General features: G+C 44.8%; 2 protein-coding genes across 2 annotated transcripts; one reads left to right on the top strand and one right to left on the bottom strand.

Moving 5' to 3' along the window:
- Nucleotides 1–16,243: 16,243 nt before the first annotated feature.
- On the top strand, nt 16,244–57,968 carry capn7 (calpain 7). Its single transcript, XM_070880544.1, has 21 exons — nt 16,244–16,520; nt 23,851–23,959; nt 24,201–24,364; nt 26,656–26,723; nt 27,512–27,706; nt 28,203–28,289; nt 30,040–30,166; nt 30,833–30,918; nt 32,390–32,483; nt 37,672–37,818; nt 39,511–39,617; nt 39,715–39,835; nt 41,591–41,735; nt 42,244–42,343; nt 47,709–47,844; nt 49,475–49,550; nt 51,199–51,344; nt 52,676–52,738; nt 54,355–54,485; nt 56,538–56,618; nt 57,552–57,968. Exons 1-21 carry the CDS (start codon nt 16,419–16,421, stop codon nt 57,694–57,696), a joined length of 2,430 nt encoding a protein of 809 aa, XP_070736645.1. The 5' UTR covers nt 16,244–16,418; the 3' UTR covers nt 57,697–57,968.
- Nucleotides 57,969–60,240: 2,272 nt separating this feature from the next.
- On the bottom strand, nt 60,241–121,106 carry LOC139264298 (SH3 domain-binding protein 5-like). Its single transcript, XM_070880545.1, has 9 exons — nt 120,508–121,106; nt 101,043–101,105; nt 89,084–89,212; nt 77,166–77,330; nt 73,923–74,053; nt 69,815–69,857; nt 67,682–67,901; nt 62,115–62,366; nt 60,241–61,674 (listed from the first exon to the last, which is right to left on the bottom strand). Exons 1-9 carry the CDS (start codon nt 120,577–120,579, stop codon nt 61,499–61,501), a joined length of 1,251 nt encoding a protein of 416 aa, XP_070736646.1. The 5' UTR covers nt 120,580–121,106; the 3' UTR covers nt 60,241–61,498.
- Between the last annotated feature and the right edge of the window lie 23,073 nt (nt 121,107–144,179).

Raw genomic sequence — 144,179 nt, 5'->3', positions numbered from 1 at the left:
CACTCATTACATTTACAAATCAAATTATATAAATATATAAGTACATGTAAATAAATGTAGTACTTACTCTTGCGGATCTGACAAGGTCGTTCCATCGCTTGCAGCACTAGTTGCCCTCACGCACCTCGTTGGTCGCTGACGAGACCACATCTGCTATCTCGGCCCATATCTTCTGGTAGGCCTTTGGGGTGGGCTTCCCACGCCATCTCTGTGTCAATTGACCCCAACGTGACTCGACCTCCTGCATGAGGGAGGCATTTGCTTTGCCCGAGAATCTCCTCGCTCTCTTTCATCCTCCCAATTGTTCCTCTCCCAGCTCACTGCTCTTGCCAGCGTCAGACTCCACAGAGCCCTGTGTCACCTCCTCCATTCCCTCCTTGAAGGCACCAAATTAGCGAAAATATCTCGCTGGTAACAGCTAAATTTTTGCTCAGAATTCTGTATTAAGATTGAAACTCTCCCTCCTACCTCCCAAAACAGCCAAACAAGCACCCACACCACAACCACACATGCCTTCACTCCCTCTCTGCTCCCTCTCTCTCTGTCTCCTCTTATACACATGTAATGATGACCCCTGACCTCCTGAAATACGGGAAACTAGCATTGCCGTGCCTTTGCTAAGGATGACGACATTTTACGGCAGAAGATCAGAGAAATTTAACGCTAATGCCCATTTCAGATCGCTCGCGGTAACGCCCATTTAAAAAAATGCAAAGTAAGGGTTTTAATAATGGGCGATAATCCGGTGATCTGAAAACCCATATTTACTGCCCATGCTGGAAATAACGTCCATTTTTGGCCGATTTGCACAAAAGTGGAACGTCTAGCTCATTGCCTCTAGAAGCCCGGGAGATCAGTGCTTTAAATTTCCCACTGCAGTGTGCCTAACCCACTCCGTGACGTCACCAGCTGCTGCTTAGAGAAGCCTTTGGCTCGGTGATGTCACCTGACCATCACCACAAAGAGCCACTGCTGGGCAATCGGGATAGGACTGAGGAGTCTGGAATCGGGAGAATTACAGCAGCTCAGCAACTGAGCAGGATGGGGCTTGTAAATCTGGGTGGTGTCGGCAATCGGGGGTCTCAAAACTCGGAGGTGAGAGAGGAAGATTAGGGAAGAGGAGCTTGGAAACTGGGGAATAGGGGCTCAGAGGGAGAAATGCAGCCTGTAATGGGAGATCAGGGGATGGGAGGTCAGGAGAGAAAAGAGAACTGGGGAATTGGGAACCTCTGTAACATCACTCAACTCCATCCCTGCCTCAGCTCATCTGCTGCTGAAAACTTCATCTTAGCCTTTGTTACCTCTAGACTTGACTATTCCAATGCTCTGCTGGCCAGCCACTCATCTTCCAATGTACATAAACTTGAGCTCATGCAAAACTCTGCTGCCCATATCCTAACTCGCACCAAATCCTGTTCACCCATCACCCTTGTGCTCGCTCACGTACATTGGCTTCCGTTCCAGCAACACCTCAATTTTAAAATCCTCAGCCTCGTTTTCAAATCCCTCCCTGGCCTCACCTCTCCCTATCTCTGAAACTTCCTCCAACCCTCCAAGATAACTGTACTCCTCCAATTCTGGCTTCTTGCACATCCTTGATTTTAATCGCTCCATCATTTGCAGCACTGCCTTCAGTTGCCTTGGCCCTAAGCTCTGGAACTCCCTCCATAAATCTCGCTCTCCTCCTTTAAAACGCTCCTTAACCTATTTGACCCTCTGTACTGATATCTCCTTATGTGGCTCAGTTTGATAACGCTTCTGTGAAGTGCCTTGGGAAGTTTTATTACATAAGAACATAAGAATTGGGAGCAGGAGTAAGCCATACGGCCCCTCAAGCCTGCTCCGCCACTCAATAAGATCATGGCTGATCTTTGACCTCAACTCCATTTCCCGTCTGATCCCCATATCCCTTGATTCCGCTAGAGTCCAAAAATCTATCTATCTCAGCCTTGAATATACTCAATAACTGAGCATCCACAGCCCTTTGGGGCAGAGCATTCCAAAGATTCAAAACCCTCTGAGTAAAGAAATTCCTCCTCATCTCAGTCTTAAAAGGCTGGCCCCTTATCCTGAGACTATGCTCTCTAGTTCTAGACTCTCCAGCCAGGGGAAACAATCTCTCAGCATATATCCTGCCAATCCCCCTCAGAATCGTATGTGTTTCAATGAGATCACCTCTCATTTTTCTAAACTCCAGAGATTATAGACCAATCTACTCAATCTCCTCTCATAGGGCAACCCTCTCATCCCAGGAAATCAATCTGGTGAATCTTTGTTGCACCACCTCTAAGGCAAGTATATTCTTCCTTAGATAAGGAAACCAAAATTGTGCACAGTACTCTAGATCTGGTCTCATCAGGGCTCTGTAAAATTGTAGCAAGACTTCATTACTCATGTTCTCCAACCCCCTTGCAATAAAGGGCAACATCCATTTCCCTTCCTAATTGCTTGCTGTACCTGCATGGTAACTCTGTGTTTCTTGTACTAGGACACCCAAGTCTCTGTGAACACCAACATTTAATAGTTTCTCACCATTTAATAAATATTCTGTTTTCCTATTCTTCCTACCAAAATAAATAACCTCACATTTCCCTGCATAATACTCCATCTGCCACCTTATTGCCCACTCACTTAACCTGTCTATAATCCCTTTGTAGGATCTTTGTGTCCTCCTCACAGCTTACTTTTTCATCAAGCTTTGTTTTGTCAACAAACTTGGCTACATTACACTCAGTGCCTAAATTTAAGTCACTAATATAGATTGTAAATAGCTGAGGCCCAAGCACTGATCCTTACTCTAGTTAGTTAGTCTACCAACCTGAAAATAACCTGTTTATCCCTACACTCTGTTTTCTTTCCGTTAACCATTTCTCTATCCATGCTAATACATTACCCCCAAACTCGTGATCCTTATCTTGTGTAACAACCTTTTATGTGATACCTTACCGAATGCCTTTTGGAAATCCAGATATACTACATCCATTGGTTCCCCTTTATCTACCCTACTAGTTACATCCTCAAAAAACTCTAATAAATTCATCAAACACAATTTCCCTTTCATAAAACCATGTTGACTCTGCCTAATCATATTATGATTTTCTAAGTGCCATGTTACCACTTCCGTAATAATGGATTCCAGCATTTTCCCGATGATTGATGTCAGGCTAACTGGCTTGCAGTTCTTGGTTTTCGCTCTCCTTCCTTTCTTGAATAGTGGGGTTACATTTTCTACCTTCCAATCCGCTGGGACCATTAAAGAATCTAGGGAATTCTGGAAGATCACAACCAATGTATTCACTATCTCTGCGGCCACCTCTTTTAGAACCCTAGGATGTAAGCCATCAGGTCTGGGGGACTTGTTGGCTTTTAGTCCCATTAGTTTCCAAGTACTTTTTCTCTATTGATATTAATTACTTTAAGTTCCTCGCTCTCATTAGCCTCTTGGTTCCCCACTATTTTTGGTATGCATTTTTTGTCTTCTGATGTGAAAATGGATACAAAATATTTGTTTAAAGTCTCTGCTATTTCCTTGTTCCCCAGTATAATTTCTCCTGTCTCAGCCTCTGATGGACCAATACTTACTTTTGCTACTCTCTTCCTTTTTACATATTTTGATAGTTTACTCTCATATTCTATTTTCTCACTTTTTATAAATTTTTGGGTCATCCTTTGCTGGTTTCTAAAGCTCTCCCAATCCACAGGCTTACTACTATTATTCACAACATTATAAGCCTCTTTTTTTAATCTAATATTATCCTTAACTTCTTTAATTAGCCACGGATAGATCAATTTTCCCATGGAATTTTTATTTCTCAATAGAATGTGTATTTGTTGAGAATTTCATATTATTTCTTTAAATGTTTGCCACTGCTACCATAATAGCTTTTAATCTAACTTTCTAATCTACCTTAGCCTACTTACCCTTCATACCTATGTAATTGGCTTTATTTAAATTTAAGACTCTAGTTTCAGATTTAAGAAGGTCATTCTCAAACTCAATGTGAAATAAACATAAGAACATAAGAATTAGGAACAGGAGTAAGCCATCTAGCCCCTCGAGCCTGCTCCGTCATTCAACAAGATCATGGCTGATCTGGCCGTGGACTCAGCTCCACTTACCCGCCCGATCCCCATAACCCTTAATTCCCTTATTGGTTAAAAATCTATCTATCTGTGACTTGAATACATTCAATGAGCTAGCCTCAACTGCTTCCTTGGGCAGAGAATTCCACAGATTCACAACCCTCTGGGAGAAGAAATTCCTTCTCAACTCGGTTTTAAATTGGCTCCCCTGTATTTTGAGGCTGTGCCCCCTAGTTCTAGTCTCCCCGACCAGTGGAAACAACCTCTCTGCCTCTATCTTGTCTATCCCTTTAATTATTTTAAATGTTTCTATAAGATCATCCCTCATCCTTCTAAACTCCAAAGAGTAAAGACCCAGTCTACTCAATCTATCATCATAAGGTAACCCTCTCATCTCCAGAATCAGCCTAGTGAATCATCTCTGTACCCCCTCCAAAGCTAGTATATCCTTCTTTAAGTAAGGTGACCAAAACTGCATGCAGTACTCCAGGTGCGGCCTCACCAATACCCTATACAGTTGCAGCAGGACCTCCCTGCTTTTGTACTCCATACCTCTTGCAATGAAGGCCAACATTCCATTTGCCTTCCTGATTACCTGCTTCACCTGCAAACTATCCTTCTGTCATTCATGCACAAGGAGCCAAGATACAGAAGAAGCTGGTGGACTTCTTCTGGAACAACAGGAAGCACTGGGTCTCTGCTGCGGTCTTGAGTCTCCCGCTTGAGGAGGGCAGTCAGTCGTTGGTGTGCGTCAGCGCCCAGCTCGCGACTTTCCGTCTTCAGACCCTGCAGAGATACCTTTACGTCGAGCCCCCTCCTAGGTGGTGTGCTCTGGCGAGGTATTTCTTCCGCCAGCAGCGCAACCTCAATTATGACACACAGCTCCTGTTTGTGAACTTGGGGGGTGCCAGGACCGCCCTCCGGGAGCTGCCTGTCTTTTACAGGGAACTCATCAGGGTCTGGAACAAAGTCTCCACCAAGCGCAGCTCTCCGCCGGCTGGAGTGGCGGCCGTCCTGCAGGAGCCGCTGCTCAGGAATCCGTACCTCCACGACCGAGGTTTTATGTGGCGGTCGGAAGAGAGGGCTGTGGCTGGTGAGGTGACCAGGGTCAGGGACCTGCTCGATGGCGGAGGAGCGGGCTGGATGGCGCCAGACACGCTGGCGCGGCGCCTAAATTCTGCCAACGTCCGCCACGCGGCCGATGCCATCGAGTCGCTAAAAACAGCTCTGGGCCCTGACTCCGTTAGGTGCATCGAGGAGGCTCAAGCACGTGGGGAGATTCCGTCCGAACTGACCCCCGTCCGGACGGAATTCCTCATCGGCGCCAAACCCCAGAACCTCCCTCGGGGGCCGGCGCCTCACAACTTGAGCCGCCTCGGGGAAATCCCCTCCGTGCCTTTCAGTTCCGCGCGGAGGGGTTTCCTGTACGGGCTGCTCCTGCACACTCTCAACTTTGCCATCCTCGCCGGCCGTCCGGACACGCCGTGGCGTACCATCTTGCCATCCGGAGGAGGCGGGGGTCCCCGATGGAGGGCACTCTACGCAGGGGTCCTCCCACTATTCGTCGGGGACTTGGCCTGGAGGGTGGTGCACGGAGCAGTGCCGTGCAACAAATTTTTAAGCCGGTTCACGGACTCCCAGGCCGCCTACAATTTCTGCGGTCTGGAGGAGTCCGTGTTCCATGTTTTTATTGAGTGCACAAGGTTGCAGCCCCTGTTCCATTATTTGAAATTCTGGCTGCACTTCAGTCCCACTCTCCTGATCTTTGGGCACCCTGTGCGGAGGGGAGCGGGTAGGTCCGAGGGCCTCCTCGTAGGACTGCTCCTGGGCACGGCCAAGGGTGCCATCTGCCGGTCCAGGCAGCGGGCGGTCGAGGGGGTCGTTCAACCTGACTGCCTGCCTCTCTTCCGCTCTTACATCCGGTCCAGGGTGTCCTTGGAGATGGAGCACGCGATGTCCACCGGTACGCTCGCGGCCTTCCGCGAGAGGTGGGCACCGGAGGGACTGGAGTGCATCATCACGCCCGGCAACCAAATTTTAATTTGATTTTACGTTTTAAAGTTTAATTTGTTTTAATTGCCGGTGCTTTTAGTGTCCCCCTCTCCTTTTATAGGGGGCACTGGAAAAAGGAAAAAATTTGATTTTAGTGCCCAAAAAAAAACCAAAAAAAAAAAAAAGGGCTTTGTAAATGTCTGGTGTGTCATCCAGGTCGGGTGGCACGGATACATGTTTTATGTTTTGCAGGTAGACTCTAAAAGAGTTTCATGCACAAGGATCCAATCGTGGAGCAGTGGAGGCGTGTCCTGCTCAGTTGGAGCTGAGCTGCAGTGAGGAGAGGAGCTATCAACCTTAGCTCCTGCCTGCAGAGCCCTGAGAACAGCCCAGGAAGAGAAGGAAGGAAGGGGCTTCACCACCAACTTTCACCCAGAGGGAGAGGAGGAGAAAAGGAAACTTTTAAACAACTTTTTTACCATTCTGCAAAGAGTTGGAGAGAGGGGGAAAAGACCAACAACAACAACATCCAGTGTGGAAGAAGGGAGACTCTACTATTTCTACAGGTGGGTGTGGGTGCATTTCCCAAGAGACTTTGTTGTATCGGTGGGGGGAGGAAAGAAGACCACTGAGGGCCGGAACATCGCGGGGGGTGTGTGTGTGTGGAAGTGTGTGTGGGGGCCTTGCTACAACTAGGCCCCACACACAACTGAACCCCCCCCTCCCCAATTGCCTCGCCTGGGATAGCTGGAGCTACCAGGCTGAAGATTTTTCTTAATCACCCTATTAAACATCATTAGGAGTGTGTGCCTGGTGGCTCGAGCTGCCCCAGGTGAAGACATCTTCTCCCCTCACCTGAAGACCAACCCAAAGACTGTGTTTTTGTTTTGCCATCTGGGAATTGCACCCACCCACAGCTGCGAGGGGAGACCTGCCCTCGCAGTTCCCCCCCCCTTCCCACCCCCCTCTCTCTTTCTCTGTTATTCTCTGTTTCTCCCCTCTCTCTCTGAGACCCCTTCCTCCCAAATTAATTTAAAAAAAAGATAAAACAATTAAGACAACTGAGCAGAGGGAGCAAGGCCCCTCCCCAATTGCCAACTAGGGGAGAGGTGTGCCTCATTTAGGGCTCCTCTGCTCAGTCAATATACAAGAGGCCAATAAAGACCATTAAGGCCTGTGACTTTGGGGTGGGTGTAGCCCTTAAAGGGACCCCGTGATGGCGACCCCATCCACGCCGGTGGCAGGGCCAGCAAGGACATATGCGCAGGTGGCAACCGCTTCCACGGCACCTCCTGCGCCACCCGCTGCCCTGCCACCATTCAGATTAATCACAAAAAAACACGGGGTCAAGAGCTACACTCACCCCACAATGACCATCGAGGAGTGCGTGCGGGCGATGGCTGGGGTAGTTGGCCCCTCGGCCATTGTCGCAGCCTCCAAGATGTCTGGGAAGGCCGTGTTCTTCCTGGGGTCGGAGCGGGCGGTGTCTCTGGCCCTTGAAAAGGGGCTCACGGTGGGCGAGACGTTCCTACCGGTGGACCCTCTCGAGGCAACCGCGCAGAGGGTCATCGTGTCAAACGTCCCGCCCTTTGTTTCCGCTGAGCTCCTCCTCCCTCACCTACACCAACTGGGGGAGGTAAGGTCGGGGATCAACCCCATACCGCTCGGCCTCAGGGAGAACAGCCTGCGCCACGTGTTCTCCTTCCGCCGCCAGCTCTTTGTCCGGCTGGCGCGGGAGGACATGATGGAAGGGCACTTTAATGTGGTGCACGAGGGGACTGCCTACCGCGTCTTCTGGACGTCGGACGGCGTGCGGTGCCATGCCTGTAGGGAGGTGGGGCACGTTCGTAAGAACTGCCCCACCTCCAAGGCCGCCAAACCACCGAAGGCGGCCAAGGCTGGCGCCGCCGCCACCCCTCCCCCTAGTTGCGTCCGCGTGCCGGGAGCCATGGGTGCGCGGGCATCGTCGGGGGCCTTTGTTTTCACGGCCTCTGGCGGGGGGGAGGGAGAGCGTCCGATCGAAAAGAAGGCGCGGAAGAAGACGAGACATCTAGAGGCGGGTCCCCTCAGTGCGCCGGAAAGTTTGACCACCGCGCTCAGCCCAACCCAGTCACCGGCGAGCGCGGGGTGCCCTGAGCCCGTGCACGAGCCCTTGACCAATACCGCAGAGGGGCTCGGGCGAGGGCAAGATAAGGAAAAGGGGGGGGCGGAGCGGGAGGCCTCGGCAGACATGGAGGTCTCCCTGCCTCCGCGCACCCCCAGGAACAAAAGGAGGCACCGCCCCAATGAGGCGGAGGGAGAACAACATCCCTCCGCGGAGGAGGCGGTGCCCGCTGCGTGTCCCGCGTCCCCCACCAGCGCCCCCAAATTGCGCTGTAGGCGCGAGGAATCTGTCCCCGGGGAGGGTGAGGCAGTCGAGGCTGCCCAGCCGCTGCCTCCTGGGGATGGCGTGGAAGATCTGCCTGTCGTGGGGGGCGTGGGGCCAGCGGAAGAATGCATAGCCGCCGGGTCGAGCGTCCCGGGGACTGAGGCGGGCGGGGCCGAAAAGGCCGAACCTGAGCCCGCCCAGCAAATACCCAACTTCCCCCGGGATTTGCTCGACTCGGCAGAAACTGAAAATTTTAATAAACATCCACATGCTGGGCCGGGGGGTGGCGGCGGGGAGGGGGAAGAACAACAACCCTCGCCCCCTATTTTGGAGCTGGGGGACTTGGTGGACCTGGAGAACTTCCTAAACCAGGTCTCTCCGTGTTCCCCGGCACCTGGGGCGGGGGAGGACCCCCTTCCGCTGTCGCTTCCCGACCCAGCACCAATTTTAAAAGAGCCCAGTGGGGACTCCTCTGCCGACGATCCTGGGGGTGGGATCGGGGCAGAGCCAGGACCAGATGGAGCGGCCGGGCCGTTTGCCGTACCTCGTGCGGTCGACGGGCCGGCTGCTACCGGCGACCTCCCGGAGGGGGACGGGGACTCGGTGGAGGACGCGGGTGAAGATCTCGAGTCCATCGCCAGTGAGGCGGTGGATCTGCTCGCGGCCGCCACTGAGACCCTCCTCATTCCCGCAGAGGAACTCCGGGACTTTTTGGTCCAGTGCCGGGGTCGCCGCGACCAAGCCCGTCTGACCCTGGAAAGATGGTCCGAGCCGGGGCTGCTCGTCGCGTCCGTCCGCGCCGCCGCTAAAACCATGGCCGCAGGCGGGCCCTTATCAAAGGCTCATGGCCTTGAGCTGCGACGGCTCAAAAAGTTCCTCGCTGGGCTGCTGAAGGAGTGGAGGTCAACAAACGACTCCACTCCCCCCCCCCAACAATAGGTTAGGTAGAGGTTGCACTATGCTTTTGCCATGAAGATAACCATAGCCAGCCTCAACATCAATGGCGGCAGAGGGGCACGCCGTAGATTTGACAATTTTTCGCTCCTGCGGGAGGGGAAACATGCGGTGTGCTTCCTGCAAGAAACTCACACCGTTCCGGGAGACGAAGCCACGTGGCTCCTGGAATGGCAAGGAGAGGTCCGCATGAGCCACCTCACCGCCATTTCTAGTGGGGTGGCCATCTTGCTGGGCCTGCATTTTCAGCCGGAGATCTTGGGGGTCGAGGAGCCCGTGCCAGGCCGCTTGCTGCACGTAACGGTTCGCCTGGGGGACGTGCCGCTCCATCTCATGAACGTGTACGCCCCTCAGCCCGGCCCGCAGCAAACGCGCTTCTTTGAAGAGGTGTCCGCTCTTCTTGGCTCCGTCGACGTCGGCGACTGCATTGTCCTCGGGGGGGATTTTAACTGCACCCTCGAGGCGAGGGACCGCTCCGGTGCCCCGCAGTGCATGACGGCGATGGAAAAGTTGAGGGACCTGGTCGGGTCCTTCGACTTGGTGGACGTCTGGCGAAATCTCCACCCCGACTCCAGCGCCTTTACTTGGGTGAGGCCTGGAGTAGGATGGTCCAGAGTCGACCACCTTTACGTGTCTCGGGCGTACGTTTCCTGCGTCCCGGCGGCCACCATGCGGCCGGTGCCGTGTTCGGACCACCACCTGGTGTGGGCGGAGCTCGCTTCGCTCCGCGCGAGGACGGGGTCCGCGTACTGGCACTTTAACAACCGGCTGCTGGAGGACGTGCGGTTCCAGGACTCATTCCGTCGATTCTGGTCCGACTGGAGAAGGAAGCAGGGGGGCTTCCCCTCCTTGAGGCTATGGTGGGACGTGGGCAAGGCTCACGTCCGCGTCTTCTGTCAAGAGTACGCGAGGGGGTCGACCAAGAGGCGGGCGGCCAGAGTCGGGCGCCTAGAAAAAGAGGTGCTCGACCTGGAAGCCCGTCTCGGTCAAGTCGTCCAGGACCCGGCCCTGCGGACGGTGTACGAAGCGAAGAAGGCCGCGCTGAAGGACCTGCAGCTCGTCGGGTCCCGAGGCGCGTTCGTGAGGTCGCGGATCCGGTTCCTGCGGGATCTGGACCGCGGCTCCCCCTTCTTCTACTCGCTGGAAAAAAGGCAGAGTGTCCGTAAGCAGCTCTTGACGCTGCTGGCCGACGACGGCTCTCTCGTCTCGGATCCGGAGGGCGTCAACAACAGGGCCCGTGAATATTACGGGGCTCTGTTCTCTCCGGATCCGTCCAGCGAGGAAACGCGTAGAGTTCTGTGGGAGGACCTGCCGAAGGTCAGCCCGGAGGGCGCCGAAAATCTGGAAGCTCCGCTAAGCCTGGCGGAGCTGACCGGTGCCCTCGACCGGCTCTCGACGGGAAAATCCCCGGGGCTGGACGGGCTGACCGTGGAGTTCCACAGGGCGTTCTGGGACGTCCTGGGGAGCGACTACGCGCGGGTCCTGGTGGAAAGTCTGGCGACCGGGGAGATGCCCCTCTCTTGGCGCAGGGCAGTCATCGTCCTGCTACCTAAGAAGGGCGATCTCCGCCTCCTTAAGAACTGGCGCCCGGTCTCCCTCCTCAGCACGGACTACAAAATCTTCACCAGGGCGATGTCTGCTCGCCTTGGTGCCGTGCTGGACCACATGATCCACCCCGACCAGTCCTACACGGTCCCGGGCCGGACAATCCACGATAACATCCATCTGGTCCGGGACCTCATCCATTTTTCCCAGGAGGCTGGTCTGTCGGTCGCCTTCCTATCCCTCGACCAAGAGAAGGCGTTCGACAGGGTGGATCACGACTATCTGCTCGGAACTCTGCGCGCTTTCGGGTTCGGGACGTATTTCGTCGCCCGGATCCGACTTTTGTACGCCGCCGCGGAGTGTCTGATTAAGGTTAACGGGTCCTTGACGGCGCCCCTTCGCTTTAGGAGAGGGGTGCGCCAGGGATGCCCCATGTCCGGCCAGTTATACGCCGTTTGCGTGGAGCCTTTCCTGCGCCTCTTGCGGACGAGGTTGACGGGACTGGCTCTGCAAGGGCCGGGCGTGGAGGTCGTCCTCTCGGCTTACGCCGATGACGTGCTCCTCGCGGTAGAGGATCCCGCTGACCTGCGGAGGATGCGTGAGTGCCAGGAGATTTACTCGGCCGCGTCCTCCGCCAGGATCAACTGGGAGAAATGTTCCGGACTCCTGGTGGGTCAGTGGCGGGTGGACTCCCTGCCGGAGGAGCTCAGGCCTTTTGCCTGGAGCACGACCCATCTCCTCTATCTGGGAGTCTACCTTAGCCCCGACGAGGGAGCCTGGCCGGCGAACTGGCAGGAGCTGGAGGCCAAGGTCGCCGCTCGCCTAGGGCACTGGACAGGACTGCTCCGAGTGCTGTCCTACAGGGGTCGAGCGCTAGTCATAAACCAGCTGGTGGCCGCAATCCTGTGGTACCGGCTGGTCACTTTGACCCCTCCCCCTGCGTTTGTCGCCAAGATACAGAAGAAGCTGGTGGACTTCTTCTGGAACAACAGGAAGCACTGGGTCTCTGCTGCGGTCTTGAGTCTCCCGCTTGAGGAGGGCGGTCAGTCGTTGGTGTGCGTCAGCGCCCAGCTCGCGACTTTCCGTCTTCAGACCCTGCAGAGATACCTTTACGTCGAGCCCCCTCCTAGGTGGTGTGCTCTGGCGAGGTATTTCTTCCGCCAGCAGCGCGACCTCAATTATGACACGCAGCTCCTGTTTGTGAACTTGGGGGGTGTCAGGACCGCCCTCCGGGAGCTGCCTGTCTTTTACAGGGAACTCATCAGGGTCTGGAACAAAGTCTCCACCAAGCGCAGCTCTCCGCCGGCTGGAGTGGCGGCCGTCCTGCAGGAGCCGCTGCTCGGGAATCCGTACCTCCACGGCCGAGGTTTTATGTGGCGGTCGGAAGAGAGGGCTGTGGCTGGTGAGGTGACCAGGGTCAGGGACCTGCTCGATGGCGGAGGAGCGGGCTGGATGGCGCCAGACACGCTGGCGCGGTGCCTAAATTCTGCCAACGTCCGCCACGCGGCCGATGCCATCGAGTCGCTAAAAACAGCTCTGGGCCCTGACTCCGTTAGGTGCATCGAGGAGGCTCAAGCACGTGGGGAGATCCCGTCCGAACTGACCCCCGTCCGGACGGAATTCCTCATCGGCGCCAAACCCCGGAACCTCCCTCAGGGGCCGGCGCCTCACAACTTGAGCCGCCTCGGGGAAATCCCCTCCGTGCCTTTCAGTTCCGCGCGGAGGGGTTTCCTGTACGGGCTGCTCCTGCACACTCTCAACTTTGCCATCCTCGCCGGCCGTCCGGACACGCCATGGCGTACCATCTTGCCGTCCGGAGGAGGCGGGGGTCCCCGATGGAGGGCACTCTACGCAGGGGTCCTCCCACTATTCATCGGGGACTTGGCCTGGAGGGTGGTGCTCGGAACAGTGCCGTGCAACAAATTTTTAAGCCGGTTCACGGACTCCCAGGCCGCCTGCAATTTCTGCGGTCTGGAGTAATCCGTGTTCCATGTTTTTATTGAGTGCACAAGGTTGCAGCCCCTGTTCCATTATTTGAAGGGGCTGCTCCTGAAATTCTGGCTGCACTTCAGTCCCACTCTCCTGATCTTTGGGCACCCTGTACGGAGGGGAGCGGGTAGGTCCGAGGGCCTCCTCGTAGGACTGCTCCTGGGCACGGCCAAGGGTGCCATCAGCCGGTCCAGGCAGCGGGCGGTCGAGAGGGTCGTTCAACCTGACTGCCTGCCTCTCTTCCGCTCTTACATCCGGTCCAGGGTGTCCTTGGAGATGGAGCACGGGGTGTCCACCGGTACGCTCGCGGCCTTCCGCGAGAGGTGGGCACCGGAGGGACTGGAGTGCATCATCACGCCCGGCAACCAAATTTTAATTTGATTTTACGTTTTAAAGTTTAATTTGTTTTAATTGCCGGTGCTTTTAGTGTCCCCTTCCCTTTTATAGGGGGCACTGGAAAAATGTGATTTTAGCGCACAAAAAAAAAATGAAAAACACAAAAAAAAAAAGGAAAAAAGGGCCTTGTAAATGTCTGGTGTGTCACCCAGGTCGGGTGGCACGGTTTAATGTTTTATGTTTTTGCAGGTGAACTCCAAAAAGAGTTTCATGCACAAGGACCCTAAGGTCCCTCTGCACCGCAGCATGTTGTAATTTCCCCCCATTCAAATAATATTCCCTTTTACTGTTTTTTTTTTCCAAGGTGGATGACCTCACATTTTCCGACATTGTATTCCATCTGCCAAACCTTAGCCCATTCGCTTAACCTATCTAAATCTCTTTGCAGCCTCTCTGTGTCCTCTACACAACCCGCTTTCCCACTAATCTTTGTGACATCTGCAAATTTTGTTACACTACATTCTGTCCCCTCTTCCAGGTCATCTATGTATATTATATTATCACTCTTCCCTCGAGGATCCCTTACCACGAGATTACTAATTAACCCAGTCTCATAACAGAAGACAAGATCTAAAATAGCCTGAGCCCTGGTTGATTCCATGACGTATCGTTCTAGGAGACTGTCTCGAATCCATTCCATGAACTCGTCCTCCAGACTACCTTTGCCAATTTGATTTGCCCAGTCTATATGAAGATTAAAGTCCCCCACGACATTTCAATACCTTTGTTACAAGCTCCTATTATTTCTTAATACTCTATCCAACGGTATAGCTAGTGTTAGGAGGCCTATAAACTATTCCCACCAGTGTTTTCTACCAGTTGTTATTTCTTATCTCCACCCATACTGATTCTACTTCCTAATCCTCCGAGCCAATATCCTTTCTCCCTACTATCCTTATGTCATCCTTTATTATCAGGGCTACCCCCACCCCCTGCTTGTCTTTTTGAAACATCAAGTACCCGGGAATATTTAGTTCCTACCCTTGGTCACCTTGCAACCACGTCTCTGTAATGGCTATTAGATCAAAGCCTTCATCTCCATTTGTACCACTAGTTCATCCATCTTATTCCGAATGCTTCGTGCATTCAGGTAAAGAGCCTTTAGTTTTAACTTTTTAACATTATTCCCAGCCTTCATCTTATTCGCTTATGCATCATTACCTTTAAATTCTCTGTCCCTTCCTGCTTATCTTTATCCAATTCATTACACTGCTCTATTCCCTGGAGTTTTCTCTTTAGATTGGGAGCAGCATTGAGAGAAGAGCAGGTAGTAAAGGGGTAGTGAAACCTGGCGACCTTACCGTGGCTAAATAGTGAAAGATTTACACTGGTGGGCAAATGGCGAACTAGGGAACAGAAACCAAGGATTCTCACTGGAAGAACCAAGGGGGAAGGGAGGAGGTTCTTGAACTGACGACTATTAGACCATGGGATCCTTCACCACATGTGGCTGGTGAGGTAGAGACTCAAATTATTTTAAAGGGGAAGGGGACAAATATTTGTAAAGGAGCAATATAAAACAATCTGGAAGAAATGGAGTTACAGAAGAGAGCTCCAGCACTGGGACCAAATGGCCTCCTCCTGTGCTGTAATTTGAATAATTCTATGAAAATTCTCATTTGTTAAAACTGAGCCCAGGGAGTGGTTTCGAAATGTTAGTGCTCAGCTGGATTTAGGATGACGTGTCCTGTGAGAAGATTCCCAAATACTGAGTCCGCTGTTGGTGAAATTTTTCAGTTTGGTTCAAGTCAGTCTGTACCGGCCAGTTTTGATGTGTGAAGTCTAAGTACAGATCAGCTGTGTGGTTCTCAGGTCATAGCAGTCACCTTCACACGGAACCAGAGTCCAAACCAGAGACCCAAGGAGATGGGGCTTATTAAAAGTGGCATCAAGTGAAGAGACTGAGTGCAGCGGAGGGGATTTCCTGACTGGTTTCAGGGTGAATATCAACAGGTTATAGGATTTCTACTAGTTACAGATTGTTTTATATTGCTCCTTTACAAATATTTGTCCCCTTCCCCTTTAAAATAATTTGAGTCTCTACCTCACCAGCCACATGTGGTGAAGGATCCCATGGTCTAATAGTCGTCAGTTCAAGAACCTCCTCCCTTCCCCCTTGGTTCTTCCAGTGAGAATCCTTGGTTTCTGTTCCCTAGTTCGCCATTTGCCCACCAGTGTAAATCTTTCACTATTTAGCCACGGTAAGGTCGCCAGGTTTCACTACCCCTTTACTACCTGCTCTTCTCTCAATGCTGCTCCCAATCTAAAGGGCATTACACCCCCATTACATATACTATCACTGACTTATTACATTACTGTTGATTATGAGGGGAATCTGAGTGTTACCAGTATTACTATTGGTTTCAGTGAGTTACTGGTGGAATCAAAGTTCATCCCACCTTTGGCTTCCCCATCCTCTCAGTTTCACTTCATCACCTTCGAACAAGTGGCCTCCTGACTCTTGGACAGCTGCTTGAGCAAAAGCACAAGCACAGATACTCAACTACAGGGATCCCAATCGTTGCAGTAGGTCAGAACATCATGTGTTCAAACTTCCAGTGTCTCCAACCAGAGTTAGCAACCGTAGTGCAGATAGGACATTGGTTCAACATCTTATTCGATAGACAGCACATCATTCCCTCAGTACCGCACCAGAGTTTGTGCTGAAGTCCCTGCAGTAGGACTTGAACTCGACCTTCTGACTCAGAAATGAAAATGCGACCAACTGAACCACAGCTGACACTATATAAACATCACAAACACCCTGCAATACATTGCAACACACACACACACACTTCATTCTCAATTAGAAGCTACTTGGCTCCTTTTATTGACATCTTAATTCATCCAATCAGGAAAGACTCTAGACCTCACCCCTGAGCCGGAAACGGAAGCAGTTGCCGGCCGGGGCCGGAAGCGGAAGCAGTGGTCGGCCGGTACTCTGAGTCCAGCTCCGCAGGGCCGGGCTTGGAGTGTGGGACAGTAAGGCAGTGGGAGCCCAGGGGCGGTGCCCCTTTACCTGGCACTCAGTCAGACCCGTGGCCGCGGGCTTCGGCCTTCCCATTGGGCGGGGGCCACCAGCGGCAGCAGGATGGACCCGAGCGCCCTGGAGCAGGACGCCGTCAAATTCGCCCAGGCGGCGGTGAGGAGCGACCAGAGCGGCCGTTTCACCGAGGCCGTGTTCTACTACAAGGTACGGCCGGGGCCTGGCCGCCTGCTGTGTAATGATGGGCCCGGGGTGCAGGGACGCGCACAGCGCCTTTGATTCTGCTGCCAGTGTGTGAGTGTCATTTTAAGGCTGAACAGTCTCAACAGCTTCCGATTTACACAGTTCCCAGCACATCTTGTCCCAAAGCACTTCACTGCCAACGGTTGTTGCAGCCGACTACCTTGTTCACCCTATGTACTAGTGACAGAGCTTTAACCACCAGTACGGCATCAACGATGTTTAGAGAACAGCACTTGTGGTTACAGGTCTGTCTGTCAGTGGTGCTGAAACAATCCGAGTGAAAGGATGGAATCTATAATTCAGATCTGTCAGCAGCTGAAAAGAGGAAAGCACGATGGAAGTTTTGTGTGCAGGAACCCTTCATCAAAACTGGAAGATAAACCAGTGCCTGCCTTTGTCACAGTCAGCATACCTGACTGTATAGGACTCGGTCATTGTCAGCATACCTGACTCTACCTGACTGTCTAGGACTTGGTCAGAGTCAGCATAGGACTTGTACCTGTATTTCCCCATATTTTCATTTGCCTACACCCACCCTCTCTACAAATACTGACAGACCTGTTGTGTATTTCTTGCATTTTCTGTTATTTGATTAGAAGCATTTACAGACATCCCTTTTTTATTGGAATCTATAATTATATTGCTGTGTCCTTCTCCGTATCCAGCTGGACAAAAGTATGAATGTGTCTGTCAGCCGCCATAAGAACATAAGAAATAGGAGCAGGAGTAGGCCATTTGGTCCTTCGAGCCTGCTCCACCATTCAATAAGATCATGGCTGATCTGATCATGGACTCGGCTCCACTTCCCTGCCCGCTCCCCATAACCGTTTACTCCCTTATCGCTCAAAAATCTGTCTATCTCCGCCTTAAATATTTTCAATGACCCAGCCTCCACAGCTCTCTGGGGCAGAGAATTCCATAGATTTACAGCCCTCAGAGAAGAAATTTCTCCTCATCTCAGTTTTACATGGGCGACCCCTTATTCTATATCCCCTAGTTTTAGTTTCCCTTATGGGTGGAAATATCCTCTCTGCATACACTTTGTCGAGCCCCCTCATCTTATGTTTCAATAAGATCACCTCTCATTCTTCTGAACTCCAATGTGTATAGGCCCAACCTACTCCATCTATCCTCATAAGTCAACCCCCTCATCTCTGGAATCAACTTAGTGATTCTTCTCTGACCAGCCTCCAATGCAAGTATATCCTTCCTTAAACACGGAGACCAAAACTGTACGCAGTACTCTTGGTGTGGCCTCCCCAATACAATGTACAGTTGTAGCAGGACTTCTCTGTTTTTATACTCTATCCCCCTTGCAATAAAGGCCAACATTCCATTTGCCTTCCTGATTACTTTTTACAATTTTTCTCCATTTAAATTATAATTTGCTTTTCTATTTCTGCCAAAGTGGATAACCTCACATTTTCCCACATTATTCTCTACCTGCCAAATTTTTGTCCACTCACTTCACCTGTCTATATCCCTTTGCAGATTTTCTTGTATCCTCCTCACAATTTGCTTTCCCACCCATCTTGGAAAGGTGAACAGTGACACTGACATCTGACCTTTTGAGAAATTGCATCTGCAAACAGCAGAGATTTGTTTTTGTTCCCATAGTTTGACTAAAGCAGACTTTCAGCCTTAGCTCAGTGGTAGCACCCTTTCCTCTGAGTCAGAAGGTAGAGGGTTCAAGTCCCACTCCAGAAACTTAGACAGATAATCCAGACTTTCAGAAGAGACATAAAAGATCCCATGGCACTATTTGAAGTAGACTAGGGGAGTTCACCCCGGTGTACTGACCAATATTTATCCCTCATTACGCCTTCACTAAAAACAGATCTGGTCATTATCTCATTGCTCTTTGTGGGACCTTGTGTGGGGGAAAAAAACGTTTCCTACATTACATCGGAAAAAAAAGATGTAGAATCACTTTGGGTGGAGCTTAGAGACAAGAGGGGGCAGAAAACACTGGTTGGAGTAGTTTAGAGGCCCCCCAACAGTAGTTGTAGCGTCGGGCACAGTATAATTCCGGAACTTAGAGGGGCATGTAACACAGTAATCATGCGGGACTATAATTTTCATATAGACTGGCCAAATCAAATTTGCATTAATAATGCAGAGGACAAATTAATGGAATGCATTAAATATGGTTTTCTAGATCAGTACGTCAAGAAACCAACTAGGTAACAAGCTATTTTAGATCTAATATTGTGAAATGAAACAGGGTTGATTAATAACCTTGTAGTAAAGGCCTCGGGGAGCTGTGATCATAATATGATAGAATTTAATGTTGAGTTTAGAAACATAGAAAATAGGTGCAGGAGTAGGCCATTCGGCCCGTCTAGCCTGCACCGCCATTCAATGAGTTCATGGCTGAACATTCAACTTCAGTACCCCATTCCTGCTTTCTCGCCATACCCCTTGATCCCCCTAGTAGTAAGGACCTCATCTAACTCCTTTTTGAATATATTTAGTGAATTGGCCTCAACAACTTTCTGTGGTGGAGAATTCCACAGGTTCACCACTCTCTGGGTGAAGAAGTTCCTCCGCATCTCGGTCCTAAATGGCTTACCCCTTATCCTTAGACTGTGACCTCTGGTTCTGGACTTCCCCAACATTGGGAACATTCTTCCTGCATCTAACCTGTCTAACCCCGTCAGAATTTTAAATGTTTCTATGAGGTCCCCTCTCATTCTTCTGAATTCCAGTGAATACAAGCCCAGTTGATCCAGTCTTTCTTGATAGGTCAGTCCCGCCATCCCGGGAATCAGTCTGGTGAACCTTCGCTGCACTCCCTCAATAGCAAGAATGTCCTTCCTCAGGTTAGGAGACCAAAACTGTACACAATACTCCAGGTGTGGCCTCACCAATGCCCTATACAACTGTAGCAACACCTCCCTGCCCCTGTACTCAAATCCCCTTGCTATGAAGGCCAACATGCCATTTGCTTTCTTAACCGCCTGCTGCACCTACATGCCAACCTTCAATGACTGATGTACCATGACACCCAGGTCTCTTTGCACCTCCCCTTTTCCTAATCTGTCACCATTCAGATAATAGTCTGTCTCTCTGTTTTTACCACCAAAGTGGATAACCTCACATTTATCCACATTATACTTCATCTGCCATGCATTTGCCCACTCACCTAACCTATCCAAGTTGCTCTGCAGCCTCACAGCATCCTCCTCGCAGCTCACACTGCCACCCAACTTAGTGTCATCCGCAAATTTGGAGATACTACATTTAATCCCCTCATCTAAATCATTAATGTACAGTGTAAACAGCTGGGGCCCCAGCACAGAACCTTGCGGTACCCCACTAGTCACTGCCTGCCATTCTGAAAAGTACCCATTTACTCCTACTCTTTGCTTCCTGTCTGACAACCAGTTCTCAATCCATGTCAGTGCACTACCCCCAATCCCATGTGCTCTAACTTTGCACATCAATCTCTTGTGTGGGACCTTGTCGAAAGCCTTCTGAAAGTCCAAATATACCACATCAACTGGTTCCCCCTTATCCACTCTACTGGAAACATCCTCAAAAAATTCCAGAAGATTTGTCAAGCATGATTTCCCTTTCACAAATCCATGCTGACTTGGACCTATCATGTCACCTCTTTCCAAATGCACTGCTATGACATCCTTAATAATTGATTCCATCATTTTACCCACTACCGATGTCAGGCTGACCGGTCTATAATTCCCTGTTTTCTCTCTCCCTCCTTTTTTAAAAAGTGGGGTTACATTGGCTACCCTCCACTCCATAGGAACTGATCCAGAGTCAATGGAATGTTGGAAAATGACTGTCAACGCATCCACTATTTCCAAGGCCACCTCCTTAAGTACTCTGGGATGCAGTCCATCAGGCCCTGGGGATTTATCGGCCTTCAATCCCATCAATTTCCCCAACACAATTTCCCGGCTAATAAGGATTTCCCTCAATTCCTCCTCCTTACTAGACCCCCCGACCCCTTTTATAACCGGAAGGTTGTTCGTGTCCTCCTTCGTGAATACCGAACCAAAGTACTTGTTCAATTGGTCCGCCATTTCTTTGTTCCCCGTTATGACTTCCCCTGATTCTGACTGCAGGGGACCTACGTTTGTCTTTACTAACCTTTTTCTCTTTACATATCTATAGAAACTTTTGCAATCCGTCTTAATGTTCCCTGCAAGCTTCTTCTCATACTCCATTTTCCCTGTCCTAATCAAACCCTTTGTCCTCCTCTGCTGAGTTCTAAATTTCTCCCAGTCCCCAGGTTCGCTGCTATTTCTGGCCAATTTGTATGCCACTTCCTTGGCTTTAATACTATCCCTGATTTCCCTTGATAGCCACGGTTGAGCCACCTTCCCTTTTTTATTTTTATGCCAGACAGGAATGTATAATTGTTGTAGTTCATCCATGCGGTCTCTAAATGTCTGCCATTGCCCATCCACAGTCAACCCCTTAAGTATCATTCGCCAATCCATCCCAGCCAATTCACGCCTCATACCTTCAAAGTTACCCTTCTTTAAGTTCTGGACCATGGTCTCTGAATTAACTGTTTCATTCTCCATCCCAATGCAGAATTCCACCATATTATGGTCACTCTTCCCCAAGGGGCCTCGCACAACGAGATTGCTAATTAATCCTCTCTCATTACATAACACCCAGTCTAAGATGGCCTCCCCCCTAGTTGGTTCCTCGACATATTGGTCTAAAAAACCATCCCTTATGCACTCCAGAAAATCCTCCTCCACCGTATTGCTGCCAGTTTGGTTAGCCCAATCTATGTGCATATTAAAGTCACCCATTATAACTGCTGCATTAGATGAATCCGCAACTGGGGTCTTAAATCTGAACAAAGTAAACTGTAAGTATGAGGGGTAAGCTGGTTACGGTAGATTGGGAAACCATATTAAAAGATATGACGGTAGATAAGCAATGGCAAACATTTAAAGAAATAATTTTTAATTCACAATGAATTTACATTGCCTTAAGAAATAAAAATCCTATCGGAAAAATGGTCCAACCATGGCTACTGAGAAATTAAAGATAGTATTAGAATAAAAGAAGAGGCTTATAATGTTACCAAAAAGAAAAGTAAGTTCGGGGATTGGGATGATTTTAGTATTCGGCAAAAGAGGACCAAGAAATTGATAAAGAAAGAGAAGAGAATATTAGAGTAAACTAGCAAGAAACATAAAATCAAATTGTATAGGCTTCTATAGCTATGTAAAAAGGAAGCGATTAAAGAAAGTAAACGTGAAGAAATTATAATAGGGAATTAGAAAATGCCGACTTTATGGAAGAAGACACAAAAAAGCATTCTGGAAATACTGGGGAACCAAGGATCAAGTGAGAATGAGGAACTTAGAAAAATAGTATTGGTAAAGAAATAGTGCTGGAGAAATTAATGAGACTAAAAGTCTACAAATCCCCTGGACTTGATGGCCTATATCCCAGGATTTTAAAAGAGATGGCTACAGAGATAGTGGAATGCATTGGTTTTGATCCTCCCGAATTCCTTAGATTCTAGAATGGTCCCCGCGGATTTGAAGGTAGAAAATATATTCCAAGAAAGGAGGGACAGAGAAAACGGAGCTTTGGACCAGTTAGCCTGATATCAGTAGTAAGGAAAATGCCAGAATCTATTATTGATCATAGGCAGTCCCTCGGAATCGAGGAAGACTTGCTTCCACTCTTAGCATGAGTTCTTGGGTGGCTGTACAGTCCAATACGAGAAACACAGTCTCTGTCACAGGTGGGACAGACAGTGGTTGAAGGAAAGGGTGGGTGGGGAGTCTGGTTTAATCTATTATTAGGGACGTGGTAACAGGGCACTTAGAAAATCATAATATGATTGGGCAGAATCAAAACAGATTTATGAAAGGGAAATTGTGTCTGACAAATCTAATAGAGATTTTTGAGGTGATTTACATGGTAGTTAAGGGGGAACCAGTGGATGTAGTGCATTGTATTTTCAGAAAGCAAACGATAAGGTGCCACTCGAGGTTATTACACAAAATTAGCACTCATGGATGGGGGTAATATATTAACATGGATTGAGGATTGGTTAACGGATAGAAAATAGGAATAAAGGGGTCATTTTTGGGTTGGTTGTAATTAGGGGGGTTCTGCAAGGATCAGTGTTTGGGCCTCAGCTATTTATAATCAATATTAATGACTTAGATGAGGGGACCCAGTGTAATATATCCAAGTTTGCTGACGGTACAAAGCTAGGTGGGAATGCATGTTGTGAGGAGGATGCAAAGAGGCTGCAAGGGGATATAGACAGGTTAAGTGAGTGGGCAAGGACGTGACAAATGGAATATAATGTAGAGAATAGTGAAGTTTTCCACTTTGGTGGGGAAAAATAGAAAAGCAGAATCTTATTTGAATGGTGAGAGATTGGGAAATGTTGGTATTCAGAGGGACCTGGGTGTCCTTGTACACAAATCACAAAACGTTAACATGCAGGTACAGCAAGCAATTAGGAAAACAAATAATATGTTGGCCTTTATTACAAAAGGATTTGAGTATAAGAGTGAAGAAGTCTTACTGCAATTATATAGGGCCCTGGTGAGACCATACCTGGAGTATCGTGTACCATTTTGATCTCTTTACCTAAGGAAGGATATAGTTGCCATAGAGGGAGTGCAAGAAAGATTCACCAGACTGATTCCTGGAATGAGGGGATTGCCCTATGAGGAAAGATTGAGTAGACCAGGCCTATATTCCCTCGAATTTAAAAGAATGAGAGGTGATCTCATTGAAACATGTAAAAATTCTTAAAGGGCTTGACAGGGTGAAGATGCTGAGAAAATGCTGCTTCTGGTTGGGGAGTCTAGAACCAGGGGGTCACAGTCTCAGAATAAGGAGTCAGCCATTTATGACTGATGAGAAATTTCTTCAATGAAAGGGTTGTGAATCTTGGCATTCTCTACCCCAGAGGGCTGTGGAAGCTCAGTCGTTGAGTATATGCAAGACACAGATCGATTAGATTTTTGGATATTAAAGGAATCATGAGATACGGGGATAGTGCAGGAAGGTGGAGCTGTGGTAGATCATCAGCCATGATCTTATTGAATGGCGGAGCAGGCTTGAAGGTTGAATAGCTTACTCCTGCTCCTATAGTTTATGTTCTTTTAACATTTCAAAAGTACTTTATTGTAAAGCACTTTTGGATATCTTACAGTTGTGAAAGATGCTATAGAAGCTCAAGTCTTTCTTTCCTTTTGGAAGTTAGCATCTAAGGAGAGTACAGAAGAGTTAACCTCTTTGTCTGTGTCTACTGAACTGAGTATTAATTTTGTAGGAAGCTGCTCAAGCCTTGATATGTGCTAGTATGGCTGGATCGAAGTTGGATGGTATTCAGGAAAAAATAACTGAGTACGTGGACCGAGTGCAGGCTCTTTACTCTGCAGGTTTGTACAGTTTATATTGGAAATAACGAGCGTCCCTTTTGTACCCCACTTGTATCAGCACTGCTAACCAAAGTAAATATTGATATAGACTCATGCACTATGAAACTTAAAAATAGTGATTTAACATATTATTTCTAATCACCCATTTTTGCAATGCCTTGCGGTTTTGAATATGTATGTGTTTTAAAAGTTAGAATGATCGTCCATAGCTCTAAAGGTTGACGTCTTTACAAATTTGAAGTTCAAGCACAGAGCAACAAAGGAGACCCTCTGAAGACAAAGCAGCAGATGGATCTGGAGCGCGCTCACTTCCTGGTCACGCAAGCATTCGATGAAGATGAGAAGGGCAATGCAGACGAGGCTGTAGAACTGTACACTGAAGGTGTTGAATTGTGCCTGAAAACAGTGAGTAAACTGAAGAATCATAAACAAATTAGCACAGAAGGAAGCCCATCATGTAAAGTTGCGAATGCATGTGACCAGATATAATTTAAAGGAGCACTATTAAGGTATGAGTAGATTTGGGTAAAGTGGACTAGGAAAATAGATTAAAGTGTAGGACGGTTGATGAACAGTGGTGTTCATTTAAGGAGATATTTCACAACTCAAGAAAAATATATTCCGGTGAGAAAGAAATGGTGTAAGAGAAAAGATAGCCATCCGTGGCTAACTAAAGAAATAAAGGACGGTATCCAATTAAAAACAAGTGCATACAAAGTGGCCAAAACTACTGGGAGGGCAGAAGACTAGGAAGCTTTTAAAAGCCAGCAAAGAACGACTAAAATAAATGATTAAGAAAGGGAAGGTAGACTATGAAAATAAACTAGTACAAAATATAAAAACAGATAGCAAGAGTTTCTATAGGTATATAAAAAGGAAAAGAGTGGCTAAAGTAAATGTTGGTCCCTTCTAGGACAAGACTGGGGAATTAGTAATGGGGAACATGGAGATGGCAGAAACTCTGAACAGATATTTTGTATCAGTCTTTACAGTAGAGGACAACAATCAAGGGGCTATAGGAGAGAGGAATTTAACACCATCACAATCACGAAGAAGGTGGTACTCAGTAAAATAATGGGACTAAAGGCAGATAAATCCCTTGGACCTGATGGCTTGCATCCTAGGGTCTTAAGAGAAGTAGCGGCAGGGATTGTGGATGCATTGGGTGTAATCTACCAAAATTCCCTGGATTCTGGGGAGGTCCCAGCAGATTGGAAATCTGCAAATGTAACGCCCCTATTTAAAAAAGGAGGCAGACAAAAAGCAGGAAACTATAGACCAGTTAGTCTAACATCTGTGGTTGGGAAAATGTTGGAGTTCATTATTAAAGAAGCAGTAGCAAGACATTTGGATAAGCAAAATTCGGTCAGGCAGAATCGGCATGGATTTATGAAGGGGAGGTCATGTTTGACAAATTTGCTGGAGTTCTTTGAGGATGTGGATAAAAGGGAACCAGTGGATGTGGTGTATTTGGACTTCCAGAAGGCATTTGACAAGGTGCCACATAAAAGGTTACTGCACAAGATAAAAGTTCACAGGGTTGGGGGTAATATATTAGCATGGATAGAGGATTGGCTAATTAACAGAGAACAAAGAGTCGGGATAAATGGTTCATTCTCAGGTTGGCAATCAGTAACTAGAGGGGTGCCACAGGGATCGGTGCTGGGACCCCAACTATTTACAATCTATATCAACGACTTGTGAAAAAAGGACTGAGTGGAACATAACCAAGTTTGCTGATGATACAAAGATGGGAGGAAAAGCAATGTGTGAGGAGGACACAAAAAATCTGCAAAAGTACATAGACAGACTAAGTGAGTAGGCAAAAATTTGACAGATGGAGTATAATGTTGGAAAGTGTGAGGTCATGCATTTTGGCAGAAAAAAAATCAAAGAGCAAGTTATTACTTAAATGGAGAAAGATTGCAAAGTGCCGCAGTACAGCGGGACCTGGGGGTACTTGTGCATGAAACACAAAAGGATAGTATGCAGGTACAGCAAGTGATCAGGAAGGCCAATGGTATCTTGGCCTTTATTGCATAGGGGATGGAGTATAAAAGCAGGGAAGTCTTGCTATAGCTATACAAGGTATTGGTGAGACCACACCTGGAACACTGCGGCAGTTTTGTTTTCCATATTTACGAAAGGATATACTTGCTTTGGAGGCAGTTCAGAGAAGGTTCACTAGGTTGATTTCAGGGATGAGGGGGTTGACTTATGAGGAAAGGTTGAGTAGGTTGGGCCTCTACTCATTGGAATTCAGAAGAATGAGAGATGATTTTATGGAAATGTATAAGATTATGAGAGGGCTTGACAAGGTGGATGCAGAGAGGATGTTTCCACTGATGGAGGAGACAAGAACTAGAGGGCATGATCTTAGAATAAAGGCCTCCCATTTAAAACAGAGATGAGGAGGAATTTCTTCTCTGAGGGTTATGAATCTGTGGAATTTGCTGCCTCAGAGAGCAGTGGAAGCTAGGACATTGAATAAATTTAAGACAGAAATAGATAGTTTCTTGAACGATAAGGGTTATGAAGAGCGGGCAGGGAAGTGGAGCTGAGTCCATGATCAATCAGCCATGATCTTATTGAATGGCGGAGCAGGCTCGAGGGACCATATGGCCTACTGCTGTTCCTGTTTCTTATGTTCTTATGCAGTGCAGAACTAAGATTAAACGCTGTATTTTTCATCCTAGGCTAACGAAACCTCTGATCAAACACTGCAGGGTAAATTGAAACAGTTAGCACGACAAGCACTTGATAGGTGAGTCACTTTTTGCCCTTTGGCAGATTTACTTCTGAACTTTTGTGCATGTCAAGACAAAGTGCTTTTCAGTTTGAGGCATCTCTGTGGACTCTGCCCAATCTGTGTAAGCATTGCACACAGTGCCACATCAGGTATAGCACGACCAGCTGCAGAACAAAGTTCCCTCTGCTCTGTCCCAATACTGTGCCTTTGTCCAAAGCTCAAAGGGACATCCCTATTGCATTTCCTATCCTAATTCTGAGTGAGATGTTATCTAATGCTGAATTAGAGTTGCATTTTAAGAATCCTTCATGCCTCTAGCCAAGCTGTTCCAGTACAACTACAACACAGACATCTACCTGACAAAGTGGAAAATTGCCATACATAGTTTGGAGGTGGGATACAGCATTCCATTCACCAGTGGTCAACTCTGGCAGGCACTGGATATATATATTTTTATTCATTCTTGGGATGTGGGTGTCACTGGCAAGGCTGGCATTTATTGCCCATCCCTAATTGCCGCCAGACGGTGGTGGTGAGTCGTCTTGAACCGCTGCAGTCCGTGTGGTGAAGGTGCACCTACGGTAGAATTAGAGAGGGAGTTCCAGGATTTTGATCCAGCGACAATGAAGGGATGGCAATATGTGTCTAAGTCAATGTGTGACTTGGAGGGGAACTTGGAAGTGGTGGTGTTCCCATGCATCTGTTGCCCTTGTCCTTCTAAGAAGTGGAGGTCGCAAATTTGGGAGGTGCTTTATAACGTTTTTTGTAACTTTGCCTTCTATTTCCATTTATTTCTCAACTAGAGCTGAAGCGTTAAAAGATTCTGTGTCCAAAACTCCCCAAGAAAGAAAGCACATTACAGGGAAACCAGTTCGAGCCTTCCAGCCCCTGGGATCGGACTTTTCTCTGAACGATAAACCACAGTTACCTAGAGTTCAGTGCAGTGAACTGTCGACCCAGGGCCAGCGTTACACCACAGATGAAATTGAGGTGCTACGGTGAGAATACCCTAAAATAAACTTGGAACTAAACCAGCTCGGGACTGATATCAGGAAATACTTCACACAAAAGATGATTAGAGTGAAAGAGTTTGCATTTATATAACGCCTTTCACAGCCTCAGGATGTTCCAATACACTTTACAGTCAATGAACTTTAGAAGTGCAGTCACTGTTGTAATTTAGGAACACATCCAGCCAATTTGTGCACAACATGCTCCCACATAATCTGTTCCATTTCTGCTTTGAATGGGCTGCAGGCACTCGAGTTGAATACCTTGAGAGACACTGCACTATATTGAGATCTGTTTCACTTGCTATTGCAATGAAATAGCATAACTGTTTACAGGGTGCATCAGTCTTTAATTTGGGAAAGTGAATTCTTTTTTGGATGCACTTGCTGTTAATGTAGCTTTTGGAGAGAAGACACTGTGAACCTACATACGTCTTAAACCGTACCCTTTCATTTAATGCTTATCTGTTGATTTACTTTACAGGAAAACTTCCAAGATCAATGGAATTGAATATGTGCCCTTCATGAGTGTGGATCTCAAAGAGCGGTTTGCGTTTCCAATGCCATTCTCGTAAGCTGCTTGTGTTTCTCATCTCAAACTTGCGGGTTGAAATCCAAGTGCTTTTAATACATCAGCTTTTGAACTTTGCAACATTCAGTGTATATAAGGGAATTGATGTATAGTTTTTAAAGTTATTGCAGAATCATTACCATGTGGGAATTGGGGATAAAGAAGGTTATGTTTATACTTGGGCCATCTAAATACAAGTCACATCCTTTCTCTTTGTGACTGTATGTGTGATGCAAAGAAGGCAAAATAAATCTATTAGTCAGTATGGAAAGGATCATTGGGCCCTTCACCTTTGACATTAAGGTTCAGTGTTGAAGGTTTGGAATCCGCTGACTTGTGTAGGAAAGGTCTCCAATCCTTTCGAGATAAAATGGGAAAATAATTTTTTTTAAATCAGATCAGTTAACTGAAACATTGTTTTAAATTTGATTTGCTTTAAGGAATAGCTTTACTAGCTATTCCAGCAGTACTTCAGAACAATTGCATTTCAGAAATAATTGATTTTTTATTTGTCACCTTCATGATGGAAAACAGGGAGGAACTATTGGCTTTCTCCAGCATCCAACGGGCACTGAGCATTTATTTTCATTTGCATTCCTGCTGCAGCCAGTGTGCACTCCACCTTAGCAGAGCTAATACCTGGTGTGATGAAAGAACTTACATTTATATAACACCTTTCACAACCTCTGGACCCCCAAAACCAATTAAATACTTTTGAAGTGCAGTTACTATCGTTTTGGAGGAAACATGGCAGCCAGTTTGCACACAGCAAGGTCCCACAAACAGCAATGAGAATAATGACCAGATAATCTGTGTATGATGTTGGTTAAGGGATAAATATTGACCAGGAGAGAACACCCTTGCTCTTCAAATAGTGCCATGGATCTTTTAGGTCCACCTGAGAGTTTAACATCTCATCCGAAGACACCTCTGACAGTGCAGCACTCCCTCAGTCCTGCACTGAAGTGCCAGTCTAGGTTATGTGCTAAGTCTCGGGAGTGGGGCTTGAACCTACAATCCTGACTCAGGCGAGATTGCTACCAACTGAGCCAAGGCTGACACTTTGTAGAACCTCTGTGCTTACAAAACAGTTTATTATCTGACTTGCCGCGAGTAATGTCATGGGAGATTTCTATTTATAGGAAATGAGAAGATGTGTTTTATGTCTCACAACAGGTATTACACACCAGACTCTTACAGCTGCAAAACAATGTTTTTTTTAAAAAAAGAGAAATAAAGCCAGTCACTTAATACCCTTAAGCGGCAGCCTGAAACTAGCACTTTCCAACCTGCACAGTTCCCTCACCAAACCATTAAACATATTGATCTGAGGCTTTGTTTATTTAACAACAATATTGAGGTAACCAGATGATTTAGTAATATAATGGCAGTGATTATTTGCAAAATATTTGAAAATTGGTTTTCAGTAAACTGATGTGAACCGGCCCGAGCCTCCCCAAGTCTTGGGACTCAATTTAAGGAGCTTCCGTCCATCTTTGTCTGCGCTCCTGTCCCAGGCCAGTCCTCGTTTAACCTTTTTAAAAAATGTGATTTCAATCTGTAGATCAAGCTACCACTTCAGCATCCAGCCTCAGTGTCCGTAAAACCTCAGCTTGACATCAACTTTCACCTGGAGGCATGAGCCTTTAGCACCGCCCTGAATTGTCTCCCATAGAAAGACCTCTTCCTCAGCCCAGTCACCGTTGAGGGAGATCTGCTGGTTTTATAAAGTCTTCTCTTGTTTTTCCAGGGACAGAGCTGGCAAACTGGTGTTGTCACCCAAGCAGAAAGCATTATTTTCCCGGTGGGTCCGGCCAGATGACCTCTCCAACAACCCTACGATGATCTACACTGTATCTAGTTTCAGTATAAAACAGGTCAGTCTTTTAAGGTCAGCTTCGTCCGTTTGTTCTTGCTTGTTTTAAATGTCAAAATTTAAGTTTAAAGGACCTTATCGCCTAATTCCATTTAGTCCAGTTTCTAACTGAGCAATTCTAGCAATGCTGGAAATTCTCTCCTCCCCCGAAAAGCTGGGGGGTCAATGGAAAATTTCAAAACTGAGATTGATAGATTTTTGTTAGGTAAAGAATGTTAAGGGAGATGGAACCAAGGTGGGTAAATGGAGTGATGAAGGTCAGCCGTGATCTAAGTGAATGGCAGAATAGGCTCAAGGGGCAGAATTACTTGCTCCTGTTCCTATGCACAGAGAACCCAAAGGTTTTTGAAAAATGCCAATATCATTTTGCCTGTCTTTCTTCATAAATGATGCTGTTCTGCATTGACAATTCCTCTGGTCTAATTGTCTTTTGTAGTTTTAGCAACATTTCTGCAGTGGTAGATGCCAGAATCCACAAATCACAGCATTGAATGGCTGCCCCCTGCAGGATATGTTTGGGAAAGCGTGGCCTGTGCCTGTAGGAATATGTACTATCTCGATCAAAAGGTTTTGGGTTCTGTTTAATTGCAGCAGTAGCTGACTGGCTATTTACCAGTCCAAAGAATCTCTATGAATATTGATCTTTTAAACACTCTCTCTTTTGCAGACAGTAGTATCGGACTGCTCTTTCGTGGCCTCTCTCGCCATCGGTGCCGCCTATGAAAGGCGTTACAATAAAAAATTAATCACGAGGTAGTTGGCTTTTGTCTCTTTACTCAATTTTTCAAAAAAGAAAATTATTTTTAATAGCATCATAACTCGTACAGAGTTCTTAGTAATTAGTCATCTGTCCTAATAGCTCCTTATGCGGTTTGGTGTCAAATTTTGTTTGTTAAAGCTCCTGTCAAGCATCTTAGTTTTACTATGTTAAAAGTACTATATAATGCAAATTGTTGTAATTGTATACTTGGGCAAGAGGGGATATTTTGAATGTCCTCCCTTGCTCTCAACACGGCAGCACTTGTGTATGACGGAGCAAGGTGGAAAATGTAATCGTTGGATGGCAGTGTGAGCTGCGAGGAGGATGCTATGAGGCTGCAGAGTGACAGATTAGGAAAAGGGGAGGTGCAATGAGACCTGGCTGTCATGGTACTTCAGTCATTGAAGGTTGGCATGCAGGCACAGCAGGCAGTTAAGAAAGCAAATGGCATGTTGGCCTTCATAGCGAGGGGATTTGAGTCCAGGGGCAGGGAGGTGTTACTACAGTTGTACAGGGCCTTGGTGAGGCCACACCTGGAGTATTGTGTACAGTTTTGGTCTCCTAACTTGAGGAAGGACATTCATGCTATTGAGGGAGTGCAGCGAAGGTTCATCAGACTGATTCCCGGGATGGCAGGACTGACATATCAAGAAAGACTGGATCAACTGGGCTTGTATTCACTGGAGTTCAGAAGAATGAGAGGGGATCTCATAGAAACGTTTAAAATTCTGACGGGTTCAGACAGGTTAGATGCAGGAAGAATGTTCCCAATGTTGGGGAAGTCCAGAACCAGGGGTTACAGTCTAAGGATAAGGGGTAAGCCATTTAGGACCGAGATGAGGAGAAACTTCTTCACCCAGAGAGTGGTGAACCTGTGGAATTCTCTACCACAGAAAGTTGTTGAGGCCAATTCACTAAATATATTCAAAAAGGAGTTCAATGTAGTCCTTACTACTAGGGGGATCAAAGGGTATGGCGAGAAAGCAGGAATGGGGTACTGAAGTTGCATGTTCAGCCATGAACTCATTGAATGGCGGTGCAGGCTCGAAGGACCGAATGGCCTACTCCTGCACCTATTTTCTATGTTTCTATGTTTGTATGAGGTATTGGTGACGTGATGGTATAGCAGCCAATGGTGCCACACTGTAGGTTTGTACCTGCTGTTCTGCACTTACTTGGTTCCTGACCTCAGCTGTGGGATTCAATGGAAGTGCTGAGCAGAGGTTGGACATGCTCTTGGCAGGAGTGGCAATGATCCCAGACTACTGCCAAATACCCACTAGTTACCGAGTGGCATTAGCAGAGGCCTGGAAACGCTTACCCTCTTCCCGGGCTGGGGATTGTATGTGGCTTAAAAAGTCTAGTACAAGGGGAAAGAGAGAAGATAGTTCAGCTGAACACGTGTAACCTTGACATTGTACATTCAGTATCTGTGTTTACCTTCCTTTATATTTCAATCTGCAGCATTATCTATCCTCAGAATAGGAAGGGTGAGCCAGAGTATAATCCCTGTGGGAAATACATGGTAAAACTTCATATCAATGGCGTTCCCAGAAAGGTAAGCCCTTCTCCAAACCCTTGATCATTAAGTTAGGTCACGTAGGATATTTTCTCTCCTTTGTCCACCTGTTTTCTTCCCTCCCTTTCTCGTATTTAGAAGATGTCGACTCTGGTTCCACTGCGTGCTTCAGTATTTTGCCCAAGTATCTATTCTTCTTCTGTGAACCTAGACTCCATTTTCACAGGCTATTTGACCCAGAGTCACTAAAATGGTGGGGGGGGGGGGGGGGAGGAGAGTCAGGAGTGAGAAAGCCTAGCTGTTTCACTCCCCCAACTCTTTCTGCAATGTCGGCTTTGTCTGTATGGCTTAACAATTCTCCAGCCGAGTCATCGAGGGGCGAGGATATTTTGTATCATAGCTATACATAGCGGATATGTCATGATAATAGACACAAGTTAAATTGTCGATACAGTTTAGAACTGTTGTGTATTCAATTTAAAACTCACAAGATTTAAAAACAAAATATTAATCTAATTTGTGATCAAATCGAACAAAGTATCATTTGGTTTACTAGTAAAGGTTTAGAATAAAAAGAATCCTTAACTCGGCCAATGTAAAAATTATTTCTAGTTAATAAAAGCTTTGCTTCTCTTTTCCTTTCTATTTTGTTTAATTTGTGTTTTCTATTTTTTTTTTTCTATTTTTGAAAATCTAATTTACATTGCATTACATCCATGTTTTATTTGTTTTTGTGTCAATTCTTTCTCTCCTGTCAATCACTTTCCATCATCCACAACATGCTTGAGATTGCTAGAAGGAATTCCTTGGATATTGTGCGAAGAGATATCACCAGAGAAGAGACTTTGGCTTCAGCAGGTCCCCACTGCCAATAGTGATGAATGTTACATAGAATTTACAGCAGCCCAACTGGTTCATGGTGGTGTTTATGCTCCACACATGTCTCTTCGCACCTCTTTTCATCGAACCTATCAGCATAACCTTCTATTTCTTACTCCCTCACAAGAACATGAGAAATAGGAGTAAGAGTAGGCCATCTAGCTTTCTCTTAAATGCATCTATGCTATTTTCACCTCAACTGTTTCATGTGGGAACAAGTTCCACATTCTAACCACTCTCTGGATAAAGAGGTTTCTCCTGAATTCCTTATTGGATTTATTGATAACTACCTTATATTTATGGCCTCTAGTTTTAGACTCCCCCACAAGCAAAACATCCCCTCTAAACCCCTTCAGAATTTTAAAGATCTCTATCGGGTCACCTCTCAATCTTTTTTGTAGAGAAAAGAGCCCTGTCTGTTCAGTCATTCCTGATAGTTGTACACTGTCAGTTCTGGTATCATCCTGTCCAATGTTGCCAGGGTGTAAATGACATTGAACACATCATATTGTCATTTGTTAATGTGGTTAAAAATTTTCTTCATCTCCCTCCCTGACCATTATAGAACACTGCCCTACAGTTTGCAGTCTCACAAGTAGGCTGATATGAAAACTTAGTCCAACCATCATTGCCACAACCAATAGTGGTGATTGATACTGAGCTGGTAGGCTGGAGAGCTTGGAATCAAGATTCAACTGGCATGTGAACATTCATGGGGTTTGAATGATGTGTCTGGCCTTGATCATGCATCAGTCATTTTGTCCCTGGATCTGTAGATTGATATATAAACAAACCAGGAGAGGGTACTTGCTCTCAGTCCCAAAGTGTAGTGCTAAGCATTAATGCTAGAAGCAGTCAGCAGCTATGTGGTGCCGACAATCTTATACCCTGCTCTATTGCTCTGCCGTACATCTTTACAAGTAAATGATCCGCTCGCAGTGATTCTTGTATCTTCTGTACAATGGATAGGAACCAATGCAGGGAGACAGGGAAACAAAAAGGAGACAAAAGCAAAAGACAGAAAGGAGATGAGTAAAAGTGAAGGACCGAGAAACCCAAGGCAAAAAAACAAAAAGGGCCACTGAATGTAATGGGGCTGCAGGAGGGGTCAAAACTAAAAATCATGGATTAAAAACTAGTATTAAAACACTCTACCTAAACGCACGCAGCATTCGAAATAAAGTAAATGAGTTGACGGCACAAATCATTACAAATGGGTATGATTTGGTGGCCATTACAGAAACGTGGTTGCAGGGTGGCCAAGACTGGGAATTAAACATACAGGGGTATCTGATGATTTGGAAAGATAGACAAGAAGGGAAAGGAGGTGGGGTAGCTCTGTTAATAAAGGATGATATCAGGGCAGTTGTGAGAGATGATATTGGCTCTAATGAACAAAATGTTGAATCATTGTGGGTGGAGATTAGAGATAGTAAGGGGAAAAAGTCACTGGTGGGCGTAGTTTATAGGCCCCCAAATAATAACTTCACGGTGGGGCGGGCAATAATCAAGGAAATAATGGAGGCATGTGAAAAAGGAACGGCAGTAATCATGGGGGATTTTAACCTACATATCGATTGGTCAACTCAAATCGCACGGGGTAGCCTGGAGGAGGAATTTATAGAATGCATACGGGATTGTTTCTTAGAACAGTATGTTACAGAACCTACAAGGGAGCAAGCTATTATAGATCTGGTCCTCTGCAATGAGACAGGAATAATAAACGATCTCCTAGTAAAAGATCCTCTCTGATTGAGTGATCACAGTATGGTTGAATTTGTAATACAGATTGAGGGTGAGGAAATAGTGTCTCAAACGAGCATACTATGCTTAAACAAAGGGGACTACAGTGGGATGAGGGCAGAGTTGGCTAAAGTAGACTGGAAACACAGACTAAACGGTGGCACAATTGAGGAACAGTGGAGGACTTTTAAGGAGCTCTTTCATAGTGCTCAACAAAAATATATTCCAATGAAAAAGAAGGGCGGTAAAAGAAGGGATAACCAGGGAAATTAAGGAGAGTATCAAATTAAAAACCAATGCGTACAAGGTGGCCAAGGTTAGTGGGAAAATAGAAGATTGGGAAAATTTTAAACGACAGCAAAGAATGACTAAGAAAGCAATGAAGAAAGGAAAGATAGATTACGAAGGTAAACTTGCGCAAAACATAAAAACGGATAGTAAAAGCTTTTACAGATATATAAAACGGAAAAGAGTGACTAAAGTAAATGTTGGTCCCTTAGAAGATGAGAAGGGGGATTTAATAATGGGAAATGTGGAAATGGCTGAGACTTTAAACAATTATTTTGCTTCGGTCTTCACAGTGGAAGACACAGAAACCATGCCAGAAATTGCTGGTCACAGGAATGTGGGAAGGGAGGACCTGGAGACAATCACTATCACTAGGGGGGTAGTACTGGACAGGCTAATGGGACTCAAGGTAGACAAGTCCCCTGGTCCTGATGAAATGCATCCCAGGGTATTAAAAGAGATGGCGGAAGTTATAGCAGATGCATTTGTTATAATCTACCAAAATTCTCTGGACTCTGGGGAGGTACCAGCGGATTGGAAAGCAGCTAATGTAACGCCTCTGTTTAAAAAAGGGGGCAGACAAAAGGCAGCTAACTATAGGCCGGTTAGTTTAACATCTGTCGTGGGAAAATGCTTGAAACTATCATTAAGGAAGAAATAGCGGGACATCTAGATAGGAATAGTGCAATCAAGCAGACGCAGCATGGATTCATGAAGGGGAAATCATGTTTAACTAATTTACTGGAATTCTTTGAGGATATAACGAGCATGGTGGATAGAGGTGTACCGATGGATGTGGTGTATTTAGATTTCCAAAAGGCATTCGATAAGGTGCCACACAAAAGGTTACTGCAGAAGATAAAGGTACGGGAAGAGGAAATGTAATAGCATGGATAGAGAATTGGCTGGCTAACAGAAAGCAGAGAGTCGGGATAAATGGGTCCTTTTCGGGTTGGAAATCGGTGGTTAGTGGTGTGCCACAGGGGTCAGTGCTGGGACCACAACTGTTTACAATATACATAGATGACCTGGAAGAGGGGACAGAGTGTAGTGTAACAAAATTTGCAGATGACACAAAGATTAGTGGGAAAGCGGGTTGTGTAGAGGCTGCAAAGAGATTTAGATAGGTTAAGCGAATGGGCTAAGGCTTGGCAGATGGAATACAATGTCGGAAAGTGTCAGTTCATCCACCTTGGGGGAAAAAAAACAAAAAAAGGGAATACTATTTGTATGGGGAGAAATTACAATATGCTGCGGTGCAGAGGGACCTAGTTTGCAGGTGCAGCAGGTAATCAGGAAGACGAATGGAATGTTGGCCGCCTTTGCGAGAGGGATGGAGTACAAAAGCAGGGAGGTCCTTCTGCAACTGTATAGAGTATTGGTGAGGCCGCACCTGGAGTACTGCGTGCAGTTTTGGTCGCCTTACTTAAGGAAGGATATACTGGCTTTGGAGGGGGTACAGAGACGATTCACTAGGTTGATTCCGGAGATGAGGGGATTACCTTATGATGATAGATTGAGTAGACTGGATCTTTACTCGGAGTTCAGAAGGATGAGGGATGATCTTATAGAAACATTTAAAATAATGAAAGGGATAGACAAGATAGAGGCAGAGAGGTTGTTTCCACTGGTCGGGGAGACTAGAACTAGGGGGCACAGCCTCAAAATATGGGGGAGCCAATTTAAAACTGAGTTGAGAAGGAATTTCTTCTCCCAGAGGGTTGTGAATCTGTGGAATTCTCTGCCCAAGGAAGCAGTTGAGGCTAGCTCATTGAATGTATTCAAATCACAGATAGATAGATTTTTAACTAATAAGGGAATTAAGGGTTATGGGGAGCGGAGCTGAGTCCACGGCCAGATCAGCCATGATCGTGTTGAATGGCGGAGCAGGCTCGAGGGGCTAGATGGCCTACTCCTGTTCCTAATTCTTATGTTATGTTCTTATACCTGGGTTTGCCCATCAATGCATCTGTTTTGTATTTGTGGAAATCGCTAGTTTGCTGGGTTTTGTTCCTAGATTGGGGTAAATGAGCTAGGAGATAGGACAGGTGGTCCTTTGTATGTAGCCAGATGTTTCCTAATGCATTTCTTCCATCTGTTTACAACCATTGCACGGCCTGGTGATTGCATGCACCTGTTTACACCGGCCATCAATGACCGAAATTAAAGCAAAAGAGGTTGCGTTGCCAGGTGATTGTCTGCACCAGTTTACAACCATTGCATGGCCAGCTGACTGCATATGTTTAGAATCGTTGCCCTGCCGCAAACATTGCACTGAAATCTAATTGTTTCTTTTTCACGATTCTGTTCCAAACAGGTGATCATTGATGACTATTTGCCTGTGGATTACAATGGTGAGCTGCTGTGCTCCTACTCCAATAACAAGAATGAACTTTGGGTCTCTTTGATAGAAAAGGCCTACATGAAGGTTATGGGAGGATATGATTTTCCAGGCTCCAACTCTGTAAGTATTAATCATGTGATTTATATCTTGATTTCATTCTCTTCCAGTACAACTACCGGCACTGTTGAATCATAGAATAGAATTGTTACAGCATCGAATGAGGCCGTTTGTCCCGTCGAGCATGTGCTCTCTGCAGTCCCAATCCCCTGCCCTTTCTCTGATAGAATCATAGAATCGGTGATGTTTTTATTACAGAAATGATGCTGTAAAATTGCTTAATTATATACAAGCCAATTTCAGATGCCCACAAATCATGTGAATTGAGAAATTTATTGCAAAATGAATACATTTTTGTATGGCATGTTATCTTTCTCAATCAGCAGCTGTTTCCTAGCTCACCCCAACATTTTCATTATAATCAGCAGCTTTTCTTTTAAAGAAATAAGGAACTTCCTTTTGCATAGCATTCCTTTCATGACCTCAGGTTGTCCTTCAGCGCTTTATAACCAATCAAAAACTTTTGAAGCGTAGCCATTGTTGTAATGTAGGAAACATGACCTCCTGAGTGTGGTAGAAGGTAGCAGTTGATGCTGTAACCAGCGACACTTAGTTATTTCCACTCGTGGACACTTCGATTCTGACCGTAATTTGAAACTATGCTTTTGAATGGAACAGAGGGCGTGTTGAACACAAGACTAGCTGGTAACTTCCTCCACGCTCAGGAGGCTGCAGAACAGGAACTTTCTGCGGGAAGTCAGGAAAAGGAGGGAGTGAAATACCTCCAGAGAAAGAGGGGACGTGAATCTATGTGAGGCCTGCAGAAGGAGGGGGTAGGAGATTGTCTGGAAAGCATACAGAGAATGGAGAAGAGGCAGTGATGAGAGACTTGCAGAAAGAGGAAGACAAACAGTGAGAAAGTCTGAGACCAAGTAATGACAGCACGAGAAAGAGTGAGAGAGGCAGAGAAAGGAAGACGAGGTATAGAACAGAGACAAAGAATTGGATAGTGGGAATCGAACAGCTAGACAGTAATGGGGCGGGAGACAAATAGTTGAATTTTATCCAAGAAGGGAGATCAACAAATCTATTTTTAAATGTGATGGCAGTAACAGCACGGCAGGAGATCATAAAGTAGTAATTTTAATTTACGTGTAACTTTTCAGTTAATAAGGAAATGTCAAGTTTCTCCAATAAAGGTTTTTATACTTCTAATCTTTCTCTTACTTGTGAACTACTATGACTAAACTCACTTATGCCGTTAAAAATGTAAAATTCAGTGGCATAAATACTATTTTTCGACTACTCTGCCTATTAGAATCTTAATTTTGGAAGCTAATAACTGATATGCTCTAGTTTTTCAAAAGAATGTTTTGAGGACTCTTGGTGGTATAAGTAGCCTGTTTCACACTCCTTCCAGTGATGGGAGTTGTTTGAAGCAGAACTCCAGGTTCACTTCTGATGAGTCTGCCAGCAGCTTCGAATTTAGTAGGTCCCGAGAATTTTTTGAACCTCCTGCACATTTCTAGCTACAAAGAGGTTCTGATCTTTTTGGTGACCTTAATAGTTTATTTATTTCATCTTCAGAAGTGATTATAATTTAAGTGATCAGATAAAGGCACAATTGTGTCTTTAACCACGTGACCTCATCAGTGGCATCAGGTTTGAAAGTTTTGAAGCTCAAGGTCTTTGGCCGTTCCAACTCTGGCCGTATAACCTAATATATAAAATTGTTCATTTTGCTTAACACTGCAGAACATCGATCTTCATGCTTTGACTGGTTGGATACCAGAGCGGATTGCAATGCATTCAGACAATCAGAAGTTTGATTATGAGGGCACTTTCAGAATGCTGTATCAAAGGTAATCTTAATCTGCTGTCGACGCATCAGTAAAAGCTTTTAAAGGTCTTCAGTCAGCGCTTTAAGAACATGTTTTTGTTTATGTCCAACTCCAACAGGTTTCATAAGGGTGATGTTCTGATCACCACAGCGACTGGCATTATGAGTGAGGAGGAAGGAGAGCGATGGGGGCTGGTACCTACACATGCATATGCTGTTCTGGACATCCGGGAGTACAAGGTAACAAAATGTTTCCACCTGCGTTATACAGGATGGGCCAGCCCATTCCCAGGTACAATCGGATCCTTAATGGGAGTCCTAACAGCAGATTTGGTGACTGTCCAACTTGATGAGTAGTCCAAAATACACTGTTTATCCCGGCTGTCTCGACATATATTGGGGTCCCAGGAATGAATCCACATGGGTATGTGATGGTTCTACTGTAAGAGTTTCAGCTACACCTCCCCACATTATTATAGAGGACGCTGAAAAGTTATCACTCACCTCCTCCTAAATTAATTGTCTTCAGTCAGACCCCACAGTGGGGATTTCAAACCTACACTGAATATAGCATCGACTCTTGACTGTACGCTGATGAAATGAAAAAAATACTCTAAAAGTTTCTTGTTTTATTTTAAGTTGTCATTAATGCCGGTGTATAGCTGCCCTTAGTTACAACACTCGGAATGCAGAATTAACAGAAAAATTGTTCAACTCATCTCTTATTAGTTAATGATCGCTTACTGGACAGATTTTTTTAAATGTTAAAGAGGAAAAATGTGTTATATTCATAGTTTAATGGTGTAGTAAACACTGTATGTGGTTTAGTATCCATCAGATATCAAGTGACTGGAGAGCCTTAGACAGTGGCACACAAATGGCTTAAGAAAGTGATTCTAGTGAGTGGCATTGTTTTTTGCTTCTGTAGCAGTCTTAACACAGGAGGTTGATGTCTATTGGGTCTTTGTAGTTCTGTTGCCATAGCTGAATGCATCTATCTTGCATTGTGCCTGCATAGTTAATAATATTGCCTGATCATAATGCATCTATATCTAGTAATAAATTATATCTTGTATTTGTGTGCACTTTTTCCATTATTAATTCCTATGATCGGTTTTATAATAGAAACTGCCCGTAAAAACTTGTCATACTGCAATTACACCCTTTTTCTCCTCTTCCTCCCCCCCCCCCCCGCCCCCTTGTGGAGGTGCTGCAGCATCACCACTGGTAGGAGGATGTAATTAAAACATGGCAAGTTTACGTAGGCAAGTTCCAATATAGCCGTGCACATAGGAATTTATAATGGAAATATAAAAATGACAGAATGTAGTTCTTTAAAATTAGCACTGAATTATGTCTGGATGGCCTGGTTCAATTCTCCTGTGCCTTCTAATCCCGTTTAGTCTGAAAACTACACTTGGTCTTGACTCCCTTGTGTTCAGTGCCACGGGGGAACACTATGGGTATATTTATCTCAACATGCAGAATTAACAGAAAAATTGTTCAACTCATCTCTTATTAGTTAATCGTTTAGTGGACAGATTTTTTTAAATGTTAAACAGGAAAAATGTGTTATATTCATAGATTAGTAGTGTAGTAAACACTGTGATTTAGCCTTTTTCTATTAAATTTGCATTTCTGGAAATGAACTTTGAGAAAAGCACAAGGAAAGAAGCTGATATTGTAGACACTGGATGATTTACTTGATTCCTCCTTGTACTGTTCAGCAAGATGTTTATTGTTTAAAAAAAAATTAATTTAACTGTCCTAAATTCCTCATCTGATCTCAAGCCTGTAACCAAAGTCTTAAGTTATTGAAGTATTACAAACACTTTTTTAAAAAGTTTAATCTTAACCCTGTTTCTCCAGTAGTCAATCTAGAATTGCACTACGCATCCATTTAGGAAGGTCTCAATATTTTAGGTAGTGCTTGGAATTTGCTGTAATGCTTCTTGAATGATTGGATTTCTGATTTTCTTTTTTGCTATCTTGTAGGGTCTTAAATTTCTTCAGCTTAAAAATCCCTGGAGCCATTTGCGATGGAAAGGACGGTACAGTGATAAGGATGAGAAGAGCTGGACCCCGGTTCTCCAGAAATACTTGAACTTTGATCCCAAAACAGCGCAGAAAATAGACAATGGTAAGTTCCCGTGGTATTGGGAGAGTGGTACTTTTCATACAATAGTTTACCCTTGTTTCTAATACTACCACAACAGCTTTATTACATCACTGTTCTTTGGGGCTCCACATCTGTCTTAAATGGTGCAGACATCCACTTGTAATACTTGAACATCAAGGGTTTCCCGGACGGAGGGCGTGGAGGAGGGCAGGGAAGGACTGCACATCGGATTTTCTACCCATTAACTTCAATGGACGGAAAATCAGTTGGCGCCCAATCCTTCCTGCCTTATTTTCCTCTTTCTGCTCCTCCCAGACCATCCTTTATACCCTAGTACTTTAAGCGGACAGTCCACCCTCGTGACTTTTAAGTACAAGGACTGAAAGCGTTGCTGGCTTCCGTCAATACAATAAAACATAATTTTGCTTGAAGTATCAACGTAAAATTCCTCTAGCCCCTGAAAGTTATGTTCTGTACCTTGGTGTGCTTTGCTACTCATGCTGGTTTTGTGCACTCTTCCATTTTGCAGGAATTTTCTGGATTAACTTTGAGGACCTTTGCCGGCATTATGATGTAATTTATTTGAGCTGGAATCCTGCGCTGTTCAAGGAGTCGACCTACATTCACAGGTTAGTTAAATAACCCCGGTACCTTGAAATACTTAATTTCCTTTGTTTCTGAAGGCAGTGTGTGACCACCTATGAATGGAGTGCTGCACTTGTCAGCTGTCAGAGAATGCAATGTTAAACGAAGGTCTTGGCCTGCCACTTCAGGAAGTCATTAAAGATCCCATAGCGTTTACAACAGAGCTAGGAATTCTCTCAACGGCCTGGCTAACATTCATCCCAACCCCACCAAATCGGAAGTGTAATTTTGCTATTTGTGGGATCTCGCTGTATGCAAGTTTTGGTGGCTGTTTTTCCCCACATGACAGTGGCTGCGCTTAAAAATTAATTTGTTAAAGTGCTTTGAGACATGTTTTTTTAATTCAATCTTGGATGTGGGTGTTGCTGGCAAGGCCGGCATTTGTTGGCCATCCCTAGTTGTCCTGAGGTGGTGGTAGTGGGCTATAAGAACATAAGAATTAGGAACAGGAGTAGGCCATCGAGCCCCTCGAGCCTGCTCCGCCATTCAACAAGATCATGGCTGATCTGGCCGTGGACTCAGCTCCACTTACCCGCCCGATCCCCATTACCCTTAATTCCCTTATTGGTTAAAAATCTATCTATCTGTGACTTGAATACATTCAATGAGCTAGCCTCAACTGCGTCCTTGGGCAAAGAATTCCACAGATTCACAACCCTCTGGGAGAAGAAATTCCTTCTCGGCTCGGTTTTAAATTGGCTCCCCCGTATTTTGAGGCTGTGCCCCCTAGTTCTAGTCTCCCCAACCAGTGGAAACAACCTCTCTGCCTCTATCTTGTCTATCCCTTTCATTATTTTAAATGTTTCTATAAGATCACCCCTCATCCTTCTGAACTCCAACGAGTAAAGACCCAGTATACTCAATCTATCATCATAAGGTAACCCCCTCATCTCCGGAATCAGCCTACTGAATCGTCTCTGTACCCCCTCCAAAGCTAGTATATCCTTAAGTAAAGTGACCAAAACTGCACGCAGTACTCCAGGTGCGGCCTCACCAATACCCTATACAGTTGCAGAAGGACCTCCCTGCTTTTGTACTCCATCCCTCTCGCAATGAAGGCCAACATTCCATTCGCCTTCCTGATTACCTGCTGCACCTGCAAACTAACTTTTTTGGGATTCATGCACAAGGACCCCCAGGTCACTCTGCACCGCAGCATGTTGTAATTGCTCCCCATTCAAATACTATTTCCTTTTACTGTTTTTTTTTTCCCAAGGTGGATGACCTCATATTTTCCGACATTGTATTCCATCTGCCAAACCTTAGCCCATTCGCTTAACCTATCTAAATCTCTTTGCAGCCTCTCTGTGTCCTCTACACAACCCGCTTTCCCACTAATCTTTGTGTCATCTGCAAATTTTGTTACACTACACTCTGTCCCCTCTTCCAGGTTATCGATGTATATTGTAAACAGTTGTGGTCCCAGCACCAATCCCTGCGGCACACCACTAACCACCGATTTCCAACCCGAAAAGGACCCATTTATCCCGACTCTCTGCTTTCTGTTAGCCAGCCAATTCTCTATCCATGCTAATACATTTCCACTGACTCCACGTACCTTTATCTTCTGCAGTAACCTTTTGTGTGGTACCTTATCGAATGCCTTTTGAAAATCTAAATACACCACATCCATCGGTACACCTCTATCCACCATGCTCGTTATATCCTCAAAGAATTCCAGTAAATTAGTTAAATATGATTTCCCCTTCATGAATCCATGCTGCGTCTGCTTGGTTGCACTATTCCTATCTAGATGTCCCGCTATTTCTTCCTTAATGATAGTTTCAAGAATTTTCCCCACTACAGATGTTAAACTAACCGGCCTATAGTTAGCTGCCTTTTGTCTGCCCCCTTTTTTAAACAGAGGCGTTACATTAGCTGCTTTCCAATCCGCTGGTACCTCCCCAGAGTCCAGAGAATTTTGGTAGATTATAACGAATGCATCTGCTATAACTTCCGCCATCTCTTTTAATACCCTGGAATGCATTTCATCAGGACCAGGGGACTTGTCTACCTTGAGTCCCATTGGCCTGTCCAGCACTACCTCCCTCGTGATAGTGATTGTCTCAAGGTCCTCCCTTCCCACATTCCTGTGACCAGCAATTTCTGGCATGGTTTCTGTGTCTTCCACTGTGAAGACCGAAACAAAATAATTGTTTACGGTCTCGGCCATTTCCACATTTCCCATTATTAAATCCCCCTTCTCATCTTCTAAGGGACCAACATTTACTTTAGTCACTCTTTTCCGTTTTATATATCTGTAAAAGCTTTTACTATCTGTTTTTATATTTTGTGCAAGTTTACCTTCATAATCTATCTTTCCTTTCTTTATTGCTTTCTTAGTCATTCTTTTCTGTCGTTTAAAATGTTCCCACTAATCTTGGCCACCTTATACGCATTGGTTTTTAATTTGATACTCTCCTTTATTTCCTTGGTTATCCACGGCTGGTTATCCCTTCTCTTACCGCCCTTTTTCACTGGAATATATTTTTGTTGAGCACTATGAAAGAGCTCCTTAAAAGTCCTCCATGTGCCACTGTTTAGTCTGTGTTCCCAGTCTACTTTAGCCAACTCTGCCCTCATCCCACTGTAGTCCCCTTTGTTTAAGCATAGTACGCTCGTTTGAGACACTACTTCCTCACCCTCAATCTGTATTACAAATTCAACCATACTGTGATCACTCATTCCGAGAGGATCTTTTACCAGGCGATCGTTTATTATTCCTGTCTCATTACACAGGACCAGATCTAAGATAGCTTGCTCCCTTGTAGGTTCTGTAACATACTGTTCTAAGAAACAATCCCGTATGCATTCTATGAATTCCTCCTCCAGGCTACCCCGTGCGATTTGATTTGACCAATCGATATGTAGGTTAAAATCCCCCATGATTACTGCCGTTCCTTTTTCACATGCCTCCATTATCCCCTTGATTATTGCCCGCCCCACCGTGAAGTTATTATTTGGGGGCCTATAAACTACGCCCACCAGTGACTTTTTCCCCTTACTATCTCTAATCTCCACCCACAATGATTCAACATTTTGTTCATTAGAGCCAATATCGTCTCTCACAACTGCCCTAATATCATCCTTTATTAACAGAGCTTACCCCACCTCCTTTCCCTTCTTGTCTATCTTTCCGAATCGTCAGATACCCCTGTATGTTTAATTCCCAGTCTTGGCCACCCTGCAACCACGTTTCTGTAATGGCCACCAAATCATAGCCATTTGTAATGATTTGTGCCGTCAACTCATTTACTTTATTTCGAATGCTGCGTGCGTTTAGGTAGAGTGTTTTAATACTAGTTTTTAAACCATTATTTTTAGTTTTGACCCCTCCTGCAGCCCCTTTACATTCAGTGGCCCTTTTTGTTTTTTGCCTTGAGTTTCTCTGCCCTCCATTTTTACTCATCTCCTTTTTGTCTTTTGCTGTTGTCTCCTTTTTGTTTCCCTCTGTCTCCCTGCATTGGTTCCCATCCCCCTGCCATATTAGTTTAACTCCTCCCCAACAGCACTAGCAAACACTCCCCCTTGGACATTGGTTCCGGTCCTGCCTATGTGCAGACCGTCCGGTTTGTACTGGTCCCACCTCCCTCAGAACCTGTTCCAATGCCCCAGGAATTTGAATCCCTCCCTGCTGCACCACTGCTCACGCCACGTATTCATCTGAGCTATCCTGCGATTCCTACTCTGACTAGCCCGAGGCACTGGTAGCAATCCTGAGATTACTACTTTTGAGTTCCTACGTTTTAATTTAGTTCCTAGCTATCTTGAAACGCTGTAGTTCTTGTGATTATTCTATGTAACCGTTCGATTCAACTGAGTGCCTTGCTAAGGCTGCTTCAGAGGACAGTTAAGAATCAGCTACGTTGGTGTGGGACTGAAGTCGTGTATAGGCCAGCCTGGGTAAGGACAGCAGGTTTCCTTCCCTCAAGGACATTAGTGAACCAGTTGGGTTTTTATCACAATCTGACAGTTTCATAGTCATTTTTTTTAAATTTAAGACATGGTAAGGCATAATATAAATGTCAGTCTTATCTTTTTTTTATTTCTTACACACTGACATCTGTATGATCATCGTCAGTAATTTGTCAATCACAAATGTACCCTTTATGTTACAACTGCTCGATTCAGGAAAATGAATTGCCCCTTAACGATCTGTGTTGATTTTGTAAGTACTGTAGCAGCAATTCCACTGGTTGTCGCCATCAAAACAATTTATTTACTACTTCCTGGTTTGGAACTCAAGTATAGTTCCCAAGATGCTCTTGAGATTCCAGCAGTATATCCCTCTGGCCTGTTAATTTAAATTTTCTGTGATTATATTTAAAGTGATACCAGCATATCTGTGACAATGTTTTTTTTAATTCCTCCTATCTCTTCAGAGTAAAGTTTTCTATCTGGATGTATCCTCTATATAATTAGTAATCTTGTGTTAATATTGTAGTGAGCCTGTAACCTTGCAGATTGATCAGCGATATTACGTGGCTAATATGGACCAGTCGGATCTAAGGAAGTCATTTTTTATTATCTTTTAATTTTTAACTTCCTATTTTAAAAATTATTTTGACCATTCTTCCCCCACTTTTAAATCTGTGCCTGACACACACGATTCCCACCCCCATTCCTCCAACCCGGCTCTCTTGCCTTTCGAAGTCCCATGCCCTCCTGGCCAACATGCTGATTCTGGCTCTCCACCTCACTCAACTGCTCCACTTCCCCCTGCCTCATTTCCCTTTCCCCACCCGACTGCCCTTCTGCCTGCATTGTCCATGAGCAAAGTCACAAGAGATCGATTGACTGTTGTTTATCTGGCAACAATCCACGAATTACTTGCATTTCAACATTGTGCTGTGGGTACCATTTATCACTGGCAATACAGCTTTAAATCAGTTACTCAATTCTTTTATACTTTTTCACCTTGTATCACGGAATGATGTTTCGTAGGTCACTGAAACAAATTGAAAGGTATTGATTAGAATAACCTTGGAGTGTCAGTTTGACGGAGTAGCCATCGTGTTAAGATTTGCTGATTTCCTGCCGTGGTGGGTTCCTCATCTTTGCTGGTCTGTTAATGAGAGGCAACAAACAGAGGCCTACAGTTTCCCTCACAGGAAGAGAGAATCCGATGAGTCATTGAAATTGGTCCAGGATCAGATTATTTGCTTACAGTCCTGATCCTGAATTGTTTCCAGACAAAGAGATCTATTGCAAAGAAAGAAACTTAAACAGGCCGTGGAAGTTGAACAATTTTAATACACTGTTATTGTCTGCAAAAGTATTTAATTTGTATGAGATTATTTACATTGCTGGAAAGGCTCAGCACAGTGAACTTTTCTTCTCTTCCCCCAGTACTTGGGATGCAAAGCAAGGCCCTGTAAAAGATGTGTACAGTCTGGCGAACAACCCGCAGTACAAACTGGAGGTGCAGTGTCCACGAGGTGGTGCTGTTGTTTGGGTTTTGCTGACGAGACACATTACTGACAAGGTAAACAGTCAGCAGAGGGCGCCGAGGCATTGGGTTAGTTGCCGTGTCTTGGTTAGAATCCTAATATTTTGAGCATTTTCTTAATTCAAATGCTATTTTGAGCCTCTGCAATTCATTCTTGAGTAGTCTGACTACAATAGCTGTATGTTCCATACACATTGTGTGTTTCGATCTGATTTCTTCACTGTCACATTAAAATGTTATTTGCAAGCCTTCATATGGAGCATCTGGTGCGGTAGAAAGTTCAGCATTTTCCTCTTTTGTTCTGTTCATCAATAATTATGTACAACTTCCATGATTATTCTTTGCTTTTCTGTGCCTACTAAATCCTTGTTAATGCTTTGTTTATTTAATGCTTTTGTTTCTGTTGGTTCTTGCAGTGTAGATGCTAGTCAGCATTTAATAAGGTTTCTGAGCTGGCAGTCTATTTTCTCGTCCATTTAATTGACTTTGTCTACACTCCCATGGGGGAACAGATCAGAAATATTTGGAATTGATTTGTGGATCAGTTGTTTGAGTATGCACCACCTGCAAGCAGACATATATAACTTTATAAACTGAACACATCTGAGAGAAGATTGGCAAGAGGAGATATTTATGCTGAAGAGCGATTCTGTGGAACGCAAAACATTTTGTTTCGATTGGCCATCGATCTGATAAAGTAAACCTTCTCCTGCATTCAGCCTGGGTTGCCAATCCATCAATAATGTGCACTCATTTTCTCGGCTCATTACTGAGAGTACCTTTGAAATGTGTTTTACCCAAGTTGTGGACTTGACGCAGCAAAACTGCTTTACTGGCACAAGTTTAACTGCGGCATAGAAAGGGCAAGGTGGGGTGGGGTAGTCCATTTTAGAAAGAAAGCAAACGCCTGTTGCAGCCTGTGCTCTTGACCTTCGAATGCACTGTGACACACAATGGTCAGGGGCTGTGCCTGTGGTTCTCCATGTGGTGAGGATGTTGGGGTGAGGGACAGTCTGGGGACAGTGAGAGAATGTTGGAGGCCAAATCAGTCCCTGCCACACTCGCACATCTAATAACCAGCAATGGATGCAGATTGCTGCTGAAATAGATTCTGTTGCAGTCTGTTCTATAATTTGATTGTTGTGTCTGTGAGCTCTTGTGTAAAAATAAAAGGCAAGAATTACAGACTTGACTGTAGCATGGGACTCCTTGACAATGCAATCCATAATAATGTGTTGACAGTGATGAGCTGGTCCTTGTCTTTCTGTTTTTGCTTCATTGAAGATGTAGTTTGTAAAAGCTTTGTTGTTCCGTGGGCTGAGTAAGAAATTTACCTGATTCTATCTTTATATAAATTTAGGATGTCCAGGCCATGTAGTATATAGTAAAGATTGATTAAGATAATATCGGTTGTTAGGATATGGAATGCTTACTAGAAATGGTGATGGAAGCACAATCTATTATAGCTTTTAAAAGGGAAATGGACAAATAATTGCATTTTTTTAAAGAATGTGGGGAGAGGGCAGGGGGATGGGACTAAATGGCTCTTTCAGAGAGCCAGTATAGGTACGATGGGTTGAATAGCCTTGTCCTGTACAGCTGTCTATGATTTGGTGTAACTTGTTCACACTCTAACCCAACTGCTAAATTCATATTCTAATTACAGGATGATTTTGCCCACAATCGAGAATTTATAACGTTGGTAGTTTATCAGACTGGAGGAAAGAAGGTTTACTATCCAAGTAAGTATGTTGCTTGCAAAAATGGCAGTAGAGTTGGCAAGATTTTGGAAGGGCAACCTTCTGAGCTATTAGAAGAGCTCTGGGAAGATTAAAGTGTAAAACATGAAGCCATTTTATAGCATATGGAAAGGGAATGAATCCCTACAAAAAGTAATATAATAGCGAGTCCAAGATCACAATGGCTGAGGATGCAAAATAGGTCAGAATTGGAGGAACGCAGAGTTCTCTGTGGGTTGCAGGGCTGGAGGAGGTTAGAGATGGGGAGGGGGTGAAGCCATGGAGGAATTCAAACACGAGGATGAGAATTTTAGAATGGAAGTGTTGTGGATTGGGAGCCAATGTACATCAGCGAACACGAGCATTGGGTGAATCGGACGGTACAAGCTCGGATACCAGAAGCAGAGGTCAAGTTTATGGGGGGTGCATGGTGGGAGGCCGTCCAGGAGTGCATTGGAATAGTCAAGTCTGGAGGTGACAAAAGCATGGATGGAGGTTCCAGCAGCAGAAGGACTGATTCAGGGGCGGAGACAGAAGATGCTACGGAGGTGGAAATGGGCAGTTTTTGTTGAAGAGGAGGATATGGGGTTGGTAGCTCAGCTCAGCGTCAAATAGGTCGTGAGGTTGTGAACAGTCTAATTCAGGCAGTGGCCAGAGAGGGGGATGGATAGTGGCTAAGGAACGGAGTTTGTGGAAGAGTCCACGAACGTCTACCTCCAGCATTGTCTCTTCACCATGTCATCCAACAAATAAACCGGATATCCTGAAATGTTTGTAGTATCAGTTAATGTCATTGTAGTTTCCTGGGGGCTATATGGATCGTACCTTTTTGCTGCTTGTCAGCTCAGGGTTCTAAATTTGGTGATTACAGACCTTTATGTAGGGTGTTTTCTTATTGTAAGCGAACAGGTCATACAAATAAATAATCTGTTGCAGGATAATATTTTTGGACCGGTGAAATTCAGAGATTGTGCAGAAAACCCACTTTTGATGCAAAGTAACTGGTAAATTTGTTCTCGATGTTCTGCTGTTGGTGTTAAAATCTGGTCAAAACCTCCTTTTTATGTAGCTGAAGAAAGGCAATGAAAGGATAAACAATAGATTAAAGCTAAAAGAGCAGTGCCAAAAATCCAAACACTAACAACAAATGCAAGGTTGAACCAGAAATGCTGGTGCGTGAGAATCTTTGAACTGCATGCACGTTCAATCATTGTAATAAATCTGCTCCACACCCAGCATTACAAATGTAACAAGGTTTTAAATATTCTGGGCTAGCTATATCAACTAATAAATAGGTAGTGAGACTGCCTCCCTCCTGTCATCTACTTTTCTTGTTGCATGTTAAATGTTATTTTTCATTCTCTAACTATCCCTTTCAAGATGACCATCTCAGGGATAAAAGTTTGCATTAGTAGTGTCTTAGTATTAGAAGCAGATTATCACCTACTACGTGCTCGGTGTATGTAGGGTATTGTAAGACTGTTGCTTTCTTAATGGTGTTATTAATTGAAGAATAAGGCTGTGGTCTTATTAATTGAAGATTAAGAGTATGATTGCAATTAGTTATGAGACTGTACCGGATATGTCCTGATTCTTAAAGTCTTAACCTAGTTAAGAAAAATTTATTTTCAAATGTCACATTTACTTGTAGGTGATCCTCCTCCATTCATTGATGGAATCCGAATAAACAGCCCTCATTACCTGACCAAGATCACGCTGACCACCCCAGGGACGAACACATTTACTTTAGTGGTGTCTCAGTATGAGAAGCAGAACACCATTCATTACACGCTCAGGGTACGTAGGGTATCGCATCACTTTCGCTTTCTCACTGCTGTTACTAACTGAAGGTTAAAAATGATTTTGAGACTGTGCCCGATATGTTCAAATTGCTTCCTGCATAAGTCACTGTACTTCAAATCAGTTTGTCGTGTGAAGTTCTTTTGATGGTTCCTGAAAGACATGATGATGCTCTAAATAATGCAATTCCTTCCTTCCTACCTCCCTGCCTAACAGATACCTGGTTTGTGTATTTGGTCTCTATTGCATCCCAGGCCTATTATAGGCCCTGGTAGGGATGAGTTGAGTCAAAAGTGGAAACATGGGAGCTGTGCAGAGGGTCAATAGAGGCAAATGGGAGACGTGGGGACGGGGAGTAATGGGAGAAATACCTGTGACTGGGAGACTGGCCAGGCTGGAGACGAAAGGGGCCATAGTGGGCTAGGAAATCAAGAAAGCAAGACTTGCATTTATATAGTGCCTTTCTCGATCTCGGGACATCCCAACGCGCTTTACAGCCAATTAATTACATTTGAAGTGCAGTCACTGTTGTAATGTAGAAAATATGGTAGCCAATTAGCTAACAGCAATGAGATAATGACCAGGTAATCTGTTTTAGTGATGCTAGTCGAGAGATAAATATTGGTCAGGACACCAGGGAGAACTCCACTGCTCTTCAAAATAGTGTCTTGGGATCTTTTACATCCACCTGAGAGGAAAGGTGGAGCCTCGGTTTAACATCTCATCTGAAAGATGGCACCTCCAACAGTGTGGTTCTCCCTGAATAATGCACTGAAGTGTCAGCCTAGTCTCTGGAGTGGGACTTGGACCACTCCGTGACAACCTTCTGACTCAGAGGCGAGAGTGCCATCAACTGAGCCACAGCTGACCGTGCCAAGGTGGGACAGTTCTGGTTTGGAACAGTAGCCAATGGCCACGTGGTAACCCTGATTTATATGTACAAAAAATATGGAAAGCTACACATGGGTGAAAGAATTGGATAAGAAGGAGGTTGGGTAACCTGTTGCTACTCATTGTCAGGGCTCTCGCATGTCACACATGTCGCATGAGGTACCAGAAGATGACCGGACCCTAGCAGGGAGTTTACGCTTTCAGGAGAGAGGGAAAACAATGCAAATTAAACCTCCAAAAAAGTGACTAAAACTGAAAATGCTGTGAGTCATTTCCTTATAATCCGTGATTCACTAGACCCACATCTGTAGTGTACAAAGTATGTCATTAAGCTGTGTATTAACTTTACCCAACTCTGATCATCTGGCACAATATGCTGGGTTTTTCGACAGACACATTATGTTGATCAGTTACAGGATTTTTTTTCCCTCTAACAGGTATACTCCATGTGCAAGTTTACATTTTCAAAGATCCCATTTCCATACACACACTATAAGCGGGTGAGTGTTTCCGGCACCAAGCTGCGCAAACTTCAAATTAAAAATTGTATATGCGCCTAGCGATATGTTCAAGTTTTTGCCGGGCTTTTGAGTAAAACTTTTTAACTATTGTGTAAGATAGGTGTCAGAAAAATTGACTTGCATTAAATCTACAATCAACTGAAGGCAATCTGTAGCACTGCAATAAGAGCTGTCAGTCCAACCTAAAGTCACAGATCTAACACCTAGCTCAGCCTGTCACTCTTATCTCAGGCTCGTGAAGGGACCCGTCAGTTCATGGAGGCTGCAAGGTGCAGTACGTCTCCCTAAACAGAGGGAAATGTTTTATACTGGCTGTTTTATTTCATTTGATAACCTTTCCTTCAAAGTTAAACCAGCCAAGGCAGTTCTGGATTCTCGAAGGGCAAGAGAGGGCAGTGTTGTCCGTAATTTAAAAACAGAAAATGTCTATGGTTCTATGGTAACATTTGGATTCCACAGCACTAGAATCATCTTACAGCATAGAAGGAAGCCATTTGACCCATCAAAGATTAGTCCCATTCCTCCATAGAATCTTAGAAGTTCATCCACATCCAGAAGAGAAATATGGGTTAACCATCTTTGGCGCTAATCTGGGTGCAATTTTCCAGTTACTGCAGATTGAGTTGCTTACTGCACATGAATCATCATGTTGAGGAATTCACTGCTCCATCTAGTTCCCTCTAAATTTCATGAGGTAATGAATTTCATGGAATTTTTTTCCTAGAAATTAGCATCCTGTCTATTCTATGTATCCCAATTGTTTTTACAGCATAACTAACATATAAAGGAAATAATTCATTCCTGATAATTAATAAGCGTCACCTTGAATCTATTATGATTCACTTGAGTTGCCAAAGATTGGTTTCTTAATAATTGGGCACACCGTTTAGTGTTTTTTTTGTTAGAACGCAGATTATGGAGCAATCTATTAGAAATGTTTTAAAACTATAAAGGGTTGGGAGAAGGTAGACAGACTGTTTCCAGTAGTTGAGGGTCAAGAACAAGGGGCCATAGATAGATGATTAAATGTAAGAGATTTAGAACAGCGGGCAGGAGACACTTCTTCACAGATCTGTAAGGCTGTGGAATTCACTTTGAGGGTTAGTGGTTCAGGCAGAAACTGCCAACATTCAATATGGATTGGATTGGATAAGTAGATGAAGGGAAAGGGGATGAGGGGATATGAGGACAGGGTGGGTAAAGGTGATTCGGACTATTTAATCTTAGAGAGTAAACACCACCATGGACTAGTTGGGCGGATGTTCTGTTTCCGTGTTGTAACTTCTATGTATTTCACTATTGATGCAAGTTTCTGAGCATGTCCTAGCTAATCCAGACTGTAACATTACATGCTGTCTGTATGAATGGTTCGCTGCTTACTGATATCCAAATAATTGCAGGTGATGTTTCTGTCTGTTCAGTCCTGTAGTTTAAAATGGAAGTCCTTGATCCAGCAGAACTACCAGAGATGAAAGGGTTTTATTGAATTGGTTTTCAAAATCTGTGTGCAAGAGTGGCAAATACTGAAATGTGTTTTTTAAAACTGCCATGACTTGCAGTACCAAAGCTTTTCTGTGTGTGTGTGTTTGTGCCAGGTAAATGGCCAGTGGAAAGGTCAGACTGCAGGCGGATGTGGGAATTACAGAGACACCTACAAGTTGAATCCAGTGTACCAGATCACTGCAGAAAAAAACGGTCCATTGCTGATCGAACTGCGGGGACCAAGGTCAGTAAAGAATAAAAATAACCTTGGGTTCAGGAATAAGTGTTTGGTTTCTTTGTTTATTTTTGAACACAGAAGGAGCTGCTCCCTTTTGATATATTTATAAAGGATTAAAAAGCTATGCTTTTATTTTCATGGTTGAAAATTACATTAAACATTGTAATATATACTACATAGAGTTACAGCACAGAAATGGTCTGTGCCGGTGTTTATGCTCCACATGAGCCTCCTCCCACCCTATTTCATCTAACCCCATCAGCATATCCTTCTATTCCTTTCTCCCTCATGTACTGATTGAGCTTCCCATAAAGGCATCCATGGTATTCGCATCAACTACTCCATATGGTAGCGAGTTCCACATTCTAACCACTCTAAACAAAGACATTTCTCCTGAATTTCCTATTGGATTTATTAGTGATTATCTTATATTTATGACCCCTAGTTTCAGATTTCCCCATAAGTGGAAACACCTTTTCTCGGTCTACCCTATCAAACCCATTCATAATTTTAAAGACCTCTATAAGGTTATCCCTCACCCTTCTCTTTTCTAGAAAAAAGAGCCCCAGCCTGTTCAGTCTTTGTAATAGTTTGCTGTGTGAAAATAAATCAGGAACTTTCCACAACATCCGTGCAACTTTTCCCAAAAAAATCCTCCGTTGTAATGGGAATATCTTCAGGGAGCAGAGCGTATTCTCATCACACAATATTTCCTGCTTGCACTTAATAAGTCTTGCTATTTCATAATGTGGAAAACTCTGAGTCATGTGTGTGTGTTTCCCCAAGATGATATCGCTCTGCTCTCTAAACCACTTAGTAAAAAAATGACATACCTCTTTAATTTCAAGGAGTAAGTAATTAATATAAATGTATAAGGAAGGACGGTTAGGAGAGGAGCATGTCCTATCAGGTACATGGGTCTCCAAATGCTGTGTAAATGCATCTTGGGAAGCTGAAGATGGGTATGGATTAGTTAGTAGCTCGTGGTGTTGCTTACAGTGAGTTAGTAGAGTGCCATGAGGAAAGTGTTTTAGGAAATAAATATGACACAGAAGGTATACCCTATGTACAAGCCTTTGTGTATTCTAGAAATGTCATGATCAAACAAATGAGGGTGGCCATCTTAATTCATCCAGAACGGCTGTACAGTCTCCCATTGCTGTGTCTAATTGTTTCTTGAATGAATCTGGAATTTTTGCCTCCGCTACTGAGAGTCCATTCCAAGTGTTGACTCCTCTCTGCATGAAGAGGAACTTCCTATATCCGTCTTAAAATTGCTGTTTATGAAATTGGCTCATTGTACTACTCCCACAGTTTAATTTAAAGCAGTATTCCCTAAACTAACTTACATTCCTCCATGTCCTAATGCAAAGTAATATTGGGTGACTTTCTCTCTCTACCTTCCCCAAACACGCTCTCTCGGTCCCAAGTAGTAGGGGCAGGATGGGGAGCTTATTGTGTTGGAAAGTTGAGCCCATGTAACACCAACTTACATTTATATAGTGCCTTTAGCATAGTAAAATGACCCACAAAAGCATTGTCAGACAAAATTTTACACAGAACCACGTAAGGAGATATTACAACAGAGGGCCAAAAGTTTGGTCAAAGTTAAGTTTTAAGGGGTGTCTTAAAGGAGGAGAGGAAGGTGGAGAGTCAGATGTTTAGGGAATGAATTCCAGAGCTTGGGGCCAAGACAGCTGAAGGCACGGTTGCCAACAGTGGGGTAAAAAAAAAATGGTGGTGACACAAAAAGCCAGAATTAGAGGAATGCAGAGATCTCGGAGGGTTGTAAGAGGTTACAGAGATAGGAATGGACAAGGCTATGGAGGGATTTGAACACAAGGATAAAAATTTGTAAGTCAAGGTATTGGATTGGGAGATATTGTCGTTCCACGGGCACGGGGGTGATGGGTGAATAGGACTTGGTTCGAGTTAGGATACGTACTCTGAGGGGACTGGTGCACTGCACAGGAACCAACCAATTGAGATAAATAATCAAATTCATTCTTTGAATTATATATTTTTATATAGTTATTTACCAACTTTTCCTCTCTGCAGGCAATACAGTGTTGGATTTGAAATGGTGACTGTCTCGACAGGAGACACCGAGTTCCAGAAAAAGCCCAGTGGAGATTATAGGTATTGATTTTGTTTTTATTTGTATGGTCCCCAGTAATGGGATTTGTTCTCATTGTCACATCAGCTATTCTTTTAAAATTGCAAGTTCCTGAAATACTTGAGTAAAAAGAATTGCTTGATGCTCGTAGCTATTACTTTGTCGTCTGCTCGCCTGTGGCCCCAGCCCGTCACATCCTTGCCAAGAGCCGCTGGCTCCACCTGCCTGAATGACTTGATCCTTCCCATCCCTCCATGGCCTTGCTTCACCCCCTCATACATGTACCCTCTGCTCCTCTGGCACCAGTGTCCTTTTTCCTCCCTGTCTGCTCCTCTGGAGCTCCAATCTCCAAACCCCTCCATTACTTCCCTCCCAGCTTCACTTAGCCCCTTGTTAACTGTGCTTCCTCCTGCTCAGTATTCACCTTGGTCCAGTAACTTGCTCGGAGCTGTGAGGAGCACTACAGAAATGCAGCAGTTATCCTTGTGCAATCTTTTGAAAACATGTGCTTTTAGTCATTTTTAAAATCTTTAACAGAACAAGAAATCTGTAAAAGAACATGTAAAAAAAAATCTAACTGATTTTGGTCATGAGATGGAGGGACATATCTTTTGCCCTTGAATGTGTGATCAGTGGCTCAGTGGATAGTACTCAACGCCTGAGTCAGAAGGTTGTGGGTTCAAGTCCTACTCCAGAGACTTGAGCACATAAATCTAGGTTGACATTCAATGCAGTACTGAGAGGATGCTGCACTACCATTATCACATTGCCGATGTGGGAGCTTGCTGTGTGCAAATTGTCTGCTGCCTTTCCTACATTACAACAATAACTACACTTCATTGGCTGTCAAGCACTTTGGGACATCATGAGTTTTTTATTTCTTCTAGAGGTCATCAGTTAGTGTATGTGACATGATAATATGTTGGCAGTTAACGTGTGCATTTCTTTTGCTGCAGATCTGGGTTTTGCTATTCAGAATTTGAGCGTGTCCCTACAGGAGTTTACAACATCATCCCCACAACCTTCCTCCCTGCTCAGGAAGGCCCTTTCTTCTTAGACTTCCACAGTGCCATCCCCCTCAGGATTACTCAGTTACAGTGAGCCAAGGAACTGTAATGAGCACCTTTTACTCGAACAAATTGCCGAATCACGTACATGCCTGTTGATAGAAATGCTTTTTTTTTTTAAAAAGGAGACATTTTCTCAGGCACCAGATGTTATTCACTCATGCGAATTTCTGTGAGAGACTCCAGACAAAGGTGGTTACTGTTGGGGAAGGTTGCAATACTTACACTGAAATGCACTCGTGTGTCAAAGTTAGTCCAATGGCAAGAAAGAAACCAAGCTTGGGTTTGGATCTCTTTTTTTTTAAATGAAGGAACCATGTAAATGCTTTTATATCTTCACAAAAAGCAAGTGATGTACATATTTCTACTGTAGAATATAATTGGAACTCTTCTGTAATTTAATTCTGGTTGTTTGGCCCCAGTATTGCAATCGATTAAATAGATCGCGGGTGGGATTAGATTGGATTTTTTTCACCAGTTCTCAGTTCCAAACTTTGTTATTAGCCCTTTACATGACGACACAAGACTGGAAATGTTTTGAGAGCTTTTAAACTGCATGAAAAGCAGCCGGTGATGTTTACTGGATTTACTCTACAACTGAGGGAAATGGGAAATGTGCAATGTATATTTTAACTGAAGACCAGTCAATATTTGTAATCAAATCAAATGTTTTCTTTATTAAAAAAAGTGGGTGGATACTGGTCTGCAGATTCTAAATTCAGCTGTATGTATTTCTATTACAGATTATATATTTTTATCCATTTAGCATGAATGAAAGTTATGCATCCACACACATTATGGGGAAAACTGAATTTTCTTTATGGAAGATACTAATTTACTTTTATTTCAAGACAAGAATTCATCTGTGCATAACATCTTGGATTATGAAGAGTAAAATAAATCAATGTTTTAATGTTACGTTGTGTGCAATTTCTTGGCCAGGTCAGTCTATTGCCTTCTCATGGACTGATTGTTCGGAGAATCATATTGCCACAAACTAATCCCTACTCTTCACTGTGTGCAAATTGGCTGCTGCATTTTCTGCATCACAATAGTGACTACACTTCAAAAAGTACTAAATTGGCTGTAAAGCACAGTGCCTGAGGTTCCGAAAGGCGCTTATATAAATACATACAAGTCTTTGTTTTCTCTGTGGTGGAAAACGTAGGAAGCCCTGGGCTAACTATGGAGTCAGAGCTCATTAGAGTGAGTGAGAGAAAGAAACTTTGATTTATATATTTAAATTTATCTATAAATATGATCTATTTTCTCCTAATTTATTTAATCTAAAAGTGTTAAAATAAATTTCCATCTCCTGCTATGGTGGTTGAATTTGCCTGTTCTCCTTAGGCTATAGGACAGAGCACCAAATATAGATCATCCAGGGTGTCCTGGGATGAAAATCCAACTCATCTTATGCTGGCCAATTAGAATATTCAGCGATTAATACGGAACTCTGGTCTGCATCCTGCATGGAGAGAGTGGGGTCAGCAGAATAGCACTGGATGATATCTGGCTCTTGTTGAACAGTCAAAAATGACTCCAGTGGAAAATAAAAATGGCTTGCTGCTACCATTGAGTCACCAGTTCCAAAATATTCTGTGGACAATCTACAAACTGTTCTGTTAGAATCAGCTGTGACCAGATAAATATTGGTCAGGACACCGAGGAGAACTCCCCCCTGCTCTTAGAGTGCTGTGGGATCTTTTGCGTCCACCTGAGAGGGTAGATGGGGCCTTAGTTTAACGTGTCATCCAACAGATCGCACCTCACAGGGTAGTACGCCCCCTCAGAACTGCACTGGGTGCGTCAGCCTAGATTATGGACTTGAACCCACAATCATTTGACTCGGAGACGAGAGTGTTACCCGCTGAGCCACACCTGCTTAAAAATCATCAGCCTGTTAAATGGTCCTTCTCCCCATACTGTAAATACAACCAAAATCTTTCCAGAATTATTTATTCCATTGCATTACTATCCATTCTGCTGTAGAATTAAATACATGTTTATCTGGTACTTCAAACACAGAATGAAGTTGTGCAATCGGAAGATAAAATCGGCTGTAAAAGTCACAAAAGTTTAACTTGTCAAATGCAGATTAAAATTCAGTAACAAGCATATTTCTTCCTCATCTGAATCTATAAGAGAAGTTCAGTGAAGAAGGTTTGGGATTAGAACAGAGTGAGGGACCTGTAGGTTTAGAACTATCTGGGGGAAGAGACTCCCACTACAGTTAGAGCTGAAAATGGAATCAAAGTGCTTCGATCAGTAAACGAAAACAGTTTGTTTTCCCCCTTATGATTGAAGGAAGTTTTATATTTAAACTAAAATGGCAGGAATGCAGTAAAATGCCCCTATTACTCAGATCCTTGTCTTTTTTGTGCCTATCTCTTTTCAATCAGCTAAATGTTTTTACATGTCTAAAATGTGTAAGATTCAAGCAGTTTATTTAGCTGCAACAAAAATGTGCTCATTTGTAACTAATTGAGTTGAAGTTGTCCTTTAGACAAGAATGGTCGGTGTTGCTCTATTCTATTCTCATCCAAGTCTTTGTATATATAAGACACACAAACGCAGACACAATGAGCTGTATATGTATTCAGAATATGTAGATATACAAGCCAGGTTATTAATTGACAGAACCTATAAAATATAGTTAAAAGCACCATACATAACTCATTACAATACCAAAAGGAAACATGTACAAAAAGTAACACTAAAAACAATGTCTAAAGACTATAACATACATGGTTCTTATTGATAATGTTTAAACAAACATAAGGCATGCAGGCTTTGCCATTGGTCACTTTACTTGCATTACTCTGACATCAGAAACAGTCGCCTTGGCAAACTGGGTTGGGCATTTCCTGTAGCAAGATCCAAGAACTAGTTTTATAATCTGGATTCCCACTGCACTTCCCCCAGTCCAAGATACTATTCTGTTGCCTAAATAGGCAAACAATGCACAGCAGCAAACCTCATCGATGCCTGTAGTGTATTTGGATTGATGCAAATGGCTAGCCGTTAAAAGGAACAAAACTTGACGAGACAGAGTGAAAATGCGGCAACCTCATAAGCCAAGCCAACTTCCTGCTCGAGAGCAATGGCTGGTTGTCTCTCCAAATCTCTTTTCTTCAGCATGGTTAAGAGGATGTGGTCCTCGCCAATCTGGCTCCCTTTCCAGCTACTAACCGGTGTTGGATCACTATTAACAACACTATGCACAGGAAGTGAAGCCCCCCTGGTAGTTTCCTTTTTTTTTTGTTGCAAATCCTTCTGAACAACAGGAAACATGGGAAGGTCCTTAAGGTCTGGTTCTCAACAGGACATGACAACTACGATTGCTGTAAAAACAGCTCTAACCCCTCGATGGAGTCAGCTTATTCTGACGCACGGGAATGTAACAGGCGTCAACATGAAGAGGGACACAATGAAGTGCCGCACACGAATGCAGCATAAAGTACAAGTGGAGTAAAAGCAGGACCTTCTGCTGATCTGAGCTCCACCTCTGCCGTGTAAGCAGGTCATCAGTCAGGGAACAAGCAAAAAAGGATCTTACTTCAGATCCAGTTCAACAGCACAAAATCGGTTACTGCTACTTTGCCTCCAGTCTGAAATCAGACCACTAACTACAGACTTTGTAGATGTCCATTAATTAATTTCTATCCAGAACTACTCCCGTAGTTTCCTTTTTCCAATGACGAGCACCAGCCACTCTAGAAACCTTTCAGCGTAGTAATTAGGCAGCAATTAAAAGGCCAAGACCATGTCTGTGAGCGAATAAGTTGGTGACGCAATGTTTCCTGGCACATTTAGGATGGCGCCTCTCACAATATTTAACAGGTCGGTGACTGAGCCAACGCGCACACTTCTATTTCCGAAATGATCTTCTCCTTTGGCTCTGTGCACTTGACTGAAATTTGCGTCACTCTGATCTTCAGGGTTGTTTCATCAATGGTCTGTTGGTTAATCAATTTGTCCTTTTCATTTTCATCACCTTCGGCCCTGTCCCCTATCCAAATGATAAAATAAAATTAATAAAAAGGTAGATAACTGTGAATTTCAGTGAGCATTACACGGTCTTTAAAACCGTTAACAGTTCACTGGACCACAACCAATAGATTATCTACTGGGCCGATTGACATCCTCACACACTCTTCCCTCTCCCAAGCACGATGAATATCAGAGGGAGATGATTGCTCCAAATGTATTTTTCTTGGCTCCCGCATATTGATACACTGACCTCAGAATTCCTGGAGCTGGAAAGGGCAGGGAGAGAGCCCAAGATCAGCACAACTCCAGGAGTTTCAATGTTTTATCTATCAGAGGATGTCCTCTAAACGCTCACCCTCTCACATTTAGTAAAGGAAGGTTTTGCATTGAAACAGTGGCTCATCACATCTCATCCACTGAAATATTTTTCTTCCAAAGTTACCCAGAAAGATCACTGACCTCTTTCAGCATCACACTCAGGAGACGAGGCTCCACTGCATTCACTGCGAGGCCCCAGAATGGGAGAGTCCATGGCGCAATCAGATGCGGGACTCAACAGCTCCAAGCTGGGGGGACGAGTTACTGAAGGGAAAGAGCTGGGCAAATCCAAGGGGCTGGTTGGGCAGGAGCTCAAACTGGACTCGGACTGGCTCTCCGAATCCTCAGAGACGGGGCTGCTGCAGTTATCGTCTTCAAATATTTCAGACGTCACTGCAAATGAGAAAGGGATGTCACTGAATATTAATCACCTGGAATTCATTATGAAATCCATCATTAGGCTGTGTTCAGCCTCATTACATTAGACAACTTATTTGTCACAAGTAGAGAGGCATTTTTAATTTAAAATGACAACATCAGGCACCTGGGAGACATCAGAGGCAATGCATAAAGTCGTTTGGTAGGTTTGATGTTTACTTAACTGCTTCTGGTTGCATTCTTTCTAAAAGTCTACTGGGTGTTCTCAAACGTCATTTGAGCTATTTAACATGCAAATACATTCAAATAGTGGTCTTGTGCAGCAATGATATTGAAGAGGCAACTAGAAGACAAGCCTATAAGAGATGTGAAAAGCTTCCTGAATAATTTTGTGATCTGTAATCAAGGGACAGGGATGAAAACAGAAATAGCCATTTAACTGATTTGCCTCATTAAGAATACACTCCGCGTAATGAGGAGTGAATTTGGCTATGTGTGCAAATGTGTGGCTGTTGTATGGCATTTTCAGACTGAGCCCGGGAAAGATTAGTGGGGTCATATTACATGGCTCAGATTTTAAGCAAGTTCCCGTGACATATTTTGCACAAAAAGCAGAGTCAGATTCTCAGAAGTAGGACAAATATTCCCTGAGCTCCCAAATGCTGCAAGACTTACTATTCATTTAAAGTAGGCTCACTAACCATTTCCTCTGATCAGGTTGTCCTTTTTGCTATTGCAACCCGCACATTAGGCTTTGCAAATCGCAGGAGTAAAGACCGTTACATTCATCGGTTACCCGAGGAGACACGGTCAACAAATAAAGTGTGTGCTGACCTTCAGATTAAAATTATTTTAACTAGAATTTACCGGAGGACTTTTTTGGGAGAGACCAATTAGAAACATAGAAAATAGGAGCATTAGTAGGCCATTCGGCCCTTCGAGTCTGCATCGCCATTCAATATGATCATGGCTGATCCTCTATCTCACCACCATATTCCCGCTTTTTCCCCCATACTCCTTGATGCCTTTTGTTTCTAGAATTCTATCTATCGCCCTCATAAATATATTCAGTGACTTGACTTCCACAGCTTTGTGATAGAGAATTCCACAGGTTCACCACCCTCTGAGTGAAAAAATTTCTCCTCATCTTGGTCCTAAATTTCCTACCCCGTATCCTGAGACAGTGACCCCTGGTTTTAGACTTCCCAGCCAGGGGGAAACATCCTCCCCGCATCCAGTCTATCCAACCCAGTCAGAATTTTATATGTTTCAATGAGATCCCCTCTCATTCTTCTAAACGCTAATGAATACAGACCTAGTCGACCCAATCTCTCCTCATATGACATTCTGCCATCCCAGGAATCAGTCTGGTGAACCTTCGCTGCACTCCCTCTATGGCAAGTATATCCTTTCTTAGGTAAGGTGACCAAAACTGCACACAATACTCCAGGTGCAGTCTCACAAAGGCACTGTATAACTGTAGTAAGACATTCTTGCTCCTGTACTCAAATCCTCTGCAATGAAGGCCAACATATCATTTGCCTTCCTAACTGCTTGCTGCACCTGCATGTTTGCTTTCAATGACTGGTGTACAAGGAAACCCAGGTCCCTCTGTACATCGACACTTCCATTTACCATTTAAATAATATTTTGTCCTTATGTTTTTCCTACCAAAGTGGATAACTTCACATTTATCCACATTATACTGCATCTGCCATGTGTTTGCCCACTCACTCAACTATCTAAATCGCCTTGCATCGTCTTTGCATCCTCCTCACAACCCCACCTAGTTTTGTGTCATCAGCAAACTTGGAAATATTACATTTGGTTCCCTCATCCAAATCATTTATATATATTGTGAATAGCTGCGGCCCAAGCACTGATCCCTTTGGTACCGCACTAGTCACCGCCCGCCACCCTGAAAAAGACCCGTTTATTCCTACTCTCTGTTTCCTGTCAGTTAACTAATTTTCAATCCATGCCAATACATTACCCCCAATCCCATGTGCTTTTTTTTTGTACACTAACCTCTTAAGTGGGACTTTATCAAAGGCCTCTGAAAATCCAAATACACTACATCCACTGGTTCTCCCTTATCTATTCTATTAGTTACATCCTCAAAAAACTCCAGTAGGTTTGTCAAACATGATTTTCTTTTCATAAATCTTTGACTTTGTCTAATCATGTTGATATTATCGAAGTGTGCCGTTATCACATTCTTTATAATAGACTCTAGCATTTTCCCTACTACTGATGTTAGGCTAACCGGTCTGTAGTTCCCCGTTTTCTCCCTCCTTTTTAAATAGTGGGGTTACGTTTGCCACCCTCCAATCTGCAAGACCTGTTTCATAATCTAGAGAATTTTGGAAGATGACAACGACAATTAGGTTGCTTTAAACTGTATAATATGAAAAATCTGTTCGCTAAATCTGAGAAATTAATTTTTTGTAAACGGTAGAGCAAACTGACAAAGTTGAATCAAAGAAACAAAGAAACTTTACAGTTAAGTTTAAATATATATAATCAAACATGATCTATTTTCTCCTACTAATTGATTCAATCTAAAATGGTGTTAAAATAATTTCCATCTCCTGCTACGGTGGTTGAATTTGCCTGTTCTCTCTAGGCTATAAGACAGAGCACCAAATATAGATCATCCAGTAGGAATCAAAATCTAGCTCATCTCATGCTTGCTGATTAGAATATTCAATGATGAATATGAAACTCTGGTCTCCATCCTCCATAGTGAGAGTAGGACCAGTGGAATAGAACTGGATATCTGGCTCTTGTTAAGAATGACCCCAGTGGGAAATACAAATGTCTTGCTGCTACTGTTAAGTCACCTGTCCCAAAATATTCTCTGGACAATGTACAAACTTTTCTATTGGCATTAGCCATGACCAGATAATCTGTTTAAGTGATAATATTGGTTCAGGGATAAATACTGGCCAGGACACCAAGGAGATCTCCCTGCTCTTCTTTGAATAGTGCCACGGGATCCCTTTGCGTCCACCCGAAGGGGCAGACGGGGCCTCAGTTTAACGTCTCATCCGAAAAACGGCACCTGTGACACTGCAGCACTCCCTCAGTACTGTACTAGGAATGCCAGCCTCGATTTTTACTCAAGCTGATGAAGCATGCTCAAGATTTGTGACAAAGACTAATTTACGACTCATGATTACTCAGTTCATTGTTTCCCTATGGGTAGCTTTATACAATATAGCACATTGTTAAATTTTTTTTATTAAAGTACCTTCTATGAGATCTGTAAATGAATACTGCAATTTACAAGGGAGTGATGATCGGTGACATTTTATTTGGACAAATGAGAAGTGGAAGCATAGACAAAGATGATTTGTGAGGCTACACTTAGAGCTGGCACTACAGAAGCTAAATCAAAATAAGTCACAATCGGCTGCCTTTATCTAAAGTCACATGAATGAAGTCACAAGTGATCCTCCATGTCTTAACATTAAGATTAAAGACACATTGTTATTCTTTCAAATTTAAACTAATTATCGTATCCCATTAGTCACCCCTCCTAATATCTCCTAATCCCTTTGGCATGATTTTCTACATTAAAGACTATATAAATACAAGTTGTATTACGGATCAAGGTCAGCAGTGCACTGACATAGTTACCACATTAATACTGAATACTTAAACACTGACTTAGGTTCCACGTCAAGGCTTTGTTCACAACTCTTCTCTTGTGCAGAATTTTCAACTAGTTTTATTATCCCCCCACCACAATGGCAGCTGAATGTCTGCGATTAAACAAGTGCTCGAAACTTTCCTTTTAATTTTAAATACAGGGATCGAGAGTTAATTGAATCTGATGGTGAGCCCCATTAAAGTGGTGTCCATGAATTGTGTAAATAATTATGGGATGTTAGTCAGTGGCCACATCTTTTTTTTAAAAATAGTTTGCTTGTTTTGTGTTTTAGCGATATTCAAACTTAGCTTTTAAAAACGGATTTTTCTCTGAATTTACCTGGGTTTTTAGGGGTTCAATTTATTTTTAATTTTTTTCTCCCTTTTCTCACAAAAACATGACCTCCCCCCCCCCGCTCCCCCGGGATTTAAAAAAATTGGCAATTAAAATCAACTTTGAAAATCTTTATTGGCAAATTAAACATCAGTGTTTAAAAAGTAAAATGTTATTTTTGGAAAGGATGCATCGTCAGAGAAGGTATCTTTCAGATGAGATGTTAAACTGAGGTCTCATTTGCCTTCTCGTGGATGTAAAAGATTCCCATTTATATAGTGCCTTTCACGGACTCCAGACATCCCAAAACGCTTTACAGCCAATGAAGTTCTTCTGAAGTGTAGTTACTGTTGTAATATAGGGAAATGTGGCAGCCAATTTGTGCACAGCAAGGTCCCACAAACCACAATAAGTTAAATAACCAGTTAATCTGGTTCAGTGATGTTGGTGGAGGAGTAAATGTTGCACAGAACACCTCAAAAAGCATCACGGGATATTTTATATCTCCTGGAACGAGCAGACCAGGCCTTAATTTTGCATCCCATCTGAAAAAACAGCACCTCTGACAGCGCAACACTCCCTCAGCACTGCACTGAAGTGTCAGCCTAGATTATGTGCTCATCTCTGGAGTGGGACTCGAACCCACAGTCTTCTGACTCAGAGGAGAGAATGCTACCACTGAGCCATGGCTAACACTTTAGACTGCCTTTGCTTCAAACAGGAGGTTCACTTACACCTGTTGCCTCAGTTTAATGATTACTTTCAAGCTGGCCCTGTGCTGCCAATACACGAGAATGAATGGGATCACTGATGGTCACTGAAGAAGAAAGGATTTCAGTAATATGTTTGTGTCTGCAGGCCTATGTGGTAAATCTGTAGCAGTTGAGGTTTTCTGCATTCTCTGCTAACAACCAGCAGATCTCTGTAGTTCAATAATTAACCAAGTTGAAAGATATAGTAAAGCATTGGGAAAAATGCTGACTGCCTTAAACAAACCTCAAAATACATGCAGCATACTGTCCATTCTTGGAAACTTTAGGAGAGATAAATGTGGCAAATAAAATTGATCATACACTATGTGCATTTGGTTTGTCAAGTGTGCAGTTGTACGAATACAGTAACAGGAAGGAACACAGCAGCTCCTGGCTTGTTATTAACATGTACAATTAGACAAGGGTCAAGAGAAACCATAATTGAAAGTGGGTTAGAAAAGTACATCTTGGTAACATGAAAGGGAAAGGGTTGCATAAGAGAAACAGACATGTGGGTAAACACTACAAGTCACTAATAAAATGCCTCCAATAAGTAACGGTACAATGCTATAATCACAAAGACTACTTACTGGACAATTCATCGGACTCAGTCTTCAAACTGGATAGATCTTCGAGAGAGTTTCCATTTCCTTCAGCACCAACTCCACTGCCCCTGGGCCCCATCACATTGGAGCGTCTTCTTTCATGAATCTCATCGGAGATCATCTCTAGGTTCTTCAAGGCAGCTTTGTACTCTCCTTTGGCTGCAGACAGCTTGGCCTGTAGTTCATCTACATTCTTCTTTAGTTGCTATCAAATCAAAAGAAGAGACTTTAAAATGGCAATCGCATTTTCCAATCTGCGTACAATTCACGAAAGGTTTAGTGAAATCCTGCATCAGCACAGGATCACACTTGCTGGTTATAGAGTGGTTACAGGTCTGGGCTCGCTTTCTGTCAAAGGTTCCCAGTCTCTTAGACCACAGTAGGGGCTAAATGAAGGAAACTTTGTTCCAGAACTGTTAAAATTTCCAAATTACATAGAATTTACAGCACCGAAACAAGTTATTTGGCCCAACTGGTCTATGCCAGTGTTTATACTCCTCACGAGCCTCCTCCTGCTCTAATTACCTCTTCCCCACCACAGACACCGCATCTCTCTACTCCTTTCTCCCTCATGTATGCGTCAATCCTCTTCTTAAAATGTGTCAATGTTATATGGTTCAACCACTCCATGTGGCAGCGAGTTCCACATTCTCACCACCATTCTCTCATAAAGGAATTCTGTCTTAGAGTTCTGTCTTACCCATAGTTACCTATTGTCTAGCCATCTCTGATAAATAGAAATTGCAGACACAAATGATTATCATTTTACATAGGAACAGGAGAAGGCCATTCAGCCCCTCGAGCCTGCTCCGCTATTCAATTAGATCATGGCTGCTCTGTACCTCCATTCCATTTCACTGCCTTTGCTTCATATCCCTTACCTAACAAAACTCTATCAATCTCAGTCTGGAAAATTTCCATTGACCTAGCATCCACAGCCTTTTGGGGAGGAATGATGGAGAAAGAGTTCCTGATTTCCCACTACCCTTTGAGTGAAGACATGCGTTCTGATTCCACTCCTGAATGACTTGCATGTATGAGAAGTGAGTCTATGGAACAAAACTCAGCAGCCAGTATGAATCAAAACTTTCAGCATGCTGCAATACAGCAGCAGGATTACAAAGAGACAACTTTAGTACTTTGCAGATCAGCAACAGAAAACCATAAAACATTCAAATTAATTTCAATTATAAACAAAATTAAATATAGTATCAATTTATCAGATTACTCCAAGTGTACCCGAACCCCGCTCGGCATTTAGAATTCTGTGGATCTGCACATCAATTTAACTGGGAGTAGTTTGGCTGCTGGGATTTGAGAGGTTGTAACTTAATGGAGGAACTTAAATGTAGGAGTAAGGATAATAAACTTGGACTTAGAACAGTCAACCTCAGGGTAGTATTGGGAACCACCAATACATTTCTAATGTGAACTTTAACTTTTTTGTGCATTTGTTGGTTAAATGGTAAGACGAAAAACAAAGTGTGTGAATGGTTTTTTTTTAAATCGTTGTGGCTGCTTTACATCCTTGGTTATTGAATGGTGGTAGGTGTTTGTTAATTAAATATATAGGTGTGAAGCACATTTATCTGTATTGTGTGTGTGTTCAAGGCATTCTCTACTCAAATTAGTGCATGTGGCTAAAACTGTGTCATCATAGTAACACCTGTGGCTAGTCAACATTTATTATTGGACAATACAGGGTTAGATAATACAATCAATGCTGGTTTGGGATTCTAAAAGAGAGCTCAAACCCTCCTGCCTCGCTGCCTGTAATGTAGCGTCATCTCTGCTCCTGCCTTGCATTATGGGAAAAATCTTAGTTTAGCACTCGCAGTGCAGAGCTTCACACAACTAGTGCGTACTTGGGCTATTCTGGCTTGGAAGTCATCACGTCCCTCATGACTTTTCAATCATTAAAAATTTACGGACGGAAAATGGTGCAGGAAGTGCTGATCTTGGCTTCACCAACCCAACGAAGCTGTTGAACGACAGCTCCAAACTGGAAAACATCCCCCCCTCCCAGTGTCTTGTCCAAGAGTTTCGGGCCTTTGGGAGTTATCCCCAGCAATACAAGCCCTGGATCCCACCTATGGTACAGAGAAAGTAAATGCTTACCTCCAGTTGAAGATAGTATTTTGCTTTGAGTTCAAAATAAGGTCTACACAAGAGAGAGAAAATACATATATTAAAAGGGGTTACAAGGTGACGGATCGCAGTCAAAAACAAAAACAGTACTTTGCCCATTTTTTTTTAAAATCACGCTAACTTTTCTTCTCATTATGGCAAGAGGCACAAAACAAAAAGAATTTTCATGTATGTTATACAGCATCTTTCACACAGGACACACCAAAGGTGAGTGTGGGTGCGAGTGCGAGGTGTGGGGGCAGGGGAAGGGGTGCGGAGTGCAGAGATCGGGGGAAGGGGTGCGGAGTGCAGAGATCGTGGGAAGGGGTGCGGAGTGCAGAGATCGGGGCAAGGGGTGCGGAGTGCAGAGATCGTGGGAAGGGGTGCGAGTGCAGAGATCGTGGGAAGGGGTGCGGATTGCAGAGATCGTGGGAAGGGGTGCGGAGTGCAGAGATCGGGGGAAGGGGTGCAGAGTGCAGAGATCGTGGGAAGGGGTGCGGATTGCAGAGATCGGGGCAAGGGGTGCGAGTGCAGAGATCGTGGGAAGGGGTGCGGAGTGCAGAGATCGGGGCTAGGGGTGCGAGTACAGAGATCGTGGGAAGGGGTGCGGAGTGCAGAGATCGTGGGAAGGGGTGCGGAGTGCAGAGATCGGGGCTAGGGGTGCGAGTGCAGAGATCGTGGGAAGGGGTGCGGAGTGCAGAGATCGGGGCTAGGGGTGCGAGTGCAGAGATCGTGGGAAGGGGTGCGGAGTGCAGAGATCGTGGGAAGGGGTGCGAGTGCAGAGATCGTGGGAAGGGGTGCGGAGTGCAGAGATCGTGGGAAGGGGTGCGGATTGCAGAGATCGGGGCAAGGGGTGCGAGTGCAGAGATCGTGGGAAGGGGTGCGGAGTGCAGAGATCGTGGGAAGGGGTGCGGAGTGCAGAGATCGGGGCTAGGGGTGCGAGTGCAGAGATCGTGGGAAGGGGTGCGGAGTGCAGAGATCGTGGGAAGGGGTGCGAGTGCAGAGATCGTGGGAAGGGGTGCGGAGTGCAGAGATCGGGGGAAGGGGTGCGAGTGCAGAGATCGTGGGAAGGGGTGCGGATTGCAGAGATCGGGGCAAGGGGTGCGAGTGCAGAGATCGTGGGAAGGGGTGCGAGTGCAGAGATCGGGGGAAGGGGTGCGAGTGCAGAGATCGTGGGAAGGGGTGCGGAGTGCAGAGATCGGGGCAAGGGGTGCGGAGTGCAGAGATCGTGGGAAGGGGTGCGGAGTGCAGAGATCGGGGCAAGGGGTGCGAGTGCAGAGATCGTGGGAAGGGGTGCGGAGTGCAGAGATCGTGGGAAGGGGTGCGGAGTGCAGAGATCGGGGCAAGGGGTGCGAGTGCAGAGATCGTGGGAAGGGGTGCGGAGTGCAGAGATCGTGGGAAGGGGTGCGGAGTGCAGAGATCGGGGGAAGGGGTGTGAGTGCAGAGATCGTGGGAAGGGGTGCGGAGTGCAGAGATCGGGGGAAGGGGTGCGAGTGCAGAGATCGTGGGAAGGGGTGCGAGTGCAGAGATCGTGGGAAGGGGTGCGGAGTGCAGAGATCGGGGGAAGGGTGCGGAGTGCAGAGATCGTGGGAAGGGGTGCGGAGTGCAGAGATCGGGGGAAGGGGTGCGGAGTGCAGAGATCGTGGGAAGGGATGCGAGTGCAGAGATCGGGGGAAGGGGTGCGGAGTGCAGAGATCGGGGGAAGGGGTGCGGAGTGCAGAGATCGTGGGAAGGGGTGCGGAGTGCAGAGATCGGGGGAAGGGGTGCGGAGTGCAGAGATCGTGGGAAGGGGTGCGGAGTGCAGAGATCGTGGGAAGGGGTGCGGAGTGCAGAGATCGTGGGAAGGGGTGCGGAGTGCAGAGATCGTGGGAAGGGGTGCGAGTGCAGAGGTCGGGGAAAGGGGAAGGGGTGCGAGTGCAGAGATCGTGGGAAGGGGTGCGAGTGCAGAGATCGTGGGAAGGGGTGCGGAGTGCAGAGATCGTGGGAAGGGGTGCGAGTGCAGAGATCGTGGGAAGGGGTGCGGATTGCAGAGATCGGGGGAAGGGGTGCGAGTGCAGAGATCGTGGGAAGGGGTGCGGAGTGCAGAGATCGGGGGAAGGGGTGCGAGTGCAGAGATCGTGGGAAGGGGTGCGGAGTGCAGAGATCGTGGGAAGGGGTGCGGAGTGCAGAGATCGGGGCAAGGGGTGCGAGTGCAGAGATCGGGGGAAGGGGTGCGGAGTGCAGAGATCGTGGGAAGGGGTGCGAGTGCAGAGATCGTGGGAAGGGGTGCGGAGTGCAGAGATCGGGGGAAGGGGTGCGAGTGCAGAGATCGTGGGAAGGGGTGCGAGTGCAGAGATCGTGGGAAGGGGTGCGGAGTGCAGAGATCGGGGCAAGGGGTGCGAGTGCAGAGATCGTGGGAAGGGGTGCGGAGTGCAGAGATCGTGGGAAGGGGTGCGGAGTGCAGAGATCGGGGCAAGGGGTGCGAGTGCAGAGATCGTGGGAAGGGGTGCGGAGTGCAGAGATCGTGGGAAGGGGTGCGGAGTGCAGAGATCGGGGGAAGGGGTGTGAGTGCAGAGATCGTGGGAAGGGGTGCGGAGTGCAGAGATCGGGGGAAGGGGTGCGAGTGCAGAGATCGTGGGAAGGGGTGTGAGTGCAGAGATCGTGGGAAGGGGTGCGGAGTGCAGAGATCGGGGGAAGGGTGCGGAGTGCAGAGATCGTGGGAAGGGGTGCGGAGTGCAGAGATCGTGGGAAGGGGTTCGGAGTGCAGAGATCGTGGGAAGGGGTGCGAGTGCAGAGATCGTGGGAAGGGGTGCGGAGTGCAGAGATCGTGGGAAGGGGTGCGAGTGCAGAGATCGTGGGAAGGGGTGCGGAGTGCAGAGATCGGGGCAAGGGGTGCGAGTGCAGAGATCGGGGGAAGGGGTGCGAGTGCAGAGATCGTGGGAAGGGGTGCGGAGTGCAGAGATCGTGGGAAGGGGTGTGAGTGCAGAGATCGTGGGAAGGGGTGCGGAGTGCAGAGATCGGGGGAAGGGGTGCGGAGTGCAGAGATCGGGGGAAGGGGTGCGGAGTGCAGAGATCGTGGGAAGGGGTGCAAGTGCAGAGATCGGGGGAAGGGGTGCGGAGTGCAGAGATCGTGGGAAGGGGTGCGGATTGCAGAGATCGGGGGAAGGGGTGCGAGTGCAGAGATCGTGGGAAGGGGTGCGGATTGCAGAGATCGGGGGAAGGGGTGCGAGTGCAGAGATCGTGGGAAGGGGTGCGGATTGCAGAGATCGGGGGAAGGGGTGCGAGTGCAGAGATCGTGGGAAGGGGTGCGGAGTGCAGAGATCGGGGCAAGGGGTGCGGAGTGCAGAGATCGGGGGAAGGGGTGCGGAGTGCAGAGATCGGGGGAAGGGGTGCGAGTGCAGAGATCATGGGAAGGGGTGCGGAGTGCAGAGATCGTGGGAAGGGGTGCGGAGTGCAGAGGTCGGGGAAAGGGGAGGGGGTGCGGAGTGCAGAGATCGGGGGAGGGGTGCGGAGTGTCGGGGGAGGGGGTGCGGAGGTCGGGGAAAGGGGAGGGGGTGCGGAGTGCAGAGATCGGGGGAGGGGTTGCGGAGTGTCGGGGGAGGGGGTGCGGAGTGCAGAGGTCGGGGAAAGGGGAGGGGGTGCGGAGTGCAGAGATCGGGGGAGGGGTTGCAGAGTGTCGGGGAGGGGTGCGGAGTGCAGAGATCGGGGGAAGGGGTGCGGAGTGCAGAGATCGGGGGAGGGGTTGCGGAGTGTCGGGGGAGGGGTGTGGAGTGGGTGCGGAGTGCAGAGATCGGGGGAAGGGGAGGGGGTGCGGAGTGCAGAGATCTGGGGGAAGGGGAGGGGGTGCGCAGAGATCGGGGGAAGGGGAGGGGGAGTGCAGAGTCCAGGGGGGAGGGGGGAGGGGGAGCCAAGTGCAGAGTCCGGGGGGGAGGGGGAGCCGGGGCAGAGTGCAGAGTGCAGGGGGAGGGCAGAGTCCGGGGGAGGCAGTGCGGAGTGTGGGGACGGGAGGGGGTACTGAGTGCAGAGTCTGGGGGGTGGGGGGGGGGTGCGGAGTGCAGAGCGTGGGGGAGGGGGAGGGGTACAGAGTGCGGAGTGCAGAATTCAGGTGGAAATCACTCACTTGGATTTATTAATAGATCGTTTCAGTTTCTTCTCCAGTTGCTTCATCCTGCTCATTGCTGCATTGTACTTCATGGCCGTGTCTTTGTGCAGCAGCTCACTCCTCGTCTTGGTCTGTTCAGCTTCCATAACCTGAGATAGGGAAAGAATCAGAGGGGGGAGCTCTACTCATACACCGCATATACTGAACAGCCTTTACAAAATTATTTACAAAAAAGCATACACACAAAATGCAGCAAAGCTCGGCATTGGAAGGTCCACCTGACCTCGCTCTACTATTGACAGTTTGTTTAAATGTAGTTTCCTTAAAGTTTCAGAAGTCCCACAGCTTTCATTGTCCAACTGCTCAGCCCCCCAGCCCCCACCTAAAAATAAATTATAAATTTACTATAAAGCTTCTGAATGTTTAGATTGGATTTTGAAAACACAAGTAGGCACCGTTACTATTTCTTCGGATTGACTGGTAAAAGCATTCATGGGTAGATATGACTTGGAAATGTAAGCCAGTGTGTCAATGTTAACAGAACTGAAAATGAACTTGACCCATGTAGCCCCATCAGCAACAGACATTGCTTGGGTTTCCAAAAGGGTGTGAATAAAACACTGCCCCAGTTGAAGTTTTGACTAATTTTCTGGTGAATCAAATTTATCCACCATTCTCCACAGTATGGGCCACCATAGAAACACTTAAAAGCTCGTAGATTGAATGATTATTTCAAGATATTGCGCATGAATTATTACAAATGAGTCATTCAAAATCGGCAACTGATTTCTGCTTTTTTGTTCCGCATTGACAGGAAAGTATATAAAATTGTCTTACGTGCAGACACACCACCCAAATCTACTTTTGAACCGTAATGCTCAGAGCTTAAATAGTTTATCACTTGACACAAAAAGTCAAATGCCTACAAGTGTGAGTCAGTAATATGGATGGTGCAAAACAAAACTCAAAAAAGGGGTAAAATTCTTCCCACTGGTAATTGTAGCTGGCGCAGTTACAAAATGGGGATTTCCTGTTTTGTCGTCACTAGCCCGGTAACATAATCTAAACGCTATGGTACCCAAAGGAATTTAAGAATATTACAAAATGTTTTTGTAATTGCATGGGGCCAAATACCACAGGTTGCCACCTCTCTGGTCAATGCAAATCATTGATTGCAGGGCTCCTCCTCGCCCCAGAATTGAGTTACGGCGGTAGATTGGGGGAAGCCCCGTGGAAATTCCCTTACGTGCGGACACACCACCCAAGGGAAGATGAGTGTGCAACTTCCTGTTGACAGCTGGAGAGGTTTTCAGCTCAGCCTGGATCAGCCCCCACCCCCAGAATGAGGAAGTGTGGTGGCCAGAGAGAGTGAAAAACATAGCAACGATAGAGAGACTAGAGAAGCTGGGGAGATGAGGACGGTTACAGGGAAATTTAATAGAGTTCAAAATTATTAAGGGTTTTGGTAAAGTAAATAAAGAGCAACTATTCCACTGGTGGGGAGTCATTAACCAGAGGACACAGATTGAAGATAATTGGCAAAAAACTAGAGGGAGGGGGATGAAGAGATTTTTTTTTTTTTAAGTAGTGAGTTGCTCTGATCTAGAATGCACTGACTGAAAGGGTGCTGGAAGCGGATTAAATAGTTTCAAAAAGGACTTGCATAGATACTTGAAAAGGAAAGATTTGCAGGGTTATGGCGAAAGAGGAGGAGGCTGGGACTGATTGAAAGAGCAATCCAAAGTGCCAGCACAGGTACGATGGACTGCATGGCCTCCTTGTGTGCTGGAAGATTCTCTGATAAATAGATTTGAGCAGCAGTCCTGGGGCCTGGGCCTAGGCCAATGATCGGATTGTCTGGCTCTCATTCTACCATCTGCAATATGAACACAAGGATGTTGTTTCGGCAGAAGTTGCTTTTTACACGGACGAGAGCAGTAACTCTGGATTCAGCTGAGGAGGCGGCATGTTTCACAAAGCTAGTGATGGCGACAAGCAGCTTACAGTCTTTTTCAAAATGCACTTCACTCTGCAACTTGAGTAATGCAAGACCCAATTATAACACGGGGCAGGAACTGGGCGAACAAGCATTTTCAGCAAGATCATTTTTTTGGTGCGTCACCTTAGTCTCAATACATTCATCAAAGTCCAGAATCTCAGAAAATCATCTTGCAAACAGGCTCTGGACCCGAGAATGGTGGTACATAGAAACATAGAAACATAGAAAATAGGTGCAGGAGTAGGCCATTCAGCCCTTCTAGCCTGCACCGCCATTCAATGAGTTCATGGCTGAACATGCAACTTCAGTACCCCATCCCTGCTTTCTCACCATACCCCTTGATTCCCCTAGTAGTAAGGACTATATCTAACTCCTTTTTGAATATATTTAGTGAATTGGCCTCAACAACTTTCTGTGGTAGAGAATTCCACAGGTTCACCACTCTCTGGGTGAAGAAATTCCTCCTCATCTCGGTCTTAAATGGCTTCCCCCTTATCCTTAGACTGTGTGCCCTGGTTCTGGACTTCCCCAACATTGGGAACATTCTTCCTGCATCTAACCTGTCTAACCCCGTCAGAATTTTAAACGTTTCTATGAGGTCCCCTCTCATTCTTCTGAACTCCAGTGAATACAAGCCCAGTTGATCCAGTCTTTCTTGATAGGTCAGTCCCGCCATCCCGGGAATCAGTCTGGTGAACCTTCGCTGCACTCCCTCAATAGCAAGAATGTCCTTCCTCAGGTTAGGAGACCAAAACTGTACACAATACTCCAGGTGTGGCCTCACCAAGGCCCTGTACAATTGTAGCAACACCTCCCTGCCCCTGTACTCAAATCCCCTCGCTATGAAGGCCAATATGCCATTTGCTTTCTTAACCGCCTGCTGTACCTGCATGCCAACCTTCAATGACTGATGTACCATGACACCCAGGTCTCTTTGCACCTCCCCTTTTCCTAATCTGTCACCATTCAGATAATAGTCAGTCTCTCTGTTTTTGCCACCAAAGTGGATAACCTCACATTTATCCACATTATACTTCATCTGCCATGCATTTGCCCACTCACCTAACCTATCCAAGTCACTCTGCAGCCTCATAGCATCCTCCTCGCAGCTCACACTGCCACCCAACTTAGTGTCATCCGCAAATTTGGAGATACTACATTTAATCCCCTCGTCTAAATCATTAATGACGAGGGGATTAAATGTAGTATCTCCAGTATTTATAACCTGCGGGATCAGACGGTTGGGTTAGGGCTCAACATACCCGCTGTGTTGCGTGATTAAGCATCTCTTGCCATGCTGAATCGAACTGCCGTTCCTCATCTTCCAGCAACCTCTGTTCAGCCAGAGCAATGGTCTCTTTGGCTGCCCGTAATACCTCAGTGGCTCTTTGAAAATCCTGGGTAGCCTTCTGGGCCTCCAGCTGTGCCTGTAGGGGAAACAAAATAAAACAGTAAAATTAATTTATTTTTGACAATGAGTTTGATTAAGGACAATCGATAGATTCTGTCATGTATGTAACCTCTATGTAACACCACTGCAATACTGTATATACTTAAGCAATGCACATCTTGACCACAGGGGGTGAACTTGTGGGAGACACTCCTTACCTGATCATCCAGGTATATAAAGGGAGGTCCCACACAGGGTCATCACTTCTTGGTCCTGTGAATAAAGGTTCAGGTCATAGTGACCTTGTCCATAGAATGTGCCTCGTGTGGGTTTTGTGCCATTGAGTAAGGACTTTACAGATTCAACATCCATTCCTTCCATCACCGATGCACGGTGTGTACAATGTATAGAATGCACTGCAGCAACTCCGCAAGGTTACTTCAACACACCTCCCAAGCTCTACCACCTCTACCACCAAGCAGTGCTAGCACCTCCAAGTTCTCCTCCAAGTCACACACCATTCCAACTCGGACATATAATCGGCCGCCGTTCCTTCATTGTCACTGGGTCAAAATCCTGAAATTTCCCATCTAACACCATTGTGGGAGCACTATCATCATCAACATTATAGACAGTCCCTTGGAATTGAGGAAGGCTTGCTTCCACTCCTGAAGTGAGTTCTTTGGTTGCTGATCAGTCCAATACGAGAGCCACAGACTGTCACAGGTGGGACAGATAGTCGTTAAGGGGAGGGGTGGGTGAGTGGGTGGGACTGGTTTGCCGCACGCTCTTTCCGCTGCCTGCGCTTGATTTCTGCATGCTCTCGGCGATGAGACTCGAGGTGTTCAGCACCCTCCCTGATGCACTTCCTCCACTTAGGGCGGTCTTTGGCCAAGGACTCCCAGGTGTCAGTGGGGATGTCGCACTCTCTCAGGGAGGCTTTGAGGGTGTCCTTTTAAAGTTTCCACTGCCCACCTTTGGCTCCTTTGCTGCATCAACACAAGTACTGCAGCCTTTCGGGGAGAAGGTCCATCACTATCTCAGGGCAGTTAGGGATGGGCAATGAATATTGGCCTTGGCAACGATGCCCACATCCCAAGAACAAATATATTTAAAGAATGAAGCAAGATGGTAAGAGACATAATGCAAGTGGGAGTGGGAGCAGGGTAAAGAGTGTCACCATGGCTAAGCAAAGACCTAGCATGGTTTTTATGGCTAGTCTTTGAAATAAAGACAAAGGCATTGGTCAAAGTGCTAACCAGTTTGTGGTAAAAAAATTAAAAATTCCTTTTAAATTGCGTAAAGAATTCAAGGATAAAGGCATAAACGGAATGACCAGAGTCCGAAGATCAAGGGGTCAAGTCCCACTCCCAAGACTGGAGCACATAATCTAGGCTGACACTCCAGTGCAGTACGGAGGGAGTGCTGCACTGTTGGAGGTGCCATCTTTTGGATGAGATGTTAAACCGAGGCCCAGTCTGCTCGCTCAGATGGATGTAAAAGATCCCATGGCACTATTCGAAGAAGAGTAGGGGAGTTTTCCCAGGTGTTCTGACCAACATTTATCCCTCAACCAACATCACTAAAACAAGTTATCTGGCCATTTAGCTCATTGTTCAGCAAGCTCCCACAAACAGCAGACACGTTTCCTACATTACAGCAGTGACTAGACTTCAAAAGTACTTCATTGGCTGTAAAGTGCTTTGGGCCATCCTGAGGTTGTGAAAGGCACTACATAAATGCAAGTCTTTCCTTTATCTGGGGAAGTATATCAAGACACTAATCCGTGCGAGTGCTCACGTTCATCAGTGACAATGACCAAGGAATATGGATCAGATACACGTTCATTAAAAAGAATGTATAGTTTCAAAATAACATTGGTTCAAAACTCCAACAGCTGTATTGCAGCAAGATGTCAAACCTGCATGGGATCATTACTGGAAGATCATAATTTACAGTGCAGGACAATGTGCAAGACCAGAACATCCTGAGACCCTCACTTTGTACAGTACAGATCTATCTCGAAGAATCTATAGCACATTAAGAATGTGCGCTGGCCTTTGTTCCCATTTGTTTTCTTATCCGAAGCATACTTTGCTAGATTTCGAGCCTCCAAATGTGTTCCAAAAAAACTGTCGATGGAGCAATGACCACACTGAATGGTTAGATAATTCAGTTGCTGCTGAAGTGCTGCTTTCTTCCCTCACAACATTGGAATGTTTTCTGAATGAAAAGACTGGCAACAATTGCGAGAAGCAGTTTGATTGTTCCTCGGTCACCACAAGTCAGTATGAACTCAGAGTGGTTAGAATGAAAGACTTGACTGATAAAACTCAAGTCATTTCACAACCAACTCCCGGGTCACGTCATATTCCTTTCAATGAACCGGCAAGTGGCCTGCATTGTTGATCATGTTAAGCAGACACTGTTCACAATGGGAACAATGGACCCTGCAAGAGAGGCTGAAGCCCCTCAAGTAGTTTGGCGAATTTGAGTTGCAAGCTGTATGACACAGGATTCCAACGCAGCCCAGTAAGAAATCCAAATGTTGATGTAGGTGTTTTTGACTTTGCCCCGGTGCGATATTTCACATCTGTTCTTATTTCCCCACATAACACGCTCTGCACTTCAAAAGGTAATGTGTTGCGTGAAGTGCTTTGACGTGGTAAGGTGCGATATCAATGCAAGAATTATTAGAAAAGAACTCTGCAGTTGGAGAGGACATAGAAGGTACAACACAAGAAACAGGCCATTTGGCCCAACCAGTTGGTGCTGGCCTTCACTCTCCACACGAGCAAACACATACCCATTCAGGGCAAAATCATCATAGGCAGTCCCTCAACGACATTTATAAAATATACTCCCCTCCCTCACCCCGCCCCAGCTGCCCTGTCACCCCCACAAAGTAATCTAACAAATAATCGGGGGGGGGGGGGGAGGGGAGGGAAAAAAGAGATTTGATTATCTTCCAAGAAAATGGCAGTAAGAACTACAGGGTAGTGAATGGCATTCCAAGGTCAGGACTCCCGCTGGTAGAAGGCCAGTTACGTTTCAATAAAGTGCCATTATTTCAGAAGGAACTTCACACAGATCCTTCCCCCAGATCATCAAGAAGTCAACGCCTCGAGAGCCACACAAAAATTACTGTGAGAAGAGAAGTGGCTGATTCCAAAATAGACAGTAACCTAGCAACTACTGCGGGTCTGAAACCTGGGCCCTCAACCTTCAAGACACCAGATGTTGAAAAATTGGATCAAATGTCATAGCAATAATTAGATTCATTTTGCATAAACATGTAAATTGATGAGGGGTTAGGGAGAAACTGTTTCCACTTATTGGCACCTGTAGAATCCATACATACATTTTTAAAACACTGAACAGCCCCATAGATCATAAAGACCATCAAAAACAACAGATCTAAAAGAATGTCATTCATTTATCAGTGCCTTTCATGACCACTGGACGTCCCAAAGCATTTTACAGCCAATGAAGTACATTTTGAAATGTAGTCACTGTTGTAATGTAGGAAACGCGGCAGCCGCTTTGCACACAGAAAGCTCCCACAAACAGACATGTGATAATGACCAGATAATCTGTTTTCTTTTGTGGTATTGATTGAGGGATTAATATTGGCCAGGACACCGGGGATAACTCTCTGCTCTTCTTCAAGATAGTACCATAGGATCTTTTACGTCCACCTGAGATGGCAGACAGGGCTTCGGGCGTAAATGGTGCAGGGGGGTGGCGTGAATGGGGCCGGTGCGTGATGGGGGGGGGGTGGGGGGAGAAAAAGAGTGGTGAACGGGGGATGAATGGGGTGTGAATGGGGGGTGTACAGGCTTGAGTTTTCTGTCTTGGCTGGAACTGTTAAAATTGGCCTCTAAGTGTTGCATTGGGAACAGCAGTCAGGGGTGATATGTCCTTACTATACAGTATAAATGCACACGAGGCCCATATTTGAGAGAAGGTCACTCTGTGACCAGTTACGTTTATTACCAAGATCTCAAGTAATGAAGGTGGGTGGAGCTTCCCCTTTTATACCTGAAAGTCCAGGTTAGGAGTGTCTTCCACAAGTTCACCACCTTGTGGTCAATGTTCTCAAGGTGTACAACTTAGGTCAGCTTATACATGGGTTACAATGATAGTTGAATACATGACAAGGGGGTTTAGTTTGAAGATTTCCTTCAAGCTCTCTGTTAATCAAAACTATAAACGGGTTCCCATTTTTGTTGCCCAAACTTCACAGAGGAAATCCTTCCTCTACGTGATTATGACTCACTATCCCTGCAATCCTCATTCTAAAAATGAAACAAAGAAACGCAGGCTTTCCTTCAGAACGATTTTCACCCGTGCCACAGGAAGTACAAGAATAAGTCGATAGTGAACCCAAACTGCGTCACTCTCCAATAACATCTGCCGACAGCCCTACGGGAAAGGGCACAAGCACCGGAACAACAGAGACTGCCTGGTCAAGCAATTGTGAATGACACATAAGAACATAAGAAATAGGAGGAGGAGGAGGCCACCTGGCCCCTCGAGCCTGCTCCGCCATTTAATAAGATCATGGCTGATCTGATCATGGACTCAGCTCCACTTCCCTGCCCGTTCCCCTTAACTCTTTATTCCCTTATTGCTCAAATATCTGTCTATCTCCGCCTTAAACATATTCAATGACCCAGCCTCCACAGTTCTGTGGGGCAGAGAATTCCCTAGATTTACAACCCTCAGAAGAAATTCCTCCTCATCTCTGTTTTCAATGGACTGCCCCTTATTCTGAGACTATGTCCCCTAGTTTTAGTTTCCCCTACGAGTGGAAAGATCCTCTCTGCATCCACCTTGTCGAGCCCCCTTATTATCTTGTATTCTTCTGAATTCCAATGTGTATAGGCCCAATCTTTCTTCATAAGTCAACCCCCTCATCTCCAGAATCAACCGAGTGAATCTTCTCTGAACAGTCTCCAATGCAAGTATATCCTTCCTTAAATACGGAGACCAAAACTGTACGCAGTACTCTAAATGTGGCCTCACCAATACCCTGTACAGTTGTAACAGGACTTCTGCTTTTATACTCCATCCCCCTTGCAATAAAGGCCAACATTCCATTTGCCTTCCTGATTACTTGCTGTACCTGCATACTAACTTTTTGTGTTTCATGCACAAGGACGCCAGGTCCCTCTGTACTGCAGCACTTTGCAATTTTTCTCCATTTAAATTATAATTTGCTTTTCTATTTTTTTGGCCAAAGTGGATAACCTCACGTTTCCACCTTATAGGCCATCTGCCAAATTTTTGCCCACTCACTTAGCCTGTCTATATCCCTTTGCAGATTTCTTGTGTCCTCCGCACAATTTGTTTTCTCACCCATCTTTGTATCATCAGCAAACTTGGCTACATTATACTCGGTCTCTTCATCCAAGTCATTAATATAGGAGATTGTAAATAGTTGAGGACCCAGCACCGATCCTAGCCACACCCCACTAGTCACTGTTTGCCAACCGGAAAATGACCCATTTATCCCGACTCTCTGTTTTCTGTTAGTTAGCCAATCCTCTATCTATACTAATATATTACCCCCAACTCCCTGAACTTTAATCGTGTGCAGTAACCTCTTATGTGGCACCTTATCGAATGCCTTCTGGAAATCCAAATACACATCCACTGGTTCCTCCTTATCTACCCTGCTCATTACATCCTCAAAGAACTCCAGCAAATTTGTCAAACCTGATATCACTTTCATAAAACATTGTTGACTCTGCTAGATTGAATTATGCTTTTCCAAATGTTCCGCTACTGCTTTCTTAAGAATGGACTACAGCATTTTCCCAACAGATGTTAGGCTAACTGGTCTATAGTTTCCGGATTTTTTCTGCCTCCTTTTTTAAATAGAGGCGTTACATTTGCGGTTTTCCAATCCGCTGGGACGGCCCCAGAATCGAGGGAATTTTGGTAGATTACAACCAATGCATCCACTATCTCTGCAGCCACTTCAAGACCCTAGGATGAAGCAATCAGGTCCAGGGGACTTGTCCGCCTTTAGTCCCATTATTTTACTGAGTACTACTTCATTAGTGATCGTGATCGTATTAAGTTCCTCCCTACCTATAGCCCCTTGATTATCCCCTATTGGGATATTTTTAGTGTCTTCTACCTTGAAGACTGATACAAAATATTTGTTCAACGTCTCTGTCATTTCCCTGTTCATTATTAATTCCCCAGTTTCATCCTCTAGGGGACCAACATTTACTTTAGCTATTCTTTTCCTTTTTATGTACCTGTAGAAACTCTTTTTTCTGTTTTTATATTTCATGCTAGTTTACTTTCATAATCTATCTTCCCCCTCTCATTTTTTGTGTCGTTCTTTGCTGGCTTTTAAAAGTTTCCAAATCCTCTGGCCTCCCACTAGTCTTGGCCACATTGTATGCCCTTTTTTTCAATTTGATACCATCCCTTATTTCCTTAGTTAGCCACAGATGGTTATCCCTTCTCTTACAGTCTTTTCTTTACGCAGAGGGTTGTGGAGATCTGGAACTTGCTGCCTGGAAGAGTGGTGGATGCAGAAACCCTCACCACTTTTAAGAGACGGTTGGATGGGCACTTAAAGTGCAGTAACCTGCAGGGTTACGGACCTAGAGCTGGTAATTGGGATTGGACTGGATGACCTTTTGTTGGACGGCGCAGATATAAGGGCAAGTACTGCAGGGAATAGAATACGGCCAGGGTGATCTCCTGGACTAGTTTTGAGTGCCTGAATGGGTCGGAGAGGAATGTTCCCAGATTTTTTTCTCCCTAAATTAGTTTTTAATCTGGTTTTTACCTCTCTTAGGAGATCACATGGCTCCGGTTGGGGTGGAATGTAGAATGTTTCAGTACAAGGGGTATCGCAATTGTGTGAGGCGGACTGGTTGGGCTGGGTGCTCTTTGCCTTTCCGTCATTGTTCATAGGTTTATATGTAACCTTTAGGGCTGCTGACCAAGGGCCGTGCGGCTCTTTGTCGGCCGGCGTGGACACGATGGGCTGAAATGGCCTCCTTCTGCGCTGTAAATTTCTATGTTTCTATGTTTTCCTTCTCATTGGGATATATTTTTGTTGCGATTTATGAAATATCTCCTTAAATGTCTGCCACTGCTCATCAACCGTCCCATACTTTAATCTATTTTCCCAGTCCACTTTATCCAATTCTGCTTTCATACCTTTGTAGTCTGCTTTATTTAAGCTTAGGAAACTGGTATGAGATCCAACTTTCTCACTCTCCAACTGAATTTGAAATTCAGCCATGTTATGGTCATTCATTCCTAGAAGATCCTTTACTACGAGATCATTTATTAATCCTGTCTCATTACACAGTACCACATCTAAGATCGCCTGCTCCCTGGTTGGTTCTGCAACATACTGTTCAAGGAAACTATCCCGGATACACTATGAACTCTTCCTCAAGACTACCCTGGCCAATTTGCTTTGTCCAATCAATATGAAGGTTAAAATCGCCCATGATTATGTTCCTTTTATTACAAGCCTCCATTATTTCTTGATTTATACTCCGTCCAACAGTATAGCCCACCAGTGACTTTTTCCCATTATTATTCCTTATCTCCACCCAAACTGATTCAACATCTTGATCTTCCGAGCCAATATCGTTTCTCACTAATGCACTGATCACATCCTTTAGTAACAGTGCTATCCCACCTCCTTTTCCTTCCTATCTGTCCTTTCGAATTGTCAAATACCCCGGAATATTTAGTTCCCAGTTCTGGTCACATTGCAACCATGTCTCTGTAATGGCTCTCAGATCATACCCATTTATATCTATTTGCGCCGTCATCTCATCTATTTTGTTACAAATGCTGCGTGCATTCAGATAAAAAGCTTTAAAATTTGTTTTCTTTACCATTTTTTCCTGCTTTGACCCCACTTTCTGATACACATTTATGTTTATCCATTCTGTCCCTTCCTGTCACGCTCTGGTTTTCATTTCCCCCAGTGCTACCCTGCTCTATTGCCTTCTCCTTATTCTGTGACTTTTAAAATTTCCGCTCATCTGAAACCTCCCCCGTACTAATTGGTCTAAAGCCCTCTCTACAGCCCTAGTTATTTGGTTCGCCAGGACCCTAGTCCCAGCACGGTCTAAGTGGAGCCCGTCCCAACGGAACAGCTCCCTCTTACCCCAGTACTGGTGCCAGTGCCCCATAAACCAAAACCCATTTCTCCCACACCAGTCTTTGAGCCATGTGTTTAACTCGCTGATCTTATTTACCTATGCAAATCTGCTCGTGGTCCAGGGATTATTACCTTTGTGGTTTTGCTTTTTAATTTGGCCCCTAGATGCTCATAATTCCTCATCTTTCTTTGTCCTACCTATGTCGTTGGTACCCATGTGGACCACGACAACTGGATCTTCCTCCCCCCACTCTAAGTTCCTCTCCAGCCCAGAGGAGATGTCCTTAACCCTGGCATCGGGCAGGCAACACAGCCTTCGGGACTCATGCTTTCAGCTGCAGAGAACCTTATTTATCCCCCTAATGATACTATTCCCTACCATTACAACGTTTCTTTTTACTCCCCCCACCTGAATGGCCCCCTGTACCATGGTGCTGTGGTCAGTTTGCTCATCCTCCCTGCAATCCCTGCTCTTGTCCACACAGGGAGTAAGAGCCTCGAACCTGTTGGACAAGAGCAAGGGCTGAGTCTCCTCCATCACACCATCCTGAGTCTCCATACCTTCCTCACTCGTAGTCACACCCTCCTGTCCCTGACCACGGGTTGAATTTGAATGAATTAATCCAATTGGTGTGATTAGCTCCGGATCGCGGTATTCAGGTAACTCTCCCCCTCCCTGATGTGTCGTAGTGTCTGCAGCTCAGATTCCAGCTCATCAACACGGAGCCGACGTTCCTCGAACTGCAGACACTTGCTGCAGATGTGGTTGCGATGGGCCTCAATCGGGTCAACTAGCTCCCACATGCAACAGCAGAAACATATTGCCTCTCCTGCCATCCGTAATGTATTTAATTAATTAGATTTAGTTTTGAGTTATTAATTCTGGCCCCTAATCTAAGACAAGGAGAGAGAAAAACTCACCAACCAATCACTTCCTTGCCTTCCTGTGACGTTGAATGTAGTCGCCCTATTCTCCTTTGTCGCCCTCTCTTACCTGCTCGCGCTGCTCCCTATTTTAAGCTCCGCTCCTCCTCAGGTGTTCCCTCCTAGGTCGAGGATGTCACACTGTGTGCTGGGGTTAGGCCTCAAACAAGGCCGCAAGAAATGTTCTCTTAAAATTCTTTTTTTATACGCTGTACTTTTACAGTTGCTGCGTGGTGGTTGCCGCACCGCGTGGGATCTTAATTAGAACAAGCTTGTGCACGGCCTGCACAGTACCTTCCCAACTGCTACATGTCCAGGCATGCGGGTAGCTTAGTGGGAACATTGGCCACAAGTAGGCCTGCTTTTCTTGGTGCCGGCTGCCTCAGGTCAAACCAATCCTGTAGTGGGGGCAGGGCCTCAAAAATGCGTTGGGCCATTTATTTACAAATGCAAAGGGAAACACCAGTTTCAGGCATTGGGTACTTTTTTGACATCATTTTCTTGCCTTTTCTCAATATGGCGGGGTGGTACATTTCCAGCTCGTAATGAATGACGGTGTCGCTTCCTGCCAGATAGATTGTGTTCCAGTCGATAAATTAACTAGGTTAGAAAGAACCAGGGTCACAATTTTAAGTTGTACAAGGCCAGATCTAAGTTAGATATCAAGAAGTGGTCCCTCTCCCACAGAATAATGGACCTCTGGAGCAGGCTGCCGACTCATGCGATGGAAGCTGATTCATTGAATTTTTCAAGCGAGAGCTGGACCTGTTTCTAGCTGGAGCGGAGATTACCTCTTATAAAAGATAGGAATTCAGGGCCAGAGCGATCTCCTGGACCAGTTTCAATCCCCTAGATGGGTCGGACAGGAATTTCCCTTATTTATTCCTCCACTTTGGCCTGGATTTATATTTGGTTTATCGCCTCTCCCAGGAGATCACAGTTTTTAGCTGGGGTGGAGCGTCTATATAATGGGATTCAAGGCATCACAAATTGTGTGGGACAGGCTGGATGGAGCGGAGGGTATTTTCCTCAACAATCTGCTCTATTACCACTAACACCTGTGCTAATCTAAATTTAGGAATCAAAATGTTTGAATTCGCGGCTTTTTGGGCAGTTTATGTTCCCACATCATCAGTCGATGAAACTAATACCGATCATCGATTATGGCAGCAGCTGTTCACAAGTGCTAAATATATTTATTCCCAAGAAAAATTAGTTTGATAGAAAACTAATCACCAATAAATTGTTACAGCCAATCTCTGCTCTATAAACCTAGCCTTCAGAATATTTTCAAAATCCACAAGCCAAGTGAATTTATAAAATGCTCAGTGTCGGCACAGTTAGAATTTCAAACATCGCGATCACGATCCCTGCCGGGTTTCAAATGAAGATGTTCACAAAGTGCTCCACAGTGAGAGACAGAATAAGATGTTAAATCAGGTCACTGCTCCCAAAATAACTCATCCTAATTCTCAAATTATAAAAAGAAACAATAGGTCACTATTTTAATCAAACATTCTGAAAAGGCTTTACCATAACCACGTAATTAATTGAAATGGGATTCTGTGTTCAAATGTATCTGGAAAGTATATTACTCTTCATTTTTGTTTCTATACAAGAAATGTAACTCAATACCAAATGATGCTTTTATGGACCCAATTCCATTTTGCCATTTATTTGTGAATGAATTTGCAATTTAATGCAAATGTTTAGATTCAAACTGTCTTGCGGACATTTAAGTTCACTTTTTTACACTTATCAATTAAAACATATATATATTTGTATAAAATACTAGCCTGACCTCCTGTGGCATTGCATACAAGGATCAAAAACTATAAATGAAAGACTTGCATTTACATAGCGCCTTTCATAAACTTCAGGATGTCCCAAAGTACTTTACATGGGCGGGGGCCTCATTAAAATATTTCAATTGGAGCACAACGCCGTTTGTAGGGCCCCAACATAATGGAATGCTGATCAATGGCCTTTGAGGAGATCACTGCAGGGAACTCCGAAACACCCAACAAAAACCCATGGCACGGATTTGCGTGTGGTCAGGAGGAGAATGTGTTGGGAGCTCGTTGATCAAATTAAAGGGAAAAGTGACCATGAAAATGGTTCAGGATTCCGGCGAGTGCCACTGGGTGGGGGTTGGGGGGGCCGAAGGAAGAAGCCACGCCCGCTGCCCTTCCAAATTACACCAAGATGTTAATTAAATCTACAAACTCAGAAGAGCGGATGAGCAATCTTCTGATCGTTATGGTTACGAGAAATCATTGACACAAACTTATTCAGCAGGAGATTTGAATTCCAAGCAGACTTTAGCTTTTGTGTGAATGTTTTGGCTTTCAAAAAGAACAAACATGCCAAAGCACTTTACAACCGATGAAGTGTGTTTTAAGTGTAGTCACTGTTGTAATGTCGGAAATTTGCACACAGCAAGGTCCCACAAACAGCAATGTCATAATGAGCAGATAATCTGTTTTGGTGATGTTGGTTGAGGGATAAATATTGGCCAGGACACTGGAGAGAACTCTTCTGCTCTTCAAGAGGCCTATGGATTAAGCAGTCTGAAGTGTGATGTTCCAACATTCAAAGTAAATTCTTTGCTCCAACATGGTGTATTTATTGTTCCTTTTTACTATCCAATAAAATCTCTGAAGAAATATCCTTATTGATTGAGAAACAGAATACCAAGCTCATCCCTTTACCTGTCGTGTGACTCGTCTGGCTTCCCAATAAGGCTTGGAATCATCCACAGCTTTTCCCAGCTTCTTACCAGCTTCATCAAGCTTAACAGTGGCTTCGACTAAAACAGTTCGAAACTTCTGCCGCGCCTCCTGCAAGACAATAGAGGAACTGGTCAGGACACACATAAATATAAAAAACACGGCAGCAGCAAACAGCTTTGATATTTACAAAGAGAGCTATTAGTTTCAGTCTGCATTGAAAACTAGTGCAAGACAAGTACAGGCCAGTCCCAATCTCTATTCCATTTTGTGACAGGAGTACAGTCGCCCTGACCCCCACTTATAGTGGACGTGTTGGTGTTAACCCGATTTCCCCGCTATACGCGATGGCCGGTAAAACCAAAAAGGTAAGTAACCAACATATTTGTTTTTAAAACAGGCAATCAGTAGCTGCCTCTCCTACTTGTTAATAGTTGCATCCAGAATCTCATCACTAAGGTAACAGCACTGTAACCAGGTGCGAACAGTGCTTGACAACCTGACTTTGGCTGAAATCAGCAGAGCCTCTAAGTACACAGCAAGATCATCATCATCATAGGCAGTCTCTCGGAATCGAGGAAGACTTGCTTCCACTCTTACAATGAGTCCTTAAGTGGCTGAACAGTCCAATACGAGAGCCACAGTCCCTTCCACAGATGGGACAAACAATCGTTGAGGATAAGGGGGGACGGGACAGGTTTGCCGCGGTTCCTTCCGCTGCCTGCGCTTGTTTTCTGCATGCACTCGGCGATGAGACTAGAGGCGCTTAGCGCCCTCCCAAATGCACTTCCTCCACCCAGGGCGGTCTTTGGCCAGGGACTCCCAGGTGTCAGTGGGGATGCTGCACTTTATCAGGGAGGCTTTGAGGGTGCCCTTGTAATGTTTCCTCTGCCCACCCTTGGCTCGTTTGCCATGAAGGGAGTTCCGAGTAGAGCATTTGCTTTGGGAGTCTCGTATCTGGCTCCCCGCTGGAGTGGAACTAAACTACAGAACCAATGGGAAGCTGTTTAACCTTCGTCGCCTCCAGGCCCGGTCAAAGATGACCCCCAACCTCTGTCGTCGAGCTACAGTACGTGGGCGATGCCTGCGTCTGCGCACATTCAGAGGCTGAACTCCAGGATATAGTCAACTTATTTACTGAGGCATACGAAAGCATGAGCCTTACACTTAACATCCGTAAGCAACAACTTATTGAACAGTCAGTGTGCTTAATACATTACTCGTTGGAGTTCAGAAGGATGAGGGTGATCTTATAGAAACATTTAAAATCATGAAAGGGATAGACAAGATAGAGGCAGAGAGGTTGTTTCCACTGGTCAGGGAGACTAGAACTAGGGGGCACAGCCTCAAAATACGGGGGAGCCAATTTAATACGGGGGAGTTGAGAAAGAATTTCTTCTCCCAGAGGGTTGTGAATCTGTGGAATTCTCTGTCCAGGGAAGCAGTTGAGGCTGGCTCATTGAATGTATTCAAATCACAGATAGATAGATTTTTAACCAATAAGGGAATTAAGGGTTATGGGGAGCGGGCAGGTAAGTGGAGCTGAGTCCACGGCCAGATCAGCCATGATCTTGTTGAATAGCAGAGCAGGCTTGAGGGGCTAGATGGCCTACTCCTGTTCCTAATTCTTATGTTTTTATGTTCTTATTATGTGTGGCACCTTTGTAAGTGGTAATGGTGATGACCAATTGTTATTTGCTCAATATAGGGGGCTGCCTGTAATAAGCGAGGAGAGTATAAGTGGTGGGGATTACTACTTCGGTCAGTACAGGAACTGTCCTGTTGTGTAACACCATGGAACTTTCCCATCTCTCATTACAGATTATCGATGTTAAACTGCAGACGGCGTTGACAAAAGTCAACCATCAAAATCCAAGCCAATTTGTTTTGTTGTTCCCATTAGAGTGGTAAGAGTACAGAATTCCCTACTACAACTTATAGGGGTGATAAATTCAGTTTTTTTTTTTAAATAAAAAAAACAAGAATTAGACAGCTGCTTGGAAGAGGAAGATAGGAGGGTTACAAAATAAGGGGGGGGGGGAGACTGAATGAAAAGAAAGAAATTGCATTTATACAGCGCCATTCACCACCTCACGATGTCCCACAGTGTTTTACAGCCAATGAAGTGCTTTAAAAGTGTAGTCACTGTTGTAAACGCGGCAGCCAATTGGCACACAGCACAATCCCATAAACAGCAATGAGATAATGACTGGATAATCTGTTTTAGTGATGTTCCGTTTGAGGGATAAATATTGGTCAGGACAGTGGGGAGAAGTCTCCTGCTCTTCGAAATAGTGCCACGGGATCTATTGTGTCCACCTGAGAGAGAGCAGATGTTTAACGTCACATCTGAAGGACGGCATCTCTGCCAATGCAGCACTCCCTCAGTACTGCGCTCAAGTGCCAGCCTGGATTATGTGCTGGAATGTGACTTAAACCCAGATCTACCTGACTCACAGGCAAGAGCGCTGCCAACAGCCAACAACTAAAGAGCAGAAAAAGAGAGAACAGAAAGGGAGAGAGAAACAATCAGAATAGTGGACAGAGAGAAAACCTGCAACACAGAAACAGATAACAAAGATGCTTCCCATTACTTCCTGTGACCGACCTACTAATATTTATGTAACCGATAGATCAGTCTAATTTCAAAATTTCCAGTGAGAATTCAGTCATATTGGTTGCTATGAATAGTGAAATAACTATTCAACTGAGAATTGCCCTGTGAAAAGTACAATGGTGTTCATTGATAAATTATTGCATTGACAGCTATTTCCAAAGCACCCAGCTGTGTGGTAATTCATCAATGAACACCATTGTAGGTCCACTGTAACTCTGAGGTCTCCGAAGCCTTGTGGGGCCAGCTGATTGGCCATTCAATTATAGGAAGATAAACAACCAAAGTATAAACAATGCCTCACTATTCATGTCTCAATAGAATATTTCCTCAGAACAAAACTGAGATTTAAATGATTGAATTATCAGAGATCAGGTTGGACTCGCACACAAAGAAGGGGACCACTCAAAAACCAGCCACAAGTAGGCCCCTGATATGTAATCTAAACAGGGCCTCTGCTTTAAGGTGACTCACTGAGCCAAATTACATTTTATTACAAGACATTTGCTGGTTACAGGGTTCACACTCTGCCAGTTTATAATTAGGGCCATTGGAGCACAATGCCTGAATCAGTCAAATTTCATTATCACTACAAGGTATTATGAGATTTGCAGCTTCGCTTCGTCAATAGCACTCTACAATTGTGCTAATGTTTCCATGAAAGCCACAAATCATACTCCTGAATTTCAGTGAGCAAGTGGTCAATCTATGGAGCAGGCCCCCTAGGGAGACAGTGGAAGCAGATTGTGTTGATTCATTCAAATGCAAATTAGATAGATTTCTTTCAGAAAATAACATTTTGGGATACAGTATATGAATAACTGGGTACATGATGCGTGGTAAGTGTAGCATGCTAGGGAGGAACAGGTGAGTTTGGATCGATGGTTCCCAAAGCTCTCCACCACTGGGGGTATTCCTCGCCTCGTGTCTGGGTCTGTTGTAGACTAATTGATAGAGATTGATCGTCATCATCATCATAGGCAGCCCCTTGGAATCGAGGAAGACTTGCTTCCACTCTTAGCATGAGTTCTTAGGTGGCTGTCCAGTCCAATATGAGAACCACAGTCTCCGTCACAGGTGGGACAGACAGCGGTTGAAGGAAAGGGTGGGCGGTGAGCCTGGTTTGCCGCACGCTCCTTCCGCTGCCTGCGCTTGATTTCTGCATGCTCTCGGTGACGATACTAGAGGAGCTCAGCACCCTCCCGAATGCTCTTCCTCCACTCAGGGCGGTCTATGGCCAAGGACGCCCAGGTGCCAGTGGGAATGTCGCACTTTATCAGGGAGGCTTTGAGGGTGTCCTTGTAACATTTCCTCTGCCCGCCTTTGGCTCATTTGCCGTGGACGAGTTCAGAGTAGAGCGCTTGCTTTGGGAGTCTCGTGTCTGGCATGTGGACTATGTGGCCTGCCCAGCAGAGCTGATCAAGTGTGGTCAGTGCTCCAATGCTGGGGATGTTGGCCTGGATGAGGACGCTAATGTTTGTGCTTCTGTCCTCCCAGGGGATTTGCAGGATCTTGCGGAGGCATCACTGGTGGCATTTCTCCAGCAACTTGAGGTGTCTACTGTACATGGTCCACATCTCTGAGCCATACAGGAGGGCGGGTATTACTACGGCCTTGTAGACCAGGAGTTTGGTGACAGTTTTGAGGGATTGATCTTCAAACACTTCCTCAGGCGGCTGAAGGCTGCACTGGCGCATTAGAGGCGGTGTTGGATCTCATCATTAATGTCTGCTCTTGTTGATAGGAGGCTCCCGAGATAGGGGAAGTGGTCCACGTTGTCCAGGGCCACGCCGTGGATCTTGATGTTTGGGGGGCAGTACTGTGCGGTGAGGACAGGCTGGTGGAGGATTGTCATAGAGTCAAGAACTCCATTATCATTGTATCATGCGACTACCAGGATGGTAGAAGGCCAACTAGATGGACCTTGGTCCTTTTAGGTCTAGCAATTGCTATGCTCCTAATACAATGAATGAGAATTATGAGTGCCAATGGAGACCAGTCCCGTCGAAGGGGTTAATTTCATCGTGTCACTCGTTCAGCACTTGCCAATATAAGGCTGTAATCTAACAGACACCTGGGAGAATTTAAATTCGGAAATGGAATGGCCTTACAACATGTATGGTGTAACTGAACTCAGCTCCGCGAATCCATCCTTGTAGATTCCGCTTGCTGAATCGGATACCAGTCTAACCAAGGGATTGTATTGTAGGCCCAAGACATGAAATCACACAAATATTTGGGAGCGGAAAAAAGGGAAATAAGACACGAAATTATAACCATTCAAGTAAATCCAAACACCAGAGGCCTAACCTCCAATACTCTAAAGATAGAAGTGTGTTGTTGTGATTATTAAACAGGCACCAGCACATCCAACTCCCAAAAGCAAGTGTGTGTAAAATTCCACCACAAGACCGCCGGAGACATTTGCTGGAACTAGAGTGCATGTGCTGATTTAAATTGAGTGACTTTTGTTACATTTTTACATTCTATTTACTCGCTAGAGTTAGCATCGAATGGCCATTTCCATAAGTAGACCCCATAACCCTATATCTACCCAGTATGGAGGTAAATGTACAACAACGTATGGTGCCTTTAACATAGAAAAACGTCTCAAGGTGCTTCACAAGATCAAACAAAATTTGACACAGAGTCACATAAGGAGATATTTTGACAGATGACAGGTAGGTTTTAAAGGAGGAGAGAGAGGGGTATAGAGGTTAGGGAGGGAATTCCAGAGCCTCAGGCCTAGGCAGCCAAAGGCACGGCAGCCAATGGTGAAGCAATGAAAATTGGGGATGTGCAAGAGGCCAGAATTGGAGGAGCACAAAGATCTGGGAGGGTTGTAGGGCCGGGGAGGTTACAGAGCTAGGGAGGGGTGAGGTCATGGAAGGATTTGAAAGCAAGGATGAGAATTTTAAATTGAAGCGTTGCTGGACCAGGAGCCAATGTCGTTCAGCGAGCACAGGGGAGATGGGTGAACGGGACAGTGCAAGTTCGGATATGGGCTGCTTTACCTGCAGGACCTCAATGTTACATTGATCTCTGTCAAATAATTGTTCACTTCTTACACAGCGCATTAATACCATGGATCCAGATTTAGCTCAGTAGTTATCCAACTTCCTCTTGAATGTATCAATGTTATTCGCCTCAGCTGCTCCACGTGGTAGCGGGTTCCACATTCTAACCACTCCAGAGAAAACCAGGCCATTCCAGTCCAAACTCTGAGGCCTGAGGTCAGTAAAGAGTAAAATACCCTCATGTTCAGGGATAACTGTTCGGTTTCTTTGTTTATTTTTGGTCACTGAAGGAACTGCTCCCTTTTGATAGATTCATAAAAGATTAGAACGCTCTGCTTTTATTTTGAAGTTTGAAAATGACATCATACATTGTAATAGGCACTGCATAGAATTACAGCACAGAAACTGGCCATTCAGAACAACTGGTCTAGAGAGAAAAAATCCCCATCCTATTCAGTCTTTCCTGATAGTTATAACCTCTCACTTCTGGTATCATCCTTGTAAATAGTCTAAATACACACCATCATACCCGGGCTCAGAGTATAAAGCAATTGCAAATTTACTTAACGTTGAACAGGTAAATGAGCAGCATTCAATACAAACTGGATATTAACAGTAATGACAAACTATTATTCTCCTCAAAATATCAGAACAAAGGCGCTTTTCCTGTGTGACCTCACCGTAACGGTGAAACTTTGACAGTCGTTCAGTCGTTTCCTCCTTAAGCATCACAATGATGCCATTGAGCCAGATTTAGCTGGCTTCAGATTTATTAGCGAGCTGAGCCTTTGCAGCCAGACACAAGCCCACAATCGGAAACACCTAGCCACAAAGCTGTCAATCAAAGGGATGTTGAAAAATTATTGGTCCTGCCCCCCATCATAGGCCAACCTTGAAGTATTGCAATCAGCGAGATAACCGCTCCAAAATCTGCTGGGGACTCCAGATATTTTACTTGCACTGTGAAAGAGGCCGTGCGTTTAGTTTGTGTCCCCCACGGATTTGCTGAACTATTTCAGTCAATTTAGACAGTTGCAAGTTAGCCTCGCTGGAGAAGGGAATCTCAATTTTGCTTTGACATAGCGCGGAATGAAAACCAATGTAGTGCCACACCCGGTTCACAAACACTCTCGGGACTTGCTGGATTCTCTCCACCTGCATCGTTAAATACGCTGAAAAACTGTTCAAAACTGTAACGACCATAAGAAAAAAAACTGGCAAACCGTAAAGATATCGAAGCGAATTTAAACAGTTTGTTTTTTAAAAAGTACTGTGTCCAATATTAGCAATGGAATTGCAAATTTAAATTTGTGCTAATTTCATAACCTTGACTTAAAATGTTCTGGAAAGTCAAGTCTAAAGTCCACGTTGTTACAGATATGGAGGTCTCAAGTAGCAGATTTTAAAAAAAAATGTATACAGTAACCACAAACTTCCTCCTAAACACAACAGTTAATAAAGTACTTAACCTATTTGTACATATTTACTTTATTAACCATTTGCTCTATTAATTTACACTTTGTCTTACCTGGCTGCCCATTATCACGTGCAGTTAGAACATTTAGATTGGTTATCAACACAAGCTCAAGGAACTGCACCTCATCTCTCAATTAGGCACTTTACAGCCTTCTGGACTCAACATCGAGTTCAACAATTTCAGACCAGAACCTCGGCCTCGATTTTTTCAGATGGCAGCTGTTGATGATTCAGCCATTCCCATTGACACCTCTTCTAGACTCATCTTTTGTTTCTTTATCTGTCCCATTACCATCTCCTTTTGCTTTGTACAATTATCCCTTTTGTCATTTAATCTCTTCTGCCTTCCACCCTATCAGATACCTTCCCTGTTGTTCTTTCCTCTTCCTGCCTTTGCTTAAAATCTGTTTCATCTCTAACTTTTTCCAGTTCTGGTGAAAGGTTATCGACCTGAAACATTAACGCTGTTTGTCTCTCCACAGAAGCTGCCTGACCTGCTGAGTATTTCCAGCATTTTCTGATTTTATTTCAGATTTCCAGCATCCGCAGCATTTTCGTTTGTCGACCTTCTTTGGTCAGTAAGCAGATAGAAAAGCTGGCTGTGGAAATGTTACTTCAGGGGGTTTTTGTTAGGCCAACCATTTATCGTCAGACATGACTGCAAATGATCTGGATTATATGGTTTTACAGGTGTTGTCAATGAAAATACAATTATCATTTAAGAACAGGAGTAGGCCATTCAGACCCTAGAATCTGCTCCACCATTCAATCAGATCACTGTACCTCAACTCCATTTATCTGCCTTTGCTCCATATCCCTGGATAGCCTTAACCACCACCCCTCCCCCTCAGCAGATAGTTTCTCCATATCCAACTTATCAAATTCTTTTAACATTTTGAACACTTCGATTAGATCATCCCCTCAATCCTATTTACTCAAGTGAATACAAGCCGTGTCTATGCAAACCATCTAATAATTTAACCCTCTAAACCCCGATTTCATTCTGGTGAATCTGCATTGGAGCCCCAATATATCCATCCGGAGGTTAGTACACAAGGTGACACTAGTATGGTTAGCTGTTTCTGCTCTGGGAATTGTTTTTCTGTTTGAGGAAACAAAACAGTGCCCATTTAACTGGAAAGATTTCAATAATGAGAAAGTTCATTTTCAACAAAAATCTCGTATAGAATTGAGCAAATGCAGGCCTAACTCTTTACAAGGGAAATTCTCGAGCAGAATATAACAGAACATTCAGTAAAGATACCATTGGTTAACTGTATATGGTCTTCACAAGCCAATATATAGAAACATAAAAAATAGGTGCAGGAGTAGGCCATTCGGCCCTTCGAGCCTGCACCACCATTCAATAAGATCATGGCTGATACTTTAAAATGAAAATCATCTAAAGATGCTCCTGCCCCAATAACCCAATAATCAGAGATCACCGCTGAGCCTCAACTGCATCACTGTTAGAAGCAAAAAGGCGCTAAATGTTCAGGATATCATCGTCAGTCCCTCAGAATCGAAGACGACTTGTTTCCACTCCTAAAGTGAGTCCTTTGGTAGCAAGAGCCAAGACCCTGTCACAGGTGGGACAGACATTTGTCGGGGGAAGGGAGAGTGGGACTGATTTGCCGCACGCTTCTTCTGCTGCCTGCGCCTGATTCACAGTCGCGGCGTTGAGATTCGAACAGCTCAACACCCTCCCGGATGCACTTTCTCCACCTAGGGCGGTCTTCGGCCAGGGACTCCCAGGTGTCAGTGGTGATGTCGCACTTTACCAGGAGGCTTGGAGGGTGTCCTTGTAACGTTTCTGCTACCCACCTTTGGCTTGTTTGCCGTGAAGGAGCGCCGCATGGAGCAATTGCTTAGGGAGCCTCGTGTCTGGCATGCGAACTATGTGGCCTTCCCAGCTAAGCTGATCAGTGCTTCAGTGCTGAGGATGTTAGCCTGGGCGAGGATACTGATGTTGGTGCACCTGTCCTCCCAGGGGATATAACCCAAAGATAAAACATGTTATTTAGTAAGACGGAAGAAAAATGAGAAGTGAGAGATAATTAGGGTGATGAATGGCCTGTAAATTGCTTGTTAGATGATAGAAAATATTCTCAGGGAAGCAAGGGAAAAGCATTAAAAAATAGAATGTTCATATAGCAAAGATGGTGAAAAGATCAAGAGGAGATCCACACTATGAAAAAGGCGAAAGGCTTGCTCACTTACTGTGGTGCCACAAACAGAACAGAGATAAATGACCAGATAATCAGATTTAGTGAAGGTGATTCAGGGATAAATATTGGCCATTTTACCGTGGACAGCTCCGCTCCTCTCTTTTATGTCCACCTGAGAGAGCAGATGGGACCTTGGTTTGACATTTCATTTGAAAGACGGCAGCGCAGACAATGTAGCACTCCCTCAGAATTGCACTGAAGTGTCAGCCTAGATTATGTACTCAAATCCAGGAGTGGGGCTTGAATCCATGAATGAGGCTCTGGAATTCCAAGTCCAGGTAGTAAAACACATTTGTTTATTTATTTTTAATCTTGTTTCAGATCCCTGCTATAGTCCTTGTAGATTCCTAGACTGAAGGTGATGTGATTTACAATAATCCTGACTCCCATCAGTATTGCAGATTTTGGTTAGATGGTTGCTTTGACTGCCTGTGACCAGCCTGTGCAGAACCTTTAGAAAGCGTTTTGTTAAATGTATTAAACCTGTAACCTGTGCCTTCTAAAGCAAGCTGTGTTTCCTTAATAACTTTTAGAATTAAGCTTCAAAGTGTCTTGTTCCAATTGGACCAGATTGAGTGTGTGTGCACAAAAAGAGATAGGGTCCACCGTGTGCATGCACAGAAGGACACAAAAATGTTCGTGCAGATAATCACTTCGTGTAAAAAAACGATAATGAAGTCCTGTCAATAAATGCAGCAGGACCTCCACGTCCCCACATTTCCCAGACACAAAGACACCTCCTCACCTGCCCCATAAGTAGCAGGCCCATGTGTTAATAACGACACATACAAACTTTAACAGACTATGGTTTCATTATTAACCTCCAGAAGATGTTTGCAGTGACCCCAAACATGCTGGTTCCATCTTGTGTTTTTTTTACACACAAGTGGTAGATTACAAAAAGACATGACATACACCACAAAACCAGCACCATAAATGGGAGTGAATCATGCTAACTGTGTCATTTGTACCAGTAGCAAAAGGTCATGGGTTCAAGTCCCACTCCAGAGACTTGAACACAAAATCTAGGCTGTCACTTCAGTGCAATACTAAGGAAATTATGAAACTAAGAGCTGCAATGTCTGGGGCAAGTTCTTTTGGAGGAGACGTTAAACGCAGGCTCTCGGGTGGACTTAAAAGGTCCCATGACATGATTTGAAGAAGAGCAGGGTGGTTCTCCTTGGACTTCCTAAAACAGCTCCATCTTAATAAATTGGTTTCATAATTTCCTTCATTTACAGAGATGTAACAGCAACAAAGTTTCTCACACTTGATGACAGGCACCTGCAGGATCAGGTGACTAAGAATCTGGTCCCAGTCAACATTCGTGTGGTTGGTCACTCTGATCCAAAGCAAATATAGCTATTCTCCAGTGGCATTGCTTATGATAAGTTTGAGTATGTGCTGTTTGATAATGTCTTACCACATAATGCACAGTGTATTATTATAATAATTAGAAAGGGGAGTTTTTACATTATTTAGCCCTTTGATAATAGGAGCAATGGAACCACTGTGAAGAAAGAGTCCTATAGCAGTGCTATGCTTAACTTGTCCTATAACTGTAGCATTGTAGAAAACTGAAACCTCTACCTGCTCCGTTACTCCATGGTGGGTTTTTTGTGTTTTTTTGGGGGGGGGGGTTTTGGGCACTAAAATCAGTTTTTTTTTTCCCAAGTGCCCCCTATAAAAGGGGAGGGGGACACTAAAAACCCCGGCAATTAAAACAAATTAAACTTTAAAACATAAAATCAAATTAAAATTTGGTTGCCGGGCGTGATAATGCACTCCAGTCCCTCCAGCGTCCCGTTACTCCGTGGTAACGCGCACTCAACACACACCCAGAGATCAATTAGAGGCTAATTACTGTTGTTTAAAAAAGTGTGTCTCTAGATTGGCAGCTGCTTGTAAATCCCAGGCTCCTCCCCTTGGAGACAGGCCAGGTTATCAAGATCAACAGAAACAAGGAGGAAATAACTGGTTCGCTTTTTTAATAAAAACCTTTATTTAGTTGTGATTTGTTGTTTTATAAATTTGAATCAGTCTGGGTTCCAGTGTTTTTCTTTTATAAAGTTATTTTGTGGCTTACTTTAGAACCAATATGAAGACAGGGGAGAATAATTTTTCACACAGCTTTGCATCAATGGTGTGGTAACAATTCTAGTCAGCCAGATGAACAGATTTAATTACCACATACGTAAAATCAACCATAAAAGGATTAATATAAAATGTTTTTTTGTTTAAGTATATTTTTTAATGTTTTGGGGGTTGAGGTTTTAGAATTTGCCTGTCCAGGATGATGATTCTGTGAAAGCTGGTCTGGTTGTCTGGGTAACCAATATCTTACAAGAAAAAGGCACGCCCTTAAAAAGAAAGCCATCACATTATAAAGTAAATTGAAGGCTGGAATGTTCAAGAGGCAAAAACATACACAATTGCAGTTTTACAAGGGATTCCATTGGATGAACTTTGGTCTGTTAAGTCTATGAAAATAGCAACACTCAAGGGTGATGCTGGCCAATATATAAAGCACGCTCAGTGCAAACCAATCCCAATACACAAAACGGATACTTAACTACAAGGCAGGAATAAATTCATATCAGCTTTACCTCTAGTTCAGTTTCCTGACGATTAATAGCATCTGTCGACTGGTTCAGCTTCTCAAGTTCCCCCTAGAACACAATTAGGGAAATAGATCAAGAATCAAAGAATTAAAAATGTAACTGGCCACATTTTCAAAATTCCTTCCCAGAACCCCCACACACATTGTTGGGATTCCACACATTGTGAAATTCTTCTCTCAATATCAAATGCAAAAAGTGCAAACTCAAAGTAAATACTTGCCTAGAGGCTCTTAAATCTAGCAATTTAAAATAATCATCAACCTAATCCTGTTGGATTAAAATATCTCAAGATGTACAGACCTGTTGCAAGTCCAATGTCTGAATGCGCTTCAATAGCGTGATGTTACATCTGCGATAATTATATGCACATTTGTTTTGCATTTGTAATATGTATGTGCAACTGTTAAAATATCAGCTGCTAAAAATGTTGCCTCGTTATGCTGCGCAACCCACATTTTCCATCCTGGCTACTTTGCTGTGCTCCCACCTTTTATGTCCCCGGATTCAGTTTAGTGTCTAGGGTGACCATATTTTCTAATCAACTGGCAGTAACGATGTCACGATCACTCATCCTCTAGTATTAGAACATTGCAAAGCAAGGAATGAAAAAAAGTTATTGGCCGTGAATCTGGTCTTCGCCAGTGCCACAAAGCAGGCTCACAGCAAATCGGCAGCCATTTTACATTGTGCCTCATTTTTTTTTCCACACAGCAAGACCTTGGCCAGAATTTCCAACCTGTGGGGATGGGGGTAGCTGGTAAAATAAGTTGCAACCGATTCACTAATGCCCATTTTAAAACCTCCCTCTGAATTTGAAGCTTCTGCCCACTTGTCAATATTATAACATGGGCGATATCAGATGGACCACCCATTATATATCTTTCCCCATTTTCCTCTCTATTGACTATCGGGAGAGGTGGGCACCCATCCACAGCAACTCTTTGAACCTTAAGGATATTTTAGCAGGGATCATTGTTACTCAGTAACCCACAGGGGAAGTAGAATGCTATTGGTCATTGTACAAATTGTAAAACCACACTGAAACAAAGTTCGCAGACGTGATTATAAAAGCTGAGCTACAAATGTATCATTTCCTTAACCTCATATGAAAAGAAAATTTCTTCATCCAACCAGTTGTTTGTCAAGATTCAACCGTGGATAGTTTTACATTATACAACATACTGCCATTGAAACTAAGTCTGCCTTAAATTCAACAATGTTGCCCTATTCAACTAAGATAACTCCTTGTTGTTTTGTTTGCACTAAAATTGAATTATCCAATAATTTGAATTAAGCAATGTAAATAACATAACACAGTGGCAATCCAGTGCTTAAAAAAAATTATTGGATAATTTATATTAGGTGACTTTGAATTAAGCAAAGCATTTTTTTGAAATTCTGCACTTCTAAATTCAAATTATTTTTAAAAGAAACTGACTGTAATATGAAGCAAAACACAGAATGATGGAGTCCAGAAATCTGCTCCATTTATGTCCTACAAAAAGGAAATCAGGAGGGATGACATCAAAAGTGGGTAATGAAAGATCTCTTAATTTGGAAAAACATGATTCAGTAACTGCAAGAAACAAAAGCATATTATCGTACATGGAATACTATTACCAGAATTAAATCCCTTGGCAAATATTTCCATAAAACTGCCAGACAGATGTTTAAGAGGACTCGTCTCCCACACACAGCCTGGTGTACAGTTTAGAAGTAATAAACAAATAAGTGACTTTTCTGCCACAAAAGGAAAGAACCTGCATTTATATAGCATCTTTCATGACCTCAGGACCTCCTAAAGTGCTTCACTGCCAATAAAGTACTTAAATGTAGAAAATACAGCAGACAATTTGCCCACAGTAAAATCCTGCAAACAGCAATGTGATAATGACCAGATCATCTGTTTTTACGTGTTGCTTGAGGATAAATATTGGCCAGGATACTGGGAGAATACACCTGCTCTTCTTCAAAATAGTGCCTTGGGACCTTTAATGTCCACCTGAAGAGGGCAGATGGGGGTCTGGATTTAATTTCTCATCCAAAAGTCAGCACCTCAGACAGTGCAGCATCCCCTCAGTACTGCAATGAAATGTCAGTCTAGATTATGGGCTCAGATCTCTGGAGTGGTATGTGAACCCATGACCATTTACTACTGGTACAAATCCTCATGACACAGTTGACATGATTCACTCCCATTTATGGTGCAGGTTGTGTGCTGTATGTCACATCTTTCTTTTTGTAATCTACCACGCTCATATCTTCTAATAACCAGCTGTGACCTCAGAGAGAGGAACTGACTCTAGCAGCTACTGAGCCCGTGAGGGAGTTGAACAAGCATCAGTGGCAATCAAACCAAATGACTACCAAATTTACCAAACTGTGACCGTTTTGCACTGTGAGCCTGTGCCCATGAGAAATTGGGTTGGGACTGGCAAAGCGGTTTCTTGTTGGGCCCTTGCACTCAGCAGACGATGGAGACTTCCGTCCCATTGCTCTGGGCTGGATTCAAACTCAGTCCCAATGAGTTGTGGCAACCAATCTGTTACATCAAAATTTCAAATTCAGTATCATTATGTTTCTGTCAAAGTTGCAAACCAAACCACAGAGCACAGGAAGTTTCAAATTTGTAAAAAAAAGACAAGAAGGAACCAACATATTTGGTGGTCACAGCAACCATCTGCTGGGGATTAATAATGAAACCATAGTCTGTTAAAGTTTGTGGGTGCTGTGATTAACACATGGGCCCCACTATTAATGGGGAGGGTAAGAGGGATGTTTGTTGCTGGGTAACCTGGAAATGATGGAAAGGTGGTAGTCCAGTCAAATTTAACAGCAGGACTTCAGTATAACGTTTATTCCATTTCCTGGCTGGCAGCCAGATCGAGATTGGAAAAGATCCAGGCATGGCAACAAGGAGCGAGGGATGGCGGGAAAGATTGGGGCATAGTGGTGGAGGTTGGCAGAGCGTTGAGGCGTCAAAAGATCATGTGGGGGTCAGCAGAACACAGGGAGAATCAGCAGAGTGGTGGGGGATAATCGGCAGACTATAGGGGGGCAGAATATCGGCAGACCATGGGGGGGGGGGGAAAAAAGAGATGTGGGAGAGTGTCGGCAGACCACAGGGGTGGTGGTGTCAGAAGTCCACATGGGGGGTCTGAAAATCATGCGAAGGGCCTTGGCAGATTGTCGCAAGATCACATGAGGGTGCTCAGGTCACAAGAGGGGCCTCTGGATATTGCAGCAGAAGGTATGCTTGCGGGGATGGGGAGAGCACTCTTGCTCCTCCTGAGCCACGAGCAGTGCTCTAAAAAGTACTTATCTGCTAGATCTGGCAACTCCCCCCTCCCTTCAGCTGCCAGGTTTCCCAAGCCCTAGGAAACTCAGTCTGCTGCTGTTAAATTCAAATGGCTCCCAAAATCTGAGGAATGGAGCCTCACTTAAATATTAGAAACACTCACCCGCCTCTCCAGAACAAGTTCCTCGGATGCCCCAAAATCTGTCATGGTTAAACCGGAATGTAGGTGCATTCACAGTTATTGGGGTTGTGCCCCTCCCACCCTCTTCCGCCCATTGGGGGGAGGGGGGCTAAAGTTCCCCCCTTGCAGTCTGTCTCCTTAGTTTACAATAGCTGTCACATTACAGAACTGTTCACCATCCTACGCATTGCGAAGCTATAAACTGTGTCTTTACAACATTACACAACAGATGTCATGAATAGAAGAGTCTTCAACTGGTTTCTTTTCAGGATTTGGCCACTAATGCCTGTGGTTTTGTCAGTGCAACCAAACATTTCAAATTAGAGAGAAAGAAAAAGCATTCTGGAATTTCAATATTTTTCAGATGAGTACATGCTCATATAGTGCACTGGTTCATTTGGTACAAATTATACCTCAACTCTTACTGCTTCCAATGATGAATAACCAAAGGAACAAGAGCTAGCAGAATGAGGTCTGCATGTCCGTGTGATCCTGCTTTCACATTTTTCACGAAGACATCCTATCCCTTCTATCAAACACAATATAGTTTAGAGTCTTCCTATTAGACATGATTTAAAATCATACAAACTGCTTACTTCAATATCTTTGTATTTTAATAAAAGTCCCAGCCTAGTTAATTAATAAGCTGCTAAATCCCAACAACTCATTACATGTGATTTCAATCCCTCAATTGCAGAAATAAAAAGGTCGGTAAATAATTAAACGACTTAAATTTTCTTTTGGAATGGTGCGTCATTTTCTTTTAGAGATAGCAAAATCCACGCAGAATACTTCAAAATTTATACAAGACTGAAACATAAGATCGATCCCTGATGCCCTCCAATGATATGAAATGTTCTAGTCCCACAATTACAGGGAAGGGTTTGTGTTATTACTGTACATTGTAACATGTGAACAAAAGTGGAAACTCACTGACCATGGAATGACTTTGCACTAAAAGCCTACAACCTGCCCTCCACTCACCATGCAGTAATCTATTCGTGACACGTTGTAAATAGGATACCCAGATAGGAAGCGCACGACAATATCAGAATACTGCAGCAATCGCAAAACTGGGGCAGAAACTATGAGATACTGAGGCAAGGATTAGATTTTTTTTTAATTAAAAACGAGGAGGTCTCGACACAATGGGGATTGGAATTAAAATTTAACAGTGCCAAGAATATACCTCAAGAAGCACAAGAGCTAGTCAAGTCTTTCAACAGATAATAGGATATTAAATAAAGGTTGGAATTACATTCTGCAATTCGTTTATAAAACCCAGGAATAATTTTTCTCACCCTAATTTTTTCCCAATCACAAACCTTCAAAACAAGCGAAGACAGCAAGACATTGGCTGACTGCTTTCTCTTGCAGATTTTGCTACTATTGGCAAGACTCACATAAAAATCAGATCATAATTAGTTATGGGTCCTGACTAATCAAGTCGATGGTGCCTTGTTACACGGCATCTGTGCCTTCTGCTCATTGGGTTCTTTCCAAAGTCCTGAAAATTAATGGTAACTGGATTGATAGTAATCTAGAACCAGACTTTCCAAATGCAATAGCACTGAATTAAAGACTTGGATTTATAGTGCCTTTCACGACCACCGGACATCTCAAAGTGCTTTACAGCCAATGAAGTACTTTTGGAGCGTAGTAACGGTTGTAATGTAGGAAACATGGCAGTTCATTTATGCACAAGCAAGCTCCCACAAACAGCCATGTAATAATCTGTTTTTTTAATGATGTTGATTGAGGGATAAATATTGGCCAGGACACCAGGGATAAATCCCCTGCTCTTCTTCGAAGTAGTGCCATGGGATCTTTTACATCCACTTGAGAGAGCAGACAGGGCCTCGGTTTTACATCTCATCTGAAAGACTACACCTCCGACAGTACAGTGCTCCCTCAGAACTGCACTGAAATGTCAGCCTAGATGTGTGTGCGCTCAAGTCCCTGGAGTGGGACTATATAATAATAATAATAATAAATAATAATAATATTCAGCATTTGGGGGGAAAAAAAGAACTTGCATTTATATAGCGCCTTTCACAATCTCAAAATGTCCCAAAGCCCTTCACAGCCAATTAAAAACTTTTGAAGTGCAGTCATTGTTGTAATGTAGGGAAACGCAGCAGCCAATCACACGCACACACACACAGCAAGGTCCCACAAACAGCAATGAAATGAATGGCCAGATAATCTGTTTGTGATGTTGGTTGAGGGATAAATATTGGCCTATGACACTGGGAAGAACTGCCCTGCTTTTCTTCAAATAGTGCCATGGAATCTTTTACATCCTCCTGAGGGGGCAGATGGATCATCGGTTTAATGTCTCATCCAAAACACAGCATCTCTACAGTGCAGCACTCAGTACTGCTCATCATTCACTCATAGGCAGTCCCTCGAAATCTGAAGTGCCAGCCTAGATTTTGTGCTCAAGTCTCTAGAGTGGGGCTTGATGATTAAGCATGGTAATTTGCAGTGCTGGAACAGATGCAGGAACAGTTTAATAAACCGGTAAAACAGCAGGGTGCTATTTTAGGAACTAAACCCCTAACTGAAATCAAAAGTTATGGAGATTACAAGAACATTGCAGTGGAGAGCTTTGGGGTTGGAGGGAAGGAGAAGAGAACTCAAATAAACACAATCCTGCAATAAATTACACAGAACATACAGCACAGAAACAGGCCATGCTTCTACTTTCTCCAGTGATTCTATGTCCTTTTTATAGTATGGAGACCAATGTTCCCCGTAATTTCTTTTTGGGCCGCACGGCCCCTTTAATGGACTGCCACACGAGTTTTTTTCAAATTTAAAAGTTGTTTCACTGGCTGCACAGACTCCTGGAGCACTTAAAGGGAACACTGATGGAAATTCGAACTGTGCACAGTACTCGAAGTGCGGCCTGACCAGGGTCCTATACAAGTTTAACATAACTTCACGACTTTTGAATGCTATGGGGTCAATTTTCCCCAATGCCACTTTTTGCCATATTTCAAGAGTTTCTTTTGGCCCCGACTCCAAAAAAAATAACTTGCAAGTTTCCCCGTTTTAATTTTTTTTTAATTGGTGCTGCACAACCTGTTCTTTAGCTTCGGGGGATGGAGCCTATTGTCTGCACTGAAAAAAACGATGACTGCTATGGGCACGCATGCCCAGTACACCTCCCAGTCTGCATTCGGCCATTTTTAAAGAGCCAGTTGTTTGAGAGAACTTTAATTCTCAGTGGAAAAATCAGACCTGCAATATGCAATGCGGTTCAAGGACCAAGAATTTCTCAGAGGACGAAGTGGAGGCACTAGTTACTGTGATTGAGGTCAGATGGCGTGAGCTGAACATCAGCAGAGGTCACATAAAAGTTTCACCAAAAGAAATGAAGAAACGCTGGAACGAACTTGAAGATTACTGTGCAATGGTGACCACCCAGAGGTCTGGAGGCCTGTGCAAAAAGTGGCAGGACCTTGGTCAAGTAGTTAGTGTAAGTAATATTTTCATTTATTCACTGGAATTGTAATTGTAAACATGACCATTTCTGTAAAGTCCTTACACAATACCACAAATCCACACGAGTCACATTGTATGGACAAGGTCACTGTGACCTGAATCTTTATTCACAGGACCAAGAAGTGATGATCCTGCGTGGGACCTCCCTTTATATACCTGGATGACCAGGTGAGGGGTGTCTCCCACAAGTTCACCCCCTGTGGTCAATGTGTGCATTTCTCAAGTATATACAGTATTGCAGTGTTGTTACACGAAGGTTACATACATGACAATCTCTGCTGGGTATGTCCCACCCAGCAGAAAGACACGCTCTCTAAAAAGTTATATTTTCATCTTTGCAGAGGAAGATGGCACACAAGAACGAACTCGAACAGGAGGAGGCCCGGCAAATCTGCACCCAATGACACTTGGAAGACAGGGTCGCTGCTTTGATGGGTCCTGCCTGTAGAAAAGCAACCACCATTGCACAGGCTGGGCCCACACTCAAGGGAGAGGGTAAGTCCTGCAAATTCCACATTCTGGCTTTGTTAATTGTTAAGTACTGCGCGGGCTAGCCATGCTTCAAGGGGATGTCTCCGTCAGCTATGCTTCAGTTGATGCAATGTGCTATCATTCATCATGGTTCTTCAAATGAGCCTGCTGCCTGCGCTGTGTGAGCCTACTCATGCCACCCACCCTGCCCCCTCCTCTGCTGCTAACCATTTGTCTGCTGTTATATTTTGCAGATCTTGAGGCCAACCCTGATGAGGCTGAAGCCGATGCAGAAGGTTATTCAGACGCAGACAAGCCTGAAGAGGAGAACGTCTTCCAATCCCAACTTCCAGACCAAGAGCATGGGGGTGAGGGGGAAGGGATGGATGAAGCCCCCACTGTTGTACTCACTCTGCAGAAGGTGCAGATGCCACCCATTGAGGTGCCAGCCCCTTTCCTGAGTGGTATGAGTGTTGGGACATTCCATGGTTTCGCACAGTCCGAGGCTGCGGATCCCAGTGGGATACAGTGAGGCACATCCAGGCCCCACTGTCGGAGGCTATGGGTCCCAGTGGGATACAGCGAGCCACACCCTGGGCGAGGAGGGGAGGAGAGCTCGACAGTGCTCTCCTGAGGTGCAGAATCTAACAGATGTGGTTCAGATGGCAATGAGTGCGGAGAGCATTGACCTTACGTGATCACTCCTGGACACCATCAGTGGGGTGCGTGATGAGGTATGAGGACTGTCGGGAGAAGTAACAACACTCATGAGAAATGGGAACACTGTCCGGGCACGTGGGAGAGAATGTTGCAGGTAGTTGAGACACTATCTGGGCACAAGGGAGGGAATGTCGGAGTTAGCTGCTGCAATAAGGGAAAACGCCCAAGACTCCTCGGCCATTGACAGTCAACGGCCACTCCCACTCCAATCCCCAGACCAGCCTCTGAAGAGGCCCAAGCCGGGCCTTCCACATTACTGCCTGCCCATGCCCCCCATCAAAATGTGCGCATTACCCAAGATACTTGAAAAAGTTTGGTACCAACCCGAAAAATGCTGTGCCACCGCTTGCAGGCGGAGTGAAGTCACCAAGACCAAACGCAGCGGGCGGTCTGAGAATAAAAGGTGGAGGAGAGATGGGTGCAGCCTTTCTTTGCTGCTGTTGTTGTCATTATTGTTGTTACAAAGAAATGTTAATTTGAGAACAGTAAGTGATGTAAATTTACAAGTTTAAAAGTTTGTAAGTAATCTTAACTAAAGTTAAATAACTTAATTTTAATAAAAATATTCTTTTAAGTACAAATGTTTGTTAAACATTTGAATAAAATATATTTTAAAATTATAACTGAATCATTTCCACCATTTGTTCCATTAACACAACAACATTATGGAACAGTCCAAACAGTAAACATGTTCCATGTGGAATAGTTGCCGCTGAGCCTTCAGGCAGCAAAGCGTTCACGGATGAACTGTTGGCGCAAGGCTAGAGCAATCGTTACAGGGGCATGACGACCCACCCTCCTCTACCGTCGTGCTTTGGGTTCAGGTAGTTGCATGGCTTCCTCGTCCTCCTCCTCCTCGTCATCTGCATTCTTCCTCATCAGCCACTCTCACCTCAGGTGGGTCTTCTATCAGCTGCTGCTGCCTCATGATGGCTAAGTTGTGCAGCATGTAGCACACAACAGTGAACTGACCGACAATCTCACGGAAGTATTGCAAGTAGCCTCCGGAATGGTCCAGGCATCGGAAACGCAATGTGCGGCATGTTATATTCCCGGTCAGCTTCCATCCGGTTTAGGGGAGTCATGAGCCAGGTGGCGAGGCCGTACCCTTTGTCTCCCAGTAGCCAGCTCTGCCCTTCTGGTTGCTGCTGAAACATAGCAGATATAGTGTAGGATGAATGCATCATGGGTGCTCCCAGAGTATCTCACATCAACTGACATGATGCGATGCATGTCGTCACAGATGAGCTACACATTCACGGAGTGGAAGCCTTTTCTGTTCCTATACATCTCGGAATCTTCCAAAAGGTGCTTGCAAGGCGATGTGGGTATAATCAATGCAGCTCTGTATCTTTAGGAAGCCAGCAATCCTGGAGAAGCATTGCCTGGGCGGTCATGGGGAACGTTATGTAGTCATTCCTCCAGGCAGATAGTACAGCAGTCACCTGCCAAATGCATGTTGAGAAATGGTGCACACATCCCCAGTTGTGGCCTCGAATGATCCAGATGCATAAAATGAAGGTGTAGCTGTAATCTTTACTTTCAGCTGACAAAGCAGTTCTCCCAACGCTTCTAGGGTGCAGGTCTGTTTTTACTAACTCACAGATCTCGGTTACAACTTTTTTGTGAAAATGCAGCCTTCTCACAGTCTACCTCACTCAGGTGCAGGTATGAACGCCTGTCTCAATATACCCGATGTGGGTAAGGCCTCCTGCCCATCATCCTACATGCTCGGAGGTTCCTCATGCGATGATGTCTAATCAATCGTTTCCTCCGCAGCACCATCATGCAGAAGGCTTGCACGAGGTATGGCATTGTCAATATTGCCCCCATAATTAAATAGTGTCATGTATCCTACATGGCTACTGTTGGTATTATCACAAGGTGTGCCACCAGAGGGCACAGCAGTGGGAGACTTGTAGGTTACCTGTACAGGTGTGCCTGGCCCAGGCCACCAGGTGTGATTCTCACTCTGGAGTTAGCAAATAAAAGGACTAAGGTCACTACAGTTCAAGTACAACACTTTGTCTCATGAGTCATTATTCGAGCATCTAAGGACAACAATTGGCGACGAGATTACGAACTTTCATGCAAAAATGGTTATCCTTGGTACGTTGCAGCAGTTCACTGATGGTGATGATTGGGATGCCTTTGTGGAGAGGCTCGAACATTTCTTCACAGCAAATGACCTGGCAGGAGACGACCCCCCGGCCACGCTGATAAGCGCAAGCTATCTTGCTAACCAGTCGTGGGCCCAATGACTATGGCCTCATCAGGGACTTGCTTGCACCAGTGAAGACAACGACCAAGACATACAAGGAGCTCCTAACCCTGATTCATGAGCAATTCAAGCCCAAGGAGAGTATCCTCACAGCCAGACACCGGTTCTACACCCACCGACGGCCTGAAGGCCAGGAAATCGCGAAATAGGACGCAGACCTCAGGAGGCTGGTGGCACCATGCGAGTTCGGCAACCACCTCAACGAAGTGCTGCAGGATATTTTTGTCATTGGATTCGGCCAAGAGGGCCTTCTTCACAAGCTACTGTCGGCAGATACCAGAGTCACACTGCAGAAGGCCATCTCTGTGAGCCAGGCATTCATGACCGCGACCTGTGGCTCTAGGCAGATGACTCACCCTCAGGACTTAAACCCGGCAGATACTGTGCACAGAGTGGCGCTGTTTGGAGGCTGGACTTGAGCGCGAACCCAATCAGGGGAGAGAGAACAGGCTCCCCCCCCCCCGAGTCCCTTAACTCAGAGTCCGCCGAGGGGGTATAATCGAATAGTTCCACGCTGGCGTTGTGGAGGGAATCACAGGGTTCACCAGTGCCGCTTTAGAGACTATGTATGCAAAGGCTGCAGCACAAAGGGCCACCTCCAGCAAATGTATAAAATAAATATGACTCACTGTGTCGATGAAGAGTCTGCAGATGGCCATGAATCCAGCGTGGATTATGAAACGATAGGCAGAGAGGCAGCTCAGCCCCACGATGAGGTATATAACATGTTTAACTGCACCACCGAGTCTTCCCCGCTAAAGATGGAAGTTAAGATAGATGGCATTCCAGTCTTCATGGAAGTGGACATGAGGGCGAGCCAGTCAGTAATGAATCAAGAAGCCTTTGAGAGACTATGGGACAATCAAGCTGAACAACCCAAGTTTGTCCCAGTTCAGGCAAAGCTGCGCACCTACACCAATGAAATTATCCCAGTCGTTGGTAGTGCGAATGTAAAGGTACTCCATGATGGCGCGGTGCACAAGTTACCTCTGGATTGTTGCAGGTGAGGGGCCAATGCTGCTCGGCAGAAGGTGGATGGAGAAGATCCATTGGAAGTGCGAAGACTTCAACCCTCCAGCGATCGACGTCCTCCGCGTTCGGAGGCACAGCAAGCCCTCACTTGAGGGTAGACCCGGCACCAGAGAGCAGACCAGCACAGCACCCGAGGCACAGACTGCTCAGCACAACTGCGTGGAGATGATCCAGCTGAGACGACCCGAACGCATCTTCCAGGCTCCAGTGGCAGGACTCCGGAGGAAGAAAGGCGACTTCCCAGCTTCGGTGGCAGAACCTGGGGAGAAGAGGATCACCGCAGTCGATATCGTGGATGGAGGAAAGATGGCGCCAAAACCACGAGGTGATGTGAAGAAAAAGATGGCCGCGGCCAGACCACGAGGTGCAGCGCTGCTGGAGCAACATGTGGCACCAAGCTGAGAAGAGGATTGGGGTAAAGCAAGAAAGGCTCTCTTAAAGGAGGCCTGCAACCCACCAAAATTAAAAGGGACAGTTCCACACATTCAAGCAATGTAATAGCAACTGTAAGTTAGAGACAAAATGTGTAACTAACAATCAGAGTTGTGTACATGCAATAAGCAAGGAAAAGTCACACGATCATGTAAAATGTGCATCTGATGATCTGAATTGTGTACATGCAACCAGCGAGTAAAAGTTGCGCGATTGTGATCGGAACTAGAGTATCCATCATAAGTAATGAAAAGTTGTGCAATGTAGGATTTCAACTTCACACAGCCAATGCAGCAGGCAGGCACACATCGGGAGCACACAGGTCCAGCGAGCTACCCAATGCTGTAGCCTGCGTCCCTGGGACCAGAGTTATGCACCATGGAGTGTGGCCACAAGTAGCCAACACACACGAGCTGCAGAGCAAGCGACCTCAGTAGGGCAACGGCACCAGTATCAATACCCCGCCCCTGATCGGCTCCACCTCTCAGGCACCAACCACCACGAGCCTGTGCTAAGGCGCAGTCCCCATCGCCACTAAAGCCATACCCGTAAATGAAGGGTTACCCGCAACAGTTTCCCCAAAGGGGATTGGGACCAGCCAGGATCCCAAACCAAACAACGCCCAGGCAAGCAAGTCAGCAGTTCTCTGTGCACTGCTAGATGACAGCTCCTCATGGAGCAGCAGCGACTTTTGAAGTGTATTCACTGTTGTAATGTAGGAAATGTAGCAATCAATTTGCGTACAAGCAAGCTCCCACAAACAGCCATGTGATAATGACCAGATGATCTGTTTTTGTTATATTGATTGAGGGATAAATATTGGCCAGGACACCAGGGATAGCTCCCGTGCTCTTCTGCGAAAATAATGCCATTGGATCTTTTACGTCCACTTGAGAGAGCAGACGAGGCGGTGGTTTAATGTCGCAACCAAAAGACAGCACATCCAACAGTGCAGCACTCCCTCAACACTGCTCTGGAGTGTCAGCCTAGATGTTTGTGCTCAAGTCCCTGGAGTGGAACTTGAACCCACAACCTTCTGACTGAGAGGCGTGAGTGATACCCACTGAGCCACAGCCGACACTGCTATCCGTTCAACTATTTGTCCCGACTCCAAATGCTCTAATCTTTGTCATGAGCCGACTGTGTAGTACCTTATCATTTTGAAAATTTAAGTATTTGACATCTACTACATTACCCTTGTCTACTCTATCCATTACCTCTTCAAAGAATTCTATCAGGTTAGTTAAGCAAGACTTAGCCTTTTGAAATCCATGCTGACTATTTTTCATTATATTTTGTGTCTCTAGAAGCTCTTCTACCACTTATTTTAGTATCGATTCCAGTATCTTTCCTGTCTCTGACATTAAATTGTCTGGTCTATAGTTTTTTTCTATCTCCCCTTTTGTATATAGGAACATTAGCTGTCCGCCAATATATATTCTATATAAAAACCATCCAAAACCCTGGTTAGATTCCAACCTGTAGCTCACTCCTGGGTATCTGTTATTCTGTGTAAACCACCCAAACTACTCGATTAGGTTCCAGTCATTAATTCACTCCCAGGTATCTGCTACTGTATACTCTACCTGAACCCCTTGATTAGATTCCAGCCGATCACTCACGATCAGGAAAATGACATTACACAGACAATAATGGATACTTTGGAGGCATCATGGTTTTCTAATTGAGGTATTCAACTCTCAAAGTTTAGAGCTGAAGGCTCCAGAATAGTTATTAGTTACCGTGTATCATATAAATTAATAAGCAGTTTTCTCCATTACCTATTGGTCCATTCTGGCGAATATCCTTGTAGGTTATTGTGTTGATAACCTACAAGGATATTCGCACCATAACATTCGTGATTGGGACATCGTGACTGCAAGCTCAGATACATGACATGCTGCCAGGATATTGTTTAAAAATACTGAAACTATAAATATAGCAGATGCAAACAGTGACATCCACCCCAAGCAGAAAAGTACTTAACCAACAAAAAAATGCAGAGCGGAACACTGCTTAACTAAACGGCTTGATTTTGATAAACCGCATTTAATACAGGTATTCGTAAAGCTACTAAATTAGACTAGTTAGAGCAAGTAGCACTGTATTTCAAGCCTCACTAATGTTAAAATACAAATAAGGCCATTTCACACGCATTTAAGAACTAGAACCCAAGTTGCTAAGTTGAGGGAGGTGATTCTACACCTATATAGCATCATTCGTTAAATGTTTGGGGCTTTAAAAACTGGTGGTCAGGAGCAGATGAGGGACAGACAACTCGTGTTAAATTTACCCTGCAACAACGTCACGAACAAAGAGTATGAATAGAATTCAATCTGGAGACTGCACATCAACTTTCACTATCTCGCTGACAGCTTACAAAAATAACTGCCTCACTCTGTGTAGCAGCAGCAGTTTCACGTTAAATAGGGACTAGGGAGAACAAAGAGACATCATGAGGAAACACATGAAGCTCCTTTTTTGGGCAATTCAACTGAGCACAGCACCTTTTGGTAACATGTAAGCCTCGACAGAGAGTGTGAGCAGGCTATTTAATGGTGGGGGAGGGGAAATCATAGCTGAGCCAATTCCTATCTTCAACCATGTCACTCACGCACAGATCTGGAAGGATTCTCTGGATAGTGATCAGGAGCAGGAGCCCTGGCTGATGTTCCCTCTCCTAACCTAGAGAAAATTAAGTGAGCTATAGCACCCCTTCCACCGCCATGCAGATCTGCTAACCCAGGGCAAGCCTACAGTTGAACGTGGGACCTTCCTGTTCCCGCCGCCTCAGTGACTCACTGGATAGGCGTTTTATTTAATTTATTAGGGACAGTATTGTGGTAGAGTATTGGAGGACTGGCATTCAGTGCCACAGAATAGGGGGTTATAGGTTTAACTCCCCTCATTCCCAATTCAAGCTACAGCAAGTTAGAGGATGGAGTGTTGAAGGCATCATGGTTATCATACTGGACAAGCAACCTGGAAGTTGTGAATTCAAACTGAGTTCAACAAAGCTGGTCACTTATGAGCTAGCACCAAAATAAAACAAAAAAAGTCAACGAAAGCTGCTATAAATAGCCAACTGGTTCACCAGCACCCTTTAAGGAAGAGAACTTGCCACTCCTTCCCAGATGGGTCTACATGTGACACTAGCCCACGCTATGCAACGGACTCTTAAAGCCCCCTGAAGTGGCACAGCAATCTACTCAGGTGTCTAAGAATGGACAATAAACAGTCTTGGAAACATCACCTCGCAGAACATATAGGGAAAAAATGGAGCCAGTGGCATTTCCTGGCAGAAGGAAGACAAAAATTGCACAGGATAGACCAGCCCAAGTAGGTCCTCAGGCCTTTTAGTGGCAGGCCAAAGAGGCCATTGACAGAAGTCTAGGAGCAGTCAACCTACTCACCCCTCACAACAGCAGAGGCAAGAGTCCACGTGACTGAAGATCAAGGAATTAAAATTGCCACACAAGACAAAAATGAGTTGGAGCTGCATTTAAAGAGAATAGGGTACTCACTGTGGCAATGAGGCAAGACATATTGGTGAAAGTTTCCAATTGCACCTACACTAGATTTTGATGGGAGTACAATGAAAGTTCAAAGTTATTAGAACTCTCCTCTGGATAATTATGAGCACTTCTATCAGCAAGACCTGCTTTGGGATTATACGCAGAGATGCTGAAAGATCTATACAGGATGAATTGTAACCAGCTAGACTTTGATATTTTGCTTCTACAGCTTTATAAACTAAGTTAGGCCTTAGCTGGAGTATTATGTCCAATTCTAAACATCACACTTTAGGAATGATGTGCAGGGCTATGGGGGTGCAACGCAGATTCACCAAAATGATACCGGTGCTAAAAGGGTTAAATTATGAAGACAGGTTGCATAGAGAGTAGTCTTGTATTCCCCTGAACATAGAAGATTAAGGGATAATCTAATTGAAGTGTTCAGGATGATTAAAGAAGTTGATGGGGTAGATGGAACTCTGGTGAGGGAATCCAGAACAAGGGGCCATGCCTTCCCAGGGTCTACATGTGACACTAGCTCACACTATGTAACAGACTCTTAAAGCCCCCTGAAGTGGCACAGCAATCTACTCGGGTGTCTAAGAATGGACAATAAACAGTCTTGGCAACATCACCCCGCAGAACATATAGGGAAAAATTAAAATGAGAGCTAGGCTGCTCAGGGCTGATATCAGGAAACACTTCTTTACACAAAGGGTAGTGGAAATCTGGAACGCTTTGCCCCAAAAGGCAGTTAATGTTATGTCAACTGAAAATTCCAAAACTGGAGATTGATAGATTTTTGTTAGGCAAGGGTATTAGGGTTAGGGAACCAAGGCGGGTAGATGGAGTTAAGATACCGATCAGCCATCATCTAATTGTCTGGTGGAACAAGCTCAAGGAGCTGAATGGCCTACTCCTGTTCCTATGAAAAAGCAGGGGAGTGGGACTAATTGGATAGCTCTTTCAAAGAGCTGGCACAGGTACGATGGGCCGAATGGCTCTCTGTGCTGTATGATTCTATGAATTCAATTCCTCATATAGCACAAATGCTAACCTATGAAACCAAAAATTAACCCCCAGCCTGGTTCCTCATACAGAAACACATGTACCTTACACAAAGCCAGATATGAAAACCCAGCACTTAATTCCTCAACTGATGAGGAACCAAGATTTAAAATGTCTTGTTCTCAACAGGTTAGGTAATCCCAACATGTAAAATTTCCAAATCACTCAGCATCTGCACAAAATACAGTCCACAATTAAAAAACACTTAAGCCTGTCAAGGAACTATCAAGCCTTAAACTCCAATTATGCTTTTTGAAACAGTGCCAACATATTCTGAAAAGATTATCTTCACTTAATTGCAGGCATTTGAGGGGTCATATTTTCTTTTTAAAAACACAGAACTTACTTCAATTGTGCTTTAAAAAAATAAAAAATCACCAGTAACATATCAAGTTTTTACTTAAGTTAATGTTTAATAATAGTCGAGGGACTGCAGTGAAGAACATTAATGCAATGCATTTTGTAACAGCATTAATGCAATCATCGTCTATCTGAGCATAATCTAAAGTCCAGTTGCCTCACTTCTTATGCTGCTTTGGAAGCTGGATTTTTCCCTACTTTCATTTTTTATTTTGAATCCAGATTACTCCATTTTAGGCATTAGCCATGGCTCAGTGGGTAGCACTCTCGCCTCTGAGTCAGAAGGTTGTGGGTTCAAGTCTCACTCCACAGACTTGAGCCCAAAATCTAGGCTGACACTCCTGTGCAGTACTGAAGGAGTGCTACGCTGTTGAAGGTGCTGTTAAACAGAGGCCCTGTTTTCACTCTCAGGTAGATGCAAGAAGTCCCCTGATACCATTTTGAAGAAGAGTAGGGGAGTTCCCTCCGGTGTCCTGGCCAATACATATCCCTCAACAAACATCACAAACAGATTATATGGTCATTATCTCATTTCTGTCTGTGGGACCTTACTGTGCGCAGATTGGCTGCTGCATTTCCTACATTTTAACAGTGACTATACTTCAAAAGTAATTAATTGACTCGAAAGCACTTTGGGAGGTCCTAAGGTTGTGAAAGGCGCTATATAAATATGGGTTATTTCTTTATTTTATTGAAGAATATAATGAGCACAATGGGAACAGCAAACGATAAAGTCGCTGTTCGATTAGTGTAACTCTATAATCAACGTTTTCGTTAAGCTGCGCAGCGTTCAAGGGACTCCCACGGCTGGCTTGCCGTGCATGCGGGGTATTTTGAATGGCCAGCGCAGTCTCTTAAAAGGGACCGCATGGCGTCAAAAGAAATTAGAGGGAACATCGCTGATATCATCAAATTGGAGACACCGGGTATAACAAATTATGACCGTAGACTACAAAAGAAAGAGGGACACAGATAATGTAGCAGGCTGGGGAGATGAGAGGCAAATATAGTTATGTTGAAAAACAATAAGTATTATCTTTTGGAAGCAAGAGCAGTAGGGAAAATACACACACCTTAAATTGATAAGATTTTACAATGGATTGGGGGCTGTGGTGTGCAGCTGCAGAAATCATTACTAGTGGCAGTATACAAGATACGGCCACTAAATAAAACAAACCAAATCCTACATCTACAGGAGTTAATGTCAACCTTGTACAAGACCTTAATTAGGCTGCAGTTGAATATGGTGAACAGTCTTGGGCAGCCCATTATAGGAAGAATATTATATCAATAGAAAAATGCTGAGTGATTCACCAGGATCTTACCAGGAATGTGGAGTTACAGTATTTTTAACTCACTCTCAGGATGTGGGCATCACTGCCAAGGCTGTTGCTCATCCCTAGTTGCCCTGAGAAAGTGGTGATACAACCGAGTAGTTTGCTAGACCACTTCAGAGGGCATTTAAGGGTCAATCACTTTGGTGTGGGACTGGAGTCACATGCAAGCCAGATCAGGTAAGTATGGCAGGTTTCCTTCACTGAAGGACATTAGTGAACTAGTTGGGTTTTTAATGACAATCCAACAGCTTCATGGTCACTTTTACTGATACTTTTCAAGCTCTGAATGTCACTAGGAAAACCTCAAACCCTGAAAGCAGAGACCCACTAATAAACAACAGAGGGCCTGGACAAACTGCAAAATGCATGTTGTTTACAAAAAATAAGTTGTTTTTTTAAAATGACAATTATGCAATCTGAGTCCAGGAAGCAATCAGTGGTTGCCCTGCCCACTAATGATGAAGAATTTCTAGCAGAGTTGCTGTACGCCATGGTCATCCAAGCGCAGAGCAATGTTACGTGCCATGAGGCTGTATTGCCAGCTTTCTTTGCTGCAGTGTGGTTGGGCAGAAAAATCTTGTGCAATTTAATAGCTAGTGAGAAATGTCCAATTAAAAGAAATTCAGATTTAATCACTGCAGATGAAGAAAACTGCTGTCCACATGCACCACAGATAAAGCTTTAAGGTAGACAAACAAATAAATCAATAGACAAGACAGGCAGATAGACAGAGAGGCATAGAGAGACAGAGATAGGCAGACAGGCAGAGGGATGGTAAACCTATTTTAAAACTGCAGCTATCAATGTCGCAGCTAATACCAGTTTAGGACAGGCTGTTAAATGGTTCAAACATGACAATGTATTTGAGATATTTATAATTAAACTAGTATTAAAATCCCACATATTTTTGACTGCAAATTGATGTAATAAAGAGGGCTAAACTCTTGGAAAACTTTGAATCTGGTTTGACACAGTCATATCCCATTTCTGATACTGGGTAATAATACCAAGGGTATTACAATACTGTTTATATTACACTGTAGATAATACAAGGGATCTTACTGTAGATTATAACATAGGGGCTCTTACTGTAGATTACACAATCGGAATCTAACACTGTGTTCCCATCCCTGAACAACTTGTATTTAGCATTCTTTCGGTTATGCAATGAAGCTTTAAAATAAAACCTAGCCACAGGACTGCAATCAATCGAATAATTACACAAACATTTTACAAAATAATTACCTGAATTCTTGGATCGACTTCTTCCTCCTCTGGCACGTCTAACTTCTCGTTCTTTTTCGACAACCCGTCCATTTTGTTACTTATATATTTAGATTTTACAGAAATATTTGTTTTTTTAAAGAAATCCAAAGATGGGATTGAAAACCTTAAAGGAAAAAAGAGAACGAACCGGGGCAAAGTGAGCAGGATGGGTCCGGGTACCGGGACTGACTGGGACTCACCGCCGGGCGCTGCTCCAGCAACATCTGGAATGCATTCTTAAACTAAAACAAGCTCCATTTAACGAGGGAGCACAGCTCAGGCAGAAAAACCTACCAATAATTCAACATTGAAAAATGGCCAGAGGAAATACGCCGCCCTCTCGGTTTCACCCTCCGCCGTTCGGAGTCCCCAACGCGACTGGGAAGAGGGGGGGGGGGGGAATAATAATTCAAAATCTTTCTATAGATATATTCCGCTATTAAAGGAGGCTCCGCTCTCCTACAATAGGGAGCTTCCGCTGCCCATTCAGAGGGAGTCGGAGCGGCCGCTGCCCCGATTACCAACACTCGGATTCCTCACTGCGCCGCCGCTGCGCTCCGCCCCTTCCTCCTGCTCGATTTTTGCTGCCACCGCTTTGTTACAGCGAAAAACTGGTGGTGACAACTGGGATCCGCCTCCTTCCTCGCAACTCACTCGCTGAAACCCTTGCAGGAATACAGCCACCAATTCAACCCCAACCTTTTCATATTTAGCACACTTGTTCCTTTGCTTTTTAAGGGCTTAATTTTGTTGTTGTTGAAATTTTGGTTGCACGTGGGTTTTTTTAAAAGTCTCTTTATTTTAGAAATAACGGACCAGGATTGCATCACCGATCATGGCTACTGCCCCCTGGTTCTTATTGAAATCCGGCTGGAGTGCTGAGGCGGAGAGTGGGATATTTCTCTGCTTTGGCCACCGGGTGTCAGGGTCAGGCATGCTAGGTCGGGTGTGATACAGAACAGATGGCAGTTTGAAACTCACTCACTGCCAGCCTTAGTAACACTCACCTGCCGAGTCAGAAGGTTGTGGGTTCAAGTCCCACTCCAAGACTTGAGCACAAAATCCAGGCTGACATTTCAGTGCCAGTACTGAGGGAGTGCTGCACTGTCAGATGAGATGTTCAACCAAATGTCTGCCCGCTCAGATATCCCATGGCATTATTTTGAAGAAAAGCAGGGGAGTTATCCCCGGTGTCCTGGTCAATATTTATCCCTCAACCAACATATTATCTGGCCATTATCACACTGCAGTTCAAAAGTATTTTATTGACTGTAAAGCATTTTGGGATGTCCTATTAGGCGCTATATTAATGCAAGTCTCTCTTTTGGATCTGTGCCCTTTGAGAGCTAGTTAAAACTGCCCAGACCCGAGCTACATTGAGCACTACGTTACAGTCAGCTGGGACAGCAGGCTTGCATTCCAGCTCTCTAGGCTGGATTGAGGCACAGAGCAGAAGTAAAAAGACAATTAGTGTTCACTGTATCAGTGTGTCCTTTAATTGACTGTATTCCTGAAATGTAGGAATAAAAAAAAATACTGGCAGACACGAATTTACTGCAAACGCACAAAGCAGAATGTTCAAAGAAGAGGTTCTACAGATCGCAGCCTGCTGAAAGTCTGCTGATGTGGAGATTACGTTCAATCCCACGTTCACTTAAGTGGTTTGCGTTGGAGTAAGATTACTGCACATTATACATTGGGAGCTAAATTGTTAATGGAGCTGTCTGAAGACTTCCTTTAAATCTTGGTAGAAATCCTCTATTAATTTTGATAATATTAAAAAAGTTCATGTCAATAATCAACGAATTGTGTGAGGCCGAGATTTTATTTGTATGCGAAACATCGCCATTAATCAATACAAGATACTGACAATCTGTCAATAAACAATTAAAAAACACCTTGGTCGAATCTTTTCCTCAGTTAATATGCTTCCATCACATTCAACAAAAGCAACTTGCATTTATGTAGCGCCATTAATATGGTAAAATATCCCAAGGGCTTCACAGGAGTATTATCAGAAAAAAATTTACACTGCGCCACATAAGGCGATATTAGGACAGGTGACCAAAAGCTTTGGCAAAGAGATAGATTTTAAAGAGTAAAAACAGAAAATGCTGGCAATCGCAGCGGGTCAGGCAGCATCTGTGGAGAGAAAAACAGAATGAACATTTCAGGTCGATGACCCTTTGTCAGAACTGGCGAATGTTTGAAAAGAACACATTCTTAAAAAGCATTGAAACGGGGAGGGGAAGAAAGAACAAAATGGAAGGTCTGTGATAGGATGAAAGGCAGGAGAGATAAGAGAGACAAAAGGAATGATGGGCCGAATTGAAATGGTAATGGGCAGAGTTAGAAAAAGGTTAATCTAGATACGGTGTGAATGGCGGAATAATGAACAGCTGCCATTGGAGACAAAGAGAAAAAAACATAAGCTCGAGGGGCAGTGGCAGGGGTGGGGGGGAAGGGAGCCAAAGATGGGTAGAGGTTATGCTCTGAAATTGTTGAACTCGATGCTGAGTCCAGAAGGCTGTAAAGTGCCTAAATCGAAAGATGAGGTTGTTATATATGTGGTCTTGTATTTACTCTGTACAGCCACCAGAGGGCTCATTCCCCGGAGTCCCAAGGGATCCCACAATCCCTTGGGAGCACAGGTATTTAAGAAGACTTCACAGGTTGGAGAGGCACTCTGGAGACCTGCAATAAAAGACTAAGGTCACACTTTACTTTGAGCTCAGTGTTCAGTCTGACTCTTTCTCCATACACAACAACTGGCAACGAGATACAGATAGCGAACCCAAAGATGCAGAGAACAGTGGGCATCCTGGAGAAATTTTCGGAGGGAGATGATTGGGAAACTTTTGTGGAGCAATACTTCGTGGCCAACGAGCTAGATGGGGAAGAGAGCGCTGCCAAACGTAGAGCGATCCTCCTCACCATCTGTGGGGCACCAACATATGGCCTCATGAAGAATCTGCTCACTCCAGCGAAACCCATGGAGAAATCATACGACGATTTGTGCACACTGGTCTGAGAGCATTTGAACCCGAAGGAAAGCATTCTGATGACGAGGTACCAGTTCTACACCTACAAAAGGTGTGAAGGCCAGGAAGTGGCGAGTTATGTCGCCAAGCTAAGACGCCTTGCAGGACATTGTGAATTTGAAGGACATTTGGAGCACATGCTCAGAGACTTTTTCATATTGGCATTGGCCACGAAACCATACTTCGCAAGCTTTTGACTGTAGAGACCCCAACCTTGAGTAAGACCATAGCGATAGCCCAGGCGTTCATTGCCACCAGTGACAATACTAAGCAAATCTCTCAGCACACAAGTGCTGATGCAAGTATTGTGAACAAAGTGATGTTGTTTTCGAATCGTAATGTACAGGGCAGGTCACACATACCTGCAGCTACACATCTGCAAATGTCTCAGAGTCCATCATCAAGGGTGATGAATGCAAAGCCATTAACACCTTGTTGGCACTGCGGGGGTGATCATCGTTTCCATTCATGCCGATTCAAAGGATAGGTTTGCAAGGGCTGTGGAACAATGGGACACCTCCAATGAGTGTGCAGGCGAGCTGCTAGGCCTGTTAAACCTGCAAACCACCACGTTGCAGAGGAGAACAAATCTACAGAGGATCACTACGAACCAGAGCCTCAGATAGAGGAGGCAGAGGTACATGGGGTGCACACATTCACCACGAATTGTCCCCCGATAATGCTGAATGTTGAACTAAATGGACTCCCGGTGTCAATGGAGCTGGACACGGGCACGAGCCAGTCCATCATGGGCAAAAAGACTTTTGAAAGGTTGTGATGCAACAAAGCCTCAAGGCCAGTCTGAACTCCAGTTCGCACGAGACTAAGAACTTACATTAAAAACTGATTCCTGTAATCGGCAGTGCTACCGTAAAGGTCTCCTACGATGGAGTGGTGCACAAGCTATCACTATAGCTGGTACCGCACGATGGCCCCACGCTGCTCAGCAGGAGCTGGCTGGGAAAGATACGCTGGAACTGGGACGATGTCCGAGCGCTATCTCCCGTTGACGACACTTCGCGTGCCCACGTCTTAAACAAATTTCCTTCGCTGTTCAAACCAGGCATCGGGAAATTTCAAGGAGTAAAAGTGCAGATCCACCTAATTGCGGGGGCGCGACGCATCCATAATAAGGCGAGAGCAGTACGGTACATGATGAGAGAAAGGGTAGAGATCGAGCTAGACCGGCTGTAATGAGAGGGCATCATTTCATCGATCGAGTTCAGGGAGTGGGCCAGTCTTATTTTCTCAGTCCTCAAGGGAGACGGCACCATCAGAATCTGTGGCGATTAAAAAGTAACTATCAATCGTTTCTCCCTGCAGGACCAATACCCACTACCAAAGGCCGACAACCTGATTGCAACGCTGGCGGGAGGAAAGACATTCACGAAGCTGGATCTGACTTCAGCCTACATGACGCAGGAACTGGAGGAGTCATCGAAGGGCTTCACCTGCATCAACACGCACAAAGGTCTTTTTGTTTATAACAGATGCCCGTTTGGAATTCGATCAACGGCAGCGATATTCCAGAGAAACATGGAAAGTTTACTGAAGTCGGTCCCACACACCGTGGTCTTCCAGGACGACATCGTGGTCACAGGTCGGAACACAGTTAAGCACCTGCAGAACCTGGAGGAGGTTCTTAGTCGACTCAACCGTGTGGGACTCAGGTTAAAATGCTCGAAGTGCGTTTTCCTCGCGCCTGAAGTGGAGTTCCTGGGAAGGAGGATTGCGGTGGATGGCATCAGGCCCACCAACGCTAAGACGGAGGTAATTGAGAACGCACCGAGACCACAGAACGTGACAGAGCTGCGGTCATTTCTGGGACTCTTGAACTACTTTGGTAACTTCTTACCGGGTCTCTAAGTCTTACTACAAAAAGGGGGCGAATGGGTTTGGGGCAAAAGCCAAGAAAATCCCTTTGTAAAAGCGCTAAAATTGTTATACTCAAACAAATTGCTTGTGTTGTATGATCCATGTAAGCATTTGGTACTAGCTTGTGATGCGTCGTCATATGGTGTCAGGTGTGTATTGCAACAAGCTAATGATTTTGGGAAACTGCAACCAGTTGCTTATGCATCCAGGAGTCTGTCTAAGGCCAAGAGGGCCTACAGCGTGATTGAAAAAGAAGCGTTAGCATGTGTCTATGGGGTAAAGAAAATGCATCAATACCTGTTTGGGCTAAAATTCGAATTGGAAACTGACCATAAGCCACTTATATCCCTGTTTTCCGAGAGTAAAGGGATAAATACCAATGCATCGGCCCGCATCCAGAGATGGGCGCTCACGTTGTCCACATACAACTATGTCATCAGCCACAGGCCAGGCACAGAAAACTGCGCCGATGCTCTCAGTAGGCTGCCATTGCCCACCATGGGGGTGGAAATGGCGACACCGCAGATCTAGCCATGATTATAGATCTAGCCATGGTTATGGAAGCATTTGAGAGTGAGCAATCACCCGTCACTGCCCGGCAGATCAAAACCTGGACAAGCCAGGACCGCTTATTATCACTAGTCAAAAGCTATGTGCTTCACGGGAGCTGGTCCAGTGTCCCAGTGGAAATGCAGGAAGAGATAAAGCCGTTCCAGCAGCGCAAAGATGAAATGTCTATACAGGCAGACTGCCTTCTGTGGGGCAATCGAGTAGTGGTCCCCAAGAAGGGCAGAGACACCTTCATCAATGACCTCCACAGTACCCACCCAGGCATCATAATGATGAAAGCGAAAGCCAGATCCCACATGTGTTGCCCGGTATCGATGTGGACTTAAGAGTCCTGCGTTCACAGATGTAATACATGCTCGCAGTTAAGCAATGTACCCAGGGAGGCGCCGCTAAGTTTATAGTCTTGGCCCTCTAAACCGTGGTCTAGGGTACACGTCGACTATGCAGACCCATTCTTGGGTAAAATGTTACTTGTGGTTGTAGACGCATATTCCAAGTGGATTGAATGTGAGATAATGTCGGTTAGCACGTCTGCTGCCACCACTGAAAGCCTGCGGGCCATGTTTGCCACACATGGCTTACCCGATGTCCTGGTGAGCGACAACGGACCATGTTTTACCAATGCTGTGTTCAAAGAATTCAAGACCTGTAACAGGATCAAACATGTCACATCTGCCCTGTTTAAACCAGTTTCCAATGGTCAGTCAGAGAGAGCATTGCAAACCATCAAGCAAGACTTGAAGAGGGTAACTGAAGGCTCACAGCAAACTCGCCTATCCCGAGCCCTGCTTAGCTACCGCATGAGACCACACTCACTCATTGGGATCCCACCTGCTGAACTGCTCATGAAAAGAGCACTTAAGACAAGGCTCTCGTTAGTTCACCCTGATCTACATGAACAGTTAGAGAGCAGGCGGCTTCAACAAAATGCATATCATGATAGTGAAAATGTGTCACGCGAGATTGAAGTCAATGATCCTGTATTTGTATTAAATTATGGACAAGGTCCCAAGTGGCCTCCCGGCACTGTCGTGGCCAAAGAGGGGAGCAGGGTGTTTCGGGTCAAACTTTCAAATGGACTCATTCACCGGAAACACTTGGACCAAATCAAATTCAGATTCACGGACTACCCTGAGCAATCCATCTTGGACCCTACCTTTTTTGATCCCCCAACACACACACCAGTGGCAACCGACACCACGGTTGACCACGAAGCAGAACCCATCATCCACAGCAGCCCTGCAGGGCCCAACACACCAGGCAGCCCAGCAAGGCCAGCTGCACAGCAGCCCAGTGAGGGCGCAACAAATGATTCAACAACACCAGCTTTCACACCAAGACGATCAACCAGAGCAAGAAGGGTCCCAAATCGACTCACATTGTAAATAGTTACATTATTGACTTTTGGGGGGGGGGGGGGGAGTGTTGTTATATATGTGGACTTGTATTTACTCTGTACAGCCACCAGAGGGATCATTCCCCAGAGTCCCAAGGGATTCCATAATCCCTTGGGAGCACAGGTATTTAAGAAGGCTTCACAGGTTGGAGAGGCACTCTGGAGACCTGTAATAAAAGACTAAGGTCACACTTTACTTTGAGCTCACAGTGTTCAGTCTGACTCTTTCTCCATACACAACAGAGGTGCTGTTCCTCGAGCTTGTGTTGAGCTTCATTGGAACAGTGCAGGAGTCCAAGGATGGAGATATCAGAGTGGGAGTGGAGTGGGCGACCAGCAGCTCAGGGTCACACTTACGGATTGAATGGAGGTGTTCCACAGAGTGGTCACCCAATCTGCGCTTGGTGTCCCCAATGTAGAGGTGACCACATCGTGAGCAGCGGACACAGTATACTAAATTGAAAGACGTACAAGTAAATCGCTATTTCACCTGGAAGGAGTATTTGGGGTGCTGGATAGTGGGAAGGGAGCAGGTAAAAGGGCAGGTGTTGCATCTCCTGTTCTTGCACAGGAAAGGGGAGTGGGTGCTGGGGGTGACTGCAGAATGGACCAGTGTGTTGCAGAGGGAACAGTCCCTTTGGAATGCTGAGAGGGGAGGATGTGATTGGTGGTGGGAGGGTGGAAGGAAAAAGGAAGACCTGTCAGAAGCACCAGTGTGAAAGGTGGTGTTGTCAGAGCAGATGCGACCGAGACGGAGAAACTGGGAGAATGGAATGGAGTCCTTACAGGATGCGGGGTGGGAGGATTTGTAGTCCAGATAGCTGTGGGAGTCAGTGGGCTTATAGTGGATATAGGTCAAAAGCCTAATCCTAAAAATGGAGGCAGAGAAGTTGAGGAAGGGAAGGGAAGGGAAGAGTTGGAGATGGACTATGTGAAGGTGGCGGTTAACACAGCCCTCCACCATATCCGTTCTATTTCCCGCACCTCTGCTCGCACTCCTTCCCATCCCTCTCAGAACCATGACAGGGCTCCCCTTGTCATCACCTTTCACCCCACCAGCCTCCACGTTCAACGGATCATCCTCCGCCATTTCCTCCACCTCCAGCGTGATCCCACCACCAATCACATCTACATTGGGGAGACCAAGCACAGATTGGGTAACCGCTTTGCTGAGCACTTTCGTTTAGTCCATAAGTGTGACCCTGAGCTTCTGGTCACCTGTCACTTTAATTCTCCACTCCACTCCTACTCTGATATCTCGGACTCCTACACTGTTCCAATGAAGCTCAACACAAGCTCGAGGAACAGAACCTCATTTTTCGTTTAGGCACTTTACAGCTTTCTGGGCTCAACACTGAGTTCAACAATTTCAGAGCATAACCTCTGGCCATCTTTTGCTCCCTTCTTCCCCCCCCTCCACCATTGCCCCTCGAACTTATGGTTTTTTTCTCTTTGTCTCTAATGGCAGCTGGTCATTATTCCGCCATTCACACCCTATCTAGATTAAGCTTTTTCTAACTCCGGCCATTAGCATTTCAATTCTGCCCATCATCTTTTTTGTCTCTCTAATTTCTGCCTTCCACCCTATCACAGACCTTCCCTTTTGTTCTTTCTTCCCCTCCTCCTTTCAGTGCTTGTTAAGAATGTGTTCTTTTCAAACATTTGCCAGTTCTGACAAAGGGTCATCGACCTGAAACATTAACTCTTTTTCTCTCCACAGATGCTGCCTCACCTGCTGAGATTTTCAGCATTTTCTGTTTTTATTTCAGATTCCAGCATTGGCAATATTTTATTTTTGTATTAGGTTTTAAGGAGTGTCTTAAACGAGGAAAGAGAGGTAATTCTCTGTCCATGCAGTTGTCTTAACCTGTTGGCTAATCTCACTGGGGGTAACAAGAAAAATAGCAGGTGTACTTGATTTGTAATACTATTTAGTTAACAATAAAGCTTTTTTAACTTCTAAAAAAGATAACAGGGATTCAGTGGCACAGTGAGTTAGCAAGTCAGTTTATCTATGTAACCCGTCTTCAAATGCAGTCTAGACTGAGGGGTCAGGAGTTTCTCTGCTTGCCAGCTCTCAAGGTTGAGGCAAAAGACACGAGTCCACGAAACAAAATTGACCAGGAATTTGTTGGTGCTGTGGGTGGGATGGAAACCAGAATGAATGGATCCATGAGGAGTGGTGGAAGAGATGGGCACAGAGCTGGGTAGCAATGATACTGTTGAGCACCATAGAGGCAGAAGAGGCTAGAGATTAGGTACAACTAGAGCAGATGGAAGGATTGAGGGTGAGCTTTTCAAGGTGGTGGGGCGGGGGTGGGGGGGAAAATGACAGTAATTTTGAAGGGAGAAGAAGGATGTCTGAGAAAAGGGGGCCATTGACAACCACTTATCAGCCCACGCTGGATGTTGTCCAGGTCTACCTACATATGGGCATGGACTACTCCATTATCTGAGGAATTGCGAATGGAACTGAATACTGTGTATTCATCAGTGAACAACACCACTTCTGTAAACATCCTGGGGGTCGCTGTTGGCCAGAAACTGAACTAGACCAGCATTATAAATACCACGGCTACTTGAGCAGATCAGAGACTGGGAATTTTGCAGTGAGTGGCTCACCTCCTGACTCCCTCAAGCCTCTCTACAAGGCACAAGTCAGGAGTGTGATGGAGTGCTCTCTACTTGCTTGGATAGTTGCAGCTCCAACAACTCTGTATTCATCCGTCTTTCTTACTCCGGGTGGATTCTTGCAATGGGCAAAAAAAAAAATGTTTTAATATAAATATCTCATGCCATTTTGTCCATTGTGCCAATCTTTACTGTAAAGTCTGGATGAGAAATTGACTCGACCCAGAAACTTAAAAGAAAAGAATATAAACCAAAATGATTGAAACAGAATTTCAAATATGCTATTTAAAAAAATTAATTCCCAGAATATGGGCGTCTCTGGCAAGGTTGATTTATTGCCCGTCCCTAGTTGTCCCTAGTGGTCGGCCTTCTTGAACTGCTGTAGTCTGTGTGGTGAAGGTGCTCCCATAGTGCTGTTAGGTAGGGAGTTCTAGGATTCTGACCCAGCGACGATGAAGGAATGGTGATATATCTCCAAGTTTGAAAGGTGTGTGACTTGGAGGTGTTCGTGTCTCCATGCATCTGTCGCCATTGTCCTTCTAGGTGATGGAGGTTGCGAGTTTTGGAGGCGTTGTTGAAGAAGCCTTATCGAATTGCTGCAGTGCATCCTGTGCAGATGCTTGAGTTAGATTTGCTCTCTCCAGAGACCTGCATACTGCAGCAAAATCAGTAATTTTGCTGATCTGGAGTATTTGTTCATGGAAGTCAGGAATAAAATTGGACTGAGATTGCTTGCTGCTGATTTGAAGGTGCTTCTCTCACCTGTATAGACTAATCAGTAATCAAATATATTGTTGCATTTATATGCCTGATATGCATATTAATGCAAAAATATATTTGATTACTGAACATACTGAATCACAAAAACAACTGAATGTTTTGTCCTGAATGATCCACATAACTGATCATTTTTTTAAAACAGATTTGTCAAAATTATGATTTAACAAAATTATTTCCAGGTGGCACAGTGTAATGATGCTTCAGTGTCACTGAACAAGTTTTTGTGCTATCTGAGGGCTGGGTTGAGCAGGGGCTAAATACTTCTCCATGGGGAGGGAGGGGAGGGAGGAAAATCAGAAGGTCAATCGATTCTGTTCTTACAAACCTCCAGAGCAGCATTGGCAACAGAGCAGGACCAGCTTACCTGCCTGCTTTGTGTGTCGGCCTCAGGGAGATCGAAAGCAGAAAAAGGAATCTTTCTTTTAAATCAGTCATGTGGAAATGTGCACACACAGGCATCAGAATGACAATAATGCAAAAGCAAAATACTCTGGATGCTGGAAATCAGAAATAAAAAACAGAAAATGCTGGAAGTACTCAGCAGGTCAGGCAGCATCTGTGGAGAGAGAAACATAGTTAATATTTCAAGTCAATGACCTTTTGTCAGAACTGGAAAGAATTAGAGATGCAACAGTTTTTAAGCAAGTGTGGAGGCAGGGAAAAGGGGATGGGAGGATCATAATTAGCAGCATTTAAACTCCTGTGAAGCACCTTGGGACCTTTCACTGCATTAAAAGCTTTATATAAATACAAGTTGTTGTTATTAAGTATGAAAATTGTTTAATAGAGAGGTTTAAAGGGCAGGATGAATATGAAGCTTACAGTGACAGTTGAGATATGTCACAGTAATTTACCATTAAATAGCTTGCTGTTACAAGCTGACTGTTGAGATTCGTGTCTGAGATTAATGTAAATTGGAGAGATTGATTTAGGATTAAATGCCTCAAATAGCTGACAAGTTACCAGCCTTGGATAGTGAATAGATTAAATTCTATATTCTCATAGTTCTTAATGTACGACGTCAACCTTATGGATTGGCATAGCTGAACTGATTGCCTTGCCTCCCTCTGAGATCATGGTGTTAGTCTCCTAAGACATCAGAGTGATGGACTGCTAACTCCTGGATTTTCTGTTTCTGGGTACATTTACTTTCTGGGCAGGTGGCTGTATGTGGACTAACTGACAAATCTCATTTCCTACATTACAGCAGTGATTACACTTGAGAAGTACTTCATTGGCTATAAAGTGCTTTGGGACATCCTGAAGTCGTAAAAGGTGCTATATAAATGCAAGTGTTTCTTTCTTTTCCTTGGTCTTCGGGAAACGTGTACTTCTAATTAACACACTGATACAATAGTAAAGTTTTAACTTCTGTAATCTTTTCCTCTATCGCTCCCTCAATGTCGCTCTGTCCTATCAAAGGATGAGGGATGACTTACCTGGCGATGCACTTTCCACACACCCTACATTGAGTAGACAAAGAGCTCCTACACTATAATACTTATTATGAGCACGTAAAGCTTAAAATCAACTAAAAACTTTTAACCATCTTCCACTACAAAAACTATTATCGTTTTTTAATGTCAAAACATCATTTTACATATCCTTGATTTTCAAAGAAATGTGCTCAATTGTATTAATGAATTTGAGTGATGTGCGTTAAAAGCGTTGACCCCTCTTTAGGTCAATGACCTCCATTAGCCATGTTGGTGTTAGCAATGACCTCAGGCTACCGGAGCTGTAGAACCCAGACACGTTAGGTGGCAGATTCACGCCCTACCATTTCAGTCTATTTTCAATAAAGAGATTTATACTTTTTCAAATAAGGAGACACTCTTTTATATTTCCTAACTGGGTATCTCTGGGCCTGTGCACTCGATGGCCTGTGCCTCCCAGTACCTGGTTTTAATTAACATTCGCATTCTGTCCAACTAGTGACCACACTTGGGGGGGGGGGGGGGCTAAGAGCTTTAACTGCTAGGGGGTTGATGGCAGGAAACTGACGGGTTTCAGTTAGTTTCCTGCTCGCGGCAATATGTAAGGCCAAGCCGATTTTAACCACTGTGCCTCATTGATAGGATGATAGTCCATTTCTTGCTGAGACCAGGGACCTGGGCGTATAGTGGTTACCAGCCTCTGGACAATCTCGGGAGCCGCCAGCACTCGGCTACGTCTGGGGAACGGAGTACCAGGGGGTCTTGTGATAGAGAAGGAGGGTTAGGGGCATGTTCAGGGCAAAGAAGGCCTGAACTTTCCTTGTGAGGCTCAAAGGTGCATTCCTGTTTCTCTTGGTCCAACAGAAGAATGTAAAACAGAATTATCTGGAGGTATTCCTCAGCTTTCTTATTCTCCTCGTGCTGCCCTTCACCCGGTGGCTCAGGCCCAAGTTAAAATTGTTGTTGGGCTCGATGACATCATCGGACCCCGACTAGCATATCTGACTTGGGACCCTGCCAGCCCACAGGCAGCTCAGTCGCACGTCCACAAGCATCGCTTAAAAGTGGAACCTCGGGCAGTGAGTAACTCCCGAGGAACTTCAACAGCCTTGGGAGAGTTAAAATCCCCACTCCCCGCTTGACCTTGATTCCTCGTGTACATCGCCACAGGAGATTGACCAGTGATTTACAAACATTGCCATCAACACTTGTGTACTTTCATACATAATTACCAGGAAACTATTTTAATGGACAGTTCAAAGGAGCGCTGAGGTAATAAAAGTAGCATTTTTGCAGCGCCGCCAAATAAACATGCTCCATCTGATGGAAATACGTTTCCTGCGTGCTTTCACATTAAAGCAGGTCTGTCTGCTAGGAAAGAAACAGCTTCATGTGGCTCATTCCCTGCTGTGTTGCACCTTTTAAAGAATTCCAATTAGTCTGTTCGGTACGACCTACCTTTTATTATATAAAAAATAACGGGCGTTATCCTCACCATTGGTGGAGTAAGCACCACATTCTGAGAGTTCAGAGTAAGCTTCACCTATTTGGAACTGTAGGTCATTCAATACAGCAGTCAGCCTCAGGTACATGTCTTTAGCCTAACAACCCAATGACTCCGAAGGCAATGCCCAACGAAGTCAACTGTTCTTATCAGCTGTGAGGAATGAAAGGTAAATCAGCAAACAAGCTTTGCACTAAGCACAGCCATGCACCTAACCGTGGGGGTCACCTTCAAAGCTTTGCATCTCTCAAGGCTCTTTCGATGATACTGTAGATAAGAGTGAAAATAATTAGGAAAAAAAAGTAGAGCAGATCATCATGCATTGGCTTCGTTGCCTTTAAATTAATGAATCATTACAAGTGTTTGGACTGCATGCTGCTCTGCATTCCTGCAGATAGATACCAAGTGCCCTTCCCTTCAGTGAGTGGTGCATCCCCAGCATCGAAGCACTGACCACACTCGACCACATTGTTTGCATGCCTGACACAAGACTCTCAAAGCAAGCGCTCTACTTGGAACTCCTACACGGCAAGTGAGCCCCAGGTGGGAAGAGGAAACGTTTCAAGAACACCCTCAAAGCCTCCTTGATAAAATGCAACATCCCCACCCACACCTGGGAGTCCCTGGCCAAAGACCGCCCAAAGTGGAGGAAGAGCATCCGGGAGGGTGCTGAGCATCTCGAGTCTCGTCGCCGAGAGCATGCACAAACCAAGCGCAGACAGCGGAAGGAGCGTGCAGCCAACCAGACACCCCACCCACCCTTTCCTTCAACGATTGTATGTCCCACCTGTGACAGAGACCGTAATTCCTGTATTGGACTGTTCAGTCACCTAAGAACTCACTTTTAGAGTCTGAGGGACTGCCTATGATATGATGTGGTAGGAACTGTGGGAAACCCAAGGTCACACCCCCTCAACATTCTTCACATGCAGTGGAGCGGGTGGCTGTCTTCATAAGCAGATGGGACGGAGTAAAGTCTTGGTGGATGATTTTAGGGGCTGGGACCTAAAGGCCACCCAGCCACATTCTCCTTGATCCTCAGCTCCAGAATCACCCGCCCCTCCCTAGAATACACACCAGGTTGAGGCAATTTTCAGAACATAGGAACAGGAGAAGGCCTTTTAGCCCCTTGAGCCTGCTCCACAATTAAATTAGATCATGACTGATGTGTAAATCAACCCCGTTTAACCGCCTTAGCTCTATATCCCTTGATACCCTTACCAAATAAAAATCTAGCGATCTCAATCTTGAAAGCTCCAATCATCCCAGCATCCACAGCCTTTTGGGGCCAGAGTTCTAGATTTTCACTATCCTTTGTGTGAATAAGTACTTCCCGATTTCACGCCTGAATGTTTTGGCTCTACTTTTGAGATTGTGACCCTTTTTAATGTGAAATAAAGATCTGTCCCTAAAACAAAGGTAATTTGGTATCTATCTGCTTGGTTGCTGTGCTGATCGATTATAAATAGTTGATCAATAAAATATTTAAATAAGCAGAGAATAATTACTAATATAATTGGCTATAATTGAGCCAAGTATATATGGTACATTCATTTCAGTTGATGAGTTCACTATTGTTCTAAAGAGGATTGTGATATCTTGATAAGAGAAGCAAATAGTACTGTTTATCTTTGGTCTGCTGATGGTAGTACAAACTGGAAAAAATGTAATCTGCTTGAGCCAGAATTTGTTCAATGTCGAATCGCCTTAGCTCTCAGCACTAATTCATTTCATTGCACAGTGATATGGAGGTAAGCACCAACACAGACTGCTTGGGCTGAACAGCCTGCTTCTGTGTTAGAATCTCTGTAATAAAATCAAGTTTCAAAATGGCTACTTTCCAATTGTTTCATGGAGACCGCAAGCTGATTCAAAGAGAATATTGGGAGCATTCCGTCACCCGCTATTACCAATTTTTACTAGCTGTACTAAATGCAAACTAGAAAAATAAGCATTAGTGGCATTCAAAGAAAGAATTGCATTTATAGAATGCCTTTAACAAACTTAGGGCATTCCAAAGCACTTTACAGCTAATGAAGTACTTTTGAAGTGTAGACACATTTGTAATATGGGAAATGCAGCAGCCAATTTGCGCACAAATAGCGATGTGATAATTACCAGATAATCTGTTTTAGTGATGCTGGTTGAAGGATAAATATAGGTCAGGACACTGGGGAAAACTCCCCTGCTCTTCTTTGAAATAGTGCCGTGGGACGTGTTGCGTCCACTGAGAGGTTTAACGCCTCACCCGAAAGGCGGCACCTGTGACAACAGTGCAGCACTCCCTCAGTACTGCATGGTGAGTTCATAAATAAATAAATACATAGTACATTTCTATTGAATAACTGGATTTCTTGGTTTGATGAAGACCATTTGAATTTAAAAAAATTTTTTTTTTTTAATTGTACAAAATTGTTAGCTTTTAATTTTTAACCATGGCAGGAATAGGCACACAGCTTTATTTATGAAATAATCAATAGTTTCTATCGTGCTGTAAAATCTAATGCATAGTTCTCACCTTCACATACGTATCAGTGACTTTTACTTTATTATGTGACATTGTCGCCTCTGTGCATTTATTCTTGCTGCAACTTGCTGTGCTACGATGCTAGGATAGGAGTTCACCACCTCGAGTCCCCAGAGTTGGGCTGCAGTTCAAGACAGCATATCGCTGTGGTACATAGGGGTATATGGCAGTAGTATATGGGAGTATATTGACAGTGGTAGATAGGAGTATATGCTAGTGGTATTTAGGAGTATATAGCAGTGGTATATAGAGGCATAGGGCAGTGGTATATGAGAGTATATGGCAGTGGTATATAGGAGTATAAACGGTAGTGGTATTTGGGGTATATGGCAGTGGTATATAGCGATATATGGCAGTGGTATATGGGAGTATATGGCAGTGGTATAAAGGAGTATATATGGTAGTGGTTATAGGAGTATATAGCAGTGATATATGGGAGTATAGGGCAGTGGTATATAGGAGTATATGCCAGTACTATATGGGAGTATATGGCAGTGGTATATGGGAGTATATGCTAATGGTACATGGGAGTATATGCTAGTGGTAGGTGGCAGTGGTACATGTGAGTATATGGCAGTGGTGTATGGGAGTATATGGCAGTTGTATATGGGAGTATATGCAAATGGTATATGGCAGTGGTATCTGGGAGTATATGATAGGACTATATGGCAGTGGCATGTGGGAGTATATGATAGTGGCATGTGGGAATATATGGTAGTGGCATGTGGGAGTATATAGTGGCATGTGAAAGGATATGGCAATGATATATGGGAGTATATGGCGACCACTCCCTGAACTATAGCCCTCAGCAGACATCCTGCTCCATACCTTTCCAGGGCTCCTTCCATAGCCCACCAGCTCAGGAATGTTGTTGGATTTATGTAGGTAGACATATTCAGGTAGGCATTGGAAGTATATCCTTTGACAAGAAGTTAGTGAGTAACTGTGTGATATGGTTATTCCTTTTAAAATGGTTTTATTGTAATACATTACTGTGGATGTGATATGAAGTAAACTGACCCTTGACAAATATATATCTATACAATATATTAATCTTGTGCCTGCACAAACTTCCTGTCAATTATTTCCATTATAGTCTCTTGCATCCACATTTATAATGGAACTTTCTATGTAAATTACAGCACCACCTCTGGCAGGAGGGCATAATTACAGTGTGACAAGGTGACACAGGCAGTTTCCATTATAAGTGGAACAGAGAATTTGATAATGGATATATGAAAATAAGGGAATAAATGTATGACTTTGAAATGAGGATTGAACTACATTGGTGGCCCCATGTCCTATTATCCCCACCCTCTAACCTCACTTGATCTTGACTCCCCATGAGTAATTCCTTGGGAGATCGATTAGTGGTAGTAATCGGTAAGGAACTTTTCCAAGGAAAGCAGAATCAAACTCTACAACAAGCATAAGAATATATATCCTGTTTTAATCTTACAGTCTCTGAATTGTCAGACTGCTTGTCCGACATCTAGTTCTGGATAAGAAGAAATTTTCTCTAATTGAATATTGGGAACACCGAAGGCATTGTTTTTGATCCCCGCCACAAACTCCGTTCCCTAGACACTGACACCATCCCTCTCCCCGACTCCATCCCTCTCCCCAACTCCTGTCTGAGGCTGAGCCAGACTGTTCGCAACCTTGATGTTATATTTGACCCTGAACTGAGTTTTCGATCACCTAGCCGCAGCATAACTAAGACTGCCTAGTTCCACCTCCATAACATCGCCCGTCTCCGCCCTTGACTTAGCTCATCCGCTGCTGAAGCTCTCATCCATGCCTTTGTTACCTCTAGACTTGACTATTCCAACGCATTCCTGGCTAGCCTCTCACATTCTATCCAATGTAAACTAGAGGTGATTCAAAGCTCAGCTGCCCATGTCCTAATTCGCACCAAGTCCCGGTCACCCATCACCCCTGTGCTCACTGACCTACATTGGCTTCTGGTTAAGCAAAGCCTCGATTTCAAAATTCTCATCCTTATTTTCAAATCCCGCCATGGCCTCACCCTTGCCTATCTCTGTAATCTCCTCCAGCCCCACAAACCTCCAAGATGTCTGCGCTCCTCTAATTCTGCCTTTCTGAGCATGCCTAATTGTAATCGCTCAATCGTTGGTGGCCGTGCCTTCTGTTGCCTCGGCCCCAAAGTCTGGAACTCCCTGCCTAAACTTCTGCACCTCTCCACCTCTCTTTCCTCCTTGAAGACTCTCCTTAAAACATACCTCTTTGATCAAGCTTTTGTTGTTGTTCTTGAATACAAGTTGTTGTTGAAACGTATAAGATTATTGTCATGTATTCAACTGTCATTGTAACCCATGTATAAGCTGACCTAAGTTGTATACCGTGAGAACACTGACCACAAGGGGCAAACTTGTGGGAGACACTCCTAACCTGGACTTTCCAGTATAAAAGGGGAAGCTCTACCCACCGTCTGCCTCTTGAGGTCTTGGTAATAAAGGTAACTGGTCACAGAGTGACATTCTCTCAAGTATGGGCCTCGTGTGCATTTATACTGTATAGTAAGGACATATTATTGGCGACGAGAAACTGGGATTTAAACCATGCTAGCACGGCCACTAGCAGCACAGAAGAGAGGTACTGTGTTGGTGATGATTGGGACGACTTTATTGAGAGACGACAGCAAAGTTTTGTCACTAAGGAATGGTTGGGACACGATTCGGCCGACAAAAACAGGGCTCAGCTCCTGACGGTTTGTGGATCCAGAATGTACTCCCTGATGAAGGACCTTCCAGTGCCAGAGAAGCCGGTGGACAAGATGTTCGAAGAGCTCAGTAAGTTGATCATGGAACACCTTAAACCGGCGAGCGGCATGCACATGGCGAGACACAGGTTTTACACGCACCGGCGGCGAGAAGGGCAAAGTGTTCCAGACGTCGTCGCAGATCTCAGGCGACTGGCGAGCCTATGTAAGTTTCCAGATGCAGGCAGAGCGGAGATGCTGCAAGACTTTTTTATTCAGGGCATCGGGCACGCTGGGGTTTTCAGGAAACTGATTTAGACCAAAGGCTTGACCTTGGAAGCGATCCAGAGAGCACCCAGAACCCATAACACAACGGAGCTGCGTTCGTTCCTGGGGCTCCTGAACTATTTTGGCAAATTTCTTCCCAAATTGAGCACGCTGTTAGAGCCACTACACGTGCTCCTATGCAAAGGTCATGATTGGGTCTGGGGGGACAGCCAGGAAAGGGCTTTTGATAGAGCATGCAATTTGTTATGATCCAACAAACTGTTAACGTTATAAGACCCGTGTAAGAAACTAGTTTTAACGTGTGATGCGTCATCCTATGGGGGCGGGTGTGTGTTACAGCATGTGAATGCCAAGGGTCAGTTACAGCCGGTAGCTTATGCCTCCAGAAATCTGTCCTGGGCAGAAAGGGGCTATGGGATGGTAGAAAAGGAAGCGCTAGCATGTGTATATGCAGTAAAAAAAATGCACCAGTACCTGTTTGGCAGGAAATTTGAGCTGGTGACAGATCACAAACCCTTAACGTCCCTTTTGGCCAACAACAAGGCCATAAATATGAATGCACCGGCCCGCATACAGAGGTGGGCACTTACGTTGACTACACAATTAGGCACAGACCGGGCAGTGAAAACTGTGCCGATGCACTCAGCAGGCTCCCACTAGCCACCACTGAGGGGGCAGCTGAGCATGATGCTGATATGGTCATGGCTGTTGAAGCTTTCGAATGCAAAGGCTCACCTGTGACAGCCTGTCAGATTAAAGTCTGGACAAATAAAGACCTGCTACTGTCTTTAGTTAAGAAATGTTCCCTGAATGGGGACTGGGCAGCCACATACGGGGCATGCCCTGAGGAGTTTAAACCATTTCATAGGCGCAAGGATGAATTCTCAATTCATGCCAATTGCCTACTGTGGGGAAACCGAGTAGTCATGCCCCAGAAGGGCAAAGAGGTGTTTATCAGAGAATTTCACAATGAGCACCCGGGCATTGTCATGATGAAGGCAATTGCCAGGTCACACGTTTGGTGGCCAGGGATAGATGCAGACCTGGAACTTTGTGTTCGCAGGTGCAACACTGTGCTCAGCTGGGCAACGCACTTAGGGAAGCCCCCCTTAGCCCCTGGTCCTGGCCCGCCAAGCCATGGTCACGCATCCATGTGGACTACGCGGGTCCTTTCATGGGAAAAATGTTTTTGGTTGTCGTAGACGCCGACTCCAAATGGATTGAATATGCCATTTTAAATTCAAGCACATCCTCTGCCACGGTAGAAAGCCTACGGGCAATGTTCGCTGCCCATGGTCTACCGGATGTTTTGGTCAGCGACATGGCCCGTGCTTCACAAGCACTGAATTCCAAGACTTCATGGCAGGCAATGGAATCAACCATGTCAGAACGGCACCGTTCAAGCCGGCCTCAAACGGCCAGGCGGAACGAGCAGTGCAGATAACCAAACAGGGGATGCTCAGAATCCAAGGGGGTTCCCCACAAAGCCGCTCATCACTCCTCCTGTTGGCCAATGGATCCCAACCACACTCGCTCACAGGGGTTCCACCCGCAGAGCTGCTAATGAAAAGGACGCTCAAAACCAGGTTCCTTATACATCCTACTATGAAAGAAATTGTTGAGAGCAGGCGTCAGTCACAATGTGACTACCATGACAGGAATGCGAGGGCACAATGTATTGATATCAATTACCCTGTTTTTGTCCTTAATTATGCTGCAGGGCCAAAATGGCTTGGAGGCACTGTGATTGCCAAAGAGGGGAATAGGGTTAAGAACATAAGAACATAAGAACATAAGAAGAACATAAGAATTAGGAACAGGAGTAGACCATCTAGTCCCTCGATCCTGCTCCGCCATTCAACAGATGGCTGATCTGGCCGTGGACTCAGCTCCATTTACCCATCCGCTCCCCATAATCCTAAATTCCCTTATTGGTTTAAAATCTATCTATCTGTGATTTGAATACATTCAATGAGCTAGCCTCAACTGCTTCCTTGGGCAGAGAATTCCACAGATTCACAACTCTCTGGGAGAAGAAATTCCTTCTTAACTCGGTTTTAAATTGGCTCCCCCATATTTTGAGGCTGTGCCCCCTAGTTCTAGTCTCCCCGACCAGTGGAAACAACCTCTCTGCCTCTATCTTGTCTATCCCTTTCATGATTTTAAATGTTTCTATAAGATCAACCCTCATCCTTCTGAACTCCAATGAGTAAAGACCCAATCTACTCAATCTATCATCATAAGGTAACCCCCTCATCTCCGGAATAGGCCTAGTGAATCGTCTCTGTACCCCCTCCAAAGCTAGTATATCCTTCCTTAAGTAAGGTGACCAAAACTGCACGCAGTACTCCAGGTGCGGCCCCACCAATACCCTGTACAGTTTCAGCAAGACCTCCCTGCTTTTGTACTCCATCCCTCTCGCAATGAAGGCCAACATTCCATTCGCCTTCCTGATTACCTGCTGCACCTGCAAACTAACTTTTTGCGATTCATGCACAAGGAGTGTCCTTGGAGATGGAGCACGCGGTGTCCACTGGTACGCTCGCGGCCTTGCGCGAGAGGTGGGCACCGGAGGGACTGGAGTGCATCATCACGCCCGGCAACCAAATTTTAATTTGATTTTATGTTTTAAAGTTTAATTTGTTTTTAATTGCCGGTGTTTTTTAGTGTCCCCCTCCCCTTTTATAGGCGGCACTTAGAGAAAAAAATAATATGATTTTAGTGCCCAAAAAAAAACTTTAAAAAAAAACACAAAAAAAACCCCAAAAAATGGGCGTTGTAAATGTTTGGTGCGTCCCCCAGATTGGGGGGCCACGATTTAATGTTTTTGTTTTCCCCAAAAAGAGTTTCATGCACAAGGACCCCCAGGTCCCTCTGCACCGCAGCATGTTGTAATTTCTCCCCATTCAAATAATATTCCCTTTTACTGTTTTTTTTCCCCAAGGTGGATGACCTCACATTTTCCGACATTGTATTCCATCTGCCAAACCTTAGCCCATTCGCTTAACCTATCTAAATCTCTTTGCAGCCTCTCTGTGTCCTCTACACAACCCGCTTTCCCACTAATCTTTGTGTCATCTGCAAATTTTGTTACACTACACTCTGTCCCCTCTTCCAGGTCATCTATGTATATTGTAAACAGTTGTGGTCCCAGCACCGATCCCTGTAGCACACCACTAACCACCGATTTCGAACCCGAAAAGGACCCATTTATCCCGACTCTCTGCTTTCTGTTAGCCAGCCAATTCTCAATCCATAAGAACATAAGAACATAAGAATTAGGAACAGGAGTGGGCCATCTAGCCCCTCGAGCCTGCTCCGCCATTCAATAAGATCATGGCTGATCTGGTCGTGGTCTCAGCTCCACTTACCCGCCCTCTCCCCGAAACCCTTAATTCCCTTATTGCTTAAAAATCTATCTATCTTTGACTTGAAAACATTCAATGAGCCAGCCTCAACTGCTTCCTTGGGCAGAGAATTCCACAGATTCACAATCCTCTGGGAGAAGAAATTCTTTCTCAACTTGGTTTTAAATTAGCTCCTCCGTATTTTGAGGCTGTGCCCCCTAGTTCTAGTCTCCCCCACCAATGGAAACAACCTCTCTGCCTCTATCTTGTCTATCCCTTTCATGATTTTAAATGTTTCTATAAGATCACCCCTCATCCTTCTGAACTCCAAAGAGTAAAGACCCAGTCTACTCAATCTATCATCATAAGGTAACCCCCTCATTTCTCGAATCAGCCTAGTGAATCGTCTCTGTACCCCTTCCAAAGCTAGTATATTCTTCCTTAAGTAAGGTGACCAAAACTGCACGCAGTACTCCAGGTGCGGCCTTACCAATACCTTATACAGTTGCAGTAACACCTCCCTGCTTTTGTACTCCATCCCTTTCGCAATGAAAGCCAGAATTCCATTTGCCTTCCTGATTACCTGCTGCATCTGCAAACTAACCTTTTGGGATTCATGCACAAGGACCCCCAGGTCCCTCTGCACCACAGCATGTTGTATTTTCTCCCCATTCAAATAATATTCCCTTTTACTGTTTTTTTTCCCAAGATGGATGACCTCACATTTTCCGACATTGTATTCCATCTGCCAAACCTTAGCCCATTCGCTTAACCTATCCAAATCTCCTTGCAGCCTCTCTGAGTCCTCTACACAACCCGCTTTCCCACTAATCTTAGTGTCATCTGCAAATTTTGTTGCACTGCACTCTGTCCCCTCTTCTAGGTCATCTATGTATATTGTAAACAGTTGTGGTCCCAGTACTGATCCCTGTGGCACACCACTAACCACTGATTTCCAACCGGAAAAGGACCCATTTATCCCGACTCTCTGCTTTCTGTTCGCCAGCCAATTCTCTATCCATGCTAATACATTTCCTCTGAGTCCGCGTACCTTTAACTTCTGCAGTAACCTTTTGTGTGGCACCTTATCGAATGCCTTTTGGAAATCTAAATACACCACATCCATCGGTACACCTCTATCCACCATGCTCGTTATATCCTCAAAGAATTCCAGTAAGTTAGTTAAACATGATTTCCCTTTCATGAATCCATGCTGCGTCTGCTTGATTGCACTATTCCTATCCAGATGTCCCGCTATTTCTTCCTTAATGATAGTTTCAAGCATTTTCCCCACTACAGATGTTAAACTAACTGGCCTATAGTTACCTGCCTTTTGCCTGCCCCCTTTTTTAAACAGAGGCGTTACATTAGCTGCTCTCCAATCCGCTGGTACCTCCTCAGAGTCCAGAGAATTTTGGTAGATTATAACAAATGCATCTGCTATAACTTCCGCCATCTCTTTTAATACCCTGGGATGCATTTCATCAGGACTAGGGGACTTGTCTACCTTCAGTCCCATTAGTCTGTCCAGCAC

The sequence above is a fragment of the Pristiophorus japonicus genome, chromosome 5 (assembly GCF_044704955.1).
Source record: "Pristiophorus japonicus isolate sPriJap1 chromosome 5, sPriJap1.hap1, whole genome shotgun sequence".
Lineage (NCBI taxonomy): Eukaryota > Metazoa > Chordata > Chondrichthyes > Pristiophoridae > Pristiophorus > Pristiophorus japonicus.
Note: the sequence above shows the minus strand (reverse complement) of the source record. Positions and strands in the feature narration are given on the sequence as shown.

What these genes read in the sequence shown, in the direction of transcription:
- capn7 (XM_070880544.1), top strand. Translation starts at nt 16,419, where the DNA reads ATGGACCCGAGCGCCCTGGAGCAGGACGCCGTCAAATTCGCCCAGGCG. An exon ending in GATGAAATTGAGGTGCTACG is followed by an intron (nt 27,707 to 28,202) that starts GTGAGAATACCC and finishes TTTACTTTACAG; the next exon opens with GAAAACTTCCAAGATCAATG. An exon ending in GCGTTTCCAATGCCATTCTC is followed by an intron (nt 28,290 to 30,039) that starts GTAAGCTGCTTG and finishes TTGTTTTTCCAG; the next exon opens with GGACAGAGCTGGCAAACTGG.
- LOC139264298 (XM_070880545.1), bottom strand. Translation starts at nt 120,579, where the DNA reads ATGGACGGGTTGTCGAAAAAGAACGAGAAGTTAGACGTGCCAGAGGAG. An exon ending in AAGTCGATCCAAGAATTCAG is followed by an intron (nt 101,106 to 120,507) that starts GTAATTATTTTG and finishes ATTGTGTTCTAG; the next exon opens with GGGGAACTTGAGAAGCTGAA. An exon ending in CCAGACGAGTCACACGACAG is followed by an intron (nt 77,331 to 89,083) that starts GTAAAGGGATGA and finishes TTTCCCCTACAG; the next exon opens with GCACAGCTGGAGGCCCAGAA.